This window comes from Eretmochelys imbricata, chromosome 3 (assembly GCF_965152235.1).
Source record: "Eretmochelys imbricata isolate rEreImb1 chromosome 3, rEreImb1.hap1, whole genome shotgun sequence".
Lineage (NCBI taxonomy): Eukaryota > Metazoa > Chordata > Testudines > Cheloniidae > Eretmochelys > Eretmochelys imbricata.
In genome coordinates this window covers 30,552,692-30,696,870 of record NC_135574.1, presented here as the reverse complement: position 1 = coordinate 30,696,870, position 144,179 = coordinate 30,552,692, and the positions used below count along the sequence as shown (strand labels likewise).

Sequence of the window (144,179 nt, the reverse complement as noted above, 5' to 3'; positions counted from 1 at the left end):
TCTACAGAGAAGGACCTAGGGGTGACAGTGGACGAGAAGCTGGATATGAATCAACAGTGTGCCCTTGTTGCCAAGAAGGCCAATGGCATTTTGGGGTGTATAAGTAGGGGCATTGCCAGCAGATCGAGGGACATGATCGTTCCCCTCTATTTGACATTGGTGAGGCCTCATCTGAAGTACTGTGTCCAGTTTTGGGCCCCACACTACAAGAAGGATGTGGAGAAATTGGAGAGAGTCCAGCGAAGGGCAACAAAAATGATTAGGGGACTGGAACACATGAGTTATGAGGAGAAGCTGAGGGAACTGGGATTGTTTAGTCTGCGGAAGAGAAGAATGAGGGGGGATTTGATAGCGGCTTTCAACTACCTGAAAGGTGGATCCAAAGAGGATGGATCTAGACTATTCTCAGTGATAGCAGATGACAGGACAAGGAGTAATGGTCTCAAGTTGCAGTGGGGGAGGTTTAGGTTGGATATTAGGAAAAACTTTTTCACCAGGAGGGTGGTGAAACACTGGAATGGGTTACCTAGGGAGGTGGTGGAATCCCCTTCCTTAGAAGTTTTTAAGGTCAGGCTTGACAACCCTGGCTGGGATGATTTAGTTGGGATTGGTCCTGCTCTGGGCAGGGGGTTGGACTAGATGGCCTCCAGAGGTCCCTTCCAACTCTGTTGTTCTATGATTCTAATCAGAACATTAATGAGGAGTGTTCTTAAAAATATGCGAAACAAAAACCTTAGCCTAATTTGTCCTTAACCTGTGGTTGTGTTTGCACCTGCACTTGAAAAATGACATATTTGAAATTGGGGGTGGGATTTTTGAAAATGCACATGGTAGGTTTAACTCTGCTCCCACAGAACTCAACGGGATCTCTGCCATTGACTTCAGTGGGGTCAGTCAGCCCAGTGCATAATGCTTTGAAAATGCCATCCTGAGGGTCAAATATGCCCACTGTCCTGTCCCTTGAAACTGATGTTGGATAAGGGTTTTTGTCCAGATGTGACCAGGATCAGCTAAATTCTATAACCTTTGCACCACTGAGGGATTTTCTACACTTCAAATGCGGCAGCAGCAGAGCTGTAGCGTTATCAATAAAGACAATACCTACCCTGATGGGAGGAGTTGTCCCATTGGCGTAAGTACTCCACAGTGGTGCAAGTAAAATCCATTTCTTATTGGTATGGGGGCAGGGCACCAGCTAAGGGGGGCATGTGACCTCCCAACGTAACCCTCCATGTGACTCCTCCCCACCTGGGGCTCCCACGCTTTCTCTGTCCCTTCCCCATGTTACCTGGGGTGGGGCTCTGTCCTCCTCCTGCTGCACCGGGAACTGCAGTGGGGAAAGGCGCAGAAGAAAAAATGGAGATGCAGCTGTGTGGAAGGGCAGTTGGCAGGGTTGGGAGTTCTGCTCCTTTCCCCGCTAAGAGGGGCAGCAGCACGTGGGAAAGGAGCAGAATGCCAGCAGCTCCTCCAGCAGCTGCACTGCCCCCAGCCTCGCTCCCCCATCCCAGCCCTGTCCTCCTGTAGTACACAGACGGAGGAGAGACAGCTGGCGTGGCGCTGCCCAGTGGCCCCACCTTCTGCTCCTCTCCTTGCTGCAGCTCCGGAGAGCCCTGTGATGCAAGGGCCAGCTCTCCCGGGAGCCGCAGCGGGGAAAGGAACAGAACCCCCAGCCCCACCCCTTGCCCTTCACGGTGCTGCGTCTCCATTCTTCCTTCTGCTCCTTTCCCCACTGCTCATCCCAGAACCCCTAGCCCTCTCCTCTAGGGGGTCTATTGCTGTGTCTTTCCGATACGCTGTACCAGATATAAATAGCGTGCTCGTACGGCCTACTTGCACTGCTGGTAGACCACCTCCCCAAGAGGAGGTAGCTAGGTTGACAGAAGAATTCTCCCAACAACTAGCACTGTCTACACTGCGGGTTAGATGTGTTTACCTGCATCACTCAGGGGATTTTTCACACTCGGAGAGATAATTATACCAATCTAATTTCCTAGTGTAGACCATGCCCATGTTCATGAGGTGAAGATGTTTTGCTACCATGGAGAATGAATACAGGTGTCCATGTCCACACCAGCAAGAAAATTATTTCCAACAGCAGCTGAGTAAGAGTAAGGCAGATGCTGTACTTGACACCTAGTATCCCATATGTCTGTTTCAAGTGCACAAAGAGCTTTTGTGTTTCTGTTCTTCCAGCCCTAAAATGGAGAAGACAATAAGACTTACCATGCTTTATGGGGATGTTGTGAGGCCTCATTAACTTATGTTTCACTTTTTGAAATCATTGGCTGGAAGTTGCGTTGGCTTCATTTGGATTACTCTAGTGAATAAGGGCTTGCAAGATTGGGTCCTATTACTGTATAACAAGGTGTAAGGCTATTCCTCTGAGGGAGTTCGTCACGGCTACAAAATTAAGCTAGAGAGGCTTCTGCAGTGCTGAAAGGCTATGGTACCGTCAATAAAGATGTCCTACTTGTTCTTCAGGATTCAGCTTATTGCATCAATGATACTTCCTTTCACCTACCTTTCATCTGTCTTGTCTGTGTAGACTGGAAGTAGCTACCGGCTGTCAATACAGCACTTAGGCAAAGGGGCCATAGCTCAGATTTAACCTCCAAGTGTTACTATCGTATAAATAACAGCACATTACCTAAACGATGGGGAAGACATAATAATATGATCATGAGATTTCTACCATGAAATGTCTCTTGCATTTCAGAAGCTAATACCCCTACATACACACACTACTCTGTAACTGTGCTTATTATCATAATTCAAACATTAAGCACAGACAATGTATTCATAATATTAGTGTGATATTTCAGAGTTCTCCTTTCTGCACTTTTGAAATGTCAAAAAATTTTAATTCTGGAGTTTGCATTTTTAGTGTTATCTCTATTCATCACACTAAATTATATTTCCTCTCTTTCTGATGTGCATATCCACTGGGGTTCACAATTTTCCCTCTATTATCCAAGATTAAATTTCTCAAAATTGTGTTTTCTCTTTCAAATAAGAATGACCATACAGTATGATATTGCGTCTTCTCTGGGAGTATTAGATTTCTCAACAGATAAAATATAGATGCTATTAGAGAACACTGACTTTGTTTTTAAACTATAAACAGTAATGGATAAAATTGGTAACATGGACCTTTTTAAAGCAAATTTTATCTCGTTCTAATGTCCCCAATAATACTTTAGCTCAGTCTCAGATGGAAATTAATTTTACATAATAGGAAGAGAGAGATTCATGAAGGTCTCAAAGAATATATCTTCCAATATATGTCCCTGAGGAGAGTAGTTCTATTGTCTCGCAAGACTATTCCATTCTCTGTGGTAAATGACTAATGATGATATATTACTGGATTTGTGTTAGATCTTCCACATACATAAAAAGGTATCCAGGTCTGAGGGATAATTATTGCAATTACTGTATGTGCTAGTTTTATAATTGGGTATAAAAGTACACTGGATATGGAAAGCAGTATTTTAGTCTAGGCTAAGGTCCTTGTATATTTGGAAGGCAGGTATTTATCAGAGGTTTGTATGGTGCCGAGCAGTACTATAACTTTTATCAAAGTAAGATCTGTAAGGGTGAAATTAATTGCAAAGCCCACTATATAGCCCTTGTCAATATTTAAGTTATACACTAGGACTGTGTGCTGCTGTTGGGGAAGGAGAGGGAGAGGGAAGTGAAGTGGCCATGCATGGTGGACCTCTACTGCTCCCATGTATTGTGGAATAGGTTCTGAACTGGTCTGAATATGTGAGTGTGGAGGGGCTGTTTTCTGGGTGTGGGGCAGCACTGGATCTGCAAATGTACATAGAACCAGAAGTTAGAGGCTGATGGCCTACCCCCTAGACTGGAGGGTTGTTATTAACCTGCCCTCCTCCTCCCCACTCCCCAATGTCCTCTGCAGAACTGGAGCAAAAAAACCCAGATTACTCTGGGCTTTATATACAGCACTCACACACTTCAACCTCAAAGGAGTTAAAATAACTCATAAAATGCAGGGTTCTGTTCTGACTTGTGTGCAGGGACCTCTCTGGATACAGAATAGAAAAAAGGTGGGGCTGAGTGTGGGAGGAGCAAATGGAATGGGACAGGGTAGATCTGTGTAATGCAAGGGAGAAATGAAACAAAGAGAAGCTGGGCTGGGAAACAGTAAATAGTGGTACTAGAATGGAGATAGTGCTACCTTCTTTTGTGAAGCACTTTTGAGATCCATGGCTGAGAAGCTCTGTGCTGGTAAGAGCAAAGTATTACTAGTTATTGGTATTGCAGGAGTGCCCAAAGGGCCAGGATAGGCACTGCACAAACACATAAAAGCACCAAGTAAATTTAGATAGTTTAGTTAGTGACTAACTTCCACTCTCACTAAGATCATATGAACATAAAAATGGCCATACTGAGTCACACCAGTGGTCCATCTAACCTAGTATCCTGTCTTCTGACACTGGCCAATGCCAGATGCTTCAAAGGGAATGAACAGAACAGGATCAAGTGATCCGTACCCTGTTGTCCAGTCTCAGTATCATGCAGTCAGAAGCCTGACCATCTTGGCTAATAGCTATTGATACACCTATCTTCCATGAATGTATCTAATTATTTGTTGAATCCAGTTATAGTTTTGGCCTTCAGAACATCCCCTGGCAACAAGTTCCACAGGTTGATTGTGTGTAGTGTGAAGAAATACTTTCTTTGTTTCTTTTAAACCTGCCTATTAATTTCATTGAGTCCCCTGGTTCTTGTGTTATGTGAAGGGGTAACACTTCCTTATTCACTGTCTCCACACCATTCATAATTTTACAGACTTCTATCGTATCCCGCCTTAGTTATCTCTTATCCAAGCTGAATAGTCCCAATCTTTGTAATGTCTCCTCATATGTAAGCTATTCCATACCATTGACAACAATTTTTGTTGCCCTTCTCTGAACCTTTTCCATATCTAATATATATATTTAGATGGGGCAACCAGAACTACATGCAGTATTCCAGGTGTTTATATTTATATAGTGGCATCATGATATTTTCTGTCTTATTATCATCTATCCCTTTCTGAATGGTTCCTATCATTCTGTTAGTTTTTTTGACTGCTCCTGCATATTGAGCGGATGTTTTCAGAGAACTATCCACAATGACTCCAAGATCTTTCTTTAGTGATACCAGCTAATTTAGATTCCATCATTTTGTATGTATAGTTGGGATTATGTTTTCCAATGCAAATTACTTTGCAGTTAACAGCATTGAATTTCATCTGCCATTTTGTTGCCCAGTTACCCAGTTTTGTGAGATCCCTTCGTAATTCTTCACAGTCTGCTTTGGACCTCCCTATCTTGAGTAATTTAGTATTATCTGCAAACTTTGCCACCTCCCTAGGGTTGCCAATTTTGGTTGGACGTATTCCTGGAGGTTTCATCACATGACATAATCTTTAATTCCTGGAGATTCCAGAACAGTTCTGGAGGGTTGGCAAACCTACACCTCACTGTTTACCCCTTTTTCCAGATCATTTAGGAAGATGTTGAACAGCACTCGTTCCAGTACAGATCCCTGGGGGACACTGCTATTTACCTCTCTCCATTCTGAAAACTGACCATTTATTCCTACCCTTTGTTTCCTATCTTTTAACCAGTTCCCAATCCATGAGAGCACCTTCCCTCTTATCCCATGACTGTTTGCTTAAGAGCCTTTGGTGAGGGACATTGTCAAAGGCTTTCTGAAACTCCAAGTACACTATCGCCACTGAATCCTCCTTGTCCACATGCTTGTTGATCCCCCTCAAAGAATTTTAATAGATTGGTGAGGATGATTTCCCTTTACAAAAGCTGTGTGGACTCTTCCCCATCACATCATGTTAATTGATGTGTCTAATAATTCTGTCCTTTACTATAGTTTCAATCAGTTTGCCTGGTACTGAAGTTAGGCTTACTAGCCTATAATTGCCAGGATCACCTCTGGAGTCTTTCTAAAATATTGGCATCATATTAGCTATCCTCCAGTCAACTGGTGTAGAAGCTGATTTAAGTGATAAATTACATACCACAGTTAGTAGTTCTGCAATTTCATATTTGAGTTCCTTCAGAGCTCTTGGGTGAATACCATCAGATCCTGGTGACTTACTACTGTTTAATTGATCAATTTGCTCCAAAACGTCCTCTGACATGTCAATCTGGAACAGTTCCTCAGATTTGTCACCTAAAAAGAATGGCTCATGTGTGGGGAATCTCCCTCACATCTTCTGTAGTGAAGACCAATGGAAACAATTCATTTAGCTTCTCTGCAATGGCTTTGTCTTCCTTGAGTGCTCCTTTAGCACCTTCATCATCCAGTGGCCCCAGTGATTGTTTGGCAGGCTTCCTGCTTCTGATGTACTTTAAAAAAAATGCTGTGAATTTTTTCAGTCTTTTGCTAGTTGCTCTTAAATTCTTTTTTGGCCTACCTAAATTGCACTTTTACATTTGACTTGCCAGAGCTTATGCTCCTTTCAATTTTCTTCAGTAGGATTTGACTTCCAATTTTTGAACTATGCCTTTTTGCCTCTAACCACTTTTTTTACTCTGTTTAGCCATGATGCTATTTTTTTTTGGTCCTCTTATTCTTTTTAATTTGGGGTATACATTTAACTTGGTGTTTTTAAACAGTTTCCATCCAGCTTGTAGGCATTTCACTCTTGTGACTGTTCCTTTTAATTTCTGTTTAACTAGTGTGACACTCTATACCTCAGGGGAGCACCATGTAACCCCCGTATTCCTCATTTTTATACAATTGTGATATTTCGTATAACACATGCCATGTGAGGTATTGTGGGAAAGGTTATGATCTGCTGAAAGCCATTGTTCTATCTAAATATGTATATCATTAGTGCATATGAAGTTATGAGATTGTGTTGTATGGTTGTCACTAAAATATGTTGAGAGTTGGGGAATCACCCAGATATTAGCTCCCCAGCGACAACAACAAGGGAGGTAACCAACACCTGGGCAGGTGTAAACAACCATCAACAGCCATTGTCCAGCAAGGGAGTTACAAGTCAATGACTCACTTGCACAAGGCCACAAGAGGTGAATTGCTCAACCTTGCCTGGTGACTCAGCAATGCCCACCAATCATGCCTGGACTTGTGTTCTCCAAGCACATGAACTGAGGATATAAAATAGGACACACAGGCCATATTGTTTGTCCTTTCTCCTCTCCCACCTACATTGAAGGCAACGAGAATGCTGAAGCTAAGGACAGTGATCCCCAGGCATATGAAAGACTATAACCAACGTGTAGTATCCAGTGGGATGAGGAAAAACTGCTTAGTCCAGATATTGCCTAGTCTAATAAGGTTGAGAATTTAGACTCCGTGCTTATCTTTTATTTTCCTTTGGTAACTACTTTGACTTTTGCCTGTCACTTATAATCACTTAAAATCCATCTTTTGTAATCAGTAAACTTACTCTAGTGTTTATCCTTACCAGTGAGTTTGACTGAAGTGCTTGGTAAATCTGCTCCGGTTATGAAGACTGGTATATGTCCACTTTCCATTGATGAAGTGGTGAACCAATTCATAAACTTGCATTGTTCGAGAAAGGGTCCTGAACAGTGCAAGACAGTATATTCCGGTGATCAAGGCTGGGAGCTAGGGGATTTGGCTGATGCCTTTCTCTGTGTGATCTGTGAGTGGCTCTGGGTGTGGGGCTCCACATGTGTTTGTACTGAGTGGTAACAGCACGTGGAGGGGTTTGCTTCTCGTCACCAGTAAGGCATTGAGAGACAACCCAGATTAGTGAGTTAAGGTGGTACAGTGGTCCACAGTCCCAGGTTGCACCCTGGGGATTCCATCACAACTAATTTCCTCATTTTTTGTAGTTCCCCTTTCTGGAATTAAATGCTACTGTGATGGGGTTCTTTGGTCTTTCCTACCCACCCCACAGGTGTTCAATTTAATTATTTAATGGTCGCTATTACCGAGCGGTTCAACTATATTCACCTCTTGGACCAGATCCTGTGCTCCACTTAAGACTAAATCAAGAATTGCCTCTCCTCTTGTGAGATTCAGGACTAGCTGCTCCAAGAAGCAGTCATTAAATAGAACTATACAGAATGTTTTAAAGAACTTGTATTTGATCAAACTTTACCCTTTTTTTAAAGCGCTTCTAGATCCTTGAATGTATGTACTTCGTATCCTTAAATGGTAAGTGCACTTAAAAACTGAAAAGTGTTGCTATAGGCAAAGCTGGCAGTGATGCTTACAGTTAAGGTTGCCTAACACTTTCCACCTTTATAAGGCCCTGTTTTCAGTTGCTTATAACTTTGCTAAAATTTAACATTTGGGCTGAAATTTTCCACGGCATGTGTCTGCCTCAGTCTGAATTGTTTTGGAAAGTTTCAGCAAAGTCAGTCCAGTCATTTCAGAGAAAGAGGCTAGGGGAATATACCTTGTCTTGCCAATGTCGAAAACTATTCTTATAACTATTTAGTTGAGAAGCTCTAGCACCTCATTGCTTTGGAGCAGAGGTGTGAAATTTGGCAGCAGGGGTTGCTCTGGAGTCAGAGGTACCTCTTTACTATTCCTGTTTAAAGTCCACAAAATTTGGCCAAGTTATAAGCCTCTGAAAATTTATATTTCCACCTGCTGAGTAGAGGTTTGTCAGTTTTGCAGTTAAATTCTCTGCAAATTCTGTCTGTACTGAGGATGCTCCAAGGCTGCAGTCACTGAACAGGGACTTTCCCAGCTATTGCTCCTCCTGGTTGCTAGGGCCACTCTGACACCAGGCACTGGAACTGAGAGCAGGAAGATTGTCCTTCCAGGGCTTTTAATTCTCCTTCTGTTGGTGCCTAGGTAACATGGAAGAGATAAAAGCGTCTGGACTCAAAAGGAGAGCTTTGTGGAGCAGAAGAAGACACAGGCGGACTAGAGGGTGGGGACATGAGCAAAGGAAGGTTGTGGTAGGTTGAGTGGAGGGGGATAGGAACAGGTCAAAAAGAGGGTATGCTGGGGAGACGTGCTAAGGAGAGGGCTGTGAAGGAGAGGGGCAGAAGGGTCTGTAGCCAATTGCAGCACATTTTCTTCCAGAACCTGGAAGTGAACTGAGTCTCAACATTCACCTGCTGTGCTGTGCTGCAAATATCTGGAAAAAAAACCCAAAACCCACTAGCACAATGCATGTCTCCTCCTCTTCCGGTGGCTGGCATACATAGATGGTAAGAGCCTACTACAGCTATCTGTTATTCCCTTAGCTCAAGTGGTAGAGGTCTGCGCTGTGGATCTAAAAGTTCCAACTCTGATGATGATCCATTAAAGCCTATTGGACCAAGTGATGAGGACACGTGTGCAACTCTCCAAATACATTAAAAAAACTGGGTTAAAGTAAAGGTTGCAAAGTCAAACACTCATACGTTGTATAATACCCAATGAAGGGGTATTGTCTGTCCAATCTTAATTTGCCTCCTTCTGTGTATGCATTTTGATATGGTCTTTATCTGATCACACACGGAAGGGATGGTACTTTGGGAATGAATCAGGGTTGTGTAGGGAGTGAGGCTATAGGACCACAGCTTCATTTGTTGCACAGGTTGGAAAGTAGAATGAGGCAGCGGACTGCAGCATGTCGGTGTCATGGTTAAAGCAGTGGAATACCACCTTGGAGCATTGATTCTATTCCTGCCTCTGCCATAGAGTGCCTGCATGATGCCGGGTAAAGGTATGTCTGCACTACAGGGACTATACTGACATAGCTATAGTGCTGTAGCTACGCTGGCATATCCCTGTAGCATAGATGCAGCCTGCACCAATAGATTTCGCCGTCGGTGTAGGAAAGCCACCTTCCTGAGCGATCATAACTAGGTTGACGTTCTTTTTGACAACTTTGTCCTTAATCTCTGTGCCTCAATTTTTCATCTATAAAATGGGGATCATAGTACCATTTCATCTTATGGGGTACTGGGAAAAGAAATTCCTTAACATTTGTGAAGCAGTCAGATACTGCAATGATGAGCATCACAGAAGAAAACTGAGGAAATTTAATAATTCTATATACAGTGCAGGGTTTGGATGGTGTGCAGTAAACTAATGCATGGGGGCACACATAAAATACTGAAGATAGGTAGTTATTCAATATATATTTTTCTGTTCAGTGAGCTCTGTCCATTCTGTGCACTCAATGAGGGAGTTGTCCTGTACAAACAATAGTATGTGATCATGGAATTAAAGACTGTATCATAGTGCACAAGGAGGGAACCTTCATTCTGCTGTTCTTAAGTTCTGACTGCCTGACTTTGAAACCTTAATGTCCTTTAACATAGTTTTTAATGTAATATCATATAGACTGATAATTGAATCACTGGTGAATGAAAGCTAACACCACCCATGTGAGGATAGTACGTATTATTGTATGGTGCTCTATTCTGATCAAGAATCACTGCTGCTGAGTGATGCTTCTTCTGGAATCATCTAGTGATAGTTAGAATGATACAGCTGAAATACTAGAAGACACTTGAGGGAAGGAAGAAACAGATATCACTGACAGAATTTGAGCATTCTGAATATATGAACTAATTGGAGTTGACGTGTCACATGTAACTGGAAAGGTAATTTTCTCTGGATTTGCAATAAAGTCTTGAAGTTGACCCATAACCTGATGTCACACAGTACTTATGATCTCAGTGTAGTCAAATGAACGATGGTTGATTTGCTAGAAGATAATTAATTTGCAGGAATAAACTCAAATAGTAGAACTCATTCATTTGTAAAACTTTCCAAAAGCCTAGTGTGAGTATTTGTGCCCTTGATACATGCACACACAATCCTGTTAACGCCCACAGAATTCAACATGCAGATCATGGAACAGCCTATTGAATAGTCTCTCAAGCAAGCTGTGGGAAGCCCCTCACTTTGAATAATTAAAACTAGACTGAACAAAGTACTAGAAAGTATTCTTCGGGGGCTAGTCCTTCACTGCAGAGAGATGGCCTAGATGACCTTGGCTTTCTCAGTCTCTGTATAATGTGATATGTTACAGTATCTTATTTTTCAGATAGAGGAGGATTTCAGAAGCTGCAAGTGCTAAAGTGAACCTATTATCTGAGGATTGGGACAGCCATGTAGGCCATTTAAAAAGGTTTTGCTACTTCAGTGCAAGGAGTAAAAGCAGCTATTTTGCTCCTTGTCCACCTGGAAGTGACTTCTTATAAAAAACATACTAGTCCCGGGACAAACTTTCAGCAGAGAAACTTCTAGGAAAAAATCAGCGGTGCCGGGTTGATACGCCCTGTCACACAGTCGTTGGGATTCTCTGTCGAGTCAAATGATTGTGATCGGGGAACTCAGGCACCTGCTTTGATTTGAAGCCCCCACTTCCCTTTTCTTAGGTTCATAACTTTGTGAATCGTTTAGTTTAGGGGTCTTCTGTGTTCAGGATCTATCCGTAACTGATCTTCTTTTTTCCGAAGAAAGATTGTGCATGATCCCTTCAGCTGTTTGAGTTGTAGGAATATGTGAATAATACTCTCCTTGTTTTAAAAAGCCATGCATTTTTATACAGAGCTAAGGCAAAAAACAATTGAAGTTTGAAAACTTGGCATGGGCATGTTCCTCACTGAGAATGAATACCTGTACTAATGGTACTATTGATTTTCATATTTAAGTAAATACTTTTTGTGGGGGGAGTAACTTAAATGAAGCTGCTATAGAATCTGGAGTCTGAAGCCACTAAGTGCTGTAGAATCTGGGAAACTTGCAGCAGAATTCAGGTTCAGCTTGCCTTGGGGTACTTGGGGTCTTTATTTGTAGTTTAAAGTTAAAAGCCAGAGGAATCCTGTGACACACTGTACCTCAAAATAACACTCTGTAGCCCCCATATTCACCACTTGTATATGCTTATGATATATTTTGTACAAAGTACGCCTTGTGAGATATCATTTGAAAAGTCATAATTTACTGAACATCATTGTCCTCTTAAAACGTGTATATTGTCATTGTATATGAAGTTATGAAATGTTGCTACGTGTTTGTTACTGAAACAAGTGAGTTTGGGGAATGCCCAGGAACTAGCTCCTTGGAGATAACAAAGGAACTGCAAACAAAGGCCTTGCATGTCATCCCCAGAGATGGCTCCAGCCTTACGTATACAAAAGGTGTGAGCAAGAAATACACAATTCACCTGAAAGACGCTTTGAATCTCACATATACAGGAGACTGTTTTGTCCCCACCCCATCGGGTGGGTATTCCTCAAAGAGAGGAGGAGAGTATAAAATAAGAGACAGTGACATCATCATTTTACCTCCCCTCCCCCTCCTCTACTCATGGAGCAAGGTCGTTTGGAAGACAAAGGAGCATCATTGAACTAGTGTGGTGGCTCTCAACCTTTCCAGACTACTGTACCCCTTTCAGGAGTCTTATTTGTCTTGTATATCCCCAGGTTTCACCTCACCTAAAAACTACTTGCTTACAAAATCAGATATAAAAATACAAGTGTCACAGCACATTACTACTGAAAATGGCTTACTCTCTCATTTTTACCATCTCATTATAAAATAAATCAACTGGAATGTAAATATTGTAGTTGCATTTGCAGTGTATAGTGTACATAGAGCAGTATAAACAAGTCATTATACGAAATGTTAGTTTGTACTGACTTCGCTAGGGCTTTTTCTGTAGCCTGTTGTAAAACTAGGCAAATAGCTAGATGAGTTGATGTAACCCTTGGAAGACCTCTGCATACCCCCATATCTGCTGGGGATCCAGCCTGCGAACTGTGAACTGCCTACAGTATCTGGTTAGGTGAGACAGTTGCTTATTTCAAATTTTACTTCGTTCGGTAAAGTTTAGGAATTAGATTGCTATTTTATAATTCTATTTCTTATTGTAACCAATTCTGATCTTTTATGCCTGTATCATTTATAATCTATCTTTCTATACTTAATAACTTGTTTTAATATTTTATCTAAACCCATAAGCTTTGACTGAAGTGGTTGGGGAATCTCTGCTCAGGTTAACAAGGACTGGTGCATATTCATTTTCTTTGGTTAAAATGATGGAGTTGAGTTTACACTTTCCAAGGGGTTCTTGAACAGTGTAAGATGCACATTTCTGGGGTGCAAGGCTGGGGGGATTTGCGGGTGTCTCTCTGTAAACAGTTCATGAGTGGCTGGAAGAGCTTTCACGTAACTTTGGGTGTCCCTTCACATGCTGATGGCTGTGTGAGAGCAAAGCTGTGTGGAGAGGCTGCTTTTCACTAGCATAGCAATATTAGAGACACCCTGGGCTCAAGAGTTAAGGGGGGAAAATGATTCCCCCGTCCCAGTTGTATCCTGGGGGATGTCTCAAAGCCCCTCTTGCTTTTAATATAATACACAAACAGCCTTTCATATAATATGTGCCACTGCCAACTACTGGCGTAGGTGAAATGCTCCAGGTAGAAGATTCCATTGGTCTGACAGATAGTTACTCCCAAGACAGCTGCCGCATCCTGACCTCCCCCCAATGTCTGTTGAAACGTGGTGGGCTGAGAAGCTAGTAGGGTTATAGCCTCAGCCAAGGCACCACTCATGGAAACCCTGACTGGAGGATCACCTGACTTCACCGATGGGTCCAACTACTCTGTTTAAGCCAGAAGGAGGCACAGGAAGTTTGTCTGAGCAACATGGTGATTTCCTGTTGTGGATGCATTGTGCCTGTGCCTGCCTCCTGCACCCAACTCTGTTCCTGATTCCTGCTTGACTCCTGCTTCACCACTGCCTTCGCTCCTGTTCCTACCATGCTCCTGATCCTTGCCTCTCCTATTGGTTGGGAAATAGTCAACATGGTTTATGTAAAGGGAAATCATGCTTCACCAATCTACTAGAATTCTTTGAGGGGTTCAACAAGCATGCAGACCAAGGGGATCCAGTGGATATAGTGTATTTAGATTTTCAGAAAGCCTTTGACAAGGTCGCTCACCAAAGGCTCTTAAGCAAAATAAGCAGTTATGGGATAAGAGGGAAGGTGCTCTCATGGATTGGTAACTGGTTAAAAGATAGGAAACAAAGGGTAGGAATAAATGGTCAGTTTTCAGAATGGAGAGAGGTAAACAGTGGTGTCCCCCAGGGATCTGTACTGGGCCCTGTCCTATTTAACATATTCATAAAGGATCTGGAAAAAGGGGTAAACAGTGAGGTGGCAAAATTTGCAGATGATACAAAACTACTCAAGATAGTTAAGTCCCAGGCAGACTGCGAAGAGCTACAAAAGGATCTCACAAAACTGGGTGACTGGGCAACAAAGTGGCAGATGAAATTTAATGTTGATAAATGCAAAGTAATGCACATTGGAAAACATAATCTTAACTATACATATACAATGATGGGGTCTAAATTAGCTGTTACCACTCAAGAAAAAGAACTTGGAGTCATTGTGGATAGTTCTCTGAAATCATCCACTCAATGTGCAGCAGCAGCCAAAAAAGCTAACAGAATGCTGGGAATAATCAAGAAAGGGATAAATAATAAGACAGAAGATATCATATTGCCTCAATATAAATCCATGGTACACCCACATCTTGAATACTGCATGCAGATGTGGTCGCCCCATCTCAAAAAAGATATATTGGAATTGGAAAAAGTTCAGAAAAGGGCAACAAAAATGATTGGAGTATAGAAAGGCTTCTATAGGGGTATGAGGAGAGATTAATAAGACTGGGACTTTTCAGCCTGGAAAAGAGGCAACTAAGGGGGGATATGATAGAGGTCTACAAAATCATGAGTGGTTTTGAGAAAGTAAATAAGGAAGTGTTATTTACTCCTTCTCATAATACAAGAACAAGGGGCCACCAAATGAAATTAATAGGTAGCAGGTTTAAAACAAACACAAGAAAATATTTTTTTCACACAATGCACTGTCAACCTCTGGAACTCCTTGCCAGAGGGTGTTGTGAAGGCCAATACTATAATGGAGTTCAAAAGGGAGCTAGATAGATTCATGGAAGATAGGTCCATAAATGGCTGTTAGCCAGGATGGGCAGGAATGGTGTCCCTAGCCTCTGTTTGCCAGAAGCTGGGATTGGGTGACAGGGCATGGATCACTTGATGATAACCTGTCTGTTCATTACCTTTGGGGTACCTGCCATTGGCCACTGTCAGAGGACAGGACAGAGGGCTTGATGGACCTTTTGGTCTGACCCAGTATGGCTGTTCTTATGTTCCAGTCATCAGTTACCAGACCCTGAGTCTGGCTTGATCCTTGGCTCAGGAATTTGGTGTCTCACCTGCACTCTGACCCTCAGCATTGATTCCTGGTTTTGACTCTGGCTTTACCCTTGGCTCTGGTAACTGGCAGTTGACTCTGTGCTGATCCTGGGCTTTGTTTCCCAACCTGGATGCCTGCTCCTCCCTCTAGATCTGACTCCTGCTCTGACTAGTAGGCCAGACCACATACATCCCAGTCCATAAGAGCAGGTTTACAGTTTTAGGGCCATTCTCCACAATTCTAGTCACCTCTGGATTCTATGGCAATTTTATTACAGTGTGCTTTTCTCTTTCCAACATCCCAAACCTCCAGTAATCATTGTGCAAAGATTTGGGGGTCAGGGTGGATAACTGGCTGAACGTGATCTCCCAATGTGATCCTTGGATGCATAAATGGGAATCTCAAGTAGAAATAGAGGGATATTTTACTTCTGTATTTGGCACTGGTGGAACTGCTGCTGGAATACTGTGTCCAGTTCTAGTGTCCACAATTCACAAAGAATATTGATAAACTGGAGAGGGTTCAGAGAAGAGCCAAAGAAATGATTAAAGGACTAGAAATCATGTCCTATAGTGCTAGACTCAAAGGGTATGTCTACACTGCAATTAAAAACTCGGGGCTGGCCTGTGCCAGCTAACTCAGGCTTGCAGCGCTCAGGCTAAAGGGCTGTTTAATTGAAGTGTAGATGGTTGGGTTCGTGCTGGAGCCCAGGCTCTAGGGCCCTGCAAGTTGGGAGAGTCCCAGAACTCAGGGTGTAGCCCAACCCTGAATGTTTACATTGCAATTAAATAGCCTCTTAGCCCAAGACCCATGAGCCTGAGTCAGCTCAAACAGGTCATCTGCGTGTGTCTAATTGCAGTGTAGACATACCCAAAGAGCTCTGTCTATTTAGCTTAAGAGGTGACTTGATTACAGTCTTTAAGTATCTACATGGAGAACAAATATTTGATAATGGGCTCTACAGTCTTGCTGAGAAAGGTATAACATGATTGAATGGCTGGAAATTGAAGTTAGACAAATTCAAACTGGAAATAAGGGATAAATTTTTAACAGTGAGGATAATTAACCATTGGAACAATTTACCCAGGGTCATGGTGGATTCTCCATCACTGACACTTTTGAAATCATGATTGGGTGTTTTTCTAAAATATCTGCTCTAGGAATTATTTTGGGGAAGTTCTATGGCTTGTGTTATCCAGGTCAGACTAGATGATGACAATGTTCCCTTCTGGTGTAATTATCTATGAATCATATGGTACATACACACACACAAAATGTTACATATACAACTAATTTGTGATCTATACTGAACCATAGATGTGCATGGCACTTTGTATTCAAATAAAATTACAGGTCCCTCCTTTGGTGAGCTTATGGTTTAAATTAGGCATGCAGTATATTGCCAAATATATCAGCCTCTCCGCACCCCCGCACCCCCAAAACCCCAGTACTGATATTGGCTTAAAAATCATGAGATTTTTAAAAAATCATTTTTAATTTCTTGTTTGCCTTCTGATGTTGGAGCATTTAGGGTTCATATTTTTCAAGCTTTTGACTGCAACAGTGTGGGCTAGAAACTTACATTTTATTTTTTAATTAAAGCTGAGATTCTCAGGCAGTAACCTTGTTCTAGCAGCTGAAGTTTTAAGAAAAACACCAAATATTATGAGATTTGCAATGAAATTGGGAGTTGGTAACACAGGACACGGGATAAGAAAGGGTGAGTTGAGAATTAAATTGCTGTTAGAACATGGTGTTAAAGAAAATATCACTCAGTATTTACACCTGGGGCATAAATGCCATGATGGAATAACTTCACTCAATTCTTTCACATTTTCTATAACAAGATATGCTATTTTAGCTCTCTACTCACTACATCAATCTAACTGAAGGGTCTGCTTTCTCTGATTGGGCTTAACCCATCCCTGGAGCAGCTCTGTTGAAACCAACAGAGTTATGCCAGGGATGAACTTGCCCCATTGTGCCGAACTGTCCTAGTAATAGATTTGTCCTGGGTCCAAGTGTTCCCCCAACTTGTTCTATAATTATCCTAAAATTGGATTTTTCTAAGTTTCATCATTTTACAGTTTTTTATAGTGTTGGCAATTAATTATTCAGAGCCATGGATGCTCTCGGCAGCTTTTCCCACTGGCTTTTATGGACTCTAATGTATATAACTAATGTAAAGTGGAATGTCTGCACATGCCGATATTTGAGTGAAAAGGAAGTGATTTTTTTCTTTAATATTACACACTTCATGCCCAGCATTTTCTGCTCTGATGTCCTTTCAAAATCCCTTGTGAGCCATTTGAAATCTCAGTGCCTAAGTGAAGTAAATATTCCTCTTCTGTTGTCAGAATGCTTTACAGTTGCTCTTTATCCTTTACTGGATGCTGTTACCACTGATGTAAGCAGATCGACTAGACCATTACTTAATTCTATGGCAGCCTTAGGCTTGTACAATCTATGAAACTAGATAGTATAGGCCTAAGGTGCAGACCCTCTTCCAGGACTCCCACAACACATTAGCCTGATCCTGCAGGTCCCACCTGACCTTAGCACGCTGGCCGTGAGAGAAGAAGAGTTCTCTAACTGCCCTTTCTGGCTCATAAACTTTATCTTTGACTTCATCTCTTCACTTCTCTTCCCATGGTCTTGCTGGTAATAGGGGGTTGCTCATAGATCTGACCGGAGGATACCAATTCTGTTTTGCAGCAACTTCTGAGATTTTGAAAGTTAGTTTCATTTCACATTGTGACAAAACCAGAGCCTTTTAACTGGTTCTACAAGAATGAAATTGTTGGGAGGGGGGTGTCTGTCTATCCCACTGGCTAGTGCACTAGCCTGGGATTGGGAAACCCAGGTTTTAGGCCCTATTCTGTCTGATTTAGCGCAGACCTTTTCATTTTAGATCAATCAGGCAGAGCAGGGATGCAAACCTGGGTTTTATACACCCCAGACTACTGCCCTAACCGCTAAGACTGTAGAGAACCAGGCACTCACAAAACCTTGCATGTGAAAAAGTTGTCAAAACCAACATGTCTTTGTGGCGTGTTCAGACCAGCTCTAGTCACTGGAAGCCACTAAACCTCTCCAAGAAGTGGTGGTGATGGTAACAGGTGGGCCAGAGGTGGCCAGTGGGATTGTTGTAGGTACCCAGCAACAGAGACTGCAAGTCAGAACTGGCTCTCACACATCACTTTGCCCCCACAAAATGTAGTGCTGGTACTGCAGGTTCCTTTGACTAAAGTCTCTGTTAGTTTTCCTGAAGCACAAATTATTTTTGTACTGTGTCACAGCCTGTTGTGGTACAGGTTGTTTCCCCTCTTGCCCAACATGTGTAATGTCCCTATTGGTAAGAAACGATACGTGACCATGCCCATCACCAAAATAAATGAAAGGATGCTGTTTAAAATAGAACATGTGGCTCTCCACACAGCAACACTCCCAGCCCCCTTGGTGGCAATTTCTAAAAGGAGAGGTATTATTTCAGGACGCTAGATGCTGAAGACTGGATGAAGGCTCCAGGATGAGGTAATTCCTGGCCTGTCCTCACAAAGTTCTGCACCTCTCACCTGCTGCCAGTTCCTGAATCCTCAGGACTCTAACTAGTAACAGTCTCACACACACAGCAGTAATTCAGATCAGGGGTGAGATGGGGGACGGGGGGGATCAGAGAAGGACCATGGCTGTGACGTGGCTTGAGGACACCTGCTTCCAGCATGTGACAGAAAAACTACGGAGAGACTAGAGATCTCATTTTGGTGGCGGAGAGAGAGAAGAGGAACAGGAGTGAGGAGGAGGTTGCAGGGCTCTTGTTGGGAAAGGAGTCAGAGGGATATTCATCTTCACACACTCAGTCTACCTCACTGCAGACAGTGCAATCTGTCTTCTTTGTCCTAAGGTTTTATGTGGAATTTTGAAGGATGCTGGCACCAAGACATAGAACGAGGCTGAAATCAGTCCATCAGTGAGCAGGGTGCAGTTTTGCTTGTTCAATAAGGAATGTATTTCTTTTAAAGTGCAGTTGTAGTCAGGAAAGCATGTGTGTAAAACTCTCTCTCTCTCACACACAATATATTTGCTCCCTCTGATGTGCACATGAGTCAGAGCTGCTTATTTTACTGACAAAGACTCAGGTCCTGAAAGTTATCCCACCTGGGTAGACCTTTATGCCCACATGATGCCACTGAAGTGAATGGGGCTCCATCAAAGCTTAAGGGTCCAATCACATGGAGCTGCTTTCAGGATCAGGAGGAACAAATCTTTTACTTTGGTTATTCTTGCAGAGTCAATACGGTAAAGGAAAGTGAGCTACATTCTATTCTGCCACACACATCAAAGGAGTTAGTGGGTAAGTGCAGATTGCCAAACTTTTAGTAGCAGTGTGGCTGTATGAGGCAGAGAACGTGTGACATTCAAATCCCAAGTGAAGTATGAAGGACTGGCAGTTAAAACAAAAATCATGTCTTGATACATAAATTGAGCAACTTTGATCGTGATGTAATTATAAGAGGGTAAATATGGAATCCCAGTGTCATTTTAGTCACTATTCTGACCACAGCAACACTTAAAATATTTTATTTTAAATCATACAGTGAACTGATATTAAAAGTAAGCTTGTTTTCACAAATGCTGCAAAGTTCCATCTTGTAACAATGCTGTAACACACAATGTAACAATATTCTATATAAATATTGAAATTGTATATAGTACTGAGCATCATATATAGTACTCTGTTCTGTGTACTTCACTTTCAAATGTAGATGCCTGTCTGCTAAGCATACCTCTCAACCTGCCAAGGCACAAATGTGGGATGCAGTAATATGTGCAAAGACTTAAAATGTAGAATGCAAAATAATTAGTCATAGATTAATGGATTATAAAACCAGAAGGGACTACTATGGAAATCTAGTCTGACCTCCTGCATAAAAAAGGCCATAGGTCTTCCCTGAATTAATTCCTGTTTGAACTAGAGCATATCTTTTAGAAAAACATCCAATCGATTGGATGTGTTTATATATATAAACCATCAAGAACCCTGATTCAGCAAAGCACTTAACTTTAAGTTTGTGACTACCCCTGTGGAAGTCAGTAGGACTACCTGTCAATTTTATGCTCAAATAAATTGGTTAGTCTCTAAGGTGCCACAAGTACTCCTTGTCTTGTAGCTGAAGTTGTGTATCTTAAATCGATTCATCCCCCCCCCCACACACACAGAGTGTAGATCAGGCCTTAGAATAATTCCAGGGGCTGAGTTGTTAGCCCAAGTTGGCTTAGCCCTGCTAAGGGGCACACTAAGACCCTGATAGAGATCTGACATATACAGTTATGAATCAAGAGTCACTCAGTGGAGTTACACCAGTATAAAAGTGCTATGAGATCAGAATCCAGCTCCACTGCAGTCTTTGTGATTTACTAAAACAAATGGCACATCCTGAATTCTTTACTCTTTGGAATATTAATGATCTGTCCTCTTGATTTTTGTTTTAATGGTAATACAGGGAAATAATATTATTGGGGAGGCCTCTCCAGCCACAGTTCAGTTCTACTGCAAGGAGACGCAGCTCGGAGTGGAGATACTGTGCAACTACTGTTCGAACAAAGTGCTGTCCTGCTGTGACAAAGGCATTGGGCTAGGTGTTGGGGAGAGGGGGGGAAAGCTGGCAACCCCAATTATAGGAGGAAATGACAGACAAAGTAGAAGGGGGTGGAATAAAACCCAAAGACATCAGACAAAATGTGGAATCCCTGCTTTGTACCTAGGGTTTGAGTACCTGGTATGGCACTTCATTTACCTAGGGCTCCTCTTTCATTTTCAAATAAATCTTATCTTCCATAGCAACACGCTGCCGATCCCTCAAATGAATCCAAACCAAAACTGCATTCAGTGATCGTGTTCTTGTGAACTTTCCTATGCAGGGATAACAAGTTCTCCTTTGTATTTGAGACTTGTTGCAGCTGATATTAAAACCTAAATTTAATTAAGAAGATACAAAGATTGAAGTCCAACAGTTTATATAACAAAAGTAATGGAGACGAGCACTTTCAAATATCCAGAAACTCATCTGGTGCCCTTTATTATTATTTATTACTCTCTGCCAGCATGCACAAACAGAAGGGAAACCTAGACGTTGCCCAAAGGAGCTTACGGTCTAAATCAGACAGAGATAACAAAATACAGACACACAAAGAACTGGATAAGGGACTTCTCTAACCTGTTTGGATGTTATTTGATATAAAATAGGACACCTGGTATCACTGATAATGTTAAGAATCTAGCAGGATTTGCATTTAAGACTGTGAGCATTTGTAGTGCTGTTGGGACAAAAATAAATATGCAGTCTATAATGTTTGCCTCAAACACTGTGGGGCATATCAGCAGAAACTACACCCACTGTTTTGTGCCTGCTTGATCTAGGTGTCTTGCCAGAACACTGGTGGGATGCTGATGGGAATGCAGGAATGCAGGCAGTGACACGTTTTGTCTAACTTTTTCTCATGTTATTGTTGGTTGTTTTGTGTTTTTAAATGCTATTCTTTCTGCCTGGTTTGAACTACATCTGATAAGAAAGAGGGTGACACTGCACCCCTGAATACTAGGAATGGTCCTGTTTGCAAGGCTTTGCCTCTGTCAGTTAATGTTTTATACTGCTTTCATAAACATAAGAATTGGCCTGAGAAATGAGCCCCCAGTGCCCTTTTGTCCAGTATCCTGTCTGTAAGGATGGCCAGTACCATATGCTTGAGAAAGGTCCATGAAATCCTGCAATAGCTAGTTATGGGTTAACCTGCCCCCAGGCAAAGTTCCTTCCTAACCCCCAAGAGTAAGAAATTGGCTCCTTGGTATCCTGACCTGGCCTGATTCTGGTTCCTGACTCATAGTTCTGATCACCAGTTTGTCTCCTGCTTCTGAAATCCTCCTGCTTTCCTGCTCCAGCTGACTCTTGACTCCTGTTTCATGACTAAAAGGAGTACTAGTGGCACCTTAGAGACTAACCAGTTTATTTGAGCATAAGCTTTCGTGAGCTACAGCTCACTTCATCGGATCATGACTGTGGACTCTGGCTCTGACTGCTAGGTGTGGCTGCCTACAACCTTGCCGTGACACTGCATCAGTGCGAAGGATCCACCAAGCTCCCTATCCTGCTTGGAAGGGCACTGTGCTACGGATGGTGTGAGGTCACCATGTACCTCTTCTGGCTGCAGTGGGTACTACCCCTCACTCTGGAGTGTTGTGAGGTCAAGCCTGCAATGTGCTGCTCCTCGTGGGTGAGTGCATCCCTCCAGCACTCCAGGATGACAGAGTACTGGGACCAGGCCCCCTTTTGGCTCAGTTACAACATTGCTTCTGCTTAATATCCCAGAACAGCATTCTGGCACCACTGCATCACTAACCTTCCTGCCCACCCACCAAGTCCAGTGTGGTGAACAGAAGCTACAGCTGGCCTGCTGAATCAGTGAAGCTAATCACAGCCTGGCGAAGCATGTGTGTGCCCCAAAGACCTACACCTGCGAAGCCTACCACTTGTTGCTATCCCTGTCTTCCCCATTCCCTGCAAGGCCAGCCATTGAGCTCTCTATTTCTTACCTTCCCAGGTGCCAAATGTCTCTGGTGCACGCACATCCTCAGGTTCCCCGACATGGTCAGTAGAGCAAGTCAGAAATTCTTCATCAAAATGATTCTGAGATGGAAAATCAGAACATTCAGAAAGTGTTGCATTTTGATGAAATTTCATTTAGGAAAAAAAACTGAAATGAAGTATTTTGACGTCAGAACATCTTGTTTCAAGATTTTCAGAACATTTTAATTTTGTTTTGTTTCAAAACAACCTTTTGAAATGAAATTATTGGGTTTTTATATAATTTTTATGTATATTCTTAAAACCATTAAGTTTGAAGTTTGGAACAAAATGTTTTGCTTTTTACTGAAATGTAATGTTTTGATTAAGATGGATCAAGATTTCAGTTTGTTTGTTTCTTTTCAGGCTTTCATTTCATGGGAACTCTTGAAATGTTTTGGTTTTGTTCCATTTTGAAATCCTGGAATTTCTCACACATCAGAAAATCTGGTCCCTGCCTAGCTCTAATAAACAGTCTCCGTACTGCCTTCCTCTCCTGCTACTACTAGGTCGCGCTAGGAAAACTGGCAAGCTACGCAGACAGACTGGGAAGCACTAGGTGGCCTTAGCCTATGAAGTAGCTTCTGTGTCTGATTTAGGGTTCAGTCCTACAAGCGGGTCCAAGTCTAGCAAAGCACTTAAGCATTAGCTTAATTTTAAACACACCACTAATCTCATTGGGCTAGAGGAAAAAGGCATGTTCTTCCCTCATGCTAGTTTATATGTGGCACAATCCTAGTGAAGATAATGTTTTTACACATGCAAGTGGCTTAAAATAAAGATTATGGGGGAGTCTAGCATTTACATTAACCTGCGAACTCAAGTTAAAACTACAACTGTCTTGTCTTCACTGGGATTGTACCTCATGTTAGGTATCTTGTGTTAGGTTTATTCTCACCTGGTGTTACCTTTCTTCCTAGTAAAGACTTAAATGAGACTATTCATGTGCTTGAAGCTAAGCAGGTTCTTCGTGCTTTGCTGGACTGTAGCCAGAGAGCTTGGCAGTTTGCAGAACTGAGGCCTTGCTACTGTGACAAGGGGACTGCTCCCAACCCTCTGCTCCCACTGCAATGAAGTCAAATGATATTTAAACATTTTAATCATAATCCTAATTTAATGATTATCCTGTAGTATTTGCTAAATGCCAACAATGTGCTGAGTTATTTTTAACATCTTACTTACTCTTTTTTCTGCAATAAACATCCTTTTAAAAATTACTAACTTTTTTTGTCTTTATTTAAAATATTTGTAATTAGTATTTTTAATATCCTCATCTGTGATTTTAATTTCCTTAATTACCAACAGGAGCAAGACAAGAGCTCTCCATAGCTGCCATGCTTAGGCAGAATTTAATCTGACTTCTTAAAAATATTATATGTTGGTTTAGGTATAATAAAGCAGCCCATACTTTAGGCTCCAGTCCCACAATCCATTACAATAAGTAACTGGTCCCGTGCAGAGCCCAATTGTAGTCAGTAATGATCCAGATGAGTATCCAGTTGCAGAATTGAGTGTAGACCCTGATCTTCCAAGAAACTCCATATGAGCAGTCCCCTTCCCCTACACAGAGCTCCAGTGGGGCTTCATACAGGCACAGGACCCCACCTGCAAAGGCAACCTGCAGGATTGGGACCCAGATCGTCATGTGGAAAGGGTTCCAAATTCCCTGTCACTGTTCTTGTAAAATTCATTGACCTTTTAAAAAAAACAAAACAAAAACCCTGCAAGATTTCACAAGAGCAGCAAGCCCTCTGTTTTGGGTGGAGGCAGTCTTTCCTGGGCAGAAACCTGATATACAGGTTGAGTGTAACACTTAAAACAAACAAACAAACAAAACCCCTCACAATAGGAGTCAAGTTTGTATTTTTTGCCACTGTTTTGGAAGTACTTTGGCCTGTTTGGAAATCTTGCATTGCTCGAAATGATTTTTTAAAAATAAAGTTTGCAAAGTCTATGTGGGGATGTATTATTTTGATTTAGTAGCACTTACAGTCAAAATAGACAAGAGGGGAGAAAGTGGTGGGAGCAGAAAGAGGTGCAGAGAGAGCAACTGAATTACTTGCCCCAGGTTGATCACCAGATCAGTGGCTGAGCTGGGAATAAAACCCAGGTCTGATAGATTCCAATGCCAGAAGGGACCATTGTGATCATCTAGTCTGACCTCCTGCATAACACAGGCCATCGAACTTTCCCAACATAATTCCTAGAGCCTATCTTTTAGAAAAACAGCCAATGTTGATTTAATAGTTGTCATTGATGGAGGAGCCACGACGACCCTTGGTAAATTGTTCCAATGGGTAATTACTCTCATAATTACAAATGTATGCCTTATGTTCAATCTCAAGCGGGAGTTTGCTGCCTCCTAGTTCAGTGCCCTATCCACTAGATCACACTGCCTCCCTGATCTAGTCCGTTTCCCTAGCTCCCTGGGCTAGCTGCATCTCCGGGAGCCTTGCAGAGGCTCATGCCACAAGAAGAGGGTACATTTTGAGTTATTCCTGTGGATAACACTCAAAGTTGTACTGAGAGCTTCTGTTAGGTAAAGAGAAAGTCAGTGACATGTGGCCTTGGGGAAGGGGAAGTCATTTCTGAAGGACATCTCTCCTCTAAAAAAAAGTGAACCTTTGCCCAGTGCCTCTGCATGAGCTCATTGCATGGACCATATATTGCAAGTAGAGCTGGCTGAAATATTTTGCACTAAAATTTTTCCTATGTGCAAATGTGGCTTTTGTCAAAATTCTGCACGGGAGAAATTTTCAATTTTCTGATTGAAAGGATCAGAATGAAAAGTTTTGTTTCATAATGTCAATTTGAAACAGTGCTGGTCATTTAGAACCTTCTCATCCCATGAAATATTTCAATTTTCTGTTATGATTTGGAATGGAAAGAAATTTCAAAATGTTGGTTTCCCACTGGATGAAAATTCTGTTTCCTGATCAGTGGTCATCACAAGTTTTTTCAACCCTTCCCTACAAAATTTGTCTTGGTATGTTGAACATACATTGAAATTGTCAAGTCATCTGTATTTAAGAAGAGATCACGGCACAAATGAAAAGTAACTATTGCATGTAGATATTTAACTTTCTCCCCATTCCATCCTGCAGGCCCAAGAGTTATTCTCAGGTATAAATGGATATGCATTACATGTGTATTTTGAAAAATCTGCTACTTGATCTGGAAACAGCAGGGCAGAATTTCCAAGATGGTACATACTAGGGCCTGCACACTGCAATTAGATCCATGCAGGCAGACCCTTCACGTCAATCTGCATAGGGGAAAGGGTCCACCTGTACCGATCCAACTGCAAGAGGAGTGTGACATTCTGGGGAATCTTGTGAATTTGGGAAGATAGTATGAAGTTGTTCTTAGAAAATTGCTGTTCCACGGAATGCTTCTCTCTATCCATTGTAACTGTCAAGACGTTTAGCACATCCTTCCCAGACTAGATACAATGGACTGTAGTTAACCTTTACAGTACTCTGACTAGTCAAAAGGTATGCTAAAGAGGTTGTATGCTTTTGAGGGGAGCTGGTTTAGCTGCAGGACTAACAAAGTCAGAAAAAGCAAAGGGAGTATTAGGATATAGATATTCAGGCCTGTCTGTAAAGGCCTATATTGTAAGAATTTAGGTGTATTCTTATCACTTGGCTAGTTATAGAGGTATAAAAGAGAGAATCAAAATCACTGTCTGCCAGTGTAAGAGCCTTCTCTTACTGAGACAGTCTGAGGCCCTGTTCTTAGGCTAAGGCCTTTGGCTAAGCAGCAGAGGCAGCCATAAGCTGGGAAGCAAACAGTCACATCCCCACATTCCAACCTAGTCACATTGAAATAAGAGACTAGTGGGCTGTTAGGAATACAGTCCTGTCCCGATAATGCCTATCACCTCCAGAGAAAGGGAAGTGCCTAGAATATGTAAAAGGAAACTTAGTTTGATAGCATCCTGTCTGGCAAGAACTCACTTATCAATAGCTGGGATTTGAAATCCTCACTTCTGTATTGTTTTGTCATTATAGTTCCCCCTTTGCTATTGTTTGTCTGTATAATCTTTGTCTGGTTCTGTGATTGTTTCTGTCTGCTGTATAATTAATTTTGCTGGGTGCAAACTCATTAAGGTGGTGGTATATAATTGGTTAAATAATCATATTACAATACGTTAGGATTGGTTAGTTAAATTTCAGGAAAATGATTGGTTAAGGTATAGCTAAGCAGAACCCAAGTTTCACTATATAGTCTGCAGTCAATCAGGAAGTGAGTGGGGTGGGGAAATTGGAATCATGTTTTGCTAAAGGGGGAAATGGGAACAGGGAAATGGGAATCACGTTTGGCTAAGGGCAGGAATGGGAACAGGGACACAGGTGTAAGGCTCTGTGGTGTCACAGCTGGGAAGGGGGACACTAAGAAAGGCAACTGGAGTCATGCTTGCTGGAAGTCTACCCCAATAAACATCAAATTGTTTGCACCTTTGGACTTCAGGTATTGTTGCCCTCTCTTCATGTGAGAAGGATCAGGGAAGTAAGTGGGTGAAGGAATAAGCCCCCTAACAGGGAGCTCCAGGATTGAAAAGACAAGTGCTGTTGCAGAAAGACCAGGAATGGCCTGGAGAACTCTGAGCCCAGCCCAAAGAATACTTTGGAGTGGTGAGTAAACTGATGTAGGGAAATGCATGTAGGATTTATTATTTTTGTATATATTGGTGTATTTCTTATAATATTAAAGAGCACTGGTGGCTTAGAATCCTGTACAGTCTGTCACACCCTTGAAGAGTTAATGTCAGGAGTAAGGCCCTGCAGCTGCCTCTGCTCAGTACTCCTCACACCCTAATGAGCCAGCTGGGCTGCCTGACAGACCACCCTCCCAGATTTCAGAGTAGCAGCTGTGTTAGTCTGTATTCACAAAAAGAAAAGGAGTACTTGTGGCACCTTAGAGACTAAAGTGCCATAAGTACTCCTTTTCTTCCTCCCAGATTGTCTCAGGAAGCTAGCAGGCCAGTTCTCAAACTCAGCAGCAGCCCTAGCTTGCTGGCTGCTTAACACACATGCCCCTGGACTCTCTGCCTCCCTGTGCTTGTCTCTCACCAAGCCCTGCTCTGCTCTGCTCCTCCACAGCTCCAACCCAGTTCCTGTTTGTTCCCAGCCTTGTTCCCATTTTGACCCAGCCTTGGTTCTGCCTCAGAACCAACCCTGCTCCTGCCTTCCCTTGCTTCTGGTAATCCGGTTCTGACCCTCCGCTCTGATTCCTGACTCCAACTCTAACTCTGTCTTGATCCTTGGCTCTCTGATTCTGACCTTCGGCCCTACTTCCTGGTTCTGGTCTTGTCTCAACCTCTGGCATTTGGACTTTGAGCACTAGGCCTGACTCTCATTCTGACCACTAGGCCTGATGGCCTATGACCCGGCCTCCTGACAGGACCCAGGACACCCAGGTAGCTGGAGTTCTGGGAGAGAGTGTCTAAGCTATGGGGCGTGGAATGGGTCAGTACTAGCCCAGGGACTGGGCAGTTGGTCTGTGAGGTTTCAGCTCTCAGGAGGGGGTGCTCCCCAAGTGTGTGCCCAGAGATCCCCAGTGAGGAGCAACGCATGAACTCTGTTTAGATGCCAGAGGCTTAAAGCTCACTGGATCCAGTGGTTAGATCCCCTCACAGCAGTCTGGTGAGTGGCACTCGACTGGAGTTGCAACAATGAGATGTATTTGCAAAAAGAAAAGGAGTACTTGTAGCTCACGAAAGCTTCTGCTCAAATAAATTTGTTAGTCTCCAAGGTGCCACAAGTCCTCCTTTTCTTTTTGCGAATACAGACTAACATGGCTGCTACTCTGAAACCTGAAATGAGATGTATGTAACTAAGGGTAGTGTACACAGACTTTGACTAGCATGACATCCAGTTCATTTTAATAGGACTTTTTATGGGCATAGCTAAAATGCTATCTAATGGTTTTGTTTTTTTATGACAAATTCTGGCAAACAAAGTGACATAGTGTGTTTGTAAAACTACTAAATCTAATCCCATACAGAACAAAATTTCAGAGGGAAATAGGGTGTAATCAAAGTTTTACAGGATTTTCCTATATTCAATCCCAGAAAGCGTCATACCAAATCTTATCTGAAAACATGAACTAACTTTTGTGCCTCCTGTATTTATTGAAGCATATGTGCTCTATAAAATCAGCTTGGAGATCCATGCAATAAGCAGGCAGAGGAATTAAAAATGAAAGCGTGTTTTTAATCTAGAATTTCCTTGCCTTTGTCAGCTTTATTCAGACCTAGGTTTTTTTGTACTCTAAGAATCATTTTGTGAAGCCAAGTTTCCTTTATGCTGCTTTAGTCCTCTTTTATTGGCCTAAAAAAGGATACAAAATACATGTTTCTATATGTAAACACGCATTATGGCTTTTGATGTTCATATGCTTAGTCACACATAGACACTGTGGTACCCCAGGGGCAACCATCATAGAAACTGAAGTGCACATTTTTTTTAATCTGTCCAGCTGTGCGGACTCACATCTGGCATTTTCAGGCTTGTTTCCAATCACCACAATACCGTGACGGCTCTTAGAATTCACTCTTCCTTGCCGGGGGAGAGAGGCACCACCCAGACAGTTGTCTGCTAAAAGAAAAAAGAGCAATCATGCAGTGACAGGGTATTGCTACTGCTTGTTATAGTTTTGTAATAAACATCAATCTTGTGTTATCAGTACAGTCACACACAGAGCGAGTAATGGGAGGGTAGGAAAAGAAGAGCACACTCAACTGCATTTTAAAAAAACGTGCAGTTTGTTTTCTGTCACATGCACATTTTACTTGCTTGCTCTCTATGTATTTAAAACGAGAAAGAGACTCTAAAGGGAAGTAGCAGAAGCCCCTTTCTGCTAGGTCATTTAAAACTGGACTGGACAGAACACTAGAAAATACTGCAGGGAGCAGTCTTGCTTGGGCAGGAGGACATAGATAACTTTTAAGACCTGTAATGCAGACAATTGGAAAAAAGAAATACGCATTTGTTTCAATGGTAAACAAGATACTAGTTCTTTCTGTTGAAGGGACACGAATTGTCCGTACTGTAGCTGATAGCAACTTGTGTAGCTAGCATTTCTCCGGTGTGTTTGCTTTCTGCGACCCGGCTGGCACTGCAAAGCATGAGAGCACCGACGTGCTGAAGTGCCACAGGCAACATCAGCATCTGACAGCAACAGATATCTGTCCTTTTGGTAACTTACAGACATGCGGCCAGCTTTTGGAAGAAAACAGTTCTGTGTAGACAAACTGGCCTTAGATTTCCCAAAACACCGCCATCAAAGACAAATACTTCTGACTTTACTGTAATTCATTTGAAATCCCCTCAAGTGACTTTTGGCAAGGGATTTGCAAAAGCAAGATTAAAGAAGGATGAAAAAAAATAATTACAAGGTTTCTTCACTTGCCACGTTATTCATTTTAAGATATTGATTTAGGTAGGTGCTACTTCATCTAACTGCCCTACACACGTCACATGAAATGACTTAGGCTCTGATCCTACAAGCTATTCCATGCAGGTGCCCCCTCCACATAGGTTTTGGGGTTCAACCCAGACCAGTGATGGGTTGTCGCCGCCTGTTCTGCAACTCTGGGTGCCTTAAATGCTACGCTGCTGTGGCTCACAGCCTGGACACCACCATCCAGCAGACACTCATGCGGATCACCTACTGGCTTCCACCGCCCAGTTTCTGTTTGCACCAACATCCCCCAGTCCCAAATTTCCACAAAACTGTCTTCCTGAAGTGTCCAGCCTTCTCCTAATTAAGTGTGCTGCTCCTTTAAAGAGACAGAATTAGCAGCTTGTTATCTTGACTGGAGTGAACAATCACTTCAGTTCAGTCACAGTATGGCTTGGTTTAGATTAAAAAGTAAAACAAATTTATGTGGTCAAAAAGATAGGACAGAAATGGGTTTCAGAGGAGCAGCCGTGTTAGTCTGTATCCGCAAAAAGAACAGGAGTACTTGTAGCACCTTAGACTAAGACTAGGACAGAAATGGTTACACACAAAAGTAAAATTATACTTGCTGCAGTTTCCACGGTATGTATCTGATGAAGTGAGCTGTAGCTCACGAAAGCTCATGCTCAAATAAACTGGTTAGTCTCTAAGGTGCCACAAGTACTCCTTTTCTTTTTGCGAATACAGACTAACACGACTGTTACTCTGAAACTTCTAAAACTAACACTTAACTCCAGCAGGTTACACTCTTTGTTCAAGGTAGTTCCTCACCAATCTTTGTTTTCCAGCTGTGGCTGATTACTTTTTAGTCAGGATCCCCATAGAGGCCAAGGTGCTGGTTTTCCTTCTTTTCTTAGGTGAAAAATCACTTAGGGGTTCTCTCTTTGAGAGAGAGACTTTTCAAAGATTTACTGGACTACAAAGTTCATTAACTCTGCTTCAAGAGTCAGGAAGACTTCCTGGGGGTGCAGTCTCCATTCCTCATTGAGATTAAGTGATCACTTTTCTCCCACTTGCTCTTCTGATGGCTTTGTTAGCCTGGCATGCAAATGTGGTTTTCATTGCCTTTGGTCAACGGAACGACATTCCTTTGTCTGGAAAAAAACTGGTTATCAGCTCTCCTGGACATGTCTGGTTTAAACACATTAGCCATAATTCCAGTATATCTGTATAAACCTTTGTGGATTGACTCATACATACATCACCCAAGAATATAATGATCACTGAATTAATAGTCTTCCAATGACCTATTACATGGCACCTTTTAGAGACAGATATAACAACAGGGAGTTGGGGTACACAGAGCTGGTCAGGCCAACAGAAACTCTCTGCTAGATACCAGGGAGCCCCTGGCCTTCTGGCATAGGGATGCTCTCAGAATCACAAACTCCCTGCCACTAGCAGCCTCCCTTTGCAGAATAATTTGCAGTGTTGTTGCTATAGTGCTCAATTGTGCCGTTTGAGTAAAGACTACAAGATCAGATTAAATAGTAAATCCTTAGTCTTCTTTCTAAAGTTCAAAGGGTTGCTTCCATTCTCATTGACTATGGGAGGAGCAGGATCAGACTCATAGGGCTTTTTCCTAATGCACCAAGTAAGGGCCAAATCCTGCTTTCCTGGCTCTCCGAAGTACTTCCACTGAAGTCATTGGGACTGAAAACTGCAGGGCAATGAGCCATCTACAAAGAGGCCCTTACCGACTGATCCCCTCAGTCAGTACATGAATAGCCAGCTCTGTTAGTTGTGAGAACTGTGATGGGGCTTATTAGGCAAACAGGGGAAATGGCTGAACACACTAATCCTGGCCGTCAGTTTCATTCTTTCTTTTCTGGTTTTGTTAAAAGCAATTGCTTAATCATAATGTTTAAGGCCATTAATCAAAACCAGAGTTTGTATGAACACCCTGCTAAATTACAGCCAAGCTTGGTGCTACTAAAAGCTCACCAGTGGCAGGCAAATGGCTCTAATGTGAAGTGAGTCATTTAAAAGGTACATATCCCTTTAATATTCTGAGTTAGTCATTCCTAAAGATAGGAGGGCAGGTAGTACTATCACATTCATTAACAGGAGTCTTAATACTGTTACTGAAGTACAGGTAATTACAGGAGATGTTTCTGGAGTAGAAATAACTGTGCACTGCATCTCTCACATACAAATATTTTACTTTGCATTAACACGATGAACCTACTTCTGTTGTCTGATGCTTAATCAAATTCAATGTATACTTTGAAGGAGACAGATGAGTTTAATTTAGTATCAACTTTTCTCTCTTCCCACTATAGAAATAAAATGAAGCAGAAGAGAAAAATCAAAATAAAGGTGAGATGCAAAAGCAGTTAAAGCACTGTGGTTTGTGTATTGCACTGCACCATTATATGAGAGTATTAAGGATGCAGTTAATGCAGGTATGTCATTTAAAAAATGTTGAAGTAGGCAAAATACACCCAATAGGTCCAATTTTCCAAATGCAGATACTTTAATAGGACAATAAGATCTTGTAATAGGATGCTCAGACTGGCACTTAAGTGCATACAATGGGAATAGCTATGCTTACCTATTGATCTGATGCAGGATTCAAGTGTCCTAGTAACATGTGCACAGTGAAAACAAAGCTCCCATGCTCATATGTCACAGAGAAGACAAAGGATAGAGCTGAGGAAATAACTCCTAACCAAGGACTTATTCCAGAAACCTAGCGTCCTTTTCTGTTGCACATTGTCTGGGAGCCATTAACGACTTTCTCCCGTTTGTCCTTTATTCAAACTCGGTCACAATGACAAAATAATTTTCTGCGCGTGAGCACTTTGTGACTACTCCGAAGGATCCGAAATGTAAGACTTGCGGTTCTTTCTGAGTGACTGCATAGGTCACGTGGCTTTGTTTCGGTTCCCCCCCCCCGGTAGCCCAGAACGCCTAGGAAAAGAGGGTTGGGGGTAAGTGCGTGTGAAGAGGGCTGGGCGCGTGGCGGCCGGGGGCAGCTGGGCGCGCACCACCCCGCCGCGCGCGCCACTTTCCCGGACTTCTCGCTACTTCCTGCCCTGCCAGGCCCAGCAGCGGGGAGGGAGAGACCGACCGGCTCCTGCTGTAGGAGGCGCCGCCCACACCCCGGGCCGCCAGCGCCCCCCGCGGCTCCCTTGCACAGAGGGGCGGGCCCGACGGCGCCCGGCGCCCTCCCCCCGGCCCGCCGTTGGTCCGCTCCCGGAGCCAATAGGCCGTCGCGCCTTGGCTGGGGGCTCGGGGGCAGAGACCAGCGCGGAGCTTGCGCCGCGGCAGCGCGGGGCGCCGCATGCGGCAGTGTCAGTGACCGCGCGGAGAGCGCCGCGCCGGCCAGCCCAGCCCAGCCCAGCCCAGCCTCCCTCCGCTGCCAAGTTCGGTCTCCCCGCGGGTCCCAGGGCGGCTGCCGCTGCCTCCCTCCCTCCCTCCCCGCCCCGCTGCCCGGAGCCGGCGGCTCGTTTCCTCTTTCGCTCCTCGCTCGCCCCGCTGCCCGTCGCCTTTCTCTCTTCGCAGCCCGAAGCGGAGCCGCCGCTCCCGGGACCGCGGCCGCCGCCGAGCCGCAGCGAGCGCTTCACTTCGCGCGGGTCCGGCCTGGGAGCGTCCCACCCCGGCAGCCGGAGCGCGGCGAGCCCAGCCCAGCCCCAGGACCCGGTAAGGGCGGTGAGCGGCGCCCGTGCCCCCTTGGCGCGCTGCTGGGGGGACCCCCCTTCGGTTTGATGCGTTGTTTTCTCTTCTCCCCCTGTGAGCCACCCCCTCCCCCCCACGTTACCCTTCCCCCGGCGGGTTGGGGGGTGAGGTAATCGGCTCCTCTCCTAGCCTTGGGAATAGGGGAAATGTAACCAGGCGGCAGGCAGGCAGGGTTCTGCAGCGATTGAGCTCCCCTTTCATACGGCCGGCGATTTTCAAACAAGTTCGGGTTTAAAACCCGCAGCTCGATGCAGTCGGTGCCAGCTGTCAGTGGGGTGCGTGCGTGCATCTTTTGATCGTGTTCCCCCACCGGGGAAGCCGATACAAGGTGGGGTGGGTGGGGACGATGGGTCTTTAGAGATCGTCCCAGACCTTTCTCATTTCCTCCAGGGTTCCAGGCAGCAGAGTTTTTAGTCTCTCCTTCTCGTTTGGTCTGTGACCTTAGCAGTTAGGGAGACCCGCCTTTCCAGTAGCTTCCTAACAATGTTGTGGTATTTTGTTAAGTCTAGTAGATCATGATTCGTGGTGAGTTCAACAAAATGTATCATTCTTTACTTCTGGAACCCTTCCTTATTAACTATAACAGTCCTCTCCTCCTCTCCAGCCCTGTTTGTATGGTGCAGATTTACTATTTTAATTCCTTGGATTTCACAGTTAACCCACTACTCTGATTGTGGGGGTGTGAAATGAGATGTGCTGCTTTTTTCTCTGCCTGACTACAGGTATGCACGTGTGTGTGGATGTGTGTGTGTATGTATGTATGTGTGTGTGGATGTGTGTGTGTATGTATGTATGTGTGTGTATATGTATGTGTGTGTATATATATATATATATGTGTGTGTGTCTGGGTATGTGGGTGTGCATGTGGATTGTCTAATTTAGCAGAAAAATATGATGATTAAAGTTAAGCAGAGACCCCAGGGCTCACAGTAATGGTGGTTAATCTTTTACCAGTCAGACTTATAAATGCATAAGCATTACACTGTGATTAAACAAACTATTTAAAAACGGAACTTCCTACTCGCCATACTCTAGAGAATGTCCTTCCAGAAAATCTTTGTGTTCTTTACTGGTGTCTTCAAGAGATTGCTCAGAAAAACAAAAGCCAGGCTGGCTGGTGAGAGAGACCCTAGATCTGAACAGTTACCTATTTACACTTTAGTGGGTTCTTTGCTGAAAAGGGTTTTAGTCGATTTTAAATTAGCATTAGAGTTGTCATTTGCTTAATGATCTGTAGAAAGAGAGTGCGTATTTGAGGTTATTATGAAATGTTGAGATTTACAAGAAATTATATGTAAAATGGCACACTTACATTTTTACCAATGAATTTCCGTACAAATAACCCTTTCCTGAGTGAAAGTTATGTAATGCAGTGTTGTCTGAAATGGAACCTTTTTGTCTTCAAATACTGTATATGCTCATTCTGCTGTTTAATCACCACTAGATGTTTGGTTTTTTTTAAAAAATGGGGACTTTGTCACATCCAGGAATGTTTACAAGTAAACTTTGTCATGAGATCATAAGTATAATGTACCTAGCTGCAAAAAGAAACTCTATGACTATATTTCTTATAATAGGGAGAGAAGGGGATGGAGACTGAGAATGTGCACACTCGTTTTCCTCCTCTTAATATTAAGGGTATTTTCCAGTGGCTCTGAGCCATTCCTTGTAATTCTGCCTCAAAACCTCCTATCGCTAAAATGCAGCTCCAGCAAGACCATGGAGAGTTTCAGTAAACTGTTATGATAAAGCTGTCTTGCATACTCATGCCAACACTGCTTTGGTGCTTCCTGCTGTCATTGGCAAGTAAAGCTGTGGGAACAATTAATCTGCTATGACTTTGAAATGCCCTGCCCACTCTCCTTTGGGAACAGCTTTGACCATCTGATGCTGAGTAGAACCACAAGCACATTGCTGTGACTTCTGAATGTTCTCTTTCTTACAATAGGCTCCTTGGTGCATGTGAACAACTGAATGTTAGGTATCCTCTAATTCAGAAGTTCTCAAACTTTGGGGTCAGGATCCCGAAGTGGGTCGTAAGCCCTTTCTAATGGGGTTACCAGAGGTGGCGTTAGACTTGCTGGGGCCTGGGGCTGAAGGCAAAGCCCAAACCTCATCACCTTGGGGCGAAAGCCCGAGCCTCACCACCTGAGGCCAAAGTCAAAGCCGGAGGGCTTCAGCCTGGGTAGCCCGGCTCAGGTTGTAGGCCCCCCACCTGGGTCTGAAGGCCTTGGACTTTGACTTTGGCTCCTGCGCCCTGGGTTCTCCCCCCCCCCCCCCCAAGCTGGTGGGGCTTGGGTGGACTCAAACTTTGGTCCCCCCTCCTCAGGTCATATAGTAAACTTTTTTTTGTTAGAAAGGGGTTGCAGTGCAATGAAGTTTGAGAACTCCTGCTCTAATCTAGTGCAACATGTGGAAACTTCTGATCATCCAAGCAGCTCTTTCCTTGTGGTAGACTGCAGGGTACCATTGTTCTGAATTAATAATACAGATTACTTTGTGGTCCAAATTATGTTAAAGTTGGGGTATGACAGTTTTGTTTTGTTTTTTTTGTTTGTTTGTTTTTGCAGGGGGGACACATGGGCCACTGGCTAGAAATGGTAACGTTCTAAAAAACTGACAATACATCCGTTGTTTGGATTTGAGTGGGGCAGAAATGCTAGTAATTCAAGCAGATTGTTATCCTGCTTAGCTTTCTGGGTTGTAGATTTTTCTTAATGTTATAGTGATGAGAGGCTGTATTTCTAATGCGTCAATGTATGTGTGCATGCGTGCAGAATGTGCTGATGTTGGGGATGTTGCCTTTCTAAGTATCTGTTGATCATTTCTTAAAACCTGACTTTAGGTCAGATTCAACAACTAAAACAGTCTGTCTTCCACTGATTGCAAGAGCAGCCAATGTTTTTAAATCTGTATTCAGCCCTCGGTTTCTAGTATTAAACAAAATGTTTTGATTTAGGATCAGTTTCTCTTGACTGTAGTCTATATCAGAAAATATATACTGAAGTTGGGGTGCATAGAGAAGAAACAGAGCTTAACTCATGTTAATTTCTGTTGGCAAGAGGTAATTTTAACTTATCTCCAGTCATGTTGACTGTATTAATGAAGTAACATGCTGCATTGGGTGTCTATGCAATAGGTTCTGTCACTGTAGGATTTCAGTTTGCAGAGCTGTTAGTTTTAACCTTAATGAGCGTAAAATGTTTTCAATGTCTGAAATTCCAATTGCTACAATAACGTGCTGCCATTCTGAAGTTGAACAAATGTATAAGCGTATTTTATCTTCACTTTGCCAGTCTATTGCTGAACAAAAGCTTTCACAAGCTTGTGGTTGTGTGATAGCGCTATAAACCAACACATTGTCTCCCAGCCAATATGTCTTCTGCCTGTTGTCGTCTTCTGCTTCACAGTATAATAGCAAAGTATCTGTATATTCGTAAACAAAATATTGAAGTCAAGTATCTGCCTGCCTCCTGAATTTACAGCTGAAAGAATAAATGCTGAAATGATTCTTCTGGAAATCTTGTGTGTCTCTGGGAGTTCAGTATTCCATTACTTTTTAACCAGGAGATTTTGTTGGTTCAAATATACAATAAAAGTGCATTCCTTTGTGCTTGAGTACTTCAGTGATGCTATAAGGTACAAGTTTGAGGCTGAATTGATTTTAACAATCTGAAATGTGCTGTAATTCCCCTGGAGTGCACTGGCTGAGGTATGCCATTGCTATTAAAAAGTGTTATTTATAACTCATAAGGTGACTAGTAAGACCTATGTGTCTTCTTTTTTTTTTTTTTTTTTTAAAGCATCTGAATTACAAACATGGAAGAAACCACAAATGCTACTCTCTCTCTCTCCCCTCCCATCCCCCCCCCCCAATATACACAGCTCTTCCTTGTCCTTTTTGTGTCTGATCCTTTCATGATCAAGCAGGAACCAAGTAGTTCAATTAATTCTTATTACTAGTTCACATTAGACAAAGTGTGCTTCACTCTGAATCAGACACATTTTTGGATGATCAAACTTCCTGAGAGAGGCAGTCTACTTGAAAACTAGTCAACACAGAAACATGAAGTAAGGGCTTGGGTACACTTGTGAGTTACAGCGCAATAAAGGAGCCCCGGGCACACCAGCTCACTACCTGCCCACGCTGGCAAGTCATGTAGAGCGGTCTGACTCTATGGCTACAGCGCTGCTGGTACTCCACCTCAGCGAGTGGAATAACGTTTGCTGCGCTCCTCCTGGAGCGCCAGTGTGAACGAGGTGTTGCTTTACTGCACTCTGATCAGCCTCCAGAAATGTCCCATAATCCGCTTAAGTCAAGTGGCCACTCTTGTCACTGCTGTGAAATTGGCTGCAGGAATGCGGAAATGCCCTTTCAAAGCTCCATGTTGGGGAAGCGGGCTGTTGATCAGCTCCTAGAAAAAGCAAACATTTACTGTTTGCTTTGAGTGAGTGAGAGAGAGGTGGTGGGGAGAGGGGTCTGAACTTACAAGACAGCATGCTGACACAGTCTTAGCACCCCAAAAACCCACTCTTCCCCCCCCATACACACAACACTCTCTCCCTGTCACACTCCACCTCACCCCAATTTGAAAAGAACGTTGCAGTCACTTGCATGCTGGGATAGGTGCCCATAATGCAGCGTTCCCAGTGCTGCTGCAAATGTGGTCACGCCAGTGCGCTGTCAGCTGTCAATGTGGACAGACTGCAGTGCTTTCCCTACTGCGCTCTGCGAAGGCTGGTTTCACTCTCAGCGCTCTACATCTGCAAGTGTAGCCATGCCCTTAATGTAGCCTGAGCTACTACACTTGCCTTTAAGGCCCTCTGCAGGTTTTACAAAAGCATTTTTTAAAAAGAGGGTTTTCTTGCCCCTGTTGCAGCATATTCGTACAGACAGCAGAGCAAATTGACTGACTGCCCTGGTGTAGTCATGTAACTGAATGGGCATGCAGTAAACAAACCAGGAAAAAATAGTTTTCTCTAATATTTCAGTGATAGTAATATGGACATCTTCAGAAAGAGGACTTTAAAATTGGTGTCCCTTTTAAGTATCCCGTAATGTTGTTAGAAAACATTTAGATGGTGCATTTATATGGAGACTTTATGAGGGAGGTTGAATATTAGAAGTATGAAGTGAGCTTGACAGTGTGAGATGACCTGACAAATTTGCCATTTTTAAGGGCTAAAGGTCATGAAGTTGGTTGAGAAGTCAGACTGATTTTTGTTGTTTTGGACCATGTTTCTGTTGTAACAAATTAACTAGTGTACTGATCATCTTGTAAAGGTGTTTGTTTTACTTTCCCAGACACAAGCATGTGGGTGTATGCAATCTACTACCCGAAAAGAAAGCAAGGAACACTTTATTGTGAATGTCTTGGTGTGTGTTTAGTTCTAGTGATTAAGTTGTAGGCTGTTGTAATTTATTGAAAACACAAACATTACTCTTGACAGAGATTGATGGTGTAGGTCAGGCTTGAGTTAAGGAAATGTATCTTGTTGTTGGCTGGAAGTTGACAAGTGTCTTGTGCTAAGTCATTATAGAACTGGCAGTGGTGTGGGTGGCAGGGAGGAAAAAAGAATGCCTTCTGGGGGCACAAAGCCAAGTCTGTGTGGGTGTATTATGAGCCTTCCTTTCCATGTTTTTAATTCGCCTCAACACTGAGCAGACGAGCACATCGGTACAGAATGGACGCCTTTGTTGCTCTGTAGTTTCAAGATTTTTTTCAGTTCTGTAAAGTGTATTGTGAATGGAATTCCTCTACTCTTGGCTCTGTGCCCATTGTGTAGGGGGAGGAAAGCTTGTAGTTGTACTGCCGATTGTCTGATCCTGGTTTGGAGGGCGTCACTTGCTTTCTCCTGTTTTGATTGGGTGTTCAGCAGTAAATAATCTTTCCCAAAACTTACTGCATTGCATTTCTTAGAACAAAAGTCATCTGATGGTGTGGCAAAATGATCTGTTTTTAAAAGGTTAGAGCATGAGTTATGAAACTTGAGTGTTTGGTAGGTTTTTATGTGTGGGTTTATAACCACTAGCACTTACTTAATTAATTATTAAACTATTGTAGAATTTAGAAAAGGGTCCAATTGTGATTTATTAATATTTTAATTAAGGAAAATAGCAATATCTGTAATGTGTATTAGATTATATTGCAAAAACTTGTCTTTTCACTGAGAGAGGATTCCTTAGCAGCAGTGAACTTTGGTGTGAATTCTAGAAGGTGGAGAGGAAGGGGGAGGAGAAATGAGATAAGCATGGAAATAGGTTTAATAGATAGTAGAATGCAATTGGTGATTAGACACCAATTGATTGGTGGTTTTTTTTCTCTTTTGGGTTGGGATTTATTGCACTTATTGTATGTCCCTAAGGGCTTTCTTAGAAACTAATGATCTTTGTGCAATAGATGGCACAGAAAGTACTCGGATTGAACCCAGTTTTTCTCTCCCCCCCCCCCCCCCCGGATAACCATAACAACGTAACATAAAATGAGTGTTTCAAATGCAGATATTTTCTAAATTGCTGCCTTGTGATTAATCTCTGTAATACAGTCAGAACCTTTTAAGTGAACATTTTAACACATGCCAGTGCTAAGGATGCTGATGTTTCCTACCCATCCTTGTGGGATGCTTTTATTGGTGCCACTGGCCAGTAAAGCACAGTAAGTATGAGTAAATGATTCAGCTTTTCATTGATGGGACCTTAAAATCTCTCTGCAGACACCAAGAGATCTGATATCCACACTGCAGGGATTATAGTGGCATATCTATTCTTCCATTGACCTGTTTGCGTCTAGACCAAGGATTAGCTGGGCATAGCTATGGCACTTACACCCCTGAGCAGTGTAACTATATTGACCTAACTTTTAAGTGTAGACCAGGCCTAATTCTCCTTTGACTTACATAGATGTAAATTGCGAGTAACTCCACTGAAGTCAATTAAGGGCTTGTCTACACTACAGCTGGGATCGACACTGCAGCAATCGATCCACAGGGAGTCAGTTTAATGGGCCTAGTGAAGATCCGCTAAATCGACCGCTGATTGCTCGGAATTCGACTCTGATAGTCCACCAGATTGAGAAGAGGAAGGGGAGTCGACGGGAGAGCATCTCCCGTTGACACAGCGTAGTGTGGACCCCGCAGTAAGTAGATCTAAGCTACATTGATTTGAGTTATGCTATTCTCATAACTCAAATTATGTAGCTTAAATCAACTTTCCCCTTTAGTGTAGACAAGGCTACAGACTAGGGATTGAATGGCTAGGCAGCAGTTCTGCAGAAAAGGACCTAGGGGTTACAGCGGACGAGAAGCTGGATATGAGGCAACAAGGGCACGCTGTTGACAAGAAGGCCAATGGCATTTTGGGCTGTATAAGTAGGGCCATTGCCAGCAGATCGAGGGACGTGATCGTTCCCCTCTATTCGACATTGGTGAGGCCTCATCTGGAGTACTGTGTCCAGTTTTGGGCCCCACACTACAAGAAGGATGTGGAAAAATTGGAGAGAGTCCAGCGAAGGGCAACAAAGATGATTAGGGGTCTGGAGCACATGACTTATGAGGAGAGGCTGAGGGAACTGGGATTGTTTAGTCTGCAGAAAAGAAGAATGAGGGGGGATTAGATAACTGCATTCAACTACCTGAAAGGGGGTTCCAAAAAGGATGACTCTAGACTGTTCTCAGTGGTAGCAGATAACAGAGCAAGGAGTAATGGTCTCAAGTTGCAGTGGGGGAAGTTTCGATTGGATATTAGGAAAAACTTTTTCACTAGGAGGGTGGTGAAATACTGGAATGGGTTACCTAGGGAGGTGGTAGAAACTCCTTCCTTAGAAGTTTTCAAGGTCAGGTTTGACAAAGTCCTGGCTGGGGTGCTTTGGTTGGAGATTGGTCCTGCTTTGAGCAGGTGGTTGGACTAGATGGCCTCCTGAGGTCCCTTCCAACCCTGATATTCTATGATTCTAAGGCCTGAGGTACACTTATGCAGTTGAGAGGAGTATTATGCCTAAGGTGTGGTGTTTTTTTTTTTTTGTTTTTTTTTTTAATTTAAAGTGTCTGGATTGCCTTTAGGAAATTGATTTCCACTGAAGTGCTTGGTAGGTGGATTTTTGTTGTTTTTGCAGGAGATTAGGGATGTTTTTTGTTTTTTTTTTTCTCCCTAGGATGTTGAAAAACTAAATAGACTATAGGAGTTTCACCTCTCTTTTCCCGCACCTCCCTTCGAAACACAAGCATGAAGAATCCTGTTAACCACAGCGTCAAACAGCTTCTCGATAAGGCAAGTCCTAGGCTGGTTGGTGTTTTTCAAATCTGTGTAAAACATTGCTGACTTAGGGTACATCTTCACTACCCACCGGCTCGGCAGGTAGTGATCGATCTATTGGGGATCGACGCCTGTACTCCACCTCGGCAGGAGCCGCCACCAGTTGTCACGCCGCCGTGAGGACGACCAGGTAACTCGAACTAAGATACTTCGACTTCAGCTATGTGAACCACCCCCCCCCCCCCCAGTGTAGCCCAGGCCTTAGGGTCTAATCCTGTTTCATTCGGAGTTGATGGGCCCGAAAGAGAATAGGAGCAAGTCTTTAGAGCTACCTGTTGACTTTACTATGACGCAAGAAGATTTCTAATTCACAGAACTTTGTTTTCTGCACTCAGATCTGATCTTTGAAACATGCATTGTGAGTGAGAGAAAAATAGTGCTCCTTCTGGAGAATGTTGGTTTATGTTAGTGTTGTAAATTTCAGCCTTTTTTTAGAGATTAGTCTTAATTACTAAGGGACGTTTTTCCTCTCAGACTATACACTAAATGAGAGCAAATTGTTCTTAGCATATTAAAGAAAAGTACATAATTTAGACTCCTTTCCATTAGGATATAATCTTTACTTTACTTTCCCAATGCTGCATATTCTCCTTAAATGAGGCCCTGATTCTGCAGTCTGATCTGTACGGGCAGAAGAACCCCTGTGCTCCTGCGGAGCCCAGTTGACTTCAGTGGGACTATTCATTAGGAGTAAGGGTCTGCCTTCATAGATCAGATTGCAGAATCAACTCATTGCTATTCACAGAGTGAACTTCATTGCAAAACTCTGCCTTTGTCACTGAAAACTGATTCCCAAGTTTCTCTTTCTCCCTGAGCAGCCACGAGAGGGGGTTTGCATGGAAGCAGATTGGCTGGGACTCAGGCCTGGCAAGGTAGAAATGATGCTTGTTGGTCAAGGGAATGCTCTAAAAGAGCAGGCTGAAGGAGCACCTACGCCAGTCACGGAGGATATACATCCACCTTTTGTCAAAGTGGTTTGTCTCCTGGGAGTTTTATTGCATCCATGCTCTTCCTGCCCTCCAGCAGCAGTGGCTGCAACTGTTCCTCACTGGTCAACTTTATGACTTTCATCTGTGCCTGTGTTCCCTCCAGGCTGGGCGAGTATGGCATGTACTGCTTAGGTTTATCCTTTTAACATCCAGGTGGGTCCTGTGTTGGTCCGAAGGCACTTTCTCACTTTGAGTGAGGCCGGCTGCTGTGAGCTCATCACACAAGTGCCCACTACTCAGTCAGACCTTTGCACTGATGCACAGCTGGGGACAGTTCATGATGCTAGTGATTATCTTTAGAAGTCTGAATGATCTGGGTGCTGATCCTCCGAGAGACCATCTCTCATCCTGACTGGTTATAGATCACTGAGATCACTTTCATTCATAGGATTGAACGCTCTGGCTAGCAGCATAACACCTTCAGTTGAGGATTTCTTAGCATGGGAATTTGCTCACCCATAGTAGCATGCCAGAGCCTGAGTCTGGGGAGCTTCAAAGCCTGTTATGGGATCCATTTATTTTGTTCTGTGTTTGGGTGATTTGGCTGAGATTTAGCGTTGTTTCCATTTTTGTTTTTGCTTGTATTTAGTTGCTTGGTGCCTGGTCTGTTGTTGGGTCTTCTAAGATTAGCTAGTTGCAGTTCTAGCTTCCTGCCTTGTGATGGGGAGAGGCTATTAATAACGGAAGCCCTTACCTGCCATACATATAAGGGCTATAAAAGGAATAGCATTTCCTGAGCAAACTTAAAATTCTTCTTCCTTCCTAGATATTACTGTGCATGTATAAAAGCCCCAGATTATTTAATATCAATATTGCGGTAGCTACTAGGAGCCAGCCAGGTGAGTGCCCCAAAAATGTGAGCCAGGGTGGTTTTTAAAATATTACAAGGCATATAGCTATGCATTTCACTCATGGGTTTCTCTATTCCATTTGTCCACTTAAACCCTGATCTTGCAAACACTTGATAATCCAATTGAAATAGTGGGAATACTCTTGTTCTTAAAATTAAGCATGTGCTTAAGTGTTGGCAGGATAGGGCATCATAGCTTATAAGGTCCATGTTTTCCTGTATGCTTGTACTATACCCTGCAAAATGCCCCCAACCTCATATTGATTGGGGCCTCTGGGTGTTATAATATACATATTAAATGATAAATAGTTGACAGCAAGTCCAGGTTAAAGACGACAAGAGGCTGTATTGACCATGGTACAAGAAAAACAATGCTTCCAGCAACATATAGGATGTCATGATACAGAATTTCTAGGATTAAGGCAGCCTCCTTCTATCCCCTTCCACTCTTTGTCCCCATGACTGCTGCATCTAAGAGTAAGCCTACACCAAGCAGCAGGTGTAAATTCCAGCTCTGTGCTTTCTCTGATCGAGCTAGCGTGCTAAAAGTAGAAGCATAGCTGTGACAGCATGAGTGGTAGGAGGGGCTAGCTGCTCAAAGTATGTACCTGGGGTCTCAGTTGGGATCTAACTTAAGACAACTAGCCCTGCCCACTGCTGGTGCTGCCATGGCAGTGCTTCTGTTTTTAGCTCTCATTGAACTAGCACAGATGCGTCTCCTTGAGCTGGAATTTACACCTGGCTCTGGTGTAGACGTACCCTTAAGGTTCAAGACAGCAGGCTCTGAGTTTGAGCTTCAGGGGAGGTGGTGTTGCAGTATGAGAGTAGGGTTGCCACCTTTCTAATTGCTGGTAACCGGATCCCCCAAGGTTCCACCCCGTCGCTTGCTTGATCATCTCAAGGAACCTGCTTGAAGGTAGGAGGCATCCCCTGCTGAGCAGGGACTGATGTGGGTTCGGTGCCTGGCCCAGCCCTGTGGTAACTGGACTTTTGGTTTTGCTGCCATTTAGGGTAGCCAGGTCCCCTTTTTGTCTGGACTTTCTAGTTGAAAACTGGGCATCTGGCACCCCTAAATGGCTCCCGGACATAGAAGCCAAAAACCAGACCCTCCAAATAAAGCCTGGACAGATGGCAACCTTTATATGAGAGGCAACAGGTTAAGGGTCCTAAATAGAAGGGTGGGAATTCTGTAGAGGGGTCAGATTAGTCTACTTCACACACTTGGCGCTCTACTAGATAAGAGTGATGAAGGCATCCTTGCTCCTTCCCCAGCTGGTCCAGTGGTGTTTCCTCTCCCTTAGTTCCTTGCCTTGCCCACAGACCATAAGTCAGAGAAGGAAGCTTGCACAGGGAGGAGTGGGGTGATGGGAAGGGACAGCTGTTGCAACTGCCAGAAGAGGAGCAAGTACAGCCGATGCCACTTCTGCTCGTCAGAGGGCTGGTGGCTGAGCAGCAGCCTAATCCCAACATCCTCTTTCTTCCCTCAGACTCATATTCTTTCCTCATCCCGGGCTGTTGGACCCTCTTGCCCCCAACAGCTGTTCAGACTGTCTTGACTCCCCAAATCAGTCACCGATGCCTTTTATCAGCCTCTTATGCTGTGATCTCAGAGACAGAGATTGAGAGGGAAGTTGCTTTAATCTTAAATGTGCATGTAAACAGGACCCCGTGTGCGTGCTCTGCAGGATCATGGAACAGCATTCTGTGGCATGAGCTCCTAAATTCCACAATGTTTGTTCTTCACAAAATATCCCACATTCCCATTCCTCCCAAGCCTCCGCACAAACAAAGGAGTGGCTTCCCACCGAAAATGCTCAATGATGTAAAATTCATGTATCTTTATTTTTAACTTTTTTTTTTTTAAACTATGCATGCAATATATAACCATTTTTTGCTGTTCCCTAGGTAGCTTGGCTTGGTAGGCCTTGTTATCTAGTCACCCAAGTCAAACCTCTTTCTCCACCTCACCCCCATTTATGCTGAGGAACTGGGAGCTTGTAGCTAGCTTCAGTGTCTCATCTCCCTAGCTCCCCAGGCCAGTAGTGCTGTTCTCCAGGCAGCTCAGCTCGCCAGTTTGCACATCTGGCTCCTCCCTGTTCCCTGGCTGCAAACTGGACTCCAGCTGTGGTTCCCCAAATCCCTGCTGCCTGATTCCATGGAACAATGCAAAGAGTGTGCATGGTACTCCAATGAATTACTTCTTGTGGGGTGTGCAGGAAGCAAGAGGCAGCTGCAGGCAGGTCCCAAGAGGGGAGAGCTGTTGTGAAATAGCAAAATTCCACAGTTAAGAAGCTGAGATTCATGGCATCTTGGGGGGGAAAACTTTATTTTCCATGGTTATGAAATTGCAGAGTCAATTGCAAACTTTTCTTTAAAATTCCAGTTTAAGAGCAGGCAGACACAAGTACATCAAGTACTCGTCCATTTTCAAGATCTTCTCTGCAACCATAAACGTTAGAATCCTAATTCTTTATTATTATTTTAAGATGCGATTCTGTGTCAAGTGACTAATTATGTGGCAAATTCCATGGCTGGGAAATCCACTGGGCTGTTTTTATGGCCCCTCCATATATAGGGCAGCATAGGCATGAGGGCAAAGTTAAGGTTTTTCAATGTACTTAACTCTGCAATCCCATATATTACACTTTTTTTGTAATATGTCAAAAGTTCAAGCTCTTCAAACTATTGTGTGTTCTATTATGTTTGTTTGTTGATGCATATTTACAACCTTAACTCCAGTCTAACAAAGGACTTGTTTTTTCCTGTGGATGTATTTGATGAATTGTACTGCAGTTAATGCAACCCCTGCCCTCTCAGAAAAAGCCTTTATAGTGCGTCCAAACACATAGTGTATAGCTTTAATTGCTAGCATCCTGTGCAGCAGGGAAGCGCAACAGAAAGAGGCTGAAAAGAGGAAGGGAAGGATAAACTTCCTGAACAATGAACGTGTAATGATATAATTGTGTTAATCTTATTGGAAAGAGTTTAGCATTAAAAGAGGAAATGCAGTAAATATAACTGGCACTGTTCCATCCCATACCGCCTTTCTCTCTTTTTACTCTAACCCAATAGTTTGTGCCCAGTCAGGCCAAACAATATGTGGCATTTGTCAATCGCCTCTTCAGTTCAGGAAGGAAAAAAATTAATTTCATATGACTATTATCTCATGATGACACTTGAAGGCCTGCAAAATTAGATTTAATATGCTTAGTCATAGTGGAGAATTAGACTTTCCATGCTTCTTTCTTTCTCTTGTAAACAGGGTCTTGTGGGTCTCATACAGTATGTGATCTTATTGCTTAAATGTTGGGATTAATCACATAACCTAAAATTACCATTTTTTTGGCAGTAGATAAGTAAAGTTAGCTCAGCAAATTTTTAACAGGGTAATTAACAATCGGAACAACTTACTGAGGGTTGTGTGGTTTCTCCATCACTGGCAGTTATTTTAAAATCACAATTGCAAGTTTATCTAAAAGATGTGCTCTAGTTCAATCAGGAATGAATTAAGGAAAGTCCTGTGGTGTGTGTTATACAGGAGGTCAGACTCACTAGATGGTCACAATGGTCCCTCTTGGCCTTATCTACGAATATTGGCTTAGCACTTCTTTACTGATGTAGTACTGAGGAAGTCGTCTTACCCATAGTTTAAATTACTTAAATTTGTACTGCAGCTTAACGTGATCTGTTGTTGTTTTCTATAGAACCCAAGATCATGGTGGATGTTTACAAGGTCCTTGCTTGTGTAAAATGGGCTGGAAGTTTCATATATACAATAGGAACTAAATTGGTCACCGAAGATGCCTAGACAGCAAGCTTCTGCAAAATGGGACATTGTAGTGCATTTGTCCTCAGTGGGAAATTATTGACCAATTTATAAAAAGCATCCATTTAGGAAGAAGTAGTCAAGTACCTAATATAATATAAAAGTGCAATTCAGCCTTGCTGTAAGAGGGCCAAACTCCATTAAAGTCAATAGTTGCATCTGCATGCACTAAAATGAATCTGGCCCAGATTAGGCCCTTCTGTAGAAGTCTTGCATATTTTTATTTTCTTGTGAATTTGGCAAGGATAATTGATTTTTGTTTTGTTTGTATTGTGGTAGTGCATTAAGGTAGTGTCAGTCAAGGCTCCATTGCACTAGACAGACTTCTGACAGTTTTTATAGTGTGTCTGTTAAGCCCTTGAGGAAAAAATGTCCAATAAACAAACAGACTTTTGATGATGCTGTGAATCTGGCTGTTTGGAGATGAACAGTAACTATTCATCTTGAGTGTTGTCATCCACGATTTAGATTCAGGCTTGTCAGATGTACATAAACTATAAAAAAATATTTCTGTATCCTAAACAAAACAGACATAAAACACACACGGGTACAATGTACCATGTCAATGTATCTTGGAATAGTTCTTTAAAATTCCAATTTAAGAGCAGGTGGTATATTAGATGACCTAATAGATACTGTCTGACTAGTACGATCCTGTATCTGTCTGTGGAATGGATGAAGGAAGAGGCTTCTGCCCGTGCAGTAATATATAAAAGTGCAACAGCACATTAAATCATTAGGCATTGTCAATTTAAAAAAAAAAAAAAAAGGCAGAGGAGTAAGATCCCAACTTCCTTACGTAGAGAAGGATCTAAAAGGGGAAGCTGTGTCTTGAGAGCTTGTGTAAGCGCCCAGTGAATAGCATATAGTAGCATATTTTCAGGATCTTCTAGTTTGTAGTTTGCTGCCCCTGGCTTGTTTCATGTTTCGCTTACTGGAGCGACACCTTACAGTGCCAAAATCTTTTTCTTTTTCTTAAATTGCTTTTGCTGGTGATTTAGCATTATGCTTTCTTTCTCTAGCTTTCCACTTGCAGGGAGATGAGCCTGTCTGCGTTCAGCTTCACCGCTGCAGTTTAAACTTCTCAAATGCTATCAGTTTTGCTTAGCAAGCAGGTGGCGGGTATGACGATGCTCCCCATAAGACTTTATGGAAATATGCTTATGAATGTATATATGACATAACTAGAATGTTTGTTTTATGCTACATATGCCATGTAACATATCTCTGTAAAGGTTATGATCTACTGAATCTGTTAATCCTAGTTGTATGCATGTGTCATTTTTGTATTCAGAGTTATGAATATTGGCTATGTACTGGCTTGAATTTTAAGTAGCCTTTGTAAAGCATTTGTTCAGCTTCTTGAGAAAAGAGTGTGCAAATTAAATACCCAGTCAAGAAGTACTTCAGGGACAATGGATCTTGGAATGCTCCAATCCACATAAGAAGTCTACCTGAGGATGTTCAAGGTAGCATGTGACCCATGGCTGCTACCTGTAAAAAACTGAGTCATGCATGGACATGTGACTTGCCCATGTGATTCCGAAACTCCATCTTGAAGCTGGACTTTACATAGGAGAGAGTCTCCACCCAGAAGAGAGTCTATTTAAGCCCATGGGAGACCCCTCCATTTTGTCTTCAGCTGGCTAAGGAGATATCCTTGGGGGTGGAGAGGCTATCTGAAAGGAACAAAGGACAGCAACTACAGGGGGTGTGAGTGATTGCTGGTCCCAGACTAGAAGGAGACTAATCTGTAAAAGAAAGCTTACTGGAATTCGTCTAAGGGTGAGGTTTTTACCTGTATTTAGTTTTATTACTGTACTAGACTTAGACTTGTGTGTTTTATTTTATTTTGCTTGGTAATTCATTTTCTGTCTGTAACTACTTGGAACCACTTGAATCCTACTTTCTGTATTTAATAAAATCACTTTTTACTTATTAACCTAGAGTATGTATTAATACCTGGGGGCGCAAACAGCTGTGCATATCTCTCTATCAGTGTTATAGAGGATGAACAATTTATGAGTTTATCCTGTATAAGCTTTATACAGGATAAAATGCTTTTATTTAGATGCTCAACTCCCAATGGCGTCTAAACCGAAGCGTCAAAGACAGGAACACTTCCTAAATTGCTTTCAGTTAGTCTGAAGCTTTGGGGCATGTGGCTCAGACCCTGGGTCTGTGTTGGAGCAGACTGGCATGTCTGGCTCAGCAAGACAGGGTACTGGAGTCCCAAGCTGTCAGGGAAAGCAGGGGAAGTAGCAGTCTTGGCACATTTGGTGGCCAAGGGGGTTTCTGTGATCTCACCCGTCACAGCGGGTGCCTGTAATACTGAGGCACACTTCATGTTGCAAAGGTTAATGATGGAATGCTTCGTGTGCAGATGACAGAAGGAGAAAAACTGAAGATGAAGAATTGGCCATTGATGGACACATCTGTGTTCTGACTGAAAACACAGACTATTCTAAAGCATGAGAAAACAAAGTAGCATGGGAATCCGTCCATTTATTCAGCGGGTGTAAGTGATTTTCCAAATTAACCACCAAAATCTGTAAGGAATGTCTTGGATCCATCTCCATAGCTAATGCCTAATATCATTGGTGTTCTGCAACTCACTGAATTGGTGTTTTCCCTCACGCTTTGTCTATCTTCCGGATAGCTCTTACATGACCCAGTGGTTAGGCTATTAGCCTGGGACTCCACGAGACCAGGATTCAGTTGCTTGCTTCACCACAGACTTCCTGTGTGATCTTGGGCAAGTCACTTGGTGTCTCTGTGCCTCAGTTCCAGGTCTGTAAAGTGGGGTAATAGTACCTCCCAAGGGAGCTGAGCAGATAAATACACTAGGAAGACTCAGATGCTCCGATACTATGGTAATCAGGGCCTCAATAAATAGAAAATGTGGCATGTTACTGTCCAGACCGGAGGAAGGAAGGATTAATGGCTCCTGCGGCTCAACCCCTCCATGTAGTACTGACTCCGCTGCATGCGTGCGTGGCGGGGGGTGGGTGGGCGGGGGGAGGGCTGTGGAGTATTAATTGCTCTTTATGACATTATCATTGAGGTAGAGCACGTTTCTGAATGGAAATGGACTTGGCGTGAAAGCTCTTGAGCGGGGTAGGGCAAACTGGCCACAACTTATCGCTTCTCCCTCTTTCCCACTCCCACCCCCCCTAAATTGGTAGAACTTGTGGGGGGAAAAACCCTGAGTGGCTTCTCAGCTCCTCTGGAGCTTTACATGTAGGGTTAGCATGTCAGCATTTATTGCAGGGAGCATGAATCTCTTTACTGGCTGCTTGATGCTGACCTTGTGAATTACCTCACATGGGCTCACATGGCCCTATTGGCCAATAGGCCCATGATAGATTGTGGATGTAGCAATTTTAAGGGCACTCTTTTAAAGAGGAGACTTGGGGGAAATGTCGTGAGGGGAAGTTGGGCCAGCAGAGGGATCTAGAGGAGCAGGTGACTGGCTAGCATGTATTGAACAGATGCAGTGTGTCGTCTGGCCTAGGGGACGAGTGTGAGTATAGTGTAAATGCTTGGATAGCAGTGTGCACAGGAGTGGAGTACTGGAAGGAGAGAGAGGCGCTAGAGGAGCTGTAGAACTGGCCAAGGAAAATGCCATGTTAAAAAAGAAAAGGTGATCACATGGTAGGAGAGTTGCAGCTCTTTGATATCTGGAGTGTTCCTGACATGACCACAAAAATAGAGAAGGGAGTACCTCGTTCTCAGGGCTTAGAGTACTTGTTTGCATTCAAGAAGAGCAACATGTGGGATGCCAGCAGATCCCAATCAAAATAAGAACTGTAAGTGAGCAAGCTTTGCTAGATGAGAACATAGACACAGCCTCTGCTTTATAATGTCTGAAGGAAGCTTGCTGGCATGTACAGCACTTTTGAAAGAAGATGAGCTAGTGATAAACTTGACTGTAAAGGTAGCATTAATAACCGTACTGATTTGCCCTAATGCTGTTTGACTGTTAAAGCTGAACTTTCAAGACATGAGTAAGTGTCTTCTTAATGCCTACTACTCCTATTGATTTGAGAATATTCTCAGCAAAGGGAAAATGAATAAACATTGGAGCAGTGCAGGGTGAAGCAGTAGCTGTTAATGAGGAAAAAAGAGCTAAGTACATTTCAAGCTCCATCATTTTGAGAGGAGTGTTCTATAAGAGTAATAGCCATGAATAGAAATGAAGAAACATGGATGGAACAGCTTCAGAGTACATAATAAAATGCTGCAGGTAACAGCAGTGAGTGAGTACAATCTCTCGCAAATCCTAGTACCTTACAAAGGGATGCTTAACCCCCTATATAGAGACAACAGAATTGACAAATATACATTGTGCTTAACCCTGGCTGTGTTGAAAACCCCATGAGGCTGTTATGGAGTGTTCAGGGTTATGGGTGGTACATATGAAAACTCAGTTCAAATCAGGTCCACATTCAGGACACTCCTTCCCCAAAGTCAGGGTTGTCTGTATAACTTACAAGCAGTAGGCTAGCAACTTCTGCTCCAGTTTCCTTCTGATAGTTGGCTCTCACTGAGGATAAAAGCCTGCTATTTCTTTATGGTTAAAGGAGTTACTCTTTCAGCTCAAGTGGTAGGGACTTGGACTTTTAATGCTGAAGACCTTGGATTCTGTGTGTTAGAAAGATAGAATTACTAGTTAACAGGCGTTTTAGAATTTAAAGGGATCATTTGGATATGTTCAGGTTGAGTAATGTGTGTGACTTGAGATGCAGTGGTTGCATTCAGCCAGCCCTATATAGCAAAGCGTGATAGGAGCTACATCAAGGGGTCATTCATAATGTACTGCCTTCTTTCCTTTGGTCTGTCAAAACAGCCTCTTAATAGGTATAACACTAAAAATGATTTTGTAGAACCATCAGATTGGTAACTTGTAATCTACCATTTGCCTTGATACTAGTATCTAATCCAACAACAACCCTTTCTTGTCCAGCCTCCAAAAATTGATTTATCATCCTTTAATTCTGCCTTGTAATTAAATTTCTGCCATAAGCTGGTTCTGCTAATTCAGTTATACCTCCCTTTTCATTGACAATAGATTTAATGGTTCATGCTAAATATACAGACTAACTTCTGCAGCCCAGCTAAACTAGGCTTTTTAGGATTGGAGTCAGGACTTCTGATTTTAGGAAACAATGTCCAGTACTTCTCCTGAAGACCCTTTTAAAATGAAGAAGAAATACACACCCACCCCATATATTTAAATGATTGTGTGTATTCTAATCCAGAAGGTGGACATAGCTTTTAATTCAAAGTTGCTAATTAAGTGGTCAAATACAGTATTCTGTAACTTACGCTATTACAGTAAGTGGGGGAGGAGGGATAGTTCTATGGCAAAAGCACATGACTAAGAGTCAGATGAGCTGTTTTGGTTTCCTCCTCTACCACTGACTTTGGGTCTTTGGGAAGGTAATTTTAAGGCCTGATTTAACTCCCACTTGAAGTCATTCTATTGAGTTTAGTGGGGGCTTTATTTGATTTATAAACTCACCTGGCCCTCTGTCTGAAAAATGGAAATAAATACTTGCTGCCACAGGGGTGGTGAGGCTAAATTAATTATCTGAGGGTTTTATTCTGCCACCCCTCATTGTAGTATCTGAGCACCTTCTATGTAAAATCTATAGTAATAGCAAAGTTCCTAGTGGACTTCCTGGAATCTTTTGATACTTCTTTTTCTGGGTAAAAATACTCTGTATTAATGTTTGTAAAGAGCTTTAGGATCCTTGCCTGGCAGGCCCTGCAGAGATACAAACTAATAGTAGTCTCTGTTCTGTTGAAGTAAGATAACGGATTGTAACAGAAGCCATTTCTAACCTTCTTTTATAATGTCATTAATGGCTCCAGAAAACGAAACTGGTGTCCGTGTAGTTTGGTTGCCTTTCTTTTACTCCTAGATCTGGACAAATAATATTTGGAGGTTCAAGACCGATGCTTGCATGTTGGGATTTTTCTTTGAGCTAAAATTGACTCGTTCTTTCTGAAGAACGTATAACAGCATCAAGCAGGGAGGATGGTACAAGTGGACTTCGAAGGCCAGTAGAATTGATTTTTCATACACAATAAGAGAAATTTACATACTGATCAATTCCCTAGCAGTTTTCTGTATTTCAGGACAAATAGAACGTACATTTAGGTTGTAAAATTTAATAGGTGTATGCCGGGGTGAGGAACCTTTTTTTTCCATCCGGGCCACTGACCCACAGAAAACATCAGTTGTGGGCCAGACAGCCCTGCAGGGGGGCGGCAGCTCAGGGTTTCCCCTAGGCTACAGGGTGGGACCATAAATGAGCGGGTCAGTGCGTGAGAGGGCTCTAGGCTGGGGCCAAGGGGTTTGGAGTGAGGGAGCAGGCTCAGGGCTAGGGCAGGGGGTTGGGCTGCGGGAGGAGATGCGGGGTGTGGGCTCTGGGAGGGAGGTTGGGCGCGGAAGGGAGTTCCGACCTCTGTGGGGTCTGGAAGGGAGTTAGGATGTGGGAGGGGTTTGGACCTGAGGCAGGGGGTTTGGGGTTCAGGCTCCGGCTGGGCGGTGCTTACCTCAGGTGGCTCCTGGTCGGTGGCGCAGCGGGGCTAAGACAGGCTACCTGCCTGCCAGGGCTCTGCGCTGCTCCCAGAAGCAGCCTCCATGTCCCACCCCTAGGCGGAGGGCCTGGGGGCTCTGCTTGGTGCGCACTGCCTATGCCTGCAGGCACCGCCCCTACAGTTCCCATTGGCCACGGTTCCTGGCCAGTGGGAGCTGCAGAGCCGACACTGGGGGCGGGGGTAGCACGCAAAGCTTCCCTGATGGCCTCTCTGCCCAGGGACCGCAGGGACATGCTTACTGCTTCTGGGAGCTGCGCTGAGCTGACCAAACTTTAACAGCCTGGCTACCCCAGCTTTCCCCTGCAGCAGGGTGAGCTGGCGCTCATGGCTCCAGTCCCGCGGGGGGTGTGCCGAGGCTAAGGGTTTCTGGCCCGTGGTGCTGAGACTTGTTGCAGGCCTGCTGAAATGAAGCAGCGGGCCAAATCCGGCCCACGGGCTGTAGGTTCCCCCACCCCCACTGTATGCATTTGGAATGACTACTGAATAATACTCACAGAATTTTCACACTAAGGGCTAGATATTGGTCTCTGTTACATGTGTGCAGCCCTGTTGACCCAAGAGATTTGCACAGGGGGGCCAAAAACAAGATTTGTCCCAAAGACTGAGACTTAGGGGAAAACTCTAGGTCAAGTATGTATGTCTTATGCTTTTTGTTTCAGGCAAGTGAATGCATCTGAATTGCTCTGAAGAGATTCAAGATAAGAGGTAAGGGTGATTTTTCTCCCTCTTTTCTGCCCCATTCAAAGCACCTAGTGATCTGAAAGAACAGAAAATGTAAGCCTCAAAACTTGGCTTGCAGCAAGTATTAATCCTCTGCATTGAGCAAAATTTGGGGTGACACTTATAGACAGGATGCCATTAATTGTTGACCTGAAGGACAAGTCTGGTCTTTTTACATCAATGTTACAAACTTTTATCTTCACACCAGAATGAATTTCCTGAGAATTCAGTAATTAAGTTTTATCTTTTTAAGCTAATTTATCTCCAGTGGGGGAAATTTGTACAAATTAGATTGTATTCCGATCTAATAGTCTATGCTGCCCCATGAGGCCAAAGTCCTCCTTTCCATTTCAAAGGACGACTTCCTTGAGAACATAACTAACCTATTTAAATTGAATAGAATGGAATTTTAAAGTTTGGAATAACTCACTCTTGCCTCTGACTAATGTGACTTGTGTCTTCATAGTATACTCATGTATGCCGTACATCTCTGTGTAGTTAAAATTAGGTAAACGAAACATTAAAATAGTCAGCAAATGTGAAAAGGTAAGGTTCCTACAGAAATGTTAATGTGGCCACATTATGCACATGCAGAGCCAGCTCTTAAACTGATGTGAATCAGTTTAGCTACCAGTTGTGGATCTGGTCAGTAGTATTCTCTGTTACTGTTTCTGAATAAATATGTAGTTGTTGCTACTGCATTTCGTCTTTCAATGCTAAGTTTTTCCCAATAAGGTTAACACAATTATATCATTACACATTAATTGCTCAGGAAGTTTATCCTTGTGTTTCATTTCCCCAGTGCACAGGATACAAGCTATTAAAGTGATCGTGTGTTCAGATAGATTAAAACACTTGGGAAATTCAACCTTAGTTAATTACTGGCCTACCTCCCCTTCTGTAAAATAAATATATATTTTTATTTTACAGAAGATCCCAGTGTATTTCACGCGTGTCCACGCACAGCACAACTGAAATGCAGCAACCTCTTTTGCACAGCATGCTGCACAATATTCTGTGTGTCCATGTTGGATGGGATGAATTTCTGCCAAGAACCCCTACTCTTACTAAAGAGCCATTACATTTGTCCATGCAGAACAGACAGGACATCAATTAAGTTCTTTCACAAAGACCTCCACACATAATTCATGACACCCTAATTTTCTACATAGGACAAAAGATTGAGTCAAGCCTGCTAGGATTTGAACTTGTGGCTTAAGTCTAAGTAGACATCTCCGATGGCTAACACCTTTACGGATATGTGTGTAGTTAAAGCAGCAAACCCCTCTTCTCCCAACTCCCCGATGTGGGCACAGTTATGTCAATATAGAAGTGCTTATACCAATATAGCTTATTCTGGTTCAGGAAATGTAGTACCAGTATAAAGCACTTTTTATACTGTGTGCATCCTAGGGCTTTTACTGCACTAACTATATCAGCAAAAAGTCACACTTCTCACTGACATAATTACACTGGTACAGCTTTCAGTGTAGACCAGCCCATGGGCTCCGAAGTCACTGAGGTGCTTTTGAAAATGTTAATTTTTCCTGTCTTTTATATAGGATTTTCACAAGCTACAGGATATTGGAAAAACATGGCAGGTGAAATATATTGTAACCCCCTGAAAGTTTGTGGGGCACTCAGAGGCATATGTAGTACCTGAAATTACTTTATTCGATTTGGAAAAAAAGTTCAAATTTTGAGTTGGTGGTTTCGTAGAGGAATAGTAACTCTCCACATTGCACACTTCAATGTATATGTTGTATAGCCTAAACAGTAATATATTAAGATGTATGTTTGAATAGGAAAAACATTATGGTCCCAATTCAGGGAAGTACTTAGTCATGTGCTTATGTGCTTTCCAGATTGGGTGCTATGGTATAGGCCCTGATTGAACAATCTACTTAACCATATGCCTGACTTTAAGCAAATGAGTAGTCCCACTGGGACTCTTTATGCAGTTAAAGTTAGTCATGTGGTTAAAATGTGTGCTGAATTGGGGCCTACGTGAGCAGAACAGCTCAATTAACATTGGTATAGGAACCTTTCCTTCTGTATTTCTTGACTTCTATTGTGCAGTGTTAATAGTCTTGCATTTATACAGCTTTGTATTAGAATTTTACTGATGAGCTCTCTGTGTCAAGTTTGATTAATGAAGCTCTATCTTTGTGTATTTTTTTCAGAATAGAATAAAATTCATCTGCATTCTGCTATCTGTAACCTTACAGTTTGGTTTGACATACCAGTAAATCTCCAGTTAATAAGTACTGAATTAATGCATTCCAAATGATGCGTTTGTGATCTTGCACATTGAAGTTTTTTAATCCCTGCTTTAAACTCTTTCCAATTTCAATTTTGTTTTGGCGAATAGATTTCGGAATAAAACTGGCAGTTTTAGAACTGTAATTTAATTGGCATTTATGGGGTGAACAATCTGTCATTACATTATGCTGCACATGCTCTTATAGGGTTTTCACAAGATTTAACTGTGTCGTGCAAGAAGCTTAATGATTACATGATACACCTCCAGAAATGTATTTGTGATGCTCGAAACATGACACACTGAATGTTTTAAAATTGGGCCCTTCTGGTTTAATTTATTGTTTTTAGAATCTATTTTTCCATGTGACTTGATGTTTCACAGAGGCACGATATCAGGTATAAACAGGAATGCAATGAGACTCCGTGATGTGCCTTGTCTGTATTTACTGTGTGTGTGTAAGTAAGATATGATGGCTTATTTTGGTGTAATAATGTTTGCATGTCATTCATGCAAATGTCTCTCAATGCACAGACATTGCAATGGTCGCTAGATATGATGGGGATCTGGGGCGGGGGGTTAATAGACTAGGAGATGCATAGGGTACTGGTAACCACCAGTGTGGGGAACCAACAGCTACTGTTGGTAGCGTTGATGAGGGGAGTATCAAGCTGGTGTTTCTTGTTTTGTGTAGGATTGGTGAGCTGCATAGCTGGTCAGAAGCAGCAGCAGAGGGTCAACCTCCAACAGAGTAGATTGGGTTGGGGTCTGAGAGGAGGCAGCAAGTGAAGGTATTGGGAGAATGAGATCGATATAGTATAGATTGAGGGGCATAGGAGCCACGAAGGGTTTTGAAATCCAGGAGACAGAATTTGGGAGGTTTCTTTGGATGAGGTTTGGGGAAAGCAGTCTTGTGTATTCTTGGTGGTGAGCATATTTGCAGCATTAGTCTGAATAGACTGGGGACTTGGTGAGAGTGATTCTCAGAGGTGATAGAGGAGGGAATTGCTATAATCTGCATGAATGAGTGGCTGAGAGAGGGTAGGTGCGCGAGGCAGTGGTGTGTGTACACCGTTGTGGAGCTGGTAATGGCCAGATCTAGTACTGTGAGATCTGAAGGACAAAACACTGCAAACATCACCAAAAGCAAATTTTTCTTCTGGCAGGTAAATGGGCTGCTTGGCTTAACCAGTCTTTTTCCAGTTCCAGAGTGTATGGAGAAAGATCTCTGGTTCAGCACTGAAACCTACAACCAGAACTAGCAAGTTCTTGAATTCAGAATGATAGAACTAGAAGTCGAAAAGCGCTTGCAGAATCCAGAGCAAGAGAGATTTATCCTGGCAATAAACTGACTTTCCTAAACACTTTAATCAAAAACTGAGCTGTCCTTATCTTAAAGGGATAGTAAAGATGCCCCTATATCTGGAAAATTGTACCAAATGGAAGAGTGTATGAGGTATTAGGTTGACTTCTTACCCATGAAATATCACAGGACTGACAGTGATAGTAATGGAAATAAAACTCTTTATCTACAGCCCAGGAAATGGTAGGTTACAGTGACCAGGTACCCTGGTTGTACTAGAATTATCTCGAATTGCAATCAGTGCTCCTGAGTCTGGGTTTTTGGGGAAGTTGTGTGGAAGTTTTTTGCACCCCAGCACCCAGTTTAATTAAAAACTGCCCATTGCCCATCCAACTACTCCTACTGGATAGCCCCTCCTAGATTAAGTCTTTTTACCCATCTTCTCCTGGCCGGCAGTACAACTTGTTCCCCCTCTCCGCACAGCTCTATTCTTTCTCTCCCTCTGCTCACTGGCACACTATAGCTATATATTCCTCTAGTGTGGTGGAATCCGAAAGGAGGAGGCAGCAGAAAAGCAAATAATTTGGACTCTGATAAAGCATAAAGTGGCGGAAGAGGTGGGACCTGTAGGAAGGGGAGTGCCATTTAATTTTCCCAGTAGTTGCATGTCCCTGAGTGTTCCTAGACCCTAACATGCCTGTCTAGCAATCCAAACCCTCCGGAGAGTCTCTGAACTCTCATTCCCTACAAACATCACTCCCTAGTTCAGGATTAAATCCTGGTCACCCTAGGCAATGCAACCTCTGATTCTTCCTATTTTTCCTCCTCCTTGATTTGGGATTGTGGGAAACTTCTGGATATGAGACGGTAATATCGGTCCTTGCCAATTCAGCCCATGACCTCTGAGTCTGCCAGTAGTTAACATGATCCCTTGTTCACTGAGAACTAGATTAATTTGTGCCTGCTTCTCCTAAAACCCTAAAAGTTGGTGGACCCAGAGCACCTCTTTTAATGCTACCCACTCATTCCCTGTCATGAACAGTTTCCTTCACCTTTACTTTATTCTGTGGTAATGCTAGAACAAAGAGAAGTATTTCTTCTTCTTGCAGATTTCCCCCCACTTTGGAGTTCCCATTGTGAAACTCAGTTGGCAAACTCCATTCTTCAGTCTTTGCATTTGGGGTGTCTCTCTTTCCCTTTGATTTCTCTTAGCTCAGACCCCAGCTCAAGTCAGCCAGAGGACTGGCTTAGGTGTATAAGGCTTTGTCTACAGAATTTGTCGCTTAGGGGTAAGAATAAACCGCCCCCTTGAGTGACATAAATTACACCAACATAAACACCATGTGGACAGTGTTGTTGGTGGCGGAGCTTCTCTTGCTGACATAGCTTCTGCTGCTCATAGAGATGGTTTTATTATGCCTATGGGAGAGCTCTCTCCTTTCAGCATAGTGTGTCTTCACCAGATGCACCACTGCACCTGTGCCACTGCAGTGCTATATGTGTAGACATGTCCTAAGGCACCACTGCCTCCTCCATGTGGCAATGCAACTCATGCTACATTTTGCCTTTCAGCTGATAAAAAGGTAAAGAATATACCACAAATTTTTTTGAAAAGAAAATTCCATTGACTTTGTTTTTGGTATTTATCTCTTGCCACCTTTCGGTAGGAACTACAAGAGCTGGATGTCCAACATGGATAAATTAAGTACTGAAAGCCTAGCATAAGCAAGTGGCTCACACCACCACTGAAGTGAAGAATATTGTGTAGGAGAATAATGTGTATAGATAAACCTTAACCATAACAGACCTGGCCATCTGCTATATTACAAAGTAATTAGGCCAATTTAATCTTATATTGGGATCATTCCTGTCTTATTTACTAAATGAAGAATGTATTTTTACTCATATTTCTGCTCTTCTTCCTGTATCCAGCTTCTTTCCTTTCTTTCCTTTTTCTTTTCCATTTCTTCATGTTCATTGTATAATTCAGTTTTGTTAATATTTTCACTATTCAAGCTCTTCTGTATTGTACTTAATATATATCACATTTTTGCATGTTTCCTTAAATAATTCAATAATTTTTTAATTAGGATGGATATGCAACACACCATGCATGCTTCATATTTTTCACTTTAATGAAGGGACTTGCGATATCAACTCCTGGAAACTTCTTGCTCTTTTCAATGCTGAAAAAGCTCTACAAATTTGCAGTTTATTCAGGGAGCGTTTTAAGGATAAATGCACAAACTCAGAGACCACCTTGCTTGAAAATGTAATATAGCAATAGTATTGCTGAAAAATGTAATTATGGGCTAATATTTCAGAACTGAAAGGAGATACTGAGCTTGGCATTCTCTAACAGCAGTGCTTTTCTTCTCCACATACTGAACCTTCTGCACACACCTTCCTCCTTCCAAATTTTGCATGAATATTGGTATAGTATAAGAAACAAAAAGAGAATTGTATCCTACTGCAAGTATCTCATGTTGATTCACTGCTATGCAAATGTTCATCCTTTAATAGTGTGGGATTACAAAGCATTATCATCCTCAGATTGACTCAGGTAGTGCTATTTTTATTTAATCTGTATTAAGGTATCGTTGTGCATCTTTGGTCTTGCAGCATAGAGGTAATACGATTTACTATTTTTATAAAAATCAGTATGGCTGTGTAAATCCTGTCAATACCAAGAACTGAAAAGATTAGTCATGAGCTTGCTCTTTTTCCTTCAGTAGTGAGTAGGTTAATTTTGTTTTCCATAACAACCTCAACCACATTCACCAGTTTTGGAACAAAATAGTCACATTTGGCTCGTGGTACAGCATTTTCTCATCACTGTGTGATGGTGCATGGAAACACAGGATGCAGTCTTGCAACACTTAAATGCTCACATATAGCCTCATTGATTTTAATGGAGCTACTCGTGTGCATAAAGATTGCTTACGTGAGGTAAGGGTGGTAGCATCATGTCCCATACTTGCAATCATATTACCCTTGCAAGGATGATTAGCTAAAACCTCTGGCTGCAATGGTTTCTGTTTGTTTGGGGTTTTTTCCTTTTAAAAATGTGGATGTGTAGAGAAGGAAGGACTATAATGGAATAAGACACATTCAGACTATATTAATACATGGTCGTATTATTCAGTTATCTGGGGAACCGCTCCTAGAACTGTATCTAGTAGAGGTTTTATGCATCTGTATGTTTATGGAGTTGCCTGACAAATTCAGACAAACAAGTCTTGACTCTGATTAGTCAAAATATAAAATGAGGTGCATGTTTAAGGAGCAGATCAAATCACAGTGAAGTACTTGGAGTCTTTCCTTTGACTTAAGTGGGTTTGGACCAGGTTCTAAATTTCTTGATGATCACCTCCATAATGTTCTTCACTGTTATCACCGTATAGTAGCGTGTATCCTGAGGAAAAATAAATGCATGCCCATGCCCGGTAGCTGAGGTCAGACCTGCTTGGGAAGTACAGTAAGAGCTGTCTACAAATAGTATGTCAGATTGACTTTGATGTCCTGTTCCTATTGCCAGAACTGACCGCTGGCTTCCATAATTTCTTGATGTGGTTGAACTGTCACATTAAACAATACAGAACTTTCAAAAGATTTCAAAAGAAAAGAATTGTAGTCATTAATGCAAAGGAAAGGCAACTGAAGAAACCAGTCCCTATGTAAAAGGATAAATGGACACAAATCAGATATTATGACTGGCAGTGTACAAAAACCTGTAGGAGAACACTTCAATCTCCCTGGACACACAATAGCAGATTTAAAGGTAGCCATCCTGCAGCAAAAAAACTTCAGGACCAGACCTCCAAAGAGAAACTGCTGAGCTTCAGTTCATTTGCAAATTGGACACCATCAGCTCAGGATTAAACAAAGACTCTGAATGGCTAGCCAACTACAAAAGCAGTTTCTCCTCCCTTGATGTTCACAACTCAGCTGCTAGAAGAGGGCCTCATCCTCCCTGATTGAACTAACCTTGTTATCCCTAGCCTGATTCTTGCTTGCATATTTATACCTGCCTCTGGAAATTTCAACTACATGACTAAGTGGGTATTCACCCACGAAAGCTTATGCTCCAATACGTCTGTTAGTCTATAAGGTGCCACATGACTCTTTGCCGCTTTTAAAGAAACCTGGACAGGTATGAACTGTGGCTGAAATTTTTAGATTTAGGCAATTTAAAGCTAGTTACCAAAAATAAATAAATATTTTTAAAATAAAAAAAGGAAAGTTGCTTATTTTGAAAATGGGCTCAGTAAAGTCAACAGGGGCTGTTGGGATATTACCTTAACATAAGATTGGCCATAGTGGCTCAGACCAGTGGTCTGTCTGGTCCCATATCCTGTCTTCTGAGATTAGCCAGTGCCGGATGCTTCAGAGGGACCACACTTTGGAAAATCAGGCCACATTTGTTTGAAAGATTTGACTGAACGATTTCCTTGAAAGCCATTAGTACTAGAGGTGGTAGAAAATTTTCCATCCGTGAATGCAGATTCATCTAAATTGAAATGCTCTGTAGTTTCCTGCCATCTTGCCATTTGGTGGCATGTTGGGGAGCCAAAAGCCTGGAAGGCCAGGCTCCCAGTTTCCTAGGTTCCTCTACAGCTCACTTGATGGGGTGCTGTAGAGCAGGGCTTCCGAGCTCTTGCACTTGCGCCTCTTCAGCAGCCTGGTCTCCTAAGGCTTCCAGGGTCTGCAGCTCTGGGTGCAGCCTGCCATGCAGGCGGCCCCTGAATTGAGGACCCCAGGGCTTTCAGGGTTTGTGGCTTCAGGGCAGCCTGCCAGGTGGATTGCCCTGGAGTCCTGGACCCCAGAGCTTTCCCTTTTTGGAGAATTCCTAAATTTGAAGTGGGGGTGTTTTGAAATAGGAATGAAACCAAATTTTGAAATATTAACATCCTCCAAGAAATAGAATTCCCTTTCTCCACACAACTCTCATCTGAACTGCTGGCCAAAATTTCTAACCTTGGTTGCCTGAATTTAGGCACCTAAAATTTATATTTAGGCACCTAACTTTCAATATACGAGTTGGAAAATTTTGTTCACTAGGTTTAATGTCTTTAAATGAACATGATTGGGTCAAATTTGGCCCACAGTTGGGTGTGTGTGTGTTTGTAAATGCAAGAATTTACAAAGCCTCATGCTATTCAAAATGTTTACCTCTTATTACTACTTTTTGTCTTCTGTTCTTAATCTAAAGTGGGAGTAGAAACCTCAGAATGGAATCTTTTCAACTCTCTCTTTAATAGCCAGGAACTCTAAATGATGATGTCCATTTGGATAAGCTTTGCATTTAGTTTGGTTTCATAGCACGAATTCCACTTTAGACAGTATAAATTATTATAGTCGTAGAGGTTGAAGCACTCCAGAGCCAGAGGTCAGTCTGTGAAATAGAATGGTTCAATTTTCAGCATTTCTTGATAATAAAATCGGTAGATTATGAAGATGCAGTGATATTACTTTCCATAATAGTGTTGAAAAAATAGTGTTCCTTTATAAATCCCTATTTTAATCCCACTCTCTAATAACCACAAGTTGTTGAGCTAGATGCAGGAATCACTGGATGAAATCTATGGCTTTTGTTATGCAGGAGGTCAAAATAGAAGATCCATAAATTGCCCCTTTGGTTTTAAAATCTATGAATTACTGTGACTTGGAAAGCTTGTTGGATCTGAAAGTTGCCAGACTTGGACTGAAGGCAAAAGGAAATATTTTTGCAAGGTTTGAAGAAAAATGATCAGTGTTTTTGAAGTAGATTGAAAAATATAATTTACCCCAATCTGAAACTTTGACCCTTATCTAATAATTGTGTCATCCTATAGAAAAGTATGGGCTTGTCTACATTACTCGCTGGATAGATGAGCAGCAATCAATCCAGCGGGGGATGACTTATCGCATCTAGTCTAGACATGATAAATCAATGGCCGAGCGCTCTACCGTCGACTCCAGCACTTCGCTGAAGTGGGAGGCCGAGGTGGAGTCAACGGGGGAGCGTCAGACACTGCAATAAGTAGATCTAAGTACGTCGACTTCAGCTATGTTATTCACATAGCTGAAGTTGCGTAACTTACATCGAGATATACCCCCCCATCTCCTCCCCAGTGTAGACCAGGCCTAAGTCTTGTTTCAACCCCTTTCATGTGTAGAACTTCAGAGTTACTAACATCAGAGTTACAGACTGACCGGTCAATCACAACCTCATTTGGAACTGGAAGTATGCAATCAGGCAGCAGCAGAGACCCAAAAAAAAAGCCAGTACAGTACTATGGTAAATGTAAACTCCTAAAAAGAATAAAGGGAATGTTTAAAAAAATATTTGACAAGGTAATAAAACTGTTTCTGTGCTTTTTTTAAAATAAAGAAAAAGCATTTTTTCTGCATATTGACTTTTCAAAGCTGTATTAAGTCAATGTTCAGTTATAAACTTTTGAAAGAACAACCATAACGTTTTGTTCAATGTTACGAACACTTCAGAGTTATGAACGGCTTCCATTCCCCAGGTGTTTATAACTGAGGTTCTACTGTACTTTCAATAATGTTAAATCTCCTTGAAAACTCATGCACTGATTGATTGTATTTGAAGAAAATGGAGGCTTAATTACAAAGTTAATCATTTTTGTTGATGAGATACAGGTTTTTCCAGCATCCTACTGAAGAACTGGACTCCAGTTGCTTCATCACTTCATAGACTATCAGGATTGGAAGGGACCTCAGGAGGTCATCTAGTCCAACCCCCTGCTCAAAGCAGGACCAATCCCCAATTTTTGCCTCAGATCCCTAAATGGCCCGCTTGAGGATTGAACTCACAACCCTGGGTTTAGCAGGCCAATGCTCAAACCACTGAGCTATCACTCCCCCCCCTTCAACTCCAGCCATTGGCTTGAATTTTCTGTACTACCTTTCCCCTCCCCTGAAAACTAAGATTCTCATTTACATTCATAGCTGTGTCCAAAGGTCCGCTCTCTTTTTAACAAGAGGCTCATGTGAGCTGAAGACTCACTCCAGCTAGTCAGGGGTCATTCAGGGTTGCTGTGCTTTGACAAAACACACATTTCTTTATACTGAATAAGAAAGTGTGCAGTGTATGTTCCAGTGGAAAACTTAAAGTCCTTTCTAGTCATTTCCTTGCTCATAAGTACTTGGGTTTTGTAAATGATGTGATAGGTAAATATGTTCTTGTCGCTTAGCAGCTTAAGGCCTGGTCTGTATTTGAAAGTTGTACCACTAGAACTACTGGGGTTATGGGTATGATTGATAGAACTATTTCAATAAAATAAGTAAATAAAATAATCAGTACAAGCCCTAGTGTTGATCAGTTATACTGATATATAAAGGTGCTTTACACCAGTACAGTTGCTTCCCTTTCTGTGAAGGAATAGCTATACTGGTATAAGTACCTTTATACCTGTATAACTGCGCTCACGCTAGGGCTGAGGTTGTAGTGCTTTAGCTATACCAGTATAATGAAGTGCAGGGGTGAAAGTAACTTAACGGACTTACCCGTGCGCAGGGTGGCCAGGGTCCTGGGCAAAGTTTGGGGGAGGGAGGCAGCTCTAGGCCTGTGGAAGGGGCAGGGCTGGGACCAGACTCCCCCAGCTAGCTCTTCAGCGCTGCAGGGCCCGTGCCACCCAGGGCTCCAGCTGCAATTTAAAGGAGGCTATTTAAAGGGTCAGGGGCTCCGGCCGCTGCCAGGAGCCCTGGGCCCTTTTAAATCACTGGATCCTGGGGCAGCTGCCCCTTTTGCCCCCACCATCAGCGGCCCTACCCATACAGACAGCTGTGTACCAGCTTTCTTACCGGTACATCGAACCGGACCGGCTTACTTTCACCTCTGTTAAAGTGGTACAATTTTCTAGTATAAACAAGGCCTTAATTGGTTCTTGGAAGTTATTGTTTTGTTTTGTGGAATATTTAAAACCAGTCTGCCCCCTCCTACTTATGGGTAAAACAGGGAAACCTTAAAAAGGAAAAACAAAATCCTCTAATTATGGATATCCCCATCCCCTTTCTTATGCCTCGCGTTATATAGGATGAAGCAGTAGGATGGAGAGTTGGAAGAGGGTTAGAATAAGAACCCTATGCAGAGTTCCCACTTGGTTGGAACAAGACACAACACTTGTCCCCACCATGATTAAAATATGAACTGTAGCGTACATGTTCCCAGCCCCTGTTAAAGGCCTGGCTTGATATAGATGGGTTCTTGAATGACCAGGTGACATACAGGGAATATTATGCATGATTTGCTTATGCAGAAGATAGGCAGGTACAACAATTAAATGTCTGAATAAAGCCTAAGATTTACCCTAAAGACAAGCTAAAATCTGAGAGAAGTGGGTTAATGTTGAAAATGCTAGCAGGCCGTTGAGTATAATGGTAGTGCTGGAGGCTTCCATAAAATCAGGGCTTAGTGATGACAGTTATGGTGCATGGTATTGGGAGAATGAGAAACTGCAGTCATTGAACAAAAACGGGCCTTTAAACTAATGACAGCTACCTAAACAGTTTTGCAATAAAATAATTTCCATAGGCTATTATTTTTCAAATTATACAGGGGTCTATTAGCTTTTTACAAATTGGAAAGTACTCTGTGATTCTGTTGCAGTGCTTTTTACGTTCCTTCTAAAGGTCAAACTACCAATCTCTCTGTATATTTTAAGCCAGAGTTTTTAGTGAGAAAAGAATAAACAGCAACGTTGCCAAATTAGTTCACTGATCATAATTTCACTTTCTTGAAGTGATACCAATACCAAATATTCATGCCTGTACCAAAGTGGATTTCTAACCCGGAACATAATAGCTTCTTTTCTTTTTCCATCCCTACTATCCAATATATTAATAGGGTGCTTCAGTGCAGTGGGCTAAGGGTTTTCTACCACTCTACCCCACAGAAGATGATCCTGAAGTTTGTCAAAAAATGCTTTGTCTTTCCCCTTGAATGTCATAATTTCACTTCCATCCTGCAGCCTGGGAACACAGAGTCCACAATGCAGCATCTGACCTGCCTCTTATCCCACCTGAAGCCATCCTCCCAGGTGGTCAGATATGTATGTCTCTTCTTCCCTAGTGCCCAAGACATTCCCCAGGGGCACAGCCAATCCTTGGGAAATGCCTCAGCCAATTAGTTAAGTGGGCATCTCAAGACAGTCAGCCAAATAGATAATCTTTTCAGGCAATCCAGGGGATTTCTTGGTATCAAGCTGCAGGGTACCTACTCTATTTACATATTCCCACCAAGAGGTGGCATCACCTGTGCTGAGTGATGCTCTGTGAAATGATTTGTAACATGTCCCATCAGAATTGACAATGCACTGAGAGTTGCCTTGTGTCAGGTTCTCTAGTGGGAATTGCGGTGACCATTGTATTTAAGGTTGCAGAAGTCTTTTCATTCTAACAACCCTTTGTCAGCTTTCACCTCTTGCTGACTTTTTCAGGCTCTTCTTGAAAGGGGTGTTTTGGGTGTGTGCTTGCTTGCTTGCTTATGGTATTTGTTTGCTTCAAGCATTTTTGATTACGAGGAGAATGGGGGGGAAGGGACAAAATACGCTTTTTTTTTTTTGGTGGGGGAGGAAAAATTCTACTTAAGAACGCTACACTGTGAAATACTTTTGCATGTAGAGTGTTGAAATTCATCATGGAAATAGTCATGTCTATCTTGGGTTCTTATGTATATATCACCACAGTACCTGGGCGCCTCACAATTGTTAATGCAGTTATTGTCACAACATCCCTATGAGATAGGGAGTGCAAGTATCCCCGTTTCTCAGAGGGGTAACTGAGACAGTGAAAAGCTAAAGGTACATCCCTGCTGCAGTTGGGAGACGTCACTCCCAGCCTGGGCAGATGTTCACGCATGAGCTGCGCTTGAGCTAGTGGTCTAAAAATAGTGGCGCTGGCAGCTCAGGCTAGCTCCCTATCTACGCTTGTAGGATCTTGAATGGGGTTGTAGTAGGATAGCTAGCCCAAGCCGCTGTCCATGCCCCTGCAGCCACACGGCCATTGTTAGCACACTAGCTCAAACACAGCTAGTGCATGGATATCTTCCTATGCTGAGAATTGCGCCTCCAAGCGCCTGTAGACCTAGCCTAGGTGATTTACACGAGGTCACATAGGAAGTGTGTGACGGACTAGGGAATTGAATCAGTGTGTCCCAAGTCCTGAAGCACCCTAACCATTGGACTGTCTGTCTTCAAGGAGAAGGGCATGTGAGTGCTCCAGGAAAACCTGCCTTTGGCTTGACCTAGTTGTGAGCCTTACAAAAATACACTTTGCACATATGCAGGGAAGTTGGTATAATTATTGGCAACATTCCACAGGCAGGCTGTATGATGTGTACCTACCTAATCTTAACTGGTTATTGAAAACTTCCAAGGTGGTTCGAAGCATTGCCTCATTTGTTACTCCACTTCTAAGCTTCCCTGGAGAAGATGCTCTCATATGGACTTCCTGAGGTGGATATGGCATTCTGGTGGTGTCTTAATCCATTATTATTGTAGCATGAGATGGGGGGAGCGGGAGCCTGTTGAGTTAGGCACTGACCATACACATAGTGAGAACTTACAATATAAATAGACGATGGCTAGGAGAGAGACTATTTTTAACCCGATTTAACTGATGGGGAACAGACGGGGGGAGAGAGAAAGTGTGACTAACCAAAGATCACACCGCAAGTCTGACTGAGCTGGGAATTGAACCCATGTCTCCTATATCCTGGTATGATGCCTTGACCACAGACCATCATTTCTCTAGCCAGATAGCTCCAGATTTCTTTAAAAAACAAAAAACAAATCTCTAGGAAATGTATATAATCACCACTAAAAGCACAAGAAGGTTGTACCAGGAAGCACTCACGTGAATGTCAAGGCCTGATGGATTAAGTGCCCCGAATTCATCTGAAGCCCTGGTTATCTGAAGGTTTTGATTGTTCCTGGAGATCTTTGGATAATGAGGGTAGTCATGTATTACACTATAGTTCTTTCAGATACCTTTGGCTCACCATTCACTTCCTTACCCTGTTTCTACCAAGAACAGGCCTCCTACAGATAGTCCTCTATTGAAAAAAGCCTCCAGACAGTGATCACTAACAATGATGTGGTTTAAGCAATATTTTCACATTATTGTGGAGTGTATTTGGGCCTGGAGATGAGAATAGGAAGAAGGTCAAATTTAAATATAACCTGAATGTTTGAACAGATGGTTGACCTTTGTTACACTGAGAATAGTTTAATTTTAGAATTTTGCAGGAGGTTTTAAACTTTTGGTTTCTTGTACTTTACAATCTGACTGTAAATATGCTGTAGAATTTACTATTTTACCCCAGCACTTCATGGAATCATTAGTTAGCTTCACTGGTGCTTTGCACATTCTGCCTAAAATGCAGTATTTCAAAGAGCATGTGTTTGAGATCTTGAAGGACCACCTCTGGTTTCTGGAGGGTCTGTACTTCTAGGTGCTAAATACCTGAAAGCTGAGTAAAAAGGAGGCAAGTGGGGGATTTTTTTTTGGTCACATATGGAAAAAAGAATTTGTTTCTGACTCACTGCTAGAAGTAGAGCACCTCTGCTGTTTTTAATTAGGCCTTGATCCTGCATTTTCTTGCATTTGCCAGCCTGCTGCACCCCTGTGGAGCCTTACTGAAGTCCTTGCGCCTCCATGCAAACACAACAGTCTGCCCAGGCACAAGGAGTAACAGGATGGGCCTTAATTTATTCATTGTTGTTGACTGCTATAAGTGTTCGTAATGCTGTACAGAGAGGATAGAGTTGTGGTCCTTGCCCCCAAAAAACTTGCCTTCTAAGGATCTGGTTTTTCAAACCTTACCAGCCCAAATAGGCCTATTGAAGTTGACTACCTTGTGAGTAAGGGTTGCAGGATCAGACCCCAGGTTACATATTGCATGATACAGAAAGATGACATAATAAGATGTACATTTTTAACAGTGAGGGGAGTTAACCATTGGAACAACTTACTTATGGCTGAGGTGGAGTCTCTGTCACTTGGAGTCTTTAAATCAAGGTTGAATACCTTTTTCAAAGATGACAGGTTTCAGAGTAACAGCCGTGTTAGTCTGTATTCGCAAAAAGAAATGGAGTACTTGTGGCACCTTAGAGACTAACCAATTTATTTGAGCATGAGCATGATGCATCTGATGAAGTGAGCTGTAGCTCACGAAAGCTCATGCTCAAATAAATTGGTTAGTCTCTAAGGTGCCACAAGTACTCCATTTCTTTTTTCAAAGATGTTCAGTAGCTCAAACAAAAGTTATGGGCTTGATGCAGAACATTTTGGCTGAAGTTCTTTGACCTATATTATACAGGAGGTCCGACTAGGATGATCATAATGATAAACCAAAAATTAGAATAAAGAAAAAAATAAATACACACACTCAGTCTTTGATTCCTTCAAGTGGCTAGGCTTAACCCTAAAGTCAATTTTTATTAATTATTTGTAGTATTTTTTTGGTCTGTAGAGCTGCTGAAATGAAATAGAACTGGCCCAGAGTCAAAATTAAGAGGCTTTTATCAAAGCCACTCCAAGACAGGCCATCTGCAGGACTTAACTTTTTTTTTTCCTGTTTATCTTCTGTAAATAAAATCTCGGTGCTTTGAGAATATCTGTTTCCCTTCTCAATGCTAGTGATTTCTTTTTACCATTCTTACCACCTCACTCAAACAGCATTGCCCTTCTTGAACAAACTTTTTTGAAAATATATTTGGTAATTTATTCAGTTAAGCTCCTCCCTCAACATTATCACTCACTGTGCTACACTAATTTGTTTACACAGGAGTACCAGTGCAAGATCAGTTTGGAGAACCATTCAGAATACCACTGCTTTCTGCCTTGTCCCAATTATCGCTCCTCCCTCCCCACTCAGTTTCTCCAGCACCACTTTTCCACCTGCTAAGTCTTCTGGTAGGCCCCCAGGATCTGTTGTCACGATGCCAGGTAGAAGGTCTAGATTACCTGATGTAAAAATCTGGAGACAAGGAAATGCATGAGATCCTGGTAGATGGTAAAGATTCTCACTCACATGTTCTAGGGCAGTGGTTCTCAACCTCCGGGGCCGCTTGCAGCCCAATCAGCACACAGTTCTGGCCCATGTGACGTCGTAGCGTATATATTGTGTGGATGCCGCCCACATAACACATTGAGAGCTACTTATGCAGCCCACAGTGGTAAATAGGTTGAGAACTACTGCTCTAGGGAGACCAGCCAGCCCCCTAAGATACTATTTTAAAAGCCTCTTGTTCCCACCCCGTAGGTAGGTGTAGCAGTTGTCAATATTAGTGCTAACACATCAATATTTTCCCTCTGAAGAAGGCAATTCAGTACTTAGAGCTGGAGGTGCTTGAAACTTGAAACGCATGTTCAAGTTTCCCCGTTTATCTGAAGAGTCCAAGTTTTCTACATTCTTGGCATATTGGAGGCTTTGCAGGGCTTCTTGTTTCTGCAGCAGACTGTTAGCTTCCCCTGAGGAAAAGTGACCCATCCTTCAGCAACGGGAAGGAGTGAGAACAGAAGAATAAGGACCATGGACTTCAAAACAGCAGATTTTAAGACTCTGAGAAATGGTAGGTAAGGGGAAAAAAGAGTTCAGGAGAGCTGGCACTTTCTCAAGGAGATAATATTCAAAAGCACAATTGCAAACTACCTGATGTGAAGGAAGAATAGTAGAGCCATATTGGCCATATTGGCCTCTTATCAGGTGCTCTTTAATGACCTCAAAATCAAAAGAGAATCCTGCAGAAACTGGAAAACGGACCAAATGCTAAGAAGGAATATGAAAGCACAAGTCTGTAGGGATAAAATGAGACCGGCTAAGACACATAATGAGTTATACCTAGCAAGGGACATGAAAGGGAATAAGAAGAGGTTGTATAAATACATTAGGAGCAAAACCAAGACAAAAGAAAGCATAGGTCCTCTACTTAGCAGGGAAAGAGAGCTAATAACTGACATCGAGAAGGCTAAGATGTTTGTCTGTTTTGCTTCAGTCTTTACTTAAAAAAATGGTTAATGGTGACCAGATACTCAACACAATTAATATTAACAACAAGGGGAAAGGAACACAAGCCAAAATAGGGAAAAACAGGGTTAAAGAAAATTTATATAAATTAGATGTATTCCAGTTGGTAGGGCCTGATGAAATTAATCCAAGGGTATTTAAGGAATTAGCTGAAGGAATCTCAAAACCATTAGCAATTATCTCTGAGAACTCATGAAGAATGGATGAGGTCCCAGAGGAATGGAGAAGGGAAAACATAATACCCATCTTTAAACAGGGGAACAAAGAGGACCTGGGGAATTATAGACCAGTCAGACTAATGTTGATACCTGGAAAGAGATGGGAATAAATTATTAAGCAATCAATTTGTAAGCACCTAGAGCATAAGGTTATAAGGAATAGCCAGGATAGATTATAAGGGTTATAAGAAATAGCCAGGATGGATTTGTCAAGAACAAATCATATCACAGCAGTCTAATCTTTTTTGATGGGGTTACTGGCCTAATGGATAGGAGGAAAGCAGTAGAAATGATACATCTTTATTTTAGTAAGGCTTTTGACACAGTCCCACATAACATTCTCATTAGTAAATGAGGGAAATGCTGTCTCAATGAATTTATTATAAGAGAGGGGCACACCTGGTTGAAAGACCATACTAGTTATCAAGGTTTGTTTTCAGATTAGAAGGGCATATCTAGTATGATTTTCAGAGGTCAGTCTTGGGTCTGGTACTAGTCAATATTTTCATTAATGACTTGGATAATGGAGTGGAGAGTGCTTATAAAATTTGCAGATGACACCAAGCTAGGAGGGTTGTAAGCACTTTGGATGATAGGAATAGAACTCAAAATGGAGAATTGGTCTTAATTCAACAAGATAAAATTCAATAAAGACAAATGCAAAGTACTTCACTTAAGAAGGAAAAATCAAATGCACAGCTACACAGTGGGGAAATAGCAAGGTGGTAGTACTGCTGAAAAGTGTCTGGAGGTTTATAGTGGATCGTAAATTGAATGAGTCAACAATGTGATGTGGTTACAAAAAAGGCTAGTATTCTGGGGTGTATTAAGAGGAGTGTCATAAATAAGCACAAGAGGTAATTGTCCCATTCTACTCAGCATTGGTGGGGGCCTCAGCTGGAGTACTGTGTCCAATTCTGTGTGACACACTTTAGGAAAGATGTGAACAAATTAGAGAAAGTCCAGAGAACAACAAAAATGGTTTAAAAAGTTAGAAAACCTGATCAATGAGGAAAAGTTTAAAAACTGGGCATGGTTAGTCTTGAAAAAAGAAGACTGAGGAGGACCCGAAAAGTCTTCAAATATGTTAAGTGCTGTTATAAAGCAGATGATTTGTTCTCCATTGTTGTTGTCCACTTTTGGTGGAACAAGAAGTAACGGGCTCAATCTGCTGCAAGTGAGATAGAGATTGGGAAAACATTCTAACTGTAAGGATAGTTAAGATCTGGAATAGGGCTCCACAGGAGTAAGCTTGTACATTCAGCATTTTACAGAAATGGGTGCAGTATCATGTACAAAATTATATCTATGTGGTTGACTCAGAAAAACACTCCTGTCGGTATTGATGGAATGGAAACTTTTATAGGCTGATGCATCATAGTTCCTAGTAGTTGTCTACCTGTCTCTCTGCATAGATGTCTTCAAAACATTGCTTTGCAAGTTAGAGGTTAAGTCTATGCTGTTCACTGCTTTGAGTAGCAATGCTACATTAGACTATGGTCTTGAACCTGTAAATGCTTAGCACATGAGTAGGACCATTCACATCAGTGGGACTACTCACGTGTACGGTTATTCATGTTTGCAGGATTGGGGCTTAATAGGTGTTTTAAAAAATCAGTTTACTTTTGGTTACAGTTATTCCAGCAATATCGCATTTCTTTTTTGTAAGTCGCACAGTGATCCTTTTGTTTTTGCTGCCTTGTGTGTTGGGAATTCTTCTGCAATGCAGATACTGACTTCAGCTAACAATAAACTGCAGACATGGAGCCAATTACTACATACATAGCTGAATAGAAGCTTGACATATCCACAAATCCAATCATGCCCACGCTATCCCAACTGGTAAAGCTCATTAAAAAGAAATTGGTCTAAGTCTAACTCCAACACCTTGCCTATGATATTTTGTTTCCCCCCCTAAGGCAACATCATTCTCTTAGTAACTTGTGGAGGAAGAGACGGATTAAAGGTCAGACTTTTCCTATTATATATAAATTTATTTAAAGTCCTAAGAAATCTTAAACCTTGCTGCTAACTTGGCTAAAAGAAGATTTATTTTAAATTGCATTGGGTTGGTTGAATAAATATTGTAAGCTGCTGCCATGCAGGAGGCCTAAGTTCAGAAGTAAACTCTAGCTCTGTGTCTGTGCTACACCGGGCGTCATTACAGTAAAACTTTCTCCTGGTCCCAATACATTTTCAGTCAAAAAGCTGTTGTCATGCAGGCAAGGCATAAGTGGCGAACCTCATTTTTACAACCACTGTAGTTGCATGTTCTGAAATGCTTTTAATTGAAATGGTAAAGAGCAGGTCAGGCTACAAGAGCCTCATCTGCACTGCAGCTCCCACTTGCTTAAAATTTAGCTGAACCCATGGAAAGTTTTTGTGTCACTGGTTTAGGTGTTGAGAATCAATGCATTAAAGGAGGAATGGAACCAGTGGCAGTCCTGCTTGGAATTACGGCTAGTCTCAGCTTCTTATTGAAGGTTGAACAATAAAACTCTCTTGAAATATTACAGATGACAGTTTTCTTTGGGGCCTCTGAAACTCCTCCATTATCTTGTTGTTGTAGTTTGTCTTTCTGAAGATGTGATGGTTGTCGGTCATCACTTTTCCTTTGATATCAAAGCTGATGGCTTTTTATAGGAATCAGCATAAGTGATAAACTAAATGTCATCCTGCAATTTTGTCTGTGTCCAGGACACCTGGATTGCAAATATAAAATGCTACCATGTGTAAAGTGCTATATAGAAATGATAGATAACTATAAAATAATAGATGTGGCATTTACTTTCTTGTAATGTAATATGTAAGTTTATTATATTTGACTAGGGTTGCATCCTTACCAGTTAACTAAAGCTTTGCAAAGCTGAGTGTAAGCATACGGTCTTATTTACTTTGCTTTGTTTACTGGTCATATACAGCTAACTGTATTCTGAAATTTTGGCTGTGGATGTTGCTCGAATAGTTTTTTTGCAACTGCAATAAAGATTTGAATCTTAAATCTCCCTTGGGTGCATGCGGTGGCATGCAAGATTGGTGAGATGCTGGTTAGCTTCTTTTATTTCATTTTATTTTAAAAGGCTAAAAGTGAACAGACCTCCACCAGCACAGTGTATTGGCACCTTCCCCTTTATTGGAGTTGTTGCCACTCTGAGACTGCTATCCATGCTGCCCTCTCACCTTTGGATCAGATGGGGGCACTGTGCTATTCTCATCTTTAAGATGTTTATTATAGATATCTAACAACCTATAAAATTTAAGGAAAGAACAGAGGAAGGATGGTCTTGTGGTTAAGGCACTGGACTGTGAATTGGGAGATCTCGGTTCAGTTTCTGTCTCTGCAAGAAGCTTGCCATCTCACCTGGGGCAAATCACTTCATGTATTGGTGCTCCTGGTTTTTCCCATCTGTAAAATGGTGGTAGTAATCCTTCCTTACCTTCCAAGGAGAAGAAGGGCAGGTGTTAAGGACACATCCATGAATGTATGTGAGGTGCTCTGATGCAATGGTGAGGAGGAGCAAAACAGAATATCCTATACAAAGAAGCTTCATTTACTTGGAGCAAAAGAACAATGGGTGGAAAACTTTAAAAGAAAGACACTTAAGGTTTCAATTTGGCTTAAAGCATTTCCTATTAAGAGAAGAATAAAATGTTACTGTTTTTAAAAAAAAAAAAAAAAAAAAAGTGACAGTACCACTATATTGACGGTGGTATTCTTTCTGTACTAAACCGTGCTAAGTGTTTTCCAAACAGAAAATGAGGCATAGTCCCTGCTGCAAGGAGCTCATGGTCTAAAACAGGCAGGAGACGCGGAAGAGGTGCAGCCTACATATAAAGTGGTTGAGATGGTCATTGGCTGCATCTTGGTGGTAATATGTTGACACAATAGGAGTTGTCCTCCCCCCCACACACACACGCACTCTCCACAGAGAACATATTAATTATAATTACTCTGCACACTTTCCTCTGTACATCAGCTAGTTTCGAAACAGGCGTTATGGCAGAGATGGGTCTTTGGAAGGAATTCCAACAGAGTATTGACCTTGTGGATTAGTCAACAGAGACGTGGAAGAAAGTATTCGTGGTCTGAGAAGCTGATTCATGTAAAGATTAATCGGTATTTGTGTACCCCCTGTATGAAGGAAGGGGAAGGAGGCTCAGAAAAATGATCCAGTGGTTAGTGCATTAGCCTGAGACTCAAGACCCAGATTAAATACCTTGTTCTGCCATAGGCTTCCTGTGTGATTGTAGGTGTCATAAATATAAAGGGAAGGGTAACCACCTTTCTGTATACAGTGCTATAAAATCCCTCCTGGCCAGAGGCAAAATCCTTTCACCTGTAAAGGGTTAAGAAGCTAAGGTAACTTCGCTGGCACCTGACCCAAAATGACCAATGAGGAGACAAGATACTTTCAAATCTGGAGGGGGGACAAAGGGTTTTGTCTGTCTGTGTGATACCTTTGCCAGGAACAGATCAAGGATGCAAGCCTTCCAACTCCTGTAAAGTTAGTAAGTAATCTAGCTAGAAAATGCATTAGATTTTCTTTTGTTTTTTTGGCTTGTGAAATTTGCTGTGCTGGAGGGAATGTGTATTCCTGTTTTTCAGTCTTTTTTTGTAACTTAAGGTTTTGCCTAGAGGGATTCTCTGTTTTGAATCTGATTACCCTGTCAAGTATTTACCATCCTGGTTTTACAGAGGTGATTCTTGTACCTTTTCTTTAAATAAAATTCTTCTTTTAAGAACCTGATTGATTTTTCATTGTTCTTAAGATCCAAGGGTTTGGGTCTGTGTTCACCTGTACCAGTTGGTGAGGATATTATTATCACGCCTTCCCCAGGAAAGTAGGTATAGGGCTTGGGAGGGATATTTTGGGGGAAGACGTCTCCAAGTGGTTTCTTTCCCTGTTCTTTGTTTAAATCGCTTGGTGGTGGCAGCGTACCAGGTTTTAACCTAAGCTGGTTCCCAAGGCAAGAAAGAAATCTGTGCCTTGGGGAAGTTTTAACCTAAGCTGGTAAGAATAAGCTTAGGGGGTCTTTCATGCAGGACCCCACATCTGTACCCTAGAGTTCAGAGTGGGGAAGGAACCTTGACAGTAGGTAAGTCACTTAGGCCCAGAACCTGAAAGGTATTTAGGCTCTTAACTTCCACTGAAGTCTTTGAGGATCTGGGTCTTAGTGTCTCTGTCTGCTTGAGTTTCCCATCTGTAAAATGGGGATGAGTACATAAGATCGATAGATAAGTTGGAAGTAATATAGAGACAGACAGACTCACAGAAAGGAAGGGAAGTGGGGTGCGGAAGGAGTGTGTGAGGTGGGGAAAGGATACAAAGTAAGCATCCACTGGAGTGTAAGCTGTGGACTTGCAACAAAATGTGTCCATAAAGGGGCTTTAATGGCATGAAAACATCTTATAGCATCTCCTAGGGCTGGGAGAAGAAGTTGGGTTTGCTGCTTCTACAGCAAAGTATTATTTTCCATTAAGAGGATAGGTAGTAAGTCAGATTTCCAGTGTGTTTTCTTATAGTTATAGCCTGTGACTGGATTGTAAATGTATGCTGGATATTTACATTTCTGAAAGCAGAATAGCATTGTCTTCCCAGCCCACATCCAAGTTAATTTGCAGGGCTCTGAGATGGAAGTCATTCTTTTCCCTATTATATTTTCACTGAAATGCTTAATTTCCTCTAGACTGTTTCTGGCTGGTGGCTGCTCACTCTAATACCCAAGCATTCACTTTACCTTTCCTTCTGCAGTTAATCTTTTCTGACCTATATTATCCTCTTGTGCAGAACAAGTATGGGGGAGGGGTTGGAGATGTGTTTACAGAAGCAAACCATCCACCTATTATTCATGTTGATTGGACAGTTCTTAAAGGGCAGACTTCTTTTATGCCATCTAAAGAAGTCTATCTAGGAAAGGGCTGAGCACACAAAATTGTTGGCAGAGCAACCTACCACTAGCTCACTTGGTTTGTCGAAGCTTATTAAATTTTGCTGTTTACTCTTAACTTTTAATGATGAGCATTTTAATCTGGCTCAGTACGTGTGCTGAACAAAAACGTTAAGCTATTGGTTCATCTCTGCTGCAGGTAGATAAGGGTATTTACAAGGGGAGCATCGTAATTTTCCTTAGCAACATTTTGGCCTGCAGTGAATTGACTGACTTCACAGATGTGTTCTAATCATTTATTTAATGACATTTTAAACTACTTGCCCCTTTGTAATCAGCTGCTGCCTGGTGTTCCTGGATACTAATCGAAACACTATATATTCACTCTTCTTGGGATGTAGTAAACACTAAATCAGGGGAGGCAACACACAAATGTGTTAGGCAGTAAGCAGGATCCTTTTCTTCACTGGTGTTTTTTCCATAAGATGTTATGCTATAGCTGCTCTACTGTCAGAGTGACTAGACACTCATGAGGCCAGCTTCGCTATTTTATCATCATCGTTATTATTTTAAAGTGCCCACAGGATCCCAAGCACTTCACAGGAAATACATATAAGATGTATCTCTGCCCTGACAATCTTTCAGTCTGAGGCCCTGATCCTACAAACATGGGCACATACAGCAAAGTTCCTGTTTCTAAACAGTCCCCATTCATCATGAATTGTCACGTTACTAATTCACCGTGACGACTCAGGCATGTAAAGTTCTGTGCATCCGTAAGCATTTACGGGATTGTGGCCTATGTGTTTCACTTGATGAGTTATATCCTACATCAGGCAGAAAGGGGTGCATCAGGTTGTTACAGAAGTTTGATTATAAAGGTAATAATAATAATTGATGGTCCCATTGTTCAGGGTTTTTTAATAAGTATAAACACATGTTTTGCAGGTGATGTCACCAGTGAGTGAGTTTTTAGGAATGTTTTTTGTCAGGTCAGGGCTGTGCAATTAGCCTTTGAAAGGTGTTCCAAGCATAAGGTGAAGCATGAAAAAAGGCGTGGTGACATTCATGAGGGAAAGCAATGAGGTATTGAGGCGAGTTGAGTTGGTGCAGTGGATAGGGCCAAGGGAAGGAGAATAAAGAGGAGAAGAGAACAGAGAGAGAAGCAAGGGATGCATGATGTAGGGTCTTGAAAGCTAGGACTAGAAGTTTGAACTTCACATGCAGCAGAATGAGGGGCCAGTAAAGTGATGCAAAGACTGAGTGGACATACTAGGAAGCAATGGGCAGGAGATTATTTTGGCAACAGCATTCAAGTCAATATTGCTTCTGAACAGACCAGAGTCAGGCCTTAATAATATAACTGCAATATAAATAATTTAGCTGCTAGTTCCCTCTGGAGTTCATCAGTCTTTGCTAGTCTTAATTAACCAAATAATTTTGTGTCTTTTGCAAATGTGGTCCCCTTGTTGCTCAGCCCTCCTCTTACAGAAAATTAAAAAATATTATGCACTGAACCATTCAGAAGTATTACGTTAAAAATGCATAAAATGATGTGCAGTTGTTGCAACAATTCCCCTCTTCCATAAACAGAAGTCGATCTGCTAATAACTGTAGCTGGTTTGGGCTACCAGCAAATTCTGTTAGGTCAGAAATGTCTTTAATACAATGTATAAAACTTTACTTCAAAGGATTCTCTTTATGGCTACATAAAGGGTATTGTGCACACATGGCTTTATTCTCTCTCTCTCTCTCTCTCTCTCTCTCTCTCTCTCACACACACACACACACACACACACACACACACTCACACACACACACTCACACACACACACTCACACTCACACACTCACACTCTCACACTCACACACACATATCGTGGAAGATTTGCACTCGCTTTACCTGTTCAACAATTCAGACACCAGGACGCTTTGATAGGAAAGTGTTGGGCTGAGTCTGGTGAGTTCCTGCTTGACTCTGTTTTATTGTTACCTTGTCCTCTCTCATAAGTTCTCTCTAGGGCAGGGATTGGCTTGTTTGTACCTGGGTCTCTGAACCTTGTTTGGGTTGCTGGACACCACAGTCATACAGAATTAATAAATAGCTGGGTACACAGCATGCCCTTCAGCCACTAAGAGTACTCTGCTAGAAAGGAGGAGAGATGGAGCAGTTCACCGCTGTCTTGCTGGGCTCTTCCAGGTTCCTCATTTGGGCAGGAAAACTGAAACTGCTCAATGTTTTTCATTTCCTGCCCAGCAGTAGCAGTGAATCTTGGCTCCTCCTCGCAATGTGACAGCAGTATGGGGTGTGAAAGGAGAGAAAACCCAGGAGGAATCTGGGGGAAGCGGCCAATCAGGTGGAGACTGTGCGTGCTGTCAGTGGGGGGAGCACATTCAGTATCCTGAACTATGGGATTGATCCTTTAAGCCCCCTGCAGATGTGGAATTCCACTAGCCTCAGTGGGAGGTCTGTATGTGGTAGGCCTAGAAGAAAGGAAGATGTCACAATGGTTAGAGCGCTAGCCTACAACTTGGCAACCTAATTTCAATTCCCTGCTAGCCACAGGCTTCCTCTGACTTTGGGCAAATCACTTGGTCTCTCTGTGCCTCAATTCCTCATCTCTAAAATGGAGATAATAGCACTTCTTTAATTCACAGGGACATTGTGAGGAGAAATAAATTAAAGATCATGAAGTGCTCTGATACTGTGTCAATACGGGGCTGTCTTAGTACCTAAGGTAGGTAGGTTGTTTTGTAACCATAATTCAGAACATCCAAATATTCCTTTAATGGGAGTAGATGCAATACTAGTCTTCTTCCTCTTTCTAGCCCTCCCTCGTGGAAACTTTGGGTATCAAAGTGTATTCATTATGATTAAGCTGGGAAATGTCTCCTATATGTGATGCTTCAAATGTTTGCTTTTAAGTGTAAACATCCTTACTTTGTAAACAATGCTAAAAAACTGAGTGGTTAGGAGTTATTTGAATGAGGCGGGGGATCTAGAAAAATGGATTGTGTAAACTTGTTACAAGTATAAGGGCAGCATTCCATATGATATTACTAGGGCTCTGTGTCTGTCACGAAATTTGCGGAAGTCACAGATTCCGTGACTTTCTGCTACCTCCGTGACTTCTGCAGCGGCCCGTGTGGCTGACCCAACGGCTGCTCAAGCAGCTGACCCTAGGAACTGCCCAAACAGCGGCCAATGCAGCTGGCCCCGGGGACCACTAAAAATACCCATGACTAAATCATAGTCTTAGATATTATGTATGTCTGACTGTTGCACCCTGAAGATGGGGAAAGAATAAGAGTATCCTTGTTTTATAAATGTGGAATAAGATGCCCCAATTGCCTTCTTTTTAATAGAATTAGTTTTACCCCCCTTTCAGTAGGTGCTTTGGTTAGAGCCAAGGTACATCTCTTATCTTTGGTCTGCTCTGGAAGTTGGTGGAAAAATGTGTTGTTTGGTCGTAGGGTTTAAGAGCTTGAAGAGACATTGTATTCAATGATGTGCATCTCAGTCTGGCATTTCCTTGACCCTTGCAGTTTGTTCTGTGATCACGTTTTATTGTGTTTTTCCTGGATGCAAATTAGTTACATTTGTAGCTCACAAATGGAAACATTAACTATATATATTCAGAACCACCGAATAGTTCATTAGTTAATCTGAAGAAATGTGTTGGAACATGAGTGAGTGGGGAATGCAGTGTGAAGTGACCAAACGTGCTGTGGTTTATTTTAGAATATTGCAGGGAGGGTACCTTAAGTTGAGCCTGAAGTGGAAGTAGAAGATTCCAAAGAAAAAGTGATGTACTTATCGTCCCTTTGGGAGAGTGTACTTGTGCATCCCTTCTGGTGCACCCTGGCTGATGAAGACTTAGTCTGAGGAAGTAAATCGCTTGGGTAAACACAAACTGTGTCTGTCTATTGTAGCTGGGCAGTAAATCTCCATGTGAGTTTCATGCTTTCTCATAAACACCAACCCCATGCACATGAGATTAACCGGAGCATTCCACAGGAAGTGGCTCTTATCTAGTCAGAAGGTAAGCTGGCAGTCTTCCTCGGGAGTCCATTTTGGGCACATGCTGGATGCATAGAAGTGGATTGTTCATAACCACGTCAAGCCTCTGGTAGTCTGGGATTTGAACAGATCTCCTTGTGAGTGCAAATTCATACTCCTATTTTTAGATCATACTTTGGCATTTTGTTAGCGGACTAATGGAATGTTGAAGAATTGTTTCAATGTTTGTTTTAAAGCAGCAAAACCGTATTGGAGCAGAAATTCTCATTCTCTTGATACTTCTAAAATATGATTGAAAGCCAAGATTTTAAAGATTCTTAAACTAGTTTGCCCAGAGCCCCTCTGCCCCAGGAGGAAATCCAAGCTGATGCCTTTGCAGCAGGGCCAGTTCCCTGTGGAATGCTGTTGCAAATTGGAAACAAACGTGTCAATAAAAAGTACTAATATTCTGTACTGTTACTGAATTACATTCAGCTACTTCATTTATAAGAATAATTTATTTTATAATTTGGTTCCTTCTGATTTTCATCAGGAACCACGTGTTAATTTAGAGTCTTGATTAGCTGACAAGTACCATTTTGTTATATTTTGACCTCTGAAATAAATGAAGCTGGAAGTTGTTTTCCCTCCTCTCCCTCTCACATGACGTAAACCATTGTGGGAACTGATCCCTTCCATTTTAGCTCCCAGCCTGTTACAAATTGCCTTCATATTTCTGCAGATATGCTTCAGGTGTGCTAAGTTAGTGGAAGGGGAGATGCGTCTGGTAAGACTCCTGGTTAGCTTCAAGTCCTGCATAGCCTTCTGGGAGCACTGGAAAGAGGGATCCATTGTCATTACATGTGCTGCTTTTGAGAGCTCTCCTGTGTTCACTGGGTCTGCAGGTGCCTGTGAAGCCTTCCCTGAGGGAAGCAAGGTGGTTTGAGTGGGTAGCACATTGTATGTTGGCATCTCGCTTCTAATGGAGATATGAATTCCAGGTGGTGATGAGGAATCCTACTCAGACCAAATAGCAAGCAGAACTGAAAGCTGGATCACTGCTGAAGATTCTTGTTTCGTAAGGAGAAAAGCAGATTACTCTGTTACAGGCAGCAGATCTCCCAAACTACAGTAGTAGGCAAAGGTTCTCATATTGCCGTCCATGTCCATAGTGCTGGAGACAGGGTTTCTGTGTGTCTAAAAGATATACATCAGCAGTCTTACCTTGCACAAGTCTATAATGACACAGCTAAATTTATTCTTTTAAAAGCAAAAACCAGTAGCTAGATGCCAAAAAATCAATGTGGATGCCATTTTAGGGTTGTGATTTTTAATGTCAGGATTGTCTTGGTGTGACATTTTTATTATGATTCTCATAGCAATGCTAACTTGCCCACACTGCCAAAGTAGTATATTTATTATCTTAGGTATTAATGCACACCTTCAACTAACTTGAAAGAGCATAGCCATTAAAGGAGATGGGACAAGGATACTATAAGGCTGGCTGTTACAGAACTTTACAGCATTTGCAACAATCTGCCATAAAGATGGTGTCATGATTAATTAGACTCACAGTTCCTAGGTTGTCCAAAATGTTCATGCCTGTTCTAATAATGACCTCTTCTGACACTTGTTTTCAGTTTAAACCGAATTTAGTACAGTTTGGATTACTGCAGAAAGGATTTATTTTACTTGTGCTCACTGCAACAAGTGGCTGAAAAGGGAATATTTAAGTCTGTACCATACATGTTCTGAACATGTAGTAGTTATGCAAATTCTGCCAACCAATTGACACATCAGATAAACTTCTTTGGCACTTGAAATATTTAGTGCAAAAATCTTGCTGCACTAGGAGTAAAGAAACGCCCAAATTCTAAACCAGCAAACTTTTAGGAAGTCTTGGGCACTTGGCACTGAGCTGTCTTGGGATTTCCCTTTGTTTTAGCTTTGAAATGTCATACCAGAAGTTCCCATGAAGGCAACACACACACTCGCATCCGGCAAGTCATGCAGCTGACTCCTGAGTTTGTCTAGGAGCAACAGACTGGTACAGTTTCCAAAATCTGACCGTTTTCTTTCTGCCTACGCATCTAAAAATGTATCTTGAGCACTCCACTTCCATCTTAACTACTGCAGCCACCTCCTCTGTGATGCTTCTTGTCCCGTTCCTTTGAAAATGTGGCTGCTAGGATCATTTTCTTTTTCCTGTTGCTCTGACCCCACAGCCTCCTCTCTTTGGAAGTCTTCATTGTTTCACCATATCAAGTTCAAGCTTCTTGCCATCCTCTTCAGCGCCTCAGACGGCTCTGCTCCTTCCTACTCATCCTGTCTTGTCTCTTACTTGACACCCACATAGACTCTGGAACTCATTGCCATGTGCAGTCATTGCCACCAAAAATTTAGCAAAGGTCAGAAAAAGATTGGTCATTTATATGGATAACAAGCATATGCAGAGTTATAATTAATGATGGTTGAAATTTTTGAAGGCATATTAAACCATCTCTGTTAGAGATCAGAATGAGACCTAAAAATGTGAAGGGCAGATTATCCCACATCTGCCTACCATGGGTTTTTTTTGCCATCTTCCAAAGCATCTGGTTCTGGCCAGTGTCAGAGACAGGATACTGAACTAGTTGGACCTGAGGTCTGATCTATTGTGGCAATTCCTATGTTCCATGCTCCCTGCCTTCTATCCTGCAATTGATGCCAGCCTGTTTGATCTACCTTTTTGTGAGCTTGTCGCACAGTCATCTGTGCTTTCTTTCATGCTGCCCCTTATACATGGAACGTCCTCCTTGAATTAACCCTTAAGGCACCTACCCTTTCTCCTCCAAATCCCTTTGCAAGACCCACACCTGACACCTGCAACAACTCTGCAGATGTTTGGTCATGCATCAGTGGGGGACAGCTGATCTTTGTGTTTAAAAAAACATAAACAAAAAAAAAGTACCTTCAGGAACGTTCAGGTTGTTCTGTAGATAGTCATACAATCCTAATTATTATTAATCTCTTCCCTTCTCTTCTTGTCTCTAGTTAGACTGTAAACTGTTTGGGCCCAGGACTTTCTGTCACTCTGTATGTACAACACCTTGCACAACAGACAATCAGATCCTGACTAGGGCCTCCAAGCACTGCCGCCATACAAACAAGACTCCCTCTTCTCGTTCCCCTACACTACGATTCAGTGTGGTATAATCTAACCTCTGTGGGGGAGAGAATACATCATCAGTCCAACCCGGTGCCACCATTCAGGCTCAGTGTAATAAAACAATCTGTAGTGCTCTAACTGAATGTAAAACTTCATTATATTTAGCATATGTTCTGAATCTTCTTTTCAGTGGGGGAGACAGGGGAAACCTGAGCTAAGGCCTTAAAGCATCCACTATTTTTGCTAAATATGTACACTAGTACGTTTTCTTTAAATGCCTTCTCTTTAAGGCTAGCCGTGTTTTTTGTGCAGTTCATACTACAGCAGATTGCTGCTTCTTACAGCTGAGCCATTTGCAGCTGCTTTTATTATTATTTTCAGTGTAGCCTACTTTTTCTGGAGGGAAGCCAGGTGACATGTTTTCACAACACTGCGTAAAGTAATGATCTGTGCATCTCATGCCTTTGCTTGATAGGCTCATTTTTCATCAATGCAGGGATCTTGAGAGGCTTTTTATCAGTGCTTGGTGTAGGGTCTTCTTCCCCCCCCCCCCCCCCAATTCTTAAGATGTTGGAAGAGCTTTAAGTATAAAAACCAGTATAAGTTGGGGGAGGGGGGATGTGTGAGTGAATAAGTGGGTTTGTGTGTAGTTTTGTTTTTACTTTTCAGAGTTCTAAAAATAAATTCTTTGCTACTCTCCAGCCCTTGCCTCCGCTTCCTGGAGCAGACACACAGCAGACAGCCTCTCAGCTAGAGCGGTGGTGAGACTGTCATAACTGGGGGAACTTTCCTCCTGCCTCCCATCCAGCTCCAGCTGATGGTAGGGTTTGAGTGGAGCTGGCTGCAGCATGCTTCCAGCTGCTCCCCTTGTGTGCCCATCTCTCTAACTTTACTTGCATGCCCGGGGGGAGAGAAGTGACATTTTCTCTCTGCCCACCTGGCTTGGGGAGCCCCAGCAGGAATATGGGGAATGGTTGGTTGTATCTGCCTCTAAACCACTACCATTCTCCCCTCCAAAGCAGGCTGGTCCCTAGAATGTGATAGTGCTGCCTAGATGTCCTGGTTCTGCTTGCTCCTCTGTAAGCACCACCATGAGAGATGAGGAGCTAGGCTGCCCTTCCTCCCACTGCTCTCTGAGTCTTGAAATGTGGGTGTCCAGTGAGGAAGCAGACGCCTCTGGCCATTCCCCCTCTCCCTCACTTCTGGGTGGGGGTGCCAGGTGGGAAATGGTAAGGGCACATTGCTTTTCCTGGGGGTGGATTGGGAGGTATCTTCCCAGCGCCCCCCCGACCGACCCCCAGCCTTCGCAGCAAATCAGCAGCTGTGATCTGGCCTCCCAAACCTGGAGGAATGGGGGGATAGCTCCTTCCCTGTGACAGGTCTCAGCAAAGACACTGCTCTACTTCCCAGTGTCACTAGCGTAGTAACTTCAGCTCCCACCTCTAACCAGGAGGTAGAGACAGGGACTGTAGATTAACAAGGAAGATCTAGAAATAAAGGGTGCAGGAGTTTGTTTGGGGTTTTTACCCTGCAATTCTGTGGCACCATTGATCGTATATATTTGCATTGCATATATACTGTACTAATACGTATGTAGATATCACATATGTAGTGTGTATGTACTAGAATGAGTGAATATATATATATATAAAACACCCGGAAAAACACCACAAGCTCACAGGGCTTTTTGGACCTGATGATTCACGAATCAGCGAATTTTATACCACTTATTAGTCCAGGCAGAAAATATTGCCCCTCCTGGAACTCGGATGTGTAAATTTGTGGAGGAAAGGAGGAATCATTTGTGTGGTTGGTGGTTTTACTGCCTAAAAACCAAGCAAGCCACAGTCCTCTGGAAGGTATTCAGGGGGTTTGGAATGTTATAAGAAATTATGGATTAGTAGATAGATTAAAGCTACGTAACTGATGTATATCACATGGATGTCACTGTGACATACATGTATATAATTACTTCATCTAGCACTATAATTCAGCTGCTCCTATGGAAAAACAGAGCTAGTGTTAAATGGCCTAGTCCTGCAGATATTTATTCACATTAGTAACTTTTAATCTTGTGGGCAATGGGACTTAAGTAGTTACTTGTGTGTGTTTGCTGGTCAGGCCCTACCAATATTCAGACACGCAATGTACAGTAGAACCTCAGAGTTGTGAACACCTCAGGAATGGAGGTTGTTTGTAACTCTGAAGTGTTCGTAACTCTGAATGAAACTGTTATGGCTGTTCTTTCAAATGCTTACAAGTAAACATTGACTTAATATAGCTTTGAAACTTTACTGTGCAGAAAAAAATGCTATTTTTAACCATCTTAATTTCAATGAAACAAGCACAGAGAGTTTCCTTACCTTGTCAAATCTTTCCCTTTATTTTTTTTTAGTAGTTTACATTTAACACAGTTCTGTACCGCGTTTGCTTCTTTTTTTGTGGGGGGTCTCTCCTGCTGCCTGATTGTGTACTTCTGTTTTCAAATGAGGGGTGTGGTTGACTGGTCAGTTCTTAACTCTGGTGTTCGTAACTCTGAGGTTTTACTGTAACTGTGTCAAACAGGAAGTGAAGTATACTGCATCTGATTGAAACTACAGGGGAAACTGAAGTCAGGCAGAAAGTAATTACCCAATTTGGATGGGGCACAAATATTAATGCCCATATCTTGTAAAATGTATGACTAAAAGAGCACCTTTCTCTCCTTTTGTACAATAATGGTACAGTCTTATTTAGTGAGGCATTTCTTAGATACAGCACTGAATGTAGAACAGCTTAAACTGAAAACTGATATGATGAGATTGCCTAAAATGGCATGTGGCCCATCTGTGACTGCTAGTAGCAAATATTCACAACAGCCAGAGATGGGACGCTAGATGGGGAGGACTCTGAGTTACTACAGAGAAATCTTTCCCAGGAGTCTGACTGACTGATGGGTCTTGCCGACATACTCAGGGTTCATCTGATCACCATATTTGAGATTAGGAAGGAATTTTCCCCAGCTCAGATTAGCAGAGACCCTGAGTGCGGGGAAAGGGGATCACCTTCCTCTGCAGTACGAGGCATGGGTCACTTGCTGGTTTAAACTAGACTAAACAGTGGATTCTCTGTAACTAGAAATCTTTAAATTGTGTTTTCAGGACTGCAGACAGAGATTAGACAGAGGTTAGGGGTCTATTACAGGAGAGGGCAGGTGAGGTTCTGTGGCATGCAATGAGCAGGAGGTCAGACTAGATGATCACAATGGTCCCTTCTGACCTTAAATTCTGTTGAGGTCTATAACAAAGCTGCAGTGCACACAGTAGATATTTTTAGTTGAAGTATACTCTGTTTACAGGAAAGTGTTTTGCTTGTTAATAGCCTTATCCTGGACTCTCCTGAGTGTATTGTGCCTTACTAAACCCAGATGAAATGCAAGTTTTTTTTTTACCTGTGCGCACATGTGTATGCGACACACACATAAAGATACACACATAGAGATAAAAAATTCTCCCAGATGTATTTGGTTCATAATTGTGCATATGTACAAATAAAATGGGACCCCGACCTGGGATATTCTATCTACTACCCAAGATCCATAAACCTGGAAATCCTGGGCGCCCCATCATCTCAGGCATTGGCACCCTGACAGCAGGATTGTCTGGCTATGTAGACTCCCTCCTCAGGCCCTACGCTACCAGCACTCCCAGCTATCTTTGAGACACCACTGCCTTCCTAAGGAAACTACAATCCATCGGTGATCTTCCTGAAAATACCATCCTAGCCACTATGGATGTAGAAGCCCTCTACACCAACATTCCACACAAAGATGGACTACAAGCCGTCAGGAGCAGTATCCCCGATAATGTCACGGCAAACCTGGTGGCTGAACTTTGTGACTTTGTCCTCACCCATAACTATTTCACATTTGGGGACAATGTATACCTTCAAATCAGCGGCACTGCTATGGGTACCCGCATGGCCCCACAATATGCCAACATTTTTATGGCTGACTTAGAATAACGCTTCCCCAGCTCTCGTCCCCTAATGCCCCTACTCGCACTATATTGATGACATCTTTATCATCTGGACCCATGGAAAAGAAGCCCTTGAGGAATTCCACCATGATTTCAACAATTTCCATCCCACCATCAACCTCAGCCTGGACCAGTCCACACAAGAGATCCACTTCCTGGACACTACGGTGCTACTAAGCGATGGTCACATAAACACCACCCTATACCGGAAACCTACTGACCGCTATTCCTACTTACACACCTCCAGCTTTCATCCAGACTACACCACACGATCCATCATCTATAGCCAAGCTCTACGATACAACCGCATTTGCTCCAACCCCTCAGACAGAGACAAACACCTGCAAGATCTCTATCAAGCATTCTTACAACTACAGTACCCACCTGCTGAAATGAAGAAACAAATTGACAGAGCCAGAAGTCACCTACTACAGGACAGGCCCAACAAAGAAAATAACAGAACGCCACTAGCCATCACCTTCAGCCCCCAACTAAAACCTCTCCAACGCATCATCCAGGATCTACAACCTATCCTAAAGGACGACCCGTCACTCACAGATCTTGGGAGACAGGCCAGTCCTTGCCTACAGACAGCCCCCCAACCTGAAGCAAATACTCATCAGCAGCCACACACCATGCAACAGAACCACTAACCCAGGAACCTATCCTTGCAACAAAGCCCGTTGCCAACTGTGTCCACATATCTATTCAGGGGACACCATCCTAGGGCCTAATCACATCAGCCACACTATCAGAGGCTCGTTCACCTGCACATCTACCAATGTGATATATGCCATCATGTGCCAGCAATGCCCCTCTGCTATGTACATTGGTCAAACTGGACAGTCTCTACGTAAAAGAATAAATGGACACAAATCAGATGTCAAGAATTATAACATTCATAAACCAGTCGGAGAACTCTTCAATCTCTCTTGTCACTCGATTACAGACCTAAAAGTCGCAATATTACAACAAAAAGACTTCAAAAACAGACTCCAACGAGAGACTGCTGAATTTGGAATTAATTTGCAAACTGGATACAATTAACTTAGGCTTGAATAGAGACTGGGAGTGGATGGGTCATTAAACAAAGTAAAACTATTTCCCCATGTTTATTTCCCCACCCCCCACTGTTCCTCAGACGTTCCTGTTAACTGCTGGAAATGGCCCCCCCTTGATTATCACTACAAAAGGTTCTCCTCTGCCTTCCTCCCTCCCCCCCCCCCGCTGTCCCGCTGGTAATAGCTCATCTTAAGTGATCACTCTCCTTACAGTGTGTACGATAACACCCATTTTTTCATGTTCTGTGTGTATATAGATCTCCTCACTGTATTTTCCACTGAATGCATCTGATGAAATGAGCTGTAGCTCACGAAAGCTTATGCTCAAATAAATTGATTAGTTTCTAAGGTGCCACAAGTACTCCTTTTCTTTTTGCGAATACAGACTAACACGGCTGCTACTCTGAAACCTTATTCATTAAGGTTCTTGTTCAGATTTTAGTTAGTCTAGCAGTTACCTTTAGCTTTTCTGGCAAGCGTTTTTAGATTCACCAAAGTAATAGCTCCTAGCTCTGTTGGTTATTGGTCTAATTAAAATATGTTAAACAGTTATTGAACAGCTCTGTTAAAAATTGTTGGAGAGATTAATTTTAGCTGCTGCATGATGAATCTTTTTCAGTATTACTTCCATGAATGAGATTGCCAGTGTGCATTTCAGCAATTATCACAGTAAGAACATTGAAGGAAATTTGTATGCAGGAAACAAGTTAGCAGAAATGTCAAATTACATTTGAAATACAAACTATTAATATGTTGTAATGTTAGTATTATCAGTGTCCAAAAGTCACTGGGCACTTTCAGAACAAACCTAAAAAATCAGTGGGCAAAATAAATCAGAGAAAACAAGAAAAACCCATTTTCGTCACCCTCAGTCCAATTAACACACACACACACTCAGCAAGCATAAAATTTGAAAGTAAACCATTTTGAGCTTTGCCCTGACAGATAGCACAGATGAGCTCTTTGTGAGGGGGGGGAAATTCCAGAGACCTAGGTATTGACTCAGCATTTAGCAGCAACCTGATTTCATCACTGTGCATGATAATTACACACAAGTTACCAGTAGCAAGACCCTGTGAATAGGGCTTCAATTTCAAGCTTATTCTTGCAAGATGACCGATTCCAGCAAAAGCTCTTTATGAGCTTTCCAAAGCTCACACATTAGCTGCTGCTCAGAAACTGACTGTAGAGCTTTTCCTGCCCTTGTACCCTACAGTTTCTTAGTTACGTAACTGACTTAAGCATAACATTGCATCAGAGGCCTTGCTCTTCTTAACAGGTCTTAGGCATTTTTTGTTTCATCAAATTACTGTTGGAAAGCTTCATGCTGTGTGCATGTGTTTGTGATTCTAAGGGATACAGTCAATTTACATTTGGCCCAACATTTATATTTTTGTGAAAGTTTTATAAAATATAAACACAAAGAAAATGTTTCCACAACTTATTAAATTACATTGAAAATCATCACTAATAAATTTTTAAAAATACTGTAGTAGCACTTGAAATCCCAGAAATTCCTTGTCACCCTGAAAGTGAAAGTTTTTTTTTATTTTTGTATTTATTTATCTATTTATTTATGAAGTTGAGAGAAATGCAGAGTAAGCAGAGCATAACTAATGAAAATCTGAGAATGAAAGTTTTTACTTTTAATGCTTTAAGAGGGTGCTAGTAACACATTTGTTTATAACATGGATCTTAAATTAATAGTGTCACCTTTAAATTTAGTATTTGATTTTAAAAAGAGTTTTTGGGGAAATGCCTTTTCAAATATTGGAGCCTGGTTTAGCTGTGTGTATGGCCTTCCAATTGACGAAGATTTCTGTAAAAGCAAGCACTATACAGATTTTTCTTGTATGTTTTTACATCACACAGATAATTAAATCAGTTGTGTCTCTGTTAGGGTCTGGTCCTGCCTTTGTTTACCTTACGAGGCTGTGGAGAGGATCAATTTGTGTTTGCATAACTCTTTGAAAAACATTCACCAAATAAATGCTAAACGCTACTAGATACTAGCAGGAAAAATTCCCATTAACTGTCTGCATATCTGATGGCAGGATTTGGCCCTTAAAAACACAAAGCATCTGTAATTTCTTGTGGGGATAAACTGTTGACATTTTCCCTTTTTTATATAACCTTTCAGCTAAATTAGAATTCAGAGGAAACCTGTGTTTCCTTTGTGTTTGCTAGGCTACACTATGTACCTACCCTCTCCTTTCTTCTCACGTACACGCATGACGCATCGCTGCCAACTCACTTACAGAGCATTGACCTGCGGAGGAATCATCTGCCTGACCATCCTGCAGGGTTGAAGGTCACATTCTGTGCTGTTAAGGACTTTAGAATAGTAATATATATTTATGTAGAATTTTTCATCAGTGGGTCTTAGTGATTTACAAACATTAATTAAGCCTCGTGACCACGGTGAAGTAGATGATACAACCATTTGACAGAGAGAAAGGATGGATGGTTTTGTGCTTAAAGCACTGGATTAGGACTCAGGAGACCTGTGTTCAATTCCTGGCTCTGCCATAGACTTCCTAGGTGACCTTGGGAAAGTCACTTAATCTCTCCGTGTGTCAGTTCCCATCTGTAAAGTGGGGATAATACTTTTCTCTCACACCTTTTTGACTGTCTTGTCTGGTTTAGATTATACTTTCCATCGGGCAGGGGCTCTTACTATCTGTACGGCGCTTAGCACAATGGGTCCCTGATCTCTGTTTTGGCTTCTCTGTACAACTGTAATACAAATAACCATAATATGGACCGGGAAACTGAAAGTCTGAATGAGTTGTTCCACGGCGCACACTTGAATCAGGAGCACTGCTCCCAGACCCCTATTCTAACCCGCTGGTCAATTTTCCATTCAAATTCTAGGAAAGAAATTACAACTTGGTAAGGTGTTTTTTGTTTGGTTTTTTTGTTTGTTTGTTTGTTTGTTTTTTGTTTGGTTTTTTTTCCAGGTAGATATGGCCTGTCATAAATATAAAGGGAAGGGTAACCACCTTTCTGTATATAGTGCTATAAAATCCCTCCTGGCCAGAGGCAAAATCCTTTCACCTGTAAAGGGTTAAGAGGCTAAGGTAACCCCGCTTGCACCTGCCCAAAATGGCCAATGAGGGGACAAGATTCTTTCAAATCTAGAGGGGGGGACAAAGGGTTTTGTCTGTCTGTGTGATACCTTTGCCAGGAACAGATCAAGGATGCAAGCCTTCCAACTCCTGTGAAGTTAGTAAGTAATCTAGCTAGAAAATGCGTCAGATTTTCTTTTGTTTAATGGCTTGTGAAATTTGCTGTGCTGGAGGAATGTGTATTCCTGTTTTTCAGTCTTTTTTTGTAACTTAAGGTTTTGCCTAGAGGGATTCTCTATGTTTTGAATCTGATTACCTTGTAAAGTATATACCATCCTGGTTTTACAGAGGTGATTCTTTTACCTTTTCTTTAAATAAAATTTTTCTTTTTTTTAAGAACCTGATTGATTTTTCATTGTTCTTAAGATCCAAGGATTTGGGTCTGTGTTCACCTGTACCAATTGGTGAGGGTATTATTATCACGCCTTCCCCAGGAAAGTAGGTATAGGGCTTGGGGGGATATTTTGGGAGAAGATGTGTCCAAGTGGTCTCTTTCCCTATTCTTTGTTTAAATCGCTTGGTGGTGGCAGCATACTGTTCAAGGACAAGGCAAAGTTTGTACCTTGGGGAAGTTTTTAACCTAAGCTGATAAGAATAAGCTTAGGGGATCTTTCATGCAGGTCCCCACATCTGTACCCTAGAGTTCAGAGTGGGGAGGGAACCTTGACATGGCCTCTTAAGCAAAGAAATGAGAGAGGATGATACTGGCTGTATATTATGCAGCTGTGTGTAATCATGCTTGTTGAAAGTTACTAATTTAAAATATGGTGATGGTGTATGTGTGTGTGTTTCATTTGCTTTCAACTGACAGAAAGCAGCAGCCTCAAGATACAATAAATAAATTACTAGAGGGTAATACCAAGAAACTGGACATAAAGTAGTATTTTTTTTTTTATAAATAATGACTTCTGCTGCATAATTCTGTTAAGTGCTGCAATCTTTGCCTACAATGAAAAAAAGTCTGCTACTTATGGAAGCCCCTGTGGCTTAGTAATACAAGCCTGTAGGAAATTTGCAATCTTAATCCTTTCCAGTAGCTAAGGAGAACGGTTTCTATCAAGCAATAAATAAATTTTCTGTGGGGAAAATTAGATAAATAAAGTTGTGTGCATACATGTACACAAAACTTACAGGAAACACTCGTGGAGCAAATACCTGTTTGGAAGTTTTTGTATAGTATAGATCAGTAACTGCTTCTTTAAATGCTCATCTTCATAAAATCAATTGGATAGCAGTGCGTGTGTGTAGATCAGCAGGTTTGTTTGCTTCTAGCTCTTTTTGGGCTGAGCTGCATCTGTGCTGAGCCCTGTTGTGTTAACTCCATGTAGAATTTTTACAGTGAAATCTGAGTGAATTAAAATGATCCGAGTCCGCGTCTTTCCAGTGCTTTGCAACTTTCTCCATCTGGATCTTTTATCTCTTTTCTTCTCTCTTTCCCCCCTGCACATCTCCACACTCCCATATAGCTCTATCTCATAGTGATATACTCATCATAAGGTCCAGGCAGGTTTGTGTCTCTTCTGAGCAGCTTCAGTCAATTGTGGTGAGGGCCCCTCTGACCCAGAGAAGCTGTAGAACACCCTAGGTTTTGGACAGAGCGGCCAGGTGAGTGCAGAGATGCAGTTGTGAGGTCCAGCAGAGCTGTTTCAGTCACGCTATAGGGGATAGGGCAGGTTGATGCTCAGAGAGGGGAATGTCAGTAAGCCCCCCCCCCCCCCCCCCCCGCTCCCCCTCAAGAAAAACCCAACTATGTGTGTGCTCTTTTCTCAACCCCAGCTCACCCATTCCGAAGAGGTATAATGTGTGTATGCTACTCGCTGAATTCTACGTCCAGGAAAGGTGATCTGTGGCACTGTTGCATTCTTAGAGAGCCATGTATTACCTTTTTTTTTTTTTTTAATGATATTGTTCATAATCCTTTTCTTGATTGCTTTGGAGGTTGCCATTTTCTTAGTTGACTCCAGATGGCCCTTCCTTTTTGTTGCAGCTGTTCCTTCAGTACTGCCAAGTCTCTGATCTTCTCCTCTTTAGAAAAACAGCACAACAGAGGCTTTAAAATATGTATAATGTAAATGTACACACACAAGGATCTACTCTTGCTGTAACTATGTTATAACTGGCCCTTCAGTAGGACTTGCATATTAGAGTGACTCTGGTCTCTCCATAGGTCAGGTTGTGGTTAGTTTTCTGCTTTAAGCCTGAGCGTTTTGATTATATAACCCACACTACATTACCCCCAATTTGTCCAACAGCAGTGAAGTGGAGACGTGTGGTCCTCTGTCAGAGGACTGTTTGGGTTGGAGAAAAGGAAGTTTGAGGATTATTGGGCAAATGCATTTGTGAGATCGGAGTTTGAAATACAAAAGGTTTTTTGTTAGTGTAACACTGACAGACCCCAGTCATTGACGGGCGGGATTGAATCTGGGACCTCTGGAGCTTAATGCATGAGCCTCTACCGCATGAGCTAAGGCTGTTAGCTAAGGCTGTAAAGCAGACTCATTTTATCTTTCTCTCTAAGGCCTGGTCTACACTAGTATGGGGTGGGATCGATCTAAGATACACAACTTCAGCTGCGAGAATAGCGTAGCTGAAGTTGAGGTATCTTAGATCGACTTAGAATCACTTATTTCACGGCGCGGGATCGACGGCCGCTGCTCCCCCGTCAACTCCGCTTCCGCCTCTCACTGTTGTGGAGTTCCGGAGTCGACGGCAGAGCGATCGGGAATCGATTTATCACGCTTACACCAGACACGATAAACTGATCCCCGATAGATCGATCACTACCCGCCGATCCGGCGGGTAGTATAGACATGGCCTAAGTGGTCTTGGTGCTGCTAGATGGGACAGAACACCACACCCAGGAGGTGTGTGGATTACATTAGCACAATTGTTCTAGCACATTTTTAGAAGGTGTTCTCTCCAATAGCTCAGCTTAGAAGCTTTGTATGTAGGCCCTCTGCTCGGATAGAATAGGAGTTCTCAACCTTTTTCTTTCTGAGGCCCCCCACCCCACCCCACCCCAATGTGCTATAAAAACTCCATGGCCCACTTGTGCCACAGCAACTGTTTTTCTGCATATAAAAGCCAGGACCAGTGTTGGGGGAAGCAAGCAGGACAACTGCCCGGGGCCCCACACCACAGGGGCCCCCCTATGAAGCTAAGTTGCTCAGGCTTCAGCTTCAGCCTGGGGTGGCAGGGCTTGGGGCCCTAGGCTTCAGCCCCATTAGATGAGGCTTCGGCTTTCTGCCCTGGGCCCCAGCAAGTCTAATGCCAGCCCTCCTTGGTGGACCCCCTGAAACCTGCTCACTACCCCCCAGGGGACCCCGGAACTCTGATTAAAAACCACTGCCCTAGAGAACTGCTCCAAAACATACCTTCACCCAGTTCTCAACGTATGATTAGAGCCTTGGTTGGTTCTGCCTTTCCCAGTAAGAACTAATGCCTCCGAGTATTTTTGGAAAGACTAGGTAGTTACTTTTTTAAAAAACATTAGGTGTTCCAAAGTTTAGAACCTCCGGAAAGATTGCAGTGTCTCGTGTGTACTTTGCAAAAACTGTGCAGCCTGATGAAGACATTTACAAGCATGCTAAAGTGGATGTGCAGTGGGAAGGGTTCTGACCACGAGAATGGAGAGGGGGGATCTGGTTGGATCAGACCCCAAGACGGGTATTGTGCAGGGGCTCCTGCCAAACTTAGAATTCCTACAGACGGTCCTCTGGTGGCTTTCACATTACTGCTTTCAAAATACAGAGACCATATCTTATAAGCAAGCATGTGTCTGTATATTACAAAAAATAATAACTTAGCTTATTACAACCAGAAGAATTTTAAAAATCCAATGTTGTTTTCACTGCTCTTCATTATTGTTTTTATTTATTATATTACAGCAGTTCCTAGATGCCCCAGTTGGAATCAGGGTCCCATTGTGCTGGGCACTGTACACACACATAGTGAGACAATCCCTACTCCAAAGAGCTTACAGTCTGAATAGACAAGATGGTGAGGAAACGGGCACAGAAAGGTGAAATGACTTGCCCAAGGTCACACAGCAGGCTGAGGATAGTGCTGGAAATAGAACGCAGGTTCTTGACTCCCAGTCCAGCGCCCTATCACCTAGACCAGTGTTTCCCAAACTTTTTTGGCCATGAAACGCTTTTTAGCCTATTACGGAACACTTATAATATTATTTTGTAGTCATTTGGTTTTCAAATAGAAAATTGTTATTTATGCTCAAATATATTTTATTTTATAAAACAAAGCAAAAATACAAATTTTAAAATAACTTGAACTAACAATTTCTAACTGGAAAGCACGTATAAAGTAGTACAAAAATCAGGTGCAAGAGTCAAAATTTAAAACAGTGTTCTACTTTAAAAAAACTGTGTTTATATATACACAAACACCAAACAAATTAGATTTTTACTAGGAAAGTCTATTTTTATAAACAGAAATATAAATTTGGATTTAATGGGATTGGTGTTTCTGCGTTTTTCTATCACATATTCACTTAATATTAGGAATAATGCTGGAAAGTCGAAGCCTCATGTCAGGTGCAGCATCAAGTCTATTCCTATATTTGGTTTTTGTTGCAATATAATACGAAAATCCCATCTCACACAAATAAGTTGTAGCAAAAGGAAGGAGCATTCGAACTACATGTTTAGCCACCTTAGGGTACTCTTCTATTAGGCTGCTCCAAAAATTATTCAGCAGAAGATCCTTTTGTTTGCCATCAGAAATTAAGTCAGTTAGGCTTTTGTAATCGTGCGCAGTAAAGCTGACTGGTTTGTCTGTAATTACAAACTGATTTCGAACCCAAGCATCATCATCAGTAGTTATAGGAAAATATTCTAATAGAGTCACGTAAGTGCTCTAAAATGGTGGTGGAAACTTCTTCGTGGACTGTAGAATTTATTTCAGTCAGAAGTTCATGTACTGTAGGGAAGCAGTCAAAGTTATTCTGTTCTATTCTGTTCTACAGAAGATGCCCAGAATTCCAGTTTCTTTTTTAACAACAAAATTTTATCCATTGTAGTAAAAATGGTCACATTCTTTCCTTGAAGCGACAGATTAATTTTGTTTAATTTTGCAAAAATATCTGCAAGATACGCAAGTCTCATTAGCCACAAGGAATTTTTCAGACAGTCATTAAATTTTCGTCCTGAATTTTCTGAAGTGAAGAATACCAGTAGTTCACTATGAAGTTGAAAAAGCTTCACAAGCACTTTTCCTCTGGATAGCCACCTCACTTCCGTATGTAAAAGAAGAGTTTTGTGCTGACTACTCATTTCCTCACACAAAATTTTAAATAACCTGGGTTGAAGTGGTCTAGATTTGACAAAACTGATCATTTGTACTGCTTCATCGAGCACAATTTTTAGATATGCTGGTATTTCTTTAACTGCAAGTGCTTGTCTGTGTAGAACACAATGGCTCTTAGTGCTTTCTGGTGCCACACTTATGATTTGCATTACAGCTCCCTTAATCTTCCCGATCATTGCCCGAGCATTGTCAGAACATACATCAATACATTTTCCCCAACTAATTTCATGCTTTCTGATAAAATTGTTGATGCAGTTGAATATTTCTTCTCCAGTCGTGTAGCTTTGCAGAGATTCACATAAGAGCAGGTCCTCTTCAATAATATTATTAAATTTATATCGGACAAATACTAGTAGCACAGCAAGTCCTGAAAAGTCAGTGGGCTCATCTAGCTGCAATGAATACTCGTGGCAAATTTTCAGTCGGCAAACTAGCTCTTTTTCTATGTCATCGGCAAGATCTTTAATACAGCGTGCAGCAGTATGATTTGACAACTGTACAGCATCAATTTTTTTACCAGACTGCTCGCTCAACATGCACGTTACAATATCTTTTGCGCAAGGCTTGATAAACTTTTCTCCAATACTGTGAGCTTCTCCGGCAAGCGCTATATGGTAACTTAATCGCTAAGGTGCCTCTGCACTTTCATTGTCTGTTTTAGCCATTTTAATCATCAAAAGTTTACAATTTCCAAGTGAGTCACGCTGCCTCTTGAAAAAACTTATATCTTTGTCTTTGTACTCAGCATGCTTGGTTTCCAAATGCCTACGAAGTTTAGCAGGAGCCAATGAACTGTTTGCTAGTATTTTGTTGCACACGACGTACTGCGCATCAGGAACTTCTTTATTTCCAACACACGTAAAACCAAAAGACAAATAACTTTCATCATACTTTTGTTTCGGTCTTTTAACACCTGCTTCTTCTTGTTTTTTGATATACTTCAGTGGAAATTTTCACCGTGGATAACTCACTAGTATGAACAGATTTTTCGGCAACAAAAGACTGCGATTGTTCATCCTCACTTCGAAGTGTCACAATATTTTGCTTGTTTATTTTGGCCACAGTTGGAGTACCAGAAAAACTTGCTTTTCATTTCAAAATTCCTTCTTTTAGCCACAAATCCATGGTGATTAGGTTTAGTAACAATATTTAGAAATACTGATTTTTGTCAAATTTTGTTCGTCACAAATATTTATATTGTTTCGAGTGAAGCTAGTTTAGTTGTGCTTATCACACACACGGTAACGACCTACCGATTTGAACGTGTTGAGTGAATATGTTTTATTCAACATGGCGTAAAGAGAATGGTATGTGCATACCACTGCAGTTTGCACAACCTCGAGCGGAAGGGGTACGACGTCACTAACTGAAATGTGCCCGAAAGGGGTAGACACAAAGGTGAAAGTAAGCCGGTACACCCGTGCACTGTACTGGGGCAGCCTGGCTTCCCCAGGGGGCAATTTAAAGGGCCTGGCGCTCCCAGTCACTCTACTTTCTTTCACCCCTGAGTAGATAGTCAACAAGCTTGCGTGCTGCATTCTCTTTATGCCATGATATTCACGGAACACCTATTCACATCGTGCGGAACACCAGTGTTCTGTGGAACACAGTTTGGGAAACACTGACCTAGACTGTATTTCTGGCATGTGTCTGAGCTTGAACCATGAAAATCCGTGAAGTCAGTTTCATTCTTGTCTACGGTCTGTTTCACTTTCAGGTTCTGAATGTGCAGTGTTTAGATTCCAAGCACGGCAGGGGAATATCTATGTGCTTTAAACCCTCTTTTTATTTGACTTTAATAGGCAATTATGGAAACACTTGACTAGTCTGAAATCTCATAAATGCTTGCTTTTTCAAAATCTAAATTTTGGCACCAAATTTGTGTCCCCCTAAAGTTCTAAATGTGATGATTCTGGGAGGAAGCAAAATATTTTTGTCTGGATTGAATCAATATTAATATTTGAGAATATAAATGTATTGAGACTAGAGTGACCAGACAACAAGTGTGAAAAATCGGGATGGGGGTGGGGGATAATAGGCACCTATATAAGATAAAGTCCCAAATATTGGGACTGTCCCTATAAAATTGGGACATCTGGTCAACCTAATTTTGACAAATTCATCCCTGAAGTCATCAGTGTAATCACACATGACTAAGTTGGACAAGTCTTCTAGGAAATTAAAACAATCCTGAGCCCGCAAGGTGTGAGATAAAAATGACCTAAAATAGTTATCTGATCTGTAATTTCTCAGAATTGACCCCACTTACTAGTTTATTAGCGTCACTTTTTATTTTTAAAATATCCTGCATATTGACCTCTGTGCCTCACCCTTTTGTAGTTAAGTCTTTCAGAGGCTGCCATACTTTTCTCATGTTAGTGGTATAAAAAGTTCACATCAGTAGAGCCTTTGTTTTTTTTTTTCTGTGTGACAATTCTAGTTTATACAGCTGTAGAGACGTTACCCTATTAGTTAGGACCACATTCTGAAACAGGGCGGGTTGAGTACAGCAACTGTATGCACAAGTCAGGGAACTGCATGTGCACGTGGACAAAGGGCAGAAATAGCAGTGGTGCTTAAAAGTTCCCTGAATCCCTTTCACTCAGAATAGTGCTGAATGCAGCAGAACTAACCATAATTTTAGTAGCTATCCAAGGACTGTATTCTGGCCACCGTTTTTCTGCAAATCCCTCAATGTTATCCAGTGGAGAGCCACTGTAGATCAAGGATAATGTTTGGGCCTCACTTTGTAGCCCCTGCAGTATCATTAGGGTGACCCAAAGGGAAAACAGGACACCGTGTGAGGCTAGCCAGAACGCCATCTTCCCTCTCTTCTCCCCTCCCCCACCCCGAGGGGTGGCCCGAGCCACTTGCCCAAGCTCCCCTCTCTCTCTCTCTCTCTCTCTCTGTCTCTCTTTCTCCAAGGCTGGCGTCGCTGCTCACCTGAGCACTGCCTCTCTGCCCCTGCCACCTCCCCCCCCCCCCCCCGTGTGGGGCTGGCATCACTGGTCCCCCCCCGCAGATTCCTCTGCACCCCCATTTTTTGACAAAAGTGGGCATTTGATTTGTTCCATTCTCTTGCCAGCTGATCAATTTGACAAATGCCGACTTTCGCCAGTAAAGTCGGGACAGCTGGGACAGGGCTTAAAAAGGGATTGTCCAGGCCAAAACGGGACATACGGTCACCCTAAGTATCATCCATAGAATGAGTTTGACATCTCTAATCTAGGCTATCCATAAGCCAGTAGGGCATGAGGGCCACTCAGGATGCCCATACATTGGCTGACAGGTGCACACCAAGGAAAGTGTGGTTACTCACACATGACATTCAAAGCCATTGTATGATGAGAACTAGGGTTTTTTCCCCCAGTATTAGCTGTAGTTGCCATAGAGCTAGGAGTTTCCATGCTTTCAGTCTGTTAGAGAAACAAGGTGGGTGAGGTAATTAATATCTTTTGTTGGACCAACTCTGTTGATGTGAGAGACAAGCTTCCAAGCTACACAGGTCTAGAGCTCTGTCTAAGCTCAAAAGCTTGTCTCTCTCTAACAAAAGATATTATCTCACCCACCCTGTCTCTCTGATATCTTGGACCAGCACAGCTACAACACTGTCTTTTAGTCATTTAAACTAATTGCTGCTTAAAAGGCTAATGGTAGGTAGGGTAGTGCTGAAAGGTGCCACCCCGTAAAATCTCAGTGATGTTTTATGGGTGCTCCCTTGTTTTGTCCTGTTCTGTTCTATCTCACATAGTAAATGATTAACCTTTTCAATGCCTGTACAAACATTAGCTGGGAGACTACATGGTCTAGTGCCTGAGACCCTTGACTAGGAATCAGGAGACCTGTGGTCTAGTCATTGCTCTGCCACTGTACACCTATGTGACCTTGGGAAAATCACTCCATCTCTCTCTGCCTGTTTCTCCCTTCTTCTGAGGTCTATTTAGGTTATAAACTCTTCATGGCAGGGAATGTCTCTCACTGTCTTTGTATATCACCAATGTGCAATGGAACCTTGATCTCAGTTAAAACCTCTAAATACTACAGTAATATAAATGACAAATAGTAGTAATTTAGAAATCTTATGAAAATAGAAGTATTGCCTTTATTTTTAGCATTTAGTCATTCACTGAATGTTACTAGAACCAGGCAGGCTGTTGTGATGGCGATTTGTTACTCTGGGACCAGTAAGACTGGGGCCTGGGGGGGTGCAAATTGTCTTTTCCATTTTTGGAGCTTGCACAGTTGTATGATTATCTCAATAGGTCAACGCAACAGATGTCTGCTCCAAACTAGTAGATAATTGCTTTGTGCTGAGCTGTTCATGAACTAATTTTTTCCTCCAGGAAGCTGCCTTTTTTTTTTTTTTTAAGGCTTTGTATGTTTTGAATTTCAAAGCAGTGACCCTGGTAAATGTGTGTGCGCGTGTATATTCAGTGGTCAGTGCTTTTCCCCCAGTGTCGTCGTCTATTATTATTATTGTTACTCTTTTTTCACATGGCTACTTACTCTGTCTGGCATGATTTTTCCAAACCTGTGATTTCTTTCCTTCCCTCCATCATTTTCCCTTATTACATCTTCCATCCTACCGAAGTTCTCAGGGATGCAAATTTAGACACCTTGAGCATGCATTATTTTCGTGTTTTATGTGGCAGTTTGTGCCCTCCACACACACACGGAGAATGGATTGGCAAAGAGACTACAAATGCCTTCATTTCCCTGCGCCTGCTCTGGGAATGTGAATAGGTTCGGTAAAAGATGTATAATGAAATTGCAGAATAAATTGTTGGACAAGAGAAGCTTCGTCAAATGTAAGTTGACTAAAAAAATGGCAGTGATTCTGTGTAGCAAGTAGAACTGAATGGTCTTGTGTTGTTTTCCCATTAATATAAATCTTCATTTGTTATAATGCCTAGCCCTTATGTTGGAGAGCCTGTTCCTGTTGTCCCTTCGCAGACTAAACACTTTTATTGACTTTCACAGGGATCTTGCTGTGATCAGCCTCTGTTACTAAGCATTGACATTGTGCTCAGTGCTGTTCCAAGACACAAAACACAAACAGCCCCTACTCCACAGAGTTTTATCATCTAAATGATGTAGATACTGTGACAAGGTCAGGCTAGATGGCTACAGGAGAGTGATAGAAAGCAGATATATTAGCCCCAGGTTAAGTAGGTCCCTTTTTCCTGGGTAAGGTAACAGGGAAGGTTCCAGAACAGTCAGGAACTTTCTGGAAACAATTAAGGCAGACAGGCTGATTAGAACACCTGCAGCCAACCAAGAAGCTGCTAGAATCAATTAAGACAGGCAGGCTAATCAGGGAACCTGGGTCTAAAAAGGAGCTCACTTCAGTTTGTGGCATGCATGCGAGGAGCTGGGATCAAGAGGCGCAAGAAGCTTAGAGTGAGAAGGTGTACTACTGGAAGTCTGAGAAGTACAAATATTATCCGACATCAGGAGGAAGGTCCTGTGGTGAGAATAAAGAAGGTGTTGGGAGGAGGCCATGGGTAAGTAGCTGGGGGAGTTGTAGCTGTCACGCAGCTGTTACAGGAGCCACTGTAGTCATTTGCAATCCACAGGGCCCTGGGCTGGAACCCGGAATAGAGGGTGGGCCTGGGTTCCCTCCATCCCCCCCAACTCCCTGCTTGATACCAGAGGAGTTGACCTGGACTGTGGGTTCCACCAGAGGGGCCTGTTCCCAGATCCACTAGGTGGATCAGCAGAGACTGTGAGGATTGTTGTTGTTCCTTTTCCCCATGCTAGCCAGTGATAAGTGAACAGCAGATTTGAGCCACGAAAGTGGCCAAACTGAGGGCTGCAGTGAATCTCTGAGGTGAGCAAATCCGCCAATAAGCACAGGACCCACCAAGGCAGAGGAGGCACTTGGTCACAATACAAAGCAGACAGGATGTATTGGGAGCCCCAGTGGGGAGGGAATCACTAGAAGATATGCATGTGTGTAGCAATATGAAATGCACACATTTAAATATAAAAGTTTGTATTCTAATAATTGACTCACTTCTTGTGGAGGCCACGGGAAAAGTGAGTCTTCTAGAGGTGATTTGAATGGAGTAAGGTTAGTGGCTTGGCAGATCAGCATTCTATCCATAGAGCACGGGGGGGCGGGGGAAGGAAGCCACGTGGATGGCTACATCAAAGCACAGTGGGCTTAAAAGTGGGTGTGGTGGGAAAAGCAACACTCCTCACATGTGATGTGAACATGTTGGTTCTTTTGTTGGGTCATGGTGTATTCAGGTAAGTGTACATCGTAGATCTCTTATTTATATATCTTCCTTTGATTGTTGGTTAACATAGGGACTGATTATGCAGTAGTGCACGTCTCCTTAAGGGGAATCCAGAGAGCTGTCTGTGACTCTTCATATATCTGGTGAGTTGTGATCTGTAAAACACTAGCTGTATTGGAATCGTATGAAACTTTCCTGTTTCCATTGGTGAGGTAATTACACTTTAAATATATATATATTTATTGGGTAAGCCTCTACCAGAGCAGAGAAATCCGATGTAGCATGGCAAAAAAACCACCTCAAATTTTCAATCAATACAACTTGGTTTTCACCAGCACTCGAGGAAGTTTATTTAAAGCTCTGTGTTCCATAGAAGAGATGAGGAAGTAGGAAGTGCTTCCTCCCAGTAGATCTCTGTCCAAATTCGAGTGGCGCTTTTGTGTGTTTCTCTGCAACCCCACCCCAATTTGGAGCTGCTCCAAAATCATATCTAGAGTCTGCTTTGGAATTGTTTAAATGGTTCATCCTTAGACATGTATCCATTCCTTTCTAAAATAGAATGTTTCCTAAATGAAAAGTCAGATGGTGTGTAAGGTCTTGGAATGACCTATTTGAATAAGTGTCTGATTCTCTGTCCCTTCTCCCATTTCTTATGTTTTGGAGCCTTGCCAGTGAGGAAAGGAAATGCAGGAGTTGTTTCCATTGAGAACATGAATCACATTTTCTGATACTTCGTTCAATTTTTAATCTTTTAATCGTGAAATAGTCTGTGCTAATGGTAACCTATTTTCACTGGAGGGAATAGTCCAGAAGCCGTGCATCCATCTGTAAGACCAAGGAGTGATTTCATTAAACTCTTGTGCTGCAATGATAACATTTAAAGTTTAAATGCAAAATTTAAACAGCTGAACAGATCAGGAGAATAAAAATACCTCAGATCCTTTTAGGTGCTGTCTGTTCTGTTCAGAAGGTGGAGTGAAAGTGATGGTAATATTCCTATCTAGACTGTTTGTCAGAAAGGAGGCGAGAGTGAGTTGGCCAGCATTTACAGAGTTAGCGAGAGGAAGAAAGAGAAGATGAATATGGAAAATTCCAGCCCTGAGCAATGCCCCTCCCAAGATCTATACTGCTTCTGACTCCTTGGAATTGAGGACATGAAGGTTCCTTTCCACCAATCTGTAGGAGCCCTCAGTGTTAGCACTCAACCTTGAAGCCCGTAAAGTTCCAAATATTGATGCTAATTCCAGGTCTTATAACCCACTGGGTCACAGTAATATATTCCCTATCCCTTGATTCTTAATTTACTACAAACAAAATGTAATAAACAAGGCTCAAGGTAAGAGAGGCACCTACCCGATTGCGTGCCCAAAGAAAAACACTGCCCTGTCTGTGAAGAGAGAATGTGTCACCTTAGAAAATGTGTTAATGGTATGGTATTAAACATGGCTTTGCCCCTACTGGTTAATCACAACATGCAAATGCATTTTAAAAGCACAACTGTCCAGGTCCGCACTAAGGAGAAAATCACGTTTAAGATTGTACTTATTGAAACATGTTACAAACAGTGTTAATGTGATGCATTCTCCCAGCATAGACAGGACCTTTGAAAATGCCAAGGTATGGGGAAATGGGCATAAATCAGGGCATGTCTACACTGCTCTGTAAACCCAGGGTGAGTAGAATTCGAGTTAGGAGATTCTGGGTTTGTTAACCTAGGGCTTGAGTGTCTACACTTATTTGTAACTGCATGTTAGGAATTGTTGAGCCCCGGGGCTCCAGCTTCTACATTGTATTATATGGGCCCAAGTCCAACCACCCATATCCCAGACTTCCTAGCACCCTCCCAAAATATGGCCACTTTGTTCGTGATGCAGTGTGAAGAAACTTCGTTCTCCACCAAACTTGACTGTCCAGAGGACAAGGCCTAGAATCTGTGGACACCACAGTGTAATGTATGTGGGGAGGTGCTACACATCTTTAATGGACGCTAATAGTTTCACTCTCAATCATTTCTGGTTGGGTTTCTTTAGGGGTATTTACTCAAAGTCCACACGTAATTACTGTGTGTGTGGTGTGGGAGGACCCTGGCACAGGCTAGCAAGCTGGGTACGTACCCAGGGTCCTCAGCAGGCTTATACTAGGACAGCTAGCCCATGCTGAAGACATACTTATGTAAGGCAGCCACCACAGAAAAGTACTATTTCTTATTCCAGAAGTTAAGCAATATTTTTTTAAATATCTATAGACTTTATGGTTGTAAAGGGAATTTGTTAAATATAAAGCAGTGTGGTAATGTCTGGCAACACCACCAGAAACAACCGATCTGAAGGAAGTGTGAACTGCCCTCACCCATTTCAGTGGGTTGCAGAGTGGATTGATTTTACATCAAGGCAATTTAAATCATGATTTAAATTACCAAGCGGAAAGCCTCAATTTAAATAATTGGTTTTAATCAATTTTTCCATTTAGACTTCAGTTATTTTATTTTCTAAAGAAAGGTGCATTCTCATTGGCTGATGTAACCATTAAAACATGTTGATTTACAACTAAATAGAGCCTTTACATTAGATTGGATCCATCTTTTTGCTACCTAGAAGGGTACACAGTAACTATATACATATATATTTAAACAATTATATAGTTAAAATTTTCAGATTCTTAGTGATTAATTTACATTTTAGTATGTTAGAAAATGGTGAATGATATATTATTTGCAGTGTTGTAGCTTATTGCTTATTTATTGGTAATTAATTTTTTGCTTATGACTTGTGTCAAGCTGCATTAGGATGTAACTGGAATTTAATTAAACACACAAAACAGCATATAAAATTTATTGTTATTAAACAAAACAAGCCCTTAATACAATATATGACCTATTGTACCATATTTATAAAGCTTGACCTCAAAAGGTAGATTCCCCCCCCACCCCCATGATTCTTTCTTTATATAGAAAAGCAGTCTTTAACTCAGTTTTTAGATAGAGGCTCGTGAATAATTATTATATTAAAATGTTTTAAGAGATTATTAGTTTAGGCCTTAGCCTATTTTGTATTAAATTCAGCTTTCATTTTAAAGAGGTTACTTTTAAAAAGAAAACTCTATAATGTAAATAACATCATAGAAAAATCTAATTTAAATCAAGTCTTTTATTTATTTATTTAAAAATTGTTTTTTATCCACCTTGGATTGATGATTCTGATTTATAGTGATCATTTAAATGTCAGCACAGATGAGGAATGCACTCATTAACAAAACATTCAGGAAAGGACTTGCATTAAAAGGCATGTCCCTCCTGGGGAAAAAGGTGTATTTTTAGCATGTGTTAGCTAACCTATGTTAACATCATGGTGTAGACAAGTTGTAGTTTTAACACATTGATCAGATAACACATGTTAAAACTAGTTTGCCTTGTCTACACTAGGATTTTAACATGTTTAAAAGTACACCTTTTTTTCTAATGAAGACAGAGCCATAGGGATTAACAGTCTACTGCAAGTGACATTGCATTTTGGCATCATGAATGGCTGAAGCATAGTTTTTGCTTAAAAATTGTTATGGGTGGTGCTTCAGAGCTCAGATTTTATTTTTCCATTTGAACTCTGCATTTGTTTTGCATTTAGAAAAGGACTGACACAGGATATAGAAAGTATGCTATGTTTGCTCTTTGTTGGTGTGGTAGCAGGTATAGGTTAGCACTTCATATTTGATGAAAGTCTGAGTACTTGTTCCAAATCAAACCTCTTTCTAAAAGAAAGATCAAACTTTTTTTATTTCCTCCTTCAAAAAGGAAAATACACCAGAACCTGGGCTTCACTGATAACTCAGATTTTTTTAATGCAAAACTAAAGTAGTTGAATTTGACTCAACCTTCCCACCCAGCACCACACCTAGAGAGTTCATTCCAGACATACCAGGCCATGGAGTTTGGGAAAATATATTCTGTATTATATTTCTGTTTATACAGCCTGGATCATGGAGCTGAGTTCATCAGTATACTTCAATGAAATTAGTGTTGTCTTGACTGCTCTTTTGTGTTTCTTTCAGAGATGACTTTCCTTTCAGATTAAGGGCTCAGAGTATCGTATACAAATGCCAGCGAAGAAAAGGGTTTTTTTTTAGCTGTTCCTCCACTGGAAAATGTCACTGTGACCTTGCAATAGACCTCTTGTAGGAATTGCTCCCTTTCTCCTCTACAGGTACAGTTGGTGCCTTATTGTCCTTCTGCATATATTTATGGTGAACCGTACGAACACATCAAGTTGTTGGTCTATTCAGATTTTTGGATCCTGTGGCTCTCACGCACTGTGGTCAAGGGCTCAGTGCCAGGAAGTTAATGGGACCTATTCATTGCATATAAAGCTAAGTGTGGGCACAAGTCTTTGCAGGATAAGGGCCTAAATGCTGTACTCTGATTTCTTTAGGAATTGAATACAAAGCATTTCAGCAAGTGCAAGAACTGACAGTTCAGTATGGCATAGTGCCCTCCTTTGTCCCACTCTGCTGAACTGCATTTTAAAACAACCCTGTTTTGTTTGCTTCCTGAAGGAATTTTTCCATTGTTTAATATAGATTTTGCTATGAAATGGGCTTATTATTCAGATCACCAAGCTTACGCATGGCCTGTTAGAATGCACTGTTAAAAAAACAAAGAAACCAAATATAGCCTGCCTTTTATAACCTTTTAGCAGCTTGGTGGTGGTGATAGGAAAACTGGAGCTCTCTGATCAGGGCTCAGGCACAGCATGTGTATCTGAATCCCCACCTCCCGCCACCACTTTTTGTTTTGTTGTGGATCAGTCAGATGGGTTTCATGTTTTGCTTTGAAGGCAGAGAGGTTCATGGTGGCTCTAATGCCATCTGAGTGGAAGCTCTACACTTGCATTGTATGGTAAGTATGTTGTGACTGCAACATGGTACTATAGTTTCTTACATTGATGCTTGTCTGAGGTCTTTGGTAAATCTTTCGAGCCCTGTGCTAGAAAAAGATCTTCTGTGCCAGCAGGTGGTAGATAATAACCACTAAATTTTTGACAGTATCATCTCCAGGATAAAGGGAGCTTATATCAATTATATACAGGTTGAAACATTCATTTGTGGCTGGCACACTCATCTGTATCAAGACCTTTGGCCCAGAACCTCAGCTTGTGTGGAGTTATCTAAATTTACAATAGCAGAGGATCTGGCCTCATGATTTGCTACCTCTCCCTACTGCCTGTCTCCCTCTATAATGGTGCCGACTAACCTTTAGTCTCAGTGGCTCAGATCGGCACAGCTAGGAATGCCAGGAGTAAAATTTTGGCCACATTGAAATGAATAACAAAATTCCCAATGGCTTCAGTGGGGCCAGGATTTCACCCTGGCTTTTTTCTAGTGAGCTGCTGTGCTTGCTGAAACTACGATTTGTGCTGTGAAAGCTTGTGGCAAGCTCTAGACATGTAGATTTCAATACTAGAGCAATTGTGGTAGGTTATGGTTTTCATTTTGTTTTGGGGATTTTGCCCAAATAGGAGGGAAAGGTTTGAAACTACTTGTTTAGTTATTTTAGGGTTAGCCAGAAAATTTTGAGGCTCTAATTTAAAGGATATTTTGGGGGGCAGGTAGAAATGTCAAATGTTTAGTGGTTTTGTGCTATTGAAACTGAGTTGGTATGTGAAAAGTAGCACTGCATTTATGGGGCTTCCAGTTTACTGTTTTTGTATTGGATGTGCCCAGTCAAAAAGTTTAAAATAAAACTGAGAATTTTTCAAATGAAAAGATTTTTTGTTTTTATTTAAAATAAACAAACAAAACCTTGGGGAGAATGAAAACTTTAGTAGAAAAACTTGATTTTCTCTTTTTTTTTTTTTTGTTGTTGAAGCTTTTTCGGCATTTCTTATCAATGTTTACTGCATTTTTAAATAAAAGCTACATTGTTATTGAAATTTGAAAACTTGGCTGTGTCAGTAATCAAAAATCTTAATGTTTTTGATGGTCTTTTCACTATATGTTTCTGTATTCAAATATCACAATCTGATTTTTTTTTTTTTTTTTAAACAAAAGCTTGGGTCCATTTCAAACCGTATGATACAGAAGTAACTTCAAAACATTTTGTGAAATTAAAAAATATCAACCAGTTTTAGTAACAAAAATGTCTCAGCCCACCCAACTCAGCCTCGATTTGGCAGTCAGATTGCATTTCTTTCCTCCTGTGCAGTATCACCAGCCATAAAGATTCTACAGACCAAATTTTAGGGCCTGATATAATCTGGTCATTAACTTTGTAATCCCATTGTCTCTCCCTTACTCTTATGCCAATTTTACTGCCATCCATTGGTTTGCACAGGTGCAGTTGATTGGTCCTGTTCCTGAGATTTAGTAACCTATTCTGTTGATGTACATGAAGGAGTTGAAGAGTTGAATGCCCCTCTTTTTTTCTCCTTTAGCTGTGATCATCTGTAGGGCTGACCGAAGTATAAAAGGCAAAAACACAAAACAAAAAGAAAACCCCAAACCATATTTGTCACTGAAGTCAGCAGATATGACTCCACAGTGCATTGGGAGTAGATCTGATAAGTAAGAAATTATCATTCTTACATAATCATTTGTCAGAGTAGAACACACAATTGAAAGTTATAAACATATAACAAGTCTGATAAACCAAAAGGGAAAAAAGACTGTTTTCTCTCTCTCAGTGCTTTAGAATACTCAGTAATACAGCATAAAAAAACCTCTTATTGATACACAATGTATTTGTTGTTTTGCTGGCATCTCCTAGATGCTGTTTACACTGTGAGCAGAATTCTTTCATTGACCCTGTACACAAAATGCTAAGCCTTAAAGAGGCTTTGGGCTGACAGCTAAAGGACATCTGGCATGGACAGGATATAAAGATGGTTATGATCTAAATTTAATAACTCGTTACATATTTTAAAAAGTCAAATTAAAATACATTCATTCTTTTTTTTTTTTTTTTTATTGTACGGTTATTTCTGTTCTGCTCTGATTTTTGGCTGTTTGATAATTTCCAAAGGGAAATGAGGATTAAATGCTCTCTCCCGTTTATTTTCCAGTCTATATTGGGTATCATTTGCCATCCTGTATGCTCACTTGCCATGAAAATTTATTTTAAAGCTTTAATTATATTAACATCTTAAATTTATATAATGTGAAAGGCATTTAGAGAACTCCTCATCCCACGTGATTTTTTTCTTGTTCAGCCCAACCACCTTGTAAAATGACCTTACATTTAAAAACATTATGTTGAGAAGTTTCCCTTGTCATGAAATAACATATAAACTAACTTCGTTTTTAAGCCTTGTTAGTTTCACACATCTGCTAAAGGAGGACAGAATAAAAGTTAGCTGTCTTTCTCTCAACTCCATTTAAAAAAAGGGGGGGGAGACCCCTTAGGTTTTGGGGGGGGTTGTGTAATAACCTACACCCCTGCCTAATCTGTTCCCACCCAAATGAACACATCTTCCTGCCTTCCTTGGAATATTGGTTTTATTTTTCATTGCATTGGGAGTGTTTTGCCTCTTGCACTTATAGTACCTTCTCTCTGAATTGCAAAGCATTATATAGACTTGTGTGTGTAACTTCTGGTTCCGTAACCCAAATGACAGAGGGGATGAGGGGTCATGGAGAAAACTGAGAGAGAACTTACTTAGCAGCAAGCCAAGGATAAGTGGGATTTTGTGTTTGTTTTTTGGAGTAGTGTTTTTTGGTACAGTGATTAATTTGTCACCGAACGCTCAGTCATGAACTTCTGTCTAGGTGATGGAATTTGGTTTCACACTGAAGTAGGTGGTTGTTGTACAGGGTATTACCACAATGTGTATGAAAATATTATAGTAATGATGATATTCTGTCAATGCTTTCTCTCTGTCCTGTAGCAAGATTATTTGAAAGTGAGGTTGTTCTCAGATGAATGCAGTGCTGGTGGGTGCCATCCACTGCTAAATTTGCTCAGTAAATCAGAAGTGAACTCCTTCCCTTATTGAAATCAATGGCAAAGCTCCAACTGCCTTCAATAGGACCAGGATGCCCCACCCCAGCAATGGGAAGGCTCATACGTGAATTTCTTAAGTTCCAACTGCGGTTGTCTCAATCAGATCAAAGGGGCTCTGTGCAGACGCAAGGGTACTCTCCGCATGCAGTCATATGCAGGGTCCAGGACTTTGTCCATAAATGCAGATTTTCAAGAGAGCTTGGAGGTGCTCAGATTGCCCTTATAAGCGCTCAGCACCCATTTTGATGCTCATGGCCAGTTTTTCAGAACAGTTCAGCACCTGACCTGCACCCAACATGCTAAGGTTTGTTTACAAAACATGTTGCTACTTATTTTAGTGCCTACAAGGAGACTGAGCTCTTTTGAAAATTTTGCCCTAAACATTCTGTGTGTTGGGGGGGAGGGATTCACTAACTTCACTTTCATTTTTCTAAAAATAACCTTTTCAAAAGGACACTGCCAACTTAAAAATTATGTTATAGGTCAGCATTTCTTCACTTTTATATTAATGATAGTATAGATTATTAAAAGTGGAAAAAATTAACAGTACAATTGATTTGTCATTAATTCTGTTGTATTGTTTACTACAGCAGTGATTTCCCTACACCTCTCCCCCTCCAGTTTTGTGAACTAGTTACATGCCAATTTAGTGACTGTTTGGAAATTTGAGTTGAAATTGAAACATTAATACACACTTGAAAAGCATATACAATGTATGATAAAATGTGTATCTGAAAAAGTTTAATAGATTTGAAAAGTATGAACATAGACTAGCTTACTTATACAGCCGTTGTTTTTTATGGCAATGTCAGTGCATTCATTTCGGTGATGTTGGCCAACCTAATAATTTCAAATTATGATTTGTAAGCAAAGTCTAAATGAGCTCTCCCTGACAGCTAGTGATGAGTGGGAGGGGGAATGAAATGTTGTTGTTCTTATTGTATGAGTAAAGCGCAGTAGAACTGTACTTAGCCTGTGTTGATTTAGGGCATCAAGAGAGAGGGTGGGGACAGGTGTTTTTCTTGATGGTCTGTCTGAATCACAAGTACAATTTGACCTGCCCCTCTCCACTGTTTAAAGACAGAGCTGATTAGGCTCCATAGATAGTCTTTTGTTTTGTTAAGTGACCACTAAAGCTGAAATCACTGATATTAGGTCTAAGTTCAGTCCTGCTGTGGAGACAGTGATATATGTTCAGTCCTGCTGTGGAGACAGTGTTTCTGTGGAAGAGAGGGCCCAGCCTGCATTAGCAGCAAGGTTCCCCCACTGAGATCTCAGCTAAAATCACTGAGAGCCGGTGAAACCTCAAGAGACCAACTCACAGATGTCACGGTGGCAGCAGAAGGTGACTGCGCAGGGCCATTGGCAACAGAGCAATGGAGTGAACGGTGGCACAACGAACAACAGTGGCCAGAGCGAACAGTGAGCAGCTGGAGGAAGGACCAAGGTGCCTTATTGCCCCCCACCTGGGAGGTGAACTCATGTGAAAGCACCTCTGAACTCTGAATTTCCACTGAGCAAGGACAACACCGGTGAGTGGGGTGCGGTGGAGGGAAAAGTGAGGGGCATGTTAAATAAACATTTGTTTGTTGGTCTATATTTTAGTGACTTTGCTCAGAATGCTAGATTTGTGACTGGGAATGGAAACATATACATATGTTTCCTAGTAGGCCAAGATTTTTAAAATGCATTATTTGCCAAGGTTGATACCTCACATCGTTGCTATCTTGAGAGGTCATTATGTTGGGGAGTTTCTGTACTAAACATTTTTATTATTATAATTAATTTTTATATAAGACTGCTCATACTAGGTCAGACCAGTGGTCCATATAGCCCAGTATCCTGTCTTCCAACAGTGGTCAAGGCCAGGTGCTTCAGGGGGAATGAACAGAACAGGTAATCATCAAGTGATCCATCCCCTGTCGTCCATTCCCAACTTCTGGCAAACGGGCTAGGGACACTCGGAGCATGGTGTTGCATCCCTCCCCGTCCTGGCTAATAGCCACTGATGAGCCTATTCTCCAGGAATTTATCTAGTTCTTTTTTAAATCCTGTTACAGTTTTGGTCTTCACAGCATCCCCTGGCAAAGAGTTCCACGGGTTGACTTTATGTTGTATGAAGAAGTACTTCCTTTTGTTTTTTTAAAACCTGCTGCCTATTAAATTCATTGGGTGACTGCTAGTTCTTGTGTTATGTGAAGGATTAAATAATATTTCCTTATTCACTTTCTTCACACCAGTCAAGATTTTATAGACCTCTATTATATCCCCCTTTAGTAGTCTCTTTTCTACAATGAAAATTCCCATTCATTTTAATCTCTCCTCCTGTTTCATACCCCTAATCATTTTAGTTGCCCATCTCTGTACCTTTTCCAATTCCAATACATCTTTTTTGGGATGGGGTGACCAGATCTGCACACAGTATTCAAGGTATGCACGTACCATGGATTTATATAGAGACAATATATTTTATGTCTTATTATCTATCCCTTTCTTAACGATTCCCAACATTCTGTTTGCTTTGTTGACTGCCGCTGCACATTGAGTGGATATTTTCAGAGAACCATCCACAATGACTCCAACATCTTTCTTGAGTGTTTACAGCTAATTTAGACTCCATCGTTTTGTATGTATAGTTGAGATTGTTTTCCAGCGTGCATTACTTTGCATTTATCAACATTGAATTTCATCTGCCATTTTGTTGCCCAGTCACCCAGTTTTGTGAGATCCCTTTATAACTCTTCGCAGTCTGCTTTGGACTTAACGATCTTGAAAAGTTTTGTATCATCTGCAAATTTTGCCACCTTAGTGTTTACCCATTTTTCCAGATCATTTATGAATATGTTGAATAGTAATGGTCCCAGTACCGACCCCTCAGGGATACCACTATTTATCTCCATTCTGAAAACTGATGATTTATCCCTACCCTTTGTTTCCCATCTTTCAACCAGTTACTGATCCATGAGAGGACTTCCCTCTTATCCCATGATGGCTTACTTTTCAAAAGTCAATTTAAATTAAATACTTTTTTTTTTTAATTTATATTTTTTTAGAAATCTAGACCTGTTATGTGTTTTGGTGTATTTTGCATTATCCTTATGTTAAATTTGCATTATCTTAACAAAACATTTAATTTATTCATATCTCTTTTTATATGTTGCAGGTCAAAGTGAAAATGAAAAGACAAAAAACAATACAACAATTTTTCCACTGCAAGGCCTCAAAAACTAACCAAGGTGAAGAACCCATCAAGAACCAAGAATATATCAACATGTCATCTGAAGGTTAAAGTGGTGTATCTACATCCGACCAGCCCGAAACACAAATACAGCTACCTACTGAAGAAAGTGTCTCCAAAACCTAAAGGCAGTTCCCGATGTTCGTCAGTCAGTTTTCCCATTTATTGAAGTTACAAAAGATGGCTACTGGTGCACCTCTTGCAAAAAAGCTTACGAAGAAGGAAAGCTTTCCAATGCTATAATTGGTAAAAGTGGAGGAGCTTGGTTTGTCAGACCGATCAGCAGAGCCAATGCTGACAAACTACGTGAAAAGGCAGCAAAACATCAGGCCTCTGGACTGCATCAACATGCAGAAAGCCTTATAAGCCCACTTTCAAAGCCAATTTTAGAAGTACTTAATGAGACTGTTAAGAATGCTGGAGACACAACACAGTTCATGCAAACAAACATGGCTGTAGCATCCTACTTTCTATTTAAGCAAGAGATACCACACACTACAAACTGGAGGCCAATGTTAAGTGCATTGTCGTTTGTTCATCCTGAAGTTGAACACTGGTTCCGAACAAGACCAGCAAATGCTCACTATCTTTCTGCAAGAAACTTAACTGGCTGGCTACAAGTATGCGGCGCAATAGTGAAAGACTGAACAGTTGAAAAAGTGAAGAACTCTCACCACATTCAAAAAAATTGCATACATGGCTGATGAAGCACCGATGCAAATGGACATCAAGTATTAAGTCATTGTGTTGTACGTTATCTTGATGTCAGTGGTAGGCCAGTAGGTGCATTTCTAGATGTTCAAGTTATAGAAGACACATTGGCTGCATCTGTGACAACCCACATCTTAGAAGAGTTAAATGCTTGTCAGTTGGACCCCAAACAGATAGTTGCTTGTGCATTTGATGGAGCTGCAAACTTTTCTAGAAGACATGGTGGAGTACAAGCTTTGTTCAGAGAAAAGTGTAACCATAATCTCTCCTATACACACTGCAGGGGCCATCTACTCCAACTAGTGCTAGTACGAGCTGCAGACTCTTCAAAAGACATTAAAAAAGCTATACATTTAATGTCTTCATTATATTCTTTTTTCAGCAAGAGTCCCAAAAGACTGAATATCTTGGAAAATATAGAAGATACACTGGGACTGAAGTTCAAATTAGTCAACCTGGGAAAACCCTCTGGCTTTCTCATGAGCGATCGTTGGCTGTTGTCTTAAAATTAATCCAGCCATTATTACTGGCTTTGGAAAGTATCCACCAAGATGGGATGGATCTAAGTAGTGAGGCTAGTGGATTACTTTTGCTACTACGTTCACAGAAGATTATTGCCATTCTCTCTCTTGTAAGTCTGCTGTTGAAACCACTTGGGTCATTAAACAAGGCATCTGCTACAACAGTAGTAGATCTTGTCCAGCAATAGAAGCTACATTTGGATCAATCAGAGAGCTATCCAATGAAAAAGTACTGGAAGAAGCAAAGACTTCAGTCCAGAAGTTGACTAATGAAGGCCTTTTATATTGAATCCTTAAGTGAAGAGGACAAGAAGTGTTTGTTAAGACAACTGAAAAAGTACACAGACTTGATTCTTAAAAATCTACAACAGCGACTTCTAGATTCTACTCAACCGCTACGTAGCTTTTACAGATGCCTGTCCTATAAAACACCAACAGTTGAGTGGAGTGAGGCACTACCAGCAATGGGGCTGCCATGTGCTCAGGACAGAACAGAGAATTTGAACACAGAGTGGAATATCATACGACGAATGAATGAAGATTTGACTTCAACTTCTTTTTTATAATCGCTAGTTGCTCGACCCAATCTTTGTGCTATGTTTCCTGGGATGAAAGAAGTAGGAATTCATCTCTTGCTACTCCCAGTCACAACAGCAACAGTTGAACGTTCTTTTCATCATTGAATAGAATTTTGTGTTCTGAAAGAAGTCGCCTTCTGCCTGATCATGTGAATGAACTAATGAGCGTATCAACTGAAGGAATGGAAGTACCGGACACACGAGAAGCCACCAAAGATGAATGCATTGCATTCAAGAAGTTCATTAACAGAGTTGTGCAAAATTATAACAAGAAACCAAGAAGGATGTCAAACCCAGGTGGCAGGGCTGAGTCTCGGGGCTGAACTTTTATGAAACTTGGTTGCTACCAGATTTAAATTTGGGGTCAAAGTTAAATTGACACCGTCCTGTTAAATAGCTGCTTCTGCAGCAAAGTTACAAAGAGGTTTACATGATCTTACCAAGAAGGACCAGATTTCTACTGCAACATGTTTGTATATGTCCTGTAGCCTACCTATTTCAGGCTGTTGCTTAGGATACTGGCAGTAAACAGACAACAAAAAGAGCTCTTTACCTGAGAGTTATTGTCAGATACCCGTATACTTTCACATTTCATTTGCCTTACTCTCACAAGTAGGCCCACTCACTGACTCTCTTTGGGCAAAGAAAGTGGGGTGTGGTTCACATACTTGTCATTGTAATCCCAGTTTGCAGGTGTGTTTGCTACTTGATGTTAATGGCTTTGGCTCACTGAAGCTGTTCAGCATGTTACAATCATGCAGCAATGCTATTGGTCTAAAGATCAAAATGCAGCCTATTGAATTCTGCCAGGCTTCCTGCAGTCAACCTTCCCTTTACACAGGTGCAGGCCTGTGGAGACTATAGGTTCCAGACTGCATTGCTCCTTCTCTGAAGAGTGCAAGGCTGCCCTGATTAAATCATAGGAGGCCAAGATCTGAGCTGCATTTTTGTATTGACGGCATTCTACTCCATTTCAAGCAATGGGTCCTGGCAAGCTGCTAATGATGCCTAGAATGAGACACGGCTTGGTCTCCTTAGACTAGTATATATTTGTATATTTGTTAATTTGTATGGTTTACAAATGGAGTATGCTGGATAAAGTAAGTGTAATCCGGTCTCTCTAGCTGCTGGTTCATAGAGACTGTCATCTATTGACGGATAAGGTAGTCCTTGAGCATAAGTGATAATGGTTAGTGCTAAAGAACCAAGGCTCTGTTCCAGCTGACAGCTGTGATATGTGTGTAGTAGGCCACTGATTTATTGCACAAAACTTTGTTTGTTTGTGTTTCAGGGGGAAGAAATTTTCTATTAATTCTGGTATAAAAAGTACAAAACAGATGTGTGTTTTCCTGTGGATGTCTTACAAATACCTGACAGTGCAGATACTTATCAGCTGAAAGCCATTTTTTTCTTAGCAGTTACTCGCCGAAGGACAGTTCTTACATAAGGGATTAAATAAAAGAACAAACTATAGAAAATAGAACTTTTCATGTATTTGGTGCCTCTTATTGGCCTGAAATAAATAGCCAGGCTTTTTTCACTTGGAGGTGACATGTCTTGTGCTCTCATAGCGAGACTTCCCAGCAGGAACATGGTAGGAAGGAGTTGTGCTGGTCCCTGCTCATGCCTGGATTGTAATGCAGTGGCAGCCTCTCATGCAGACGGTAAAATTTTGCCCGAGATTCTCTCTCTTTCTCTTATTACCTAGATTCGTTCTCTTCACAAATGCACAGGGGTATTGCAAAGCTTTCCCACCCGGGGGTCAACAAAGCATGCTGTGAAGGCAGAGATCATAAGCTTGCTGCTGCTCCCATCTTCTGCCAGCCTTAAGATCAGCAATCCTGAGACTACTCCCGACCACAGCCTTTCTGTGCTGTCCACAAGGCCACAGCAGGTCAAATCCTCTTGTCTCTTCCCCGACCAGGCCCGCTGATGGGGGGACAAAGGGGTCAATTGCCCAGGGGCCCAGCGATTTAAAAGGGCCTGGGCGGATGGGATAGATAGAAATCCGGTTTCCTGCTGCTGTTGCTCTGTCCAGAGCGCTGTTCCTCATTGTGACTGTAACGGTTTGCCGGAGCGCTGCTGGACCCTGCTGGTGTGGCAGAGCATCAGTAACAGCAGCCTGGGAACCGTGGAACTTGCTGCCTCCTCTGTCTGCTCGGAAGCCACTGTGCCTGCCGTGCTGGTTCTCCGGCTGCAGGGCTGAGGACAGGGAGACTTTAAAAAGGAACGCGCTCCCTCTGCGCTTTCCTCCCCCAGGGCTGCAGTTCCTTGCCAGCAAGTTAAGCCACCCAATTGAGCCGCCCTAAATTTGCTGAGAGGCAGCTGGGACTAGCCCCTCCATTCGCTGCTGCTAGCACTGGCTGGCAAGCCGCTATCATGAGCGCAGGATAGGGGGCCGCCTCCACCGCTCAGCCAGGGAATGAGACGCGGGTTTTCCCTCTGCCTTTGCCCTTAGTCGCTGCCGCCTCGGAGATTTCCCGGCAGATGTTGCACGCCAGGCCTGCTGTCTCCTCATTGCTCTGGGGGTTGGTGTCCCACAGCACCAGCAGTGCAAGTATTGTATATTTTAACTTTGTTGGTAATATTCAGTTACATCTTGTTTATCCGTTTTTTCCTTGTCTTTCGATTACTCGTTAATCACGATTAGGTGTTTAATTAGCCTACTTGATACTTTAGGTGTTTTCTTACTTTGTGCTTCTTTAACTTTTTTGTATATTAATTTAATTCCATAATGTATTTATTTAATTTAAATATATAATTCAAAATAACCAATTCTACCTCTTCTGTGTAGGCTCACAATTTGTTTAATACTGGTGCTGTAACTGGGGGAAAAAACATTAACTAGATCAAACCATGCCACAACTTACACATAGTGGGTTCTAATGTGTTCTCAATAGGATGAAAAGTAGAGTCATAAACCTCAGCCATCCCTTTCTAGGGGGTCCATTGACGGTTCTGCCCTGGGGTCTGGGATTGCTGATGGTGGGCCTGTGCCCACCTAAAATACCATTGCAGTTTCAAGAGAAGTGCATCAGATGCTTGGACTGATATTTTAACTGCTTCTAAGAAGATAAGTATTGACGTAGGAGCAGCTCTTGCCTTCCAAAATCTCATATAACAATATGCCTGGCTCGTGTTGTCCATTTGCTGAGCATTGCAGAGATCCCAAAGGCACAATGCAACCTATTTCAAGACCTTAATGGTCTTTATACATGATTTTACTCTTTGTAGCTCAGTGAGATTGGAATGATGCTAGATTTTTTTTCCCCCTGCAAAACTAATGCTCTCAGATACAAAGATTATTTGTTACATCTCTCTGTGTGCAGTCCTTCCCTGTTGAAGAATACTGTGGACACACATACACAGAGGTATTTCATACATTTTCCTCTTTTTATGAACACTAAATCAACACTCAAGGAGGCAAGGAAATACCACAAGGAGGTGTATCCCTCTAAGGAGTTTGTCTTCCCCAGGCTTTTTTAACTGATTCACTAACTCATCTTACCAGGAATTCAGTTCTAAGAGTTTATCTTCCAAAGGGCTGAAGTGAAAGTAGTCAGTCTCCTGGCTTCTGGGTTCTGCATGTGCAGAGAGATTTTACATGCAATAGTCAATGCTCAATTTAGAGTTGAAAACCTAAAAGTGAATGGAACTTTGTCATTAGTACCTGAAATTTTTCTAGTGATGCCAACACCCAGTCTGCTAATTTAGCAATAACTGGTATTACTGGCTAGATACTTCAAGCCATTTGAAATGTGTGAATATGGTTATTCACTATTGTATCCTGCACTTACTTTCTTGTGAGTCTTCATCTTAGGTAGTTAAAAATCCAGATTCACTCATTCTTAGGATTTTGTTGTAGGATCATTGACTACATTCTGGTGATTCAAAATGAGAAGGAAACTTAGAACAACTTAATCCATTTATTCTCTGCATCTTAACTTCTAATTTGGCTAAACTTTTAGACCTCATTACAGCAGGGGTGTTGTTTTAGGGGGTAGAAGGAGGATGATTAAATATACAGCTAACATTTACCAAAACTCCAGGCACGAGACTTGAACAAAAATCCTTTTTCATTGTTTTTTCCCTTCCTGGGCCCTACACAGTGAATCATCTGCTATAACATTTTGTTTTTCTGGTGAACTATACATTCCAAAGCCTAAGGGTCTGTTACATCTTCAAGTTCTTGTCTAAGCATTCTTAAAACATTCCTTTTTACTTTTCTCTTCTTTTGTTACTGTCAGGAATTCCATGTTCATGAAAATTGCAGGTGATCACCCTGAAAACTAAGTTCTCTGTTTATCAAGCAAAATAGGCATAGGACTGGTTATGATGCCTGCTGTCTTCCATTACAGCACCTTTATGTCTCATCCCTGATATAGAGTGAGAAATTAGGGGAAGGTCGTTGAATCTCCAAGCCTGTTCACTCCCCCAGGAAGTCCCCTTTATAATAGATGCAAAATCCATTATGGAGCTGCCTGTTTACTTTCCTGTACCTCTGATTTAAATCTCTATCGAAAGCTGAGTTTTCCTATTTTTCATTTGCTCTACATTACAAATCCCTTGATGAAATTTTTAAAGCCTCCTTAAATTTCTTTAGAGTATTGCTGTTCTTCGTGGCTTTGTCTTGCTATCTCTTTTCAATAGTACATTTGTTACTAAACCAGTAGCTTTTCTCCTACACCATGCCAGGAAGGAAGGTTGGCCACCTTCTCAGTGGTTGGTTAGTTTGGAGGTGGCAAAGAAATCTATTTTGAGGGACAGACTGGTGGTTTCTGAACTGATCTGCCAGCAAAGGATCTGTGGGCAGTCTAAATCTACCTCTTTTAACACATTGTACCTGCAAATGCTAAGAGCTAAATGCCTTTTAAGTAAGGTTCCCCAAATTGTGGGTGAATCAACTGGAACAGCAGTACAATGTCCTGTGAAGCATAGCAAGATAAAACCAGTGCTCATAGGTGGGTGAAGGGTTCCAGGAGTCTTTAATCTTCTTCCTCATACCGCCGTCACCTTTCTCGAACCTGGAAGAATTTCCACCAGCAATGTGTTTTAACCAATGCTTGTGTATATTATCCAGTAAATTATCTGAAATGTATAAATCATGTGGCAAAAGAAAGTGAGACTGATCATAAGACTGACATAAACTTCCCTGTTTGAGAGCCCACTGCCTGTGATTTCCATTACTGACTATCCTCCCAAGTGTTTCTCTGGCTAAAACAGCTATTGAGCCCCGGGAAACTGATTTGATGAAAGAGTTTTAGAGCAATCGAATGAAATGTCAGTTGGATGCCAGCAGCAGGGTTTCTTGTCATGATTAATGAGATATTTGGGCATTTCATTTTGCCTGAGCTACCTGAAACACAAGTCTTATTTAAGAGCTATTTCTTTGGATGTGCTTTAATAAATTAACGTTAATGTCACTTACTTAATTACTGTTAACAAATTGGTTACACAACTGCAGGTTTATATTTGGGTTTGGCACATTAAGAATCCATTTGAAAAGATCAGACACTAAAGAATAATTGCATTTTAATGCATTGCATGTTACTTTTCTAAAATCTGAACCAAAAGATGGAGTTGAAGTCACGTAAGCGAACCTATAATTCGTTGAATGCAAAAGTCTATTGGAATATAGAGCTTTTGAAGTTAATATCAAATGAATTTCATTCTAATAGCAATAAAACTATTTCCTCCTCTCATAAAGAAATAGTGATATTCCAAGAAATGGAATCAACACACCCTTTATTGTTAGTTTAACATTTATATTGCAGTAGCACCTATATGCATCCACCAGGTCAAGACCCCTTGCACTAGGCAACATGTAAAAGTACAAACATATAGTAAATTTACAGTCCCTGCCCCTAAGAGCTCTTAAATTGATCCCCCTACTAATAGTGTGTTTGTGGTCACCTTGTGAGGATAACTTTGGAGTTTCTAAATACCACAGGCCAGTCATAAATCTCTGGTTATTTGCATGCCTGGATCCTGATTCCACAGCCTCCCTGCCTCACTGCTCCTTGGGGTATAAAAACCACAGTGAGTGATTTTGTTCATCTCCACAGAATGTGTGAAGAAATTTGTGTCCAAAGATCAGTCAATTTCAGGTGGAGGATTCTTCACATAGCAGCGGCTGATCCCAGTCAACTCTCTCCTAAAGCTAGTCACACATCCATATCCACACTGCACAGAGTTCACCACAGAAGGGTGAGAAACAACTACAGTGTCAATGGTGGGAGAATGCTACCAGTGCCCTTTCCTCTTCCTGCCAATACCACTCTCCACAGGTTTCTCACCGTTTCGGTCCCTTCCATGTTACCCAGGAGATGCCATGGTGTAGAGCCACCCTAATTTGGTGAACATCACTTACCTCTGAACACAGGGTGTCAGGTGCTTGACACCTGCATAAAGGTGGAGAGTTGTGCTGCTGACTCACTTGGGCAGCCGGAGCAGGTGTGTCATGTAAGTTCCAACCATAGTGTATACAGAGGTTTGGAATCTCTGTAGCATGGATGAGAATGAGGGGTAGGCCACAGAGAATCTACAGGGAGAAAAACATTAGGAAAAGAGCCAAGCTGAGGCTGAGGTTTACAATCACTGTTTAAGTTAACAATGAAAGAAACCCTGGGAAGAGAGTAAGATTGGACAGCCTTTGGAGGACAGTGGGAGTGCCACGTTTTAACAGTTGTCAAGAAGTTTGGGGGGCCTCTAGAGAAATGAAGGTTCTCATTCTGCTGTGCTATGCTATGGCCTATCTGAGCTCCCACACAGATCTCCTGTCTCCCCTTCCCCAGCCCTTGTGGCCAACATTCCATTCACTGCGGGGGATGGTCCCCGGCCTCCCAGGCTATGAGATCTCCTTTTCTTTCCCTCCCCTCCCGTGGCCAGCTGCCTGTCACTCTTGAAGTTGATGGGGATGCAGGAGGAAGGGGAAAATGCTGAGGCCTGCCTATCCAACCACCTCCTTGAGCCACCAGTTTTTGAGGTGGGGAGTGAAGAAGTGGTGATCATGCCTACGTTTCCCCCATGTATCTGAGGCTATTCCTGGTTTCTGCCCTTAAACAGCCTCTGCTGCTGTCCCAGATGCTGCTGCTGTTGCCCTTTGATCTGATTCAGAGCCTGTTGAACTCAATGGAAAGGATCCCACAGACTTCAGTAGCTTTTGGCTGCGAGATAGTAACTCTTAGCAGGTGATGAGGTCTCTAGAAGGGAAAAAGGAGAGGGAAGGTTCATACCGGGCCAGAAGCATGGCATGAAAATAATTTGCTTCCTAAACTGGACTGATTTTGTTCACTCTAGCCCACCGTTCTCTGCAGAGTCCTGACTACCTCTTAAAATACAGCAGAATATGCAGCAGTATGGATTGTGTTCCCTGCCCTGTGTATACGGACTCCGTTTGAGTATGAATATGTGGAGCAGAGTGGGTTTGAAATACAGATCGAGAGGAAGTACTGATAGCTGCAAATTTGCAGTTAGCTAGAGAGCTGCTCTATGCTGTCTAAATGGCTGCTGCTTTAGTGTCCGCCAGTTTCGTTTCAACATTTTGGAAGCAAGTTGGAGATGTGTCAAAGGAACAGAGCAGACTTTGTGACTGAGTGACTAGAAATAAAGCTAGTTGCTGGAATGTTTGTGGTTTCCGACAAAACAGAAGCAGCTAATGATATCAGCAGAGTTTTCCGTTGAACCTGGTGTGTTTTATTAATGAGCAGCTGGTTGGTTTTTGTTTCGAAGCAGTAAGCCGCAGAGCAGGATGTGGATTTTTTTATTGCTTACGCTGTGTGGAGGGTAAATGGAATACAAATAAAATGCAGTTGAATTCAGTTATTGATGATCCTCTGAAGTATTGCAGTTATTTTTGGTGACCCTTCACATTTTTTAGGTTTTGGTGCATGAAGTGAGCTTTTGCTTTCTGCAAAGTGCTTACTCGTTATCAGATGTCTTATCTCACTGCATTTGTCATGTCATGTCTTGGTGTTCTGCTCGTCTTGTTTCTCAATGTAGGTAGGGCACAGTACTGCGCACACACAATGCCTTATCTGGTCTGCTCGTAGTCACTACAAGCACATTGCACTCACTTAGTGGTGTAAATGACTATACAAAGCAATGTAGAATTAGGTCCTTAATTTAAGCTATGAGTAAATTGATTTAAGAGTGTACAAACCTTTTTAATATAGCAGCGTAAGAGATTCTTGTAGACTTTTGCACGTTAGTGCATGTTTTTGAACGCTTACTAATGTCTATACAAATGAGAGGCATAACATTGCACAGAACTTCGATTTGCAAAAGCTGATGTTGCTGCAAATGAAGAACCTCCTTTGTGATAATAAAGAGCTGGCAGTATTAAGGCTTGTCTAAAGTACAGATTATGAATAAGCCACACCCCTGAGCGATGTAAGTTACACCGACCTAAGCGCCGGTGTGGACAGCGCTAAGAGCGTCTCCTGCCAACATAGCTACTGCCTCTCGCAGCATAGACGGTCGGCACAGAGCGTCTTCACCAGATGCGCTACAGCGCTGCCCTCTGCTGGACTCTGTCCAATTTGTCCACATCCCTTCTGTAGTGGGGGGACCAAAACTGGACACAATACTCCAGGTGTGGCCTCACCAGTGCCAAATAGAGGGGAATAATCACTTCCCTTGATCTGCTGGCAGTGTTCCTACTAATGCAGCCCAATATACCGTTAGCCTTCTTGGCTACAAAGGCCCACTGTTGACTCATATCCAGCTTCTTGTCCACTGTAATTTCCAGGTTCTTTTCTGCAGAACTGCCGCTTAGCCAGTCGGTCCCCAGCCTGTAGCAGTGCATGGGATTCTTCTGTCCTAAGTGCAGGACTCTGCATTTTTCTTGGTGAACCTCATCAGATTTATTTTAGCCCAATCCTCCAATTTGACTAGGTCGGTGGTTTTCAAACTTTTTTTTTTTTTCACGGGCCACTTGAAAATTACTAAGGGTCTCGGCATACCACTTAATGATTTTTCCAAATGTTGTTTGTACTATTAGCTCACTGTTGTAAAGCACTTTCAGTAGAAGCGCTATGTTAAAAAAACTTAATAATTAGCTTTTTTTGTTCTACAAATAAAAGCACACAACTCATATTTTAATATCAGTAGTCTTACCTTTCTAATGTGATGGATTTGTCCTCTCTCCATTGCCGTTGCAGCCTCTGAGCCGGGGCTGGGAAGCCGGGGGGGGGGGGGGGGTCTCTCCCCAGCAGCCGCAGCACTGGAGCTGGGGAAAATCGCCTCTTTCTCTGACCACTGCAGCCCTGCATGTCCCAAATCCCCCCACTGCCCCCTCCCACCTACTCCTTATTCCCCCCGAGGCCACCACCTCACCTTACATGTGCGTCTTCTCCAGGGTGGCCCTTCATTCTCTTGTGTACGGCCGCCCAGGTGCACACCTTAGAGGGAACAATCCACAGACCACAGTTTGAGAACCTCTGGTCTAGGTCGCTCTGGACTCTATCATAGAATATCATGGAATATCAGAGTTGGAAGGGACCTCAGGAGATCATCTTGTCCAACCCCCTGCTCAAAGCAGGACCAATCCTCAATTTTTGCCCCAGATCCCTAAATGGCCCCCTCAAGGATTGAACTCACAACCCTGGGTTTAGCAGGCCAATGCTCAAACCATTGAGCTATCCCTTCCCCCACAAATCCCTACCCTCCAGTGTATCTACCTCTCCCCCCAGCTTAGTGGCATCCACAAACTTGCTGAGGGTGCAATCCATCCCATCATCCAGATCATTAATGTCATCAAGGGCTCTTGTCTGGAATGAGTGAACACCTTCAGCTTGCTCCAAATGTCTACAAAGCACTGAAATAAACAAGTGACTAAAGCCATCATAGCACTAAGGCTCCCTCCTGTCTAAGGGGCCGAGGATGTCTGTTGCACTCAGACCCTTCTTGAACACCTGATTAAACCATGAGATTTTTGAGATGCCTTTTCACCCAGGTTGAGAATGTTACATTCTGAAGTACTGCGCACTATCGTTGAATAAGCTTGTATAATAGCTGCAATCTGATTGACTCAACAGGGAGCCAGACCCTTGTAATTCTCCCATCATATGCATATGTCAGGCCTGTGCAATCGCTTCAGCCAGATTGCAAACCAAGAACTTATTTTGTTTTTAAAATTTCATTGTATACATTCCTAGGAACATTATGAATTAAAATGTGTTTAAAAGAGCTGAATCACTTATGCCTTTCCTTCTCCTTAGGTGACCCAACTGCTCACGCTGCTGCCACTCTTTTGGGGGGAGGGAGGAAAAGGTCTTCTGGGTTGATCCTGTTAAATGTGGGGCCTGCTTTCAGCCCAGACCTCCCTGCAGAACTTCTGTCCTTTGTCCCTTCCCACCCCCCTCTGTTATTCCATCCTGCTTATGCTGTTTGAACGCTGGGCTCAAGCAATGCAAAGCGTTCCGAAGGACCTTGACTTGGCTCCAGCTCTGCTGCATGTATCTGCTGCAGATCCAGGGCTGGAGCCTTTGATATTGATTGATGGTAGCAGTAGAGGGGGAAAGTACTGCTTTAGGAAGGGATTTTCAAAGGCACTAGGGGGAGACAGGCACTCAACTCCTATTGACTTACAGTGAGCGTTCAGTGCCTAACTGCCCTTTGTGCCTTTGATTTCTAAGGGGAAGATTTTCAGTCTTTAAATATGGACATTTTTCAAGCGTTTTCTCCCCATTGCTTCCTGTGCTGGGCCCTGGCCTAACCCAGTAATAGCAGCATGTCAGGCTGTGCAGGGCCTTGTGGTCAAAGGCTGGAAAAGCACATTGCAAGCTGGACTGAAGCATCCCAAGCTGTGTCGCAGGGTAAACTGGGGTAGAGCTGTAGGGAGAGGAACATGACTGAGCAAGGAGGTATGCACAGGGTCACCCAAAACCACCCATTTCTTCTCTTCTCCATCCCACCTCACCCCCTTCCCCCAGGGCAGCATCAGCAACTGGGAGAGCTTGGAAAAAGGGGAGGAGAGAGTGAAATCAGATATTTCTTTGACAGAGAAGTTTAATAAAATAGATAAGCACTTTCTTGTTTAAAGCTGTATGCAGATGCTTATATTTAACAGCCCCGTGTTCTCTGCAGTGGAGCAGTATTCTCTCTGGGGTGGCTTCATCAGTTGACATGTTTGTACTTCTTGGACACCCACATATCGATACCTATCTTTCCACTGCATTACTTGTTTACAGTCCATGAGCGAAGCGTATCACTTGGAGTTCAGTCGTGGCACAGAAGGTGACGCGCTTGCTCTTTTGTTTTACAGTTGTTAGATCCTAACCGAGAACAGAATGGGGAAGCAGAACAGTAAGCTGCGACCTGAGGTACTCCAGGATCTCCGGGAGAACACCGAATTCACAGACCATGAGCTTCAGGAGTGGTACAAAGGCTTCCTAAAAGATTGCCCCACGGGTCATTTGACCGTTGAGGAATTCAAAAAGATATATGCAAATTTTTTCCCCTATGGTGATGCGTCGAAGTTTGCAGAGCACGTGTTCCGCACTTTTGATACCAACGGCGATGGGACGATTGACTTTAGGGAATTTATCATTGCGCTGAGCGTCACTTCTCGGGGAAAGCTCGAACAGAAGCTGAAATGGGCATTTAGCATGTATGATCTTGATGGCAATGGATATATCAGTCGTGGCGAAATGCTTGAAATCGTGCAGGTGAGGAGTGGTCTCATTCTTTTGTAAAACTTACCTTTTGAAAAAATTACCATTTCAATTAATATTGCTGGAACCACTTGCCCGCTGAGCAAGAGACTTCAGGTCTAGGTAGAGGCGCACCCTAACAGCAATTTTTCTCGCTGCTGGTACTTCAGAGGAGTTGCAGCCAGTGCATAGGTCCTGGAGCAGTTCTTTGCACTGTCATTCCAAATGGCACTGCAGAAAATAATTCTACCCACAAACTACAAATGTGTAGAGGCTCTGAGGAGAAATGGGCCTGAACCAAAACCCCAGTCACCTTGTCTGCCTCCTATCACCTCCAAACCTCTGTCCCCTCCCCCTGTTTGAGGTGTTCAAAATTGGTACCAGATCTGGTTCCAAATTTTGGAAACAGCCCCAGGGATTATAATGAATTGAACCATAATTCCAGATATGAATGCCATATACTCTGAAGTTCAAATTCTGTGGTTTGAGCCCTACTCTGCTTTTAAAGTGAAAGGCCTTAAACTCCTTTCACCTCACTGCAGTACAGGGGAAGGTGCTGTATAGCTCCTTTCACCCCCCAGCTGTGTAAGAAGCTTCCGAGGATTGGTAATGTCAGAAAGAGCCTTTCCCCCCCTAGATCACCAATTCAAATCCCAGTTGTGATTGGTAGTGACAGAAAACACAGACCAGCTGATGTTCAGCCTCTGACGTTATTTGGTGCTCTCAGGCCGGTTCCTACTGGACAGGTATTCAAACCACAAAAGCCACCATCATAGCTGACCTCTCTGAGTGCTTCAGCCAGTGTTGCCAGGAACAGAATTTAGCTGGAGAGTGAACAACTCTTTTCTCCCCCAAGAAATGCTTCCTCTAGAACAGGCTGGGGAGAAATTAAATTGGCAGGGGAATTTGCCTTGCCCATGCTGTACCTCATGAGTTCAGTGGATAACAGGTCTTCACTCTAGTAAGTCCATCACCTTTCCAAAGCATGGAAATGTCGCTACCTCTCAGCCCACTGCACACAAATTATTACTGAAAAGTTGTAAGCGCCTGTGCGGGTGCGCTAAAAGCCATCCTGAAGCAATGAGACCATTCCCCAGACTCAAATGGAAGGAAGGAAAATTACACGTGGGAACTTTTTTCATATATATTTTAGCTCTTGCATTTTAGTGTGTTAACTTAAGGACTGACTTGGCTACTAGATTGACTAACATAGTAGTTGTGTTGCTTTTCTAAATCAGAAATAAATGCTGGAAAAAACAGATCAAGTTTGTAATTCCTTTTATTTGTTTTGGTTTATAGGGGTTTTCAGCTGTCTGCCAAGGTCATCTGCCTTTGTTTATTGCTGAAGGCTTAAGTTCCTTTCCTCGGTCCTGATGCTTTATAGCTTTTCATTATTTTTTTTTATATGTATTTAGGCAATCTACAAAATGGTGTCATCTGTAATGAAAATGCCAGAAGACGAGTCCACTCCGGAGAAACGAACAGACAAAATCTTCAGACAGATGGATACAAACAATGATGGTATGATTTCCACCAGAAGACCTTACTTAGTTCTTAAAAATAAACATGCATTTTCTGATACCATACTGATAACACTTAGCTTTTAATTAAAAGAAAAAGTTGCTTCCAGGGAGGCTTCAGTCCTGTCCGTCATCTTATAGTGGTGTCAGTCACAGTAACATCTGTCTGAATAAAATAAAGGCGCATGAGCCTTTGTGTTTGTAGAAACCAACAAGGTCCCTATTTTCCTGACTTGTACCGATCTTTTTTGCAAAAAAGTGTGCCCTTTATTTGCGACACTCACCCTTTCAGACCCACAATCTGCTGACAAACCAAGCTAGTGAAATTAGCAGTAGGCTAAGTGCGTGTGCATCTGAAGTAAGGCCCGTCCCCAGGCTTGGTCTGCTGTTTGTTACTATACTGCCCTGCCCTCTGATCTCTTTCTCCATACACACCTGCGTGGGAAATCTTTTCTCAAACCGTATCTGCCCTCCACCCATGGAATTAGGCACCCTGTTGGACTCCAGGCAGCTCAGCTGCATGGCCATCGGTCTGTAGAACACTGTGAGGGCAGCCTTGCTTCTCTACATTGCCTTTGCACCGTCGGTGGGTAACAAATTGTGGTATGGCACAGGAAAGGCAAAGGGGAGCCTTGTTCTGGAGCGCAAAAGAAAAGACAGACTGTGAGTGGGGCCGAGTGATGGCAAAATGGTAACAGAGGCAGGGAGGAGCTAGATTGTAGAATGAGCAAGGGAGAAAGTGAGCAGAGGAAAATAGAACAAGGACAAAGTCTGGCTCTCCTTACAATTCCCTCCTGTGAGGCTACTCGCACGCATGAGGACAGCAAGATTTGGCCTCAAATTTGTACCTCCATTCTTCTCTCAGCCCTGCAGTTTTATATTCCTGCTTTATGCAGCTTTAGATTTTTCTAGCTCCATTCAGCTGTAGAAGTGATTATGTAGGGCCAGATTTTTTTGAAAGGCAGGGGTTTGTGCTTGCAAAATTGTGCCTCTGAAAATCTGGCCCTGAACTGCACTCTCTAATGCCGCATTGTCCAAACCCAGCACTTAGATCTATGGTTTGCATAGAAAAGCTTTGATGGCCCAGAAATACAACAGTGGGCCGTGAGAGTAGGGAGCTGTGGGGGATGCTGTTGGGATGATGTGTCTAATGCAGAGAGTTATCAAACTTGAAACCTTTGCCTCTGTGGTCCTGACACGCTTCCCAAAAGTTGCTTCAGGCTGCAGGTTTGTTTTCGTTACATCAAGAGATCGCTTCATTACAACGTATACCAATATCAGTGGAGGCAATACCAATGTTGCAGTTTGTGTAACGATGTGATGAATTAATTTACCAGGCACCTTTAGCCACTCCTTCTACCCACTAACTCCCCAGACTAAAATGTGGGAATAGAATCAATCGTTTTCCCTGCATCACACTGCCAAAGAAATGGTTCCACCTTGTCCCATCAGTTGTGAAATTTTCCCTGTAAACTACCTTGGTTAGAGGCCCAAGATGGGCAGCCTTCAGTCTTGGTCTGCGACAGCTCTTAGGGTATGTCTGCATAGCAAAGGTAGTACACAGGGTAGCCTGCCCAAGCTAGCTTGAATCCAGCTAGGATGGCTAACAATAGCAGTGAAGACAGCACAGTGCTGTCTTTGGAGCAAGCTGGCAAGCAAAGTACATACAGGGCCTGTGCCACCAGGCTTGTGCTACCCAGGCTGAATCCCACACTGCATTGTTTTCATTGCTCTTGTTACTTGTGTGAGCTGGACTCACGTTTGCTCGTGTAGGCTCACTCACTTGTGGCTTTTGCTGTGCAGACATGCCCTTCAAGAGTTTAAAATCTGATATTTCAGGGTGCAACAGGGGTAGAAACAGGAGCTTTTGCCTATTGGAAAAGGAGAGGTGTTCAGTTTCTCTGTGGGGCCCACCCAGCAGTTGCTTCTAGCCCTGAAAAGGCCTGAGATATCTGACTTTTAAAGTTATGACCCTTGGGTGCAGAAAAGCTGTTCTGTCTTATAGATTTGTATGGCTCCCTCTGAGTCATGTTCTGTTGAACTGACAGTAGCTAGAGCCCTGGGGTAAAATCCTGGCTTTGCTGAGGTCCACAGAGTTTTGCCATTGACTTCAATGGGGCCAGGATTTCACTCTTTGGCTCTACGTGTGGAGGGATACAAAACTGAAACATGTAAAGTAGTCCTTCTGTGACCTGTGTGGCATGCAGAGATACATGATAAGGCAATGTGGCAAAACCTGGCAATTGCATAACTAGCAAAATGTTACTCCTGTACGTAATGTATTGCTAAGTAATACAGTGTACATGCTGAGAGGTGTAATGGAGCAGTGCTTACATTTCAACCCCTCTAACTGTCCCTCCTGCATTTCCAAACAAGAGAGAGGAGAATAGCACCTTGTGTGTGTGCTTCATTGTTAGGACTTGAATGGCTTCTCATTGTCTGTTGTGCAGTGGGGCAATGCTGCCAGATTTTGCTTTGTACTGTGCTTTGTTCTGGAGTGTTGCACACAAACAAACAAACAAAATCAACTTGTGCAGAGTTTTGTGAAAACTTTCAGACTAGCAAAAATTCTTCTCAGACACGCCAGTGTTTTAACAAAAAAACAGTTCACCCAGAATATAAGTGCCTTGTCTTGCTTTGGGCCCTTGCATATCTCTGCTTTCCTGGCACATGACATACCTTGGTCAGGTGAGCTAATACTGGTACTTGACCACTGAATCCAGCCCTTGTCCCCACAATAGGCTGAGGCCATCTCTATATGCATTTTCTCTAATATTTTTAATAAAAACAAATGTTACACATCTGCTCCCTCCCAGGGCCTTACACTTGTAGCCAAAAGGGATAACAAGCAAAAGTCAAGTGCAAATCTGAATCTGTGATAGGAAGCTTCCATTTGGAACAATAAAAGGTATGTTAGTCTAAAAAAACAGCAACCCCACAGTAAAAATAGAGTGTAAGAACAGATACATCTATAATTCATTGAGACACTCTGATACTCTGGGAATGAGTGTTGTAGGAAGAAAATGTGTAAATTAATACCGTACTCTGGAGTACGTAACTAAACACATGCAGGGAGCAATTAAAAACAAAAAAAAGCAGTATGAGCCAAAAGTAGTGCTAAATGTTAGAGAGTATAACCTAAGGGGTGGAACTGAAATGTAATGAGGTGGTTCTCACAGTGGAATGTTTCTGTTTGAGTATGTTCATTGTACGTGTGGTTGAAGTCTCAGCTGAGGATCTAAGCTAAAATTCTACTTCCTAATACATGTGCAGTGTGATTGGGGCTTCGGTATAAGTGATCACATAAGATTATGCAAAATGTGCCACACTGTTCTGCAAAGAGTTATTGCTATTTTGCTAAGAGGAAATTATGTGGTGGTTATTTCTGTAATGGGGGCAATTTAAATTGGGTAAGAATTGTCTTGGAATGTTGTGGTATATAATTATTATATGAAATATTGTATTTCAATCAGATGTAATGTAAATGGACATGACTGCGAGAATATTTTGTGTAATAGACAATCCCAGTAGCAAATATTTTTATTAAAAAGTATAAAAACCTGCTGATTAAACAAATTACACATATAAGAAACTTCTTTTATAGAGTATTTGGGTCATTAGCATCTACTAATAACTATTCCAGATCTACAACTTTAGACGTGTAAGTAGGTTCATTGAATTCAGGACTGTTCTAAACTTTGCCAGCTTGTAACAAACCTTGAGATTATAAAAGCCAGAAGGCATTTCAGGAATTCAGCACACTTCAGTCTGCTGGGGAGGTTACATTGACTCAAGGGGGGAATCATCAAGCCCAGTGAAATCATCCTAGAAAGATCCATTTCATTTCTCATAAATGTTGTTTTGTTGCTTATTTGTCTCCATCAGTGGATGTGTAACATACTATACAAGAGAATACCATTGCACATGCATCAGACGCAAAGTATTGATCAGAAAAATATAATATTTCAATACTGTTGTTCAAATTACAGTTAATGAAGGCGATCCTGAAAGCCTCTGTTGGCAGCACTTGCACTGAGCTCAGTGGAGTTCCGCCATCCCAGGGCTTGTAGGTGTGGTCCCAGAGTGAAACTGTTGTACGAGAACAGTGCTAGACTTTTCAGCAGTGGTGGCTAACAAATAATTACAAGCGGTGCAAACTTTGGTTGTTTTGATTAATGGACATTCACACCTTTGTGAGATTCAGGTTTTAGAAGCCATTCATCGCCACAAATTTGTCTATGGTTTTCAACCCTAACCCCATAAATCAGCCCAAATTGGTGAAGTTGGCCCAAGTTTCAGGTTTGTAACAAAGCCTGAAAAAACTAATTCATAGGGGTCTGATCGCAAAGGTTTTGCCAGCTCAGCAAACAGGGCATCACTTCAGCATCCCTCAAGGCCTGTTTCTTTCACCACAGCACAACTGACCATCGCAATGATTCACACATGTAGAAGAAACTACATCACGTTGCCCAGTGTTGGGACACTGTTACATGATCACCTATCAGTGCATATGGTGCAAATATCCTGGGTTCAGTGTGGTTTAAAATGTCGCCCTTGATTGAAGCACCATTTATAGACTAGTTTCTGTGTATCTTTAATGAATGTTTGTACTCCAGTTTTGTATTAAGCCAGTTCTCTGCTTAAATTGTTGCCCTAAGGTGGCATTATTAGTACAGTTGTTTTAATTTGATAATGTCCCTGTTTAATGTCAAATCTAAAGTAAAATATTAGATTTGTTTACTTGAAAAAATACTGCATCCAGGTTTGAGGAGGAAGGGAGTGCGTGGTTCCCCTGCACTGTAGCCAATTTCACCCTAAATCCACTTGTTGTAGGATATGTGTTTAAGCTTTCTGTGAAAGTTTTTTATTTTTAAGCTCTGTTTGATCTTGCAATGCAAGTGACGTTTCTGTTTTCTCCCTTCAAGGTAAACTGTCCCTCGAAGAGTTTATTAAAGGTGCCAAGAGTGATCCCTCTATTGTGCGATTGTTACAATGTGATCCAAGCAGTGCAAGTCAGTTCTAATTAAACTCTGGACAGTTTGCAAAGAAACTGCCGGCTTGTCGTTCAAGCTTTGCTCGCAAATGGATGCCTTCTCAATCATTCCTCAACTTGCTAGTGGATAAGATTCCATTGCCAGATTTTGTGTGTGCGCACACGCGTGTGTGTATCAGAGTGAGGACTGCTTCACTCCTGTCACTAACACAAGTGCAACATTCCTTTTGCAGTTCTGTTTTTCTCCCCCTTCATCCCCTCCGATGTTACCACTCACTCTACACGGTTAATGTAATTGAAAGGTATGTTTACATGCAGATACGAAGAGTTCAAATTTCTGGTGAGATATCCCATCTTTTAGTCAGTAAGAATGATGACATTCTAGTAGCCGCAAGAAGATACTAGATAGAATTTTTATCCAACATAGCAGATGGTAGGTCATCATTTTTGAAGCAAAATGTGAACTGAATGGAGTAGAAAGAAGAAGAAAAAAGCTTTTCTGGGCATGGTTCCAAATTGTCTGTGCTTTTGAGGAAAATTGCTTGCACTTATCTAATTGTCTACTTTCTTTTAATATATATATAAATTATATATATATATGGTGAAGTAAAATTTAATATGTAGGTCAGGTATTTAATGCATAAAGTAGAATTCAAGCTTAATTTCTTCTTGTTTGTGATTTATTCAAATCTCGAAGATTGTTTTTGAGATATTTATGCATTAGCAAATTGCTGTTAAAGAAAATGCATGACTAGCAATTTATAGCTATTTCATTCTGTTTCATTACTGAATGCAAATATTTGTTCATTTTTACTGTTTATCGTTCCAGCATTTACTGTATTAACAAAAGAATAAAAGGAATAAATCCTCATTTTGTATTTCTCAGTGGAGTCCCACTTAGTGGTTGTTGCAGCATTAACTGGCTTTTGAGTGACATGAGGTGATGTGACTCACATTGCTATTCTAAACCTTGCTATGCTCTCCATTCTTTTGCTGTCAATATGTTAATAGTCTTGTGCAATCCAGTGTTATTTAATATCTGCCTAATGCCAAGAAATATTAATTGAAATAAAAGACTACTTTTCTGGTCAATAACTGTCTTATTTTAACCAGTGTACAAGTTACTGTTCCATAGTTGTGCATGTGATGAATATAGTCAGGACAAGAATACTGAAAGCTTTCCTGCCCTTCCCTCCCTTACATCCCCTCATCTAGGGGAGGGGAGGCGACCTATTCCCCACTGTCCTTCCATGGTTGGCGTCTCTGCTGAGATTAGCCAACAAACAAGAGTATTTTAGTGCCCACTATGTTGATGGTCCTTGGAAACCCTTCCCCAAAGGAAACCGGACTGAGACTATGACACTGATTTCACACAGTCCACTGAAGATCTGATAGCTCCAAGTCACCACTGGCCTAGGCTGGATTTAGAGTTGGCTGGTAGATAAAGCATCAGGTACTGGAAGTCAGGAAACATAGGTTCTGTCCCTGGCTTTGCCATTGACTCGCTGTGTGAGTTCCTGCTTCTTCTCTCTGTACCTAAGAAGCACTGTATCAGTGCTCAGTATTACTAATATTGCTTATTAACATAATGGTGTGAGGCTCTATGTCCTATTACGTGTGCGCAGTCCCCCAACAAACCTGCGGCTAACAAATGCAGCCTTTTTTATCGAAAGAAAAATGGACCAAAGTTCCTTTCCAGTATACAGAGGATCTGTGCAGCCAGAAGTACATTTCAGTGAGGTATGTGCCACTGAAACAATATCTGGCATCAATGACGTAATATGCAAAGCTTTCCTAGACCCATGTTTATAAAGTACATGCTGAAGTACAGCAAAGTGCTTAAGCATCTGTTTAAGTCAATTAAAGTCAATGGGACTTCAGCGTGTGCCTAAAGTTAAACACGTGCTTAAGTGTTTAGTTGAATAGACAAAGTCCGTGGAATCAGGATACAAGATAGCAGCAATTGGGTGTTTGTATGCACCTTCACTGTAAAAAATGAATTGGGAAAGAGGGCCACTTACAATGCCCGATCAGAGATACTGCTGGATGAAATTTGGCGTAACGTGACCTTTTACCAAACCTTAGCCTGAGAAATGTTTCCATGATTTTATTTTTTTTTAAGAATTTCAGTTTGAACCTCTTAGAAAAACAAACATTCCCCTGTCACCCTGAAAGAAAAAACTAACTAAAACCGATCTGCCTGCCTTTTCCTTGGTCACCCTGGAAGAAATGCTTAAAGTAAACCACATGAACAGTAACAAACAAAATGATGTTTTCGATTCTTCCAGTTTTAATAAGTGAAGATTGTAAGAGAGGAAAGAACTAGGGTTTTTTAATTAACATTTTTCTCTTTTTAAAATCATTTAACAAACAAAAAACATCCTCACCGATGTTACAAATGGCACCTTAGATTGGGTTTATTATCGGTAATTTTCACTCTGCGATAAGTGTCCAAGTCGAGTGAAAAAACAAATAACTAAACAGTTTCATACTTCTTTTATAGTCTGTTTCTAGTCTATTTCATGGTCAAGTTCTCATGCCTAGAATGCCGCAGCATTTGAATTGTAAAACACTGTTGCATTAATGACATTTTTGCATGGAATTATAGCTTAACATTGAGAGACACAAAGTTAAAGTTCTCACAGCAGCCATAGCTCAGGCAAATTGCACACATTTAAAATCTATAGTGTGTAACTAAGCAGAATTATGCCAGTGAAGAGGACTGTTTTTGAATTCCCTGTCTGCTTTGTATGACTTTTAAAATATTTTGGTTATGTGTTTAGTCAAAAATCACAAAATTTTGTAAGGATCAGGTAAGCAAAATTATTAGGATCTGATAAATGTCAGACTGATGTGTGTCCCATCCATTCTTTCCTCTTGTTGTCGTTTTCTTTGTTCTGCCATTGCACATTTCCTTCCCTTTCTGTTCCCAGATTTCTCATTCTCTGTAAGGACAATCAGACCTTAGAGATCATCAAAGATAAACCTTCATAGAGAGAGTCAAAAAATTTCTGCCTAGTAATCTTTCCCATGGAAAATGTTCATCTCCACAAAAAAATTTTCAGTTGGAAAAATGAAAATTTGGGGGGACTTTTTGAAATAAAACATTTTTCATTTCAATACTTTTTTCAGAATTTTTCATTCAGTGAAATTTTTCAATCTTTCAACTTTCCGTCTTTGTTCAGAACTCATTCCAAAATGTCAGCCTAGCCCACGGGATGAAAATTCTATTTCCCTCTGCAAGTTCTGCAAGATTGCTGCAGCTTGCTGGGATTCTGCCCAGCTACATTCAAACTGGGATTTTGTCCCATTCCCAGATTTTACTGGCTGCCTGAGCATGCTCTCTGTTCCCCTCTAGCTCTCCCTGAAGTACCTTCCGTCTCCTTCCCAACATCATTTTCCCCCCTTCTTGCATCATCCTGATGCTTTTTTTAGTCCCCTCCACCCATCACCTCTGTAGGTCCTGTGTGTCCCCTTTCACTAGTTTCCTGATTTGTATGCACTAGCTACTATAGTACAATGTATTATGAGGAGTTCAAAATCCCAGAGCTTCCCAGTCTTGTGCTACCTAGTCTACTCATCCATTATTAATAATTAGTGTGACAATTCATCAGCTCAGATGCAGACTCTATTATACGGTATTACTGCACTGTACCTAGGTATGGTTGTGTAAGAAATTCCAGGGTTTTGGATACCGTGACCCGTAGAAAACCCTGAGAGCTACTAAATTATTTGGCAAATGATACAACATGCAATATGAGACCATTCTCTCATTCAACCTTAACTCTGCAGTGCTGACGGTTGTTGATGAAACATTAAATTAAAGAAAGGAATAGGTTTTGCATGTCTTTTATCATTTTTATTACATTCAGGACAAAATAGGTCAATACTGTTTTCTGAGCAAATTGGAATTACGTGATCTTGCTAGGGTTCTCCCTATTTTTGCACTGTAAAAAAACAAATGAGAAAAATATCTTGCGATGGGGAAGTGCAGACATTAGTTCTTTAAAACACTACATGGAGACACCTGAAAGGGGCCTGAAGTTCTGAAAGTTCTACGCCCCAGCCCTCTGAAAATCAAGTACCCTTCAGGTCTCAAGTTCAGCACTAAAAAATTGGCCATTAGTCACTTTTGAAAATCTTGGCCATGGTCTCTAAGGAGGCTTTCAAAGGGATGAGCTGCTATCCTGGCACACACTGGGGGATGAGGGAAAGCAGTGCCTATACTAGACTGGTCACCCAAAATGTGCTTCATTGTCATTGTTCCGGATGACATTCTAAACCAGGGATGAAATCTTGGCCCTACTGAGGTCAATGAAAAGCTCTCATAAGAGCCAGAAGTTCACTACAGATACCTATCACTTTGGGGTAAAATTTCCAAAAGCACCTGAGTCCTATTGAAAACCAGTGGGACTTAGGCTCCTAAATTGCTTAAGTCTAGATCCTCAATAGTATTTAGGACCCAGCCTTTTAAAAGTGTTTAGGTTTTGCACACAGCATTGCAATGCCTAACTGATTTAGAAACCTAAATTTTATTTTCAAAAGGGATTCAGCCACTTAAGCATGTAAATTCCATCAACAGTCAATGGGATTCAGACTCCTAAGTACCTAAATCCCTTTTGAAATGAGATTTAGGCCCCTAAATCAATTAGGCACTGCATCACTGAGCACAGCAGCACCTAAATACCTTTAAAAATCTGGGTCCTAAGTACCTTTGAGGACCTGAGTCTAAAGTGCTTTTGGAATTTTATCCTTTAGCTATATTATTTTCGGCTCATTAGGCTGGCATTTTAGTGAAAAGGTTAACTGACCGGTCTAGTCTCACCTAACCGTAACAGCCTGTCTAATTGTTCTCTCGGCAGCTGATGATGTAAAGTCCCACCACCAGGGTATCAGTGCAACTCTAAAAGCTGTGGCTAATTAGTATAGATGATCAGACTTTTTTCTATACAATGCAATGCCTATTACACAAATATAAAGTTAAGCCATTAAATCTCAAATTGTTAGTGTCTCTGTGGTTCAGTCTGCAAGTAAAGTAGCCTATTCAAGGCTCTAGCGGAGGGGCAGGCAAACTTTTTGGCCTGAGGGCCACATTGGGTTTCCAAAATTGTATGGAGGGCCGTTTGGGGGAGGCTGTGCCTCCCGAAACAGCCAGGCATGGTCCGGCCCCTGACCTCTGTCCAACCCCCCGCTTCTCGCCCCTGATGGCCCTCCCGGGACTCCTACCCCATCCAACCCCCCCCGGCCCCTGACTGCCCCCAGACCACGACTGTCCCCCTGCCACCCCATCTAACCCCTCCTCTCTTTCCTGACTGCCCCCCTGGGACTCCTGCCCCCATTCAGCCCCCCTGTTCCCTGCTTTCTGACTGCTCCGACCCCTATCCAGACCCCGATCACCCCTCTGAACTCCCCTGCCCTCTAGCCAAACCCCATCCCCCACCACCTTACCGCACTGCCTGGAGTGGGAACAGCAGGGGAGGGGCTGGGGTCTAGCTTCCCGGGGCAGGAGGGTCCTGTGGGCCATAGTTTGCCCACCTCTGCTCTAGCGGAAGCCAGAAGAATGGAGATTCTTTGAACCAGTCCATTTTTCTCTCTTGTTTGATTATGCCTAAGCAAAGTTTGTTTTAGATAATGCCTCTTGCAATGTATGTATGGAACTAGCCTTTGAGTGGGGGCAACTTTTCTTATAAAGCTGAAGGAGGAAAAGAAATGCTTATAGAGATGCTCCCCGGGTTATGCAACACCCAACTTATGCAAATTCGCACTTATGGGAAAAGTTCCATAAGCCAGAAATAGGATTTTTGAGTTGCAGAAATTTTTGCGTAACGTACAGGTATACGTTTCCGACGTATGCAAAATTTTTGAGTTACGCAAGGCTTTCCAGAACCGAATGATTGCGTAAGTTGGGGGGAGTCTGTATGTATATATTACACTCTGTCTCTCAGCTTTTCCCTGACAGTGTAATAGTCTGTATGGCCTCATTCCATCATGCAAGGTGCCCTTTATTCATATCTAAAAGGTTAAGAATAGTCAGCTAGTTGAATGATCCGATGGGCAGAATAAACTCCATGTAGGTTTGTAGAGACCTTCTTCCAATACAAGACTGACATTTTGAGGACTACAAGCCTTGGTGAAGTCTGAGATTGCGGATAACTCTGTCATTCTCTCCTCTGGAGAAAAGAAGTTTAATTGGAAAAAGGGCTGCAGAATGTACTGTGAGGTAACAGGGCTGGAGATCACCTTGAGTATGGCTATGTGCTATGTCAAAACACCTCAAGTTGTTCACAAAGGGAAGGCTCCCTCAGGAATCTCTTCTTGGGCATGGGGAAAATATGATACAAAATACCAAATCCCCTTTTTTTGTGCCTGGTGTAAAATTATTTCCCAGAAGGCATGGAACTGGGAGAGAGGAGAGATTGGACCGGAATAACTGCTAACTGTTCCTATGAAGACAGGTTTCAGAGTAACAGCCGTGTTAGTCTGTATTCGCAAAAAGAAAAGGAGTACTTGTGGCACCTTAGCGACTAACCAATTTATTTGAGCATGAGCTTTCGTGAGCTACAGCTCACTTGAGCTGTAGCTCACGAAAGCTCATGCTCAAATAAATTGGTTAGTCTGTAGCTCACAAAAGCTCATGCTCAAATAAATTGGTTAGTCTCTAAGGTGCCACAAGTACTCCTTTTCTTTTTGTTCCTATGAAGCCACTATGGAGGACTGAGAAATCAGATGCAGATCTATAGATCACTACACCTGTTCATGCATCAGTGCCTCACAAATGTATTGTGTATTAATACATGAAGATCTCTACCTCCTCCTTTCCTCCCTCCCCCCCCACCCTTTCATTCTTTAGAGGGGTATATTTTTAACCAGGGTGGTTGGGTATGTGAATTTGGTGAAGCCACTGAGGGGAAGCTAGGACAGTTGAGAACCTGGCTTCTGCAGAAAGTGGTGTTAGCAATTCAGTAAGTGACACTTCCTCAGAGGTTATATTGTGGTATTACACTGTTGCAGGTGCTGTTTTTCAAATACGGTGTAAAATTGAAGGCCTGACCATTTATTGTCACACGATT

General features: G+C 42.1%; 1 protein-coding gene across 5 annotated transcripts; it reads left to right on the top strand.

Moving 5' to 3' along the window:
• Nucleotides 1–33,543: 33,543 nt before the first annotated feature.
• HPCAL1 (hippocalcin like 1) lies at nucleotides 33,544–137,994 on the top strand. Of its 5 annotated transcripts, XM_077812527.1 has the most exons (5): nucleotides 33,544–33,945; nucleotides 55,226–55,271; nucleotides 130,209–130,611; nucleotides 132,012–132,117; nucleotides 137,042–137,994. In XM_077812527.1, exons 3-5 carry the CDS (start codon nucleotides 130,234–130,236, stop codon nucleotides 137,137–137,139), a joined length of 582 nt encoding a protein of 193 aa, XP_077668653.1. In that variant the 5' UTR covers nucleotides 33,544–33,945; nucleotides 55,226–55,271; nucleotides 130,209–130,233; the 3' UTR covers nucleotides 137,140–137,994. The 5 variants fall into 5 exon arrangements, with proteins under 5 accessions (XP_077668653.1, XP_077668654.1, XP_077668657.1 ...); XM_077812528.1 differs by lacking the exon at nucleotides 55,226–55,271; XM_077812531.1 differs by lacking the exons at nucleotides 33,544–33,945; nucleotides 55,226–55,271 and adding an exon at nucleotides 42,132–42,247.
• Nucleotides 137,995–144,179: the final 6,185 nt, after the last annotated feature.

Excerpts from the sequence above, each read along its gene's own strand:
- HPCAL1 (XM_077812528.1), top strand. The coding sequence starts at position 130,234 with ATGGGGAAGCAGAACAGTAAGCTGCGACCTGAGGTACTCCAGGATCTC. Across the intron at positions 130,612-132,011 it reads AAATGCTTGAAATCGTGCAG|GCAATCTACAAAATGGTGTC; the intron begins GTGAGGAGTGGT and ends ATATGTATTTAG. Across the intron at positions 132,118-137,041 it reads GATGGATACAAACAATGATG|GTAAACTGTCCCTCGAAGAG; the intron begins GTATGATTTCCA and ends TCTCCCTTCAAG.